At 43.1% G+C, this 144,179-nt stretch overlaps 1 protein-coding gene and 1 long non-coding RNA gene across 2 annotated transcripts; both read right to left on the bottom strand.

Moving 5' to 3' along the window:
• Positions 1–10,359: 10,359 nt before the first annotated feature.
• LOC117355143 lies at positions 10,360–20,442 on the bottom strand. Its single transcript, XR_004538304.1, has 3 exons — positions 20,312–20,442; positions 11,613–11,766; positions 10,360–10,486 (listed from the first exon to the last, which is right to left on the bottom strand). It is a non-coding gene; the product is annotated as an uncharacterized LOC117355143 (long non-coding RNA).
• Positions 20,443–45,548: 25,106 nt separating this feature from the next.
• NCF4 (neutrophil cytosolic factor 4) lies at positions 45,549–107,382 on the bottom strand. Its single transcript, XM_033933723.1, has 10 exons — positions 107,135–107,382; positions 95,140–95,224; positions 90,234–90,387; positions 90,052–90,122; positions 81,875–82,002; positions 80,086–80,134; positions 77,280–77,378; positions 52,188–52,318; positions 51,843–51,908; positions 45,549–46,227 (listed from the first exon to the last, which is right to left on the bottom strand). The coding sequence occupies exons 1-10, from the start codon at positions 107,164–107,166 to the stop codon at positions 46,023–46,025; spliced, it is 1,020 nt and encodes a 339-aa protein (XP_033789614.1). The 5' UTR covers positions 107,167–107,382; the 3' UTR covers positions 45,549–46,022.
• Positions 107,383–144,179: the final 36,797 nt, after the last annotated feature.

The following is a 144,179-nucleotide window of genomic DNA, read 5'->3' as shown; positions in this document are numbered from 1 at the left end:
AGTGAACCCCCGCTCAATCTATTTAATTATCCCTCTCTAAAATCATGTCAATGTAAGAAGTTTTTTGACAGAATCTTAACATTCCAGGCAGCTAAACGAAATATATGGCTTGGAAAATCTATACTCGAGGCTATCTCTTATGTTGACTTCAGAAAATCATTGAAGACTCGTCTGTTTGACAAGTTTTAAATCTTAAATCATGTCACTGTCTTAACATTTATGAATTCCTACAGCTATCCATATTCTTAATTATGCCACTGTTTTAACTTTATTAGATTCTAACTGATCTATTTTATTGACTTTATTGTATTTCAGACTGATTGTTTTATTGTGTATCTTAAAACATTGACTGTATGCATTTTTTTGTTGTGAACCGCTTCGAACTTCTGGTATAGCGGTATATGAAATAAATTATTATTATTATTATTATTTTTATAAACTAGACATGACAAGTACCAGGTCTAAATATGGACATCCATCTTTTTAACCTTGAACATTCTTTCTCATTTTGTGATGGTACACCCATATTTTGGGCCTTCCTAGTCCCACCCAAAGCATGCCCAAATCATGTCCCCTTTCCTTAGGGATGTACTGCAGTGTTAGATGTCCATATCCTGTCTTTGTAAAATTGGGATTTGGATATCCATGCAATGTAAACATCTAAATACAGTGGAACCTTGGTTTACGAGCATAATTAGTTCCAGAAGCATGCTTGTAAATCAAGTTACTCGTATATCAAAGCGAGTTTCCACATAGGAATGAATGGAAACTCGCTTTGATTCGTTCCACCAAACACCCCCCCCCACACTCGAGGCTACCGGCACTGCTCCATCACCCCCTCCCCCCCCCGCTCTAACCGGCATCGCCCCCCCCCCCGAGAGAACGAGAGCCAGAAGGCCTTGAGCAGGCGCAGATGCTCAAGGCCCGGCCCAGGCAAGAGGAGGGAGCTTGCTTTCACTCTCACAACCAGCAGAAGGGGTAAGAAGCGTGTTTGAGAGGAAGGGCGGGCGGATGCCGCTTTCAGCATGGGGGTGCGATGCGGTTATCGCTGGGGGGGCGTTCACAGGGGGGGGTTTGCGATGCCGGTTCTGGGGGTGCGATGTCGGTTAGAGCGGGGGGGGGGGAGGTGCTCATATATCGGAACATGCTCAGTTTGCGAGGCAAAAGTTTGCTGAGTGTTTTGCTCGTCTTGCAAAACACTCGCAAACCGAGGTTCCACTGTACCAGTTTTCAGCCATCCAAAACAAGAAAGAGCATCTAATCATGTATGGATAGATATAGCTGATTTGCTGAGTGTTTGCCATGTTGGATGTGTGTTATAAATTGTATAGATAACAAAGAGTTGATAACACCTGTCAATGGCATCTAAGGAAAGGGTAGGACTGAATACTATTCAGCCATGGATATTGCATAGATTATCTTCAATATGAAGAAAACAGAACTGATGTCGCTGAGCAGATTTACAAGCCTTGAATATCCCCAGTACTTGAACATTGGTGATTAGGATATTCCGTTTGCATTAGAGCTAAGAAACCGAAGTATCATCCTGGACTCTGGGTTACCACTGAATGCACAGATTAAGATAGTGTTAAAGAAAAGTTGTTTTAAGTCACAAATAATGCATAGCGTGAAGCCTTTTTACATATGACACAGATCAGATTTTTCATTCTGAAGATTTCATTTTAGATTGGTAGCAGGGGCACTTGTGATTTTGTTTTCTGGATCAGTGCAATGGTATATATTTGTGGGTACTAGATTGTATGTCGAGGGCTCTTGGTCTAAAACACTGCTATGTAAGGATTACATCAGGTGTGAGACATTAGGAGCATATTATAATTTTGTATTCATTGCACTGGCTACCAGTAGTTTGGTATGTGCTAAATAATGAGACTCCAACCTACATTACATCTGTTTTGAGGACTTATCATCAGCCTAGAGCACTTCAATTCAAAGATCAATGTTTATTAGATGTTCCATCTGTTCGATTTGTTTGACTAGAAGAGATCCTTGAGTGTATGTTTTCTGTGGCTAGACTGCTAATGTGGAATGCATTACCAGTAGAATTTCATCTTATAAGTAATACTGTCACTCTTTGGAAGATAATGAAGGCATATTTGTTTGAGCAAGCTTTTCAATAAGTTATAATGGATCTTGTGTCTACACATTACTTATAGTATGACAGCAGAGCATTGTACATATTTGCTAAAGTAGGTGTTATCATTTTCTACCATTGTCATCTCTATGCGCCGATGAGCAATATTTAAAAATAGTATAATAACCAGTGTTTGATGACAATATAAAGAGGAGTTTTGTTAGTTGTTTTAAGATCTCTTTATTGATTATAAATGTATGTTGTAACCTACACCGATCTTCAAAAAAGGTTCAAGGGGAGACTTGGGAAACTATAGACCGGTGAGTCTGACCTCGGTACTGGGAAAGATGGTAGAGATGCTGATAAAGAACCGCATCATTGATCACCTTGACGGACACGGGCTGATGAGGACCAGCCAGCACAGTTTCAGCAAAAGCAGATCTTCTTTGACAAACTTGCTGCACTTCTTTGAGTAAACAGGCAAATAGACAAGGGCGACCTGGTCGACATTGTATATCTGGACTTTTAGAAGGCGTTCGACAAGATTCCGCATGAACGACTACTTCGGAAAATTGCGAGCCGTGGATTAAAAACTGGCTGGAGCATAGGAAACAGAGAGTGGGGGTAAATGGACAATACTCGGACTGGAAGAGCGTCACAAGTGGGGTACCGCAGGGCTCGGTGCTTGGACCCGTGCTCTTCAACATCTTTATAAACGATCTGGACATAGGTACAATGAACGAGATGATTAAATTTGTGGATGATACAAAGTTATTCAGAGTAGTGAAGACGCAGGGGGATTTTGAAGATCTGCAACGTGACATAATCAGGCTCGAGAAATGGGCATCGACATGGCAGATGAGGTTCAATGTGGATAAGTGTAAAGTGATGCATGTCGGTAACAAAAATCTCCTGCTTGAATACAGGATGTCCGGGGTGGTACTTGGAGAGACCTCCCAGGAAAGGGACTTGGGAGTTCTGATCGACAAGTCGATGAAGCCGTCTAAGCAATTTGCAACGACGGCGAAAAGGGCGAACAGAATGCTAGGAATGATAAAGCAGGGGATCATGAACAGATCGGAGAAGGTTATCATGCCGCTGTAATGGGCCATGGTGTACCCTTACCTGGAGTACTGCGTATTAGAGAATGACACGGTGGCGGTTACCCTCGGCTAGCCGCGTTTAGCCACGGGTAACCTGCCGGAATGGGGAATGAAAAATAACAGTCGCTGCGGGGACGGGGACAAGGCCATTCACCGCCCATGGAGCGGTGAATGGTCTTGTCTCCGCAGTGAGGCATTTAGGATTGCGCGGTCCCCGCAGCCACCGCCCGCCCGTAACATTTAGCCAGCTCCCTCCCTCTAGCTCACCTTAAATTCTGAGTTTGCAGGCTTCCATTTTCCTGAGCCGCACACGTTCAAAAAGCTGTGCACGCGCGGCTGTGCGAGTCCATTAAGCTTCTCCTCTGACGCAACCGGAAACAGGAAGTTGCAGGAGAGGAGAAGCTTGATGGACTCGCGCAGCCGCGCGTGCGCATCTTTTTAAACGCGTGCGGCTTGGGGAAAAAGGAAGCCGGCAAACTCAGAATATAAGGTGAGGTGGAGGGAGGGAGCTGGCTAAATGCTGCGATCGGGTAGGTGGGGGCTGCTAGACCGTGAGATCGCGTTTGTTCCCGGCTCATATTAGGAAGGAGGGAGTGAAAGGAAAAAAAATTCTGGGCCAAGGGGATGAAGAGAGAAAAAAAGAAACCCACAGCAGGAAAGAAAGGGGAAGACAGGCAGGTGAGCCAGATGCTGGAAGCAAGGGGGGGGGAGAAAGAGGGAAAGAAGCTAGATGGGGTTGAAAAGAAGAGACACGCTGGTATGGAAGAGGAAGATAGGGGAAATCTGGACAGAGGAAGGTAACAGAAAGAGGGGAAATTATGTGCATGGGGCATAGGGACAGAGACATAAAGGGGACATGCCATGGGGATGGTATATGGACACAGGGGGGGGGGGCAATGGCAGATACATAGGGGAGATATTAGAAATGGGGAAAATAGGAACACAGAAGCGAGATAGTTTGTGGGAATGGGACCGGGACAGAGATCGCAGGCTCCAGTGGCTTGCACAAATTACATTGTAACGTGCCATGAAAATAAGAGGGAGGAAGGTAGATAGATAGGCCACGCGAGAGGAGCTGAAGGGTGGTAGAAAGGAACAGATGGTGAATGAGGGAGGGAAGGGTGGTGGTGGAAAGGAATAGGACAGACATTGAAGGAGGGTGGAGAGGAACAGACCCTGAAGGGAAATGTGGAAGATAGAATGGGAAGAAGACAGATTCCAGACTATGGGGGAGCGGAGGGAAGAAGATGGGTGCTAGACCAATTGGGAGGGGGGGGGGTTGAAGGGAGAGGCGCAGTAACAGCAAATGGAAGACGCAGAGAGACGACACACAGTGGATGGAAGGAATTGAATGAGAAGATGTGGAAAGCAGAAACCAGACAACAAAGATAGAAAAAAAATTATATTTATTTATTTATTTTTTGCTTTAGGATAAAGTAGTATATTAGTTATGTTGATAAAAATTTATAAACAAAGCCCTGCCAGCTGAACATCTCTTTCTCTAGTTCAGCAGCAGGAACTTTGATTTATAAGAAAGGAATAAGCTAAATATTACAGTACTAAGGCTTATATGGATGCTGCGGGGACGGTGACGGGGCGGTGAATGGGATGGCAGTGGCAGTGACAGGGATGGCGGTGACGGAGACGGGGCGGTGAAGGGAATGGCGGTGACGGAGCGGTGTAGAGGATGGTGTGCCGGGGACGGGGCGGTGACGGGGACAGATTTTTTCCCCGTGTCATTCTCTACTGCGTACAGCATCTTTCGCCGTACATGAAGAAAGACATAGTCCTACTCGAGAGGTTCCAGAAAAGAGTGACTAAGATGGTTAAGGGGTTGGAGGAGCTGCCGTACAGCGAAAGATTTGAGAAACTGGGCCTCTTCTACTTTGAACAGAGGAGATTGAGAGGGGACATGATTGAAACGTTCAAGGTACTGAAGGGGATAGACTTAGTAGATAAGGACAGGTTGTTCACCCTCTCCAAGGTAGGGAGAACGAGAGGGCACTCTCTAAAATTGAAAGGGGATATATTCCGTACAAATGTAAGGAAGTTCTTCTTCACCCAAAGAGTGGTAGAAAACTGGAACGCTCTTCCGGAATCTGTCATAGGGGAAAACACCCTCCAGGGATTCAAGACAAAGTTAGATAAGTTCCTGCTGAACAAGAACGTGCTCAAGTAGGGCTGATCTCATTTAGGGCGTTGGTCTTTCACCGGAAGGCCGCCGCGTGAGTGGACTGCTGGGCATAATGGACCACTGGTCTGACTCAGCAGTGGCAATTCTTATGTTCTTAGATTTTTAGATAACAGGAGAATCAAATTTTATAAATAAGTAAACAATGAATCAAAGATCGCTTTTTGTGATCTTCTCAACACTGTTTGTTACAACCTCATTCACTGAAATTGGCTATACTAACCTCTGCTAGGAATAGTTGTGTTGGACCATCTTTATGATACTGCCATAGGGGACAATTCCAGTCCTGATGTTGCATACTAAGAGCCTATTCTAAATTGCTTCTGAGTACCCAAGAAGGGCTGTGGTTCACTGGTTAATTTGCTGCCCTTGCACCCAGAGGTTGTGAGATCAAATCCCAGTGCAGCTTCTTTTGACCTTGGGCAAGTCACTTAATCTTCCAGTACCTACCACTTTTAATGCCAGCTTTGAAATGCCACAGTAACAAAAAGGGTGGTATACATGTCCACATTCCCTTACAGAATTCTGGAGTAGTCTAATGGATAAAGCAGTAGGCACAGGACCTATGGAAACCAGTATTCAAATCCCACTGCTACACCTTATGACCATAGACAAATCATGTAATTTTCTGCCTCAGGTATAAACTTATTTGTGAGCTGACAATGAAATAATAACTATTCATGAATGTAACTTGCCTTGAACTATTACTAATAAGGTGTGAGCTATATCCAAATTCCTTGCAACAGCTACTGATGTTGCTCTTACAGCCAGTGACCCAAAAAGACAGTGGCAGTAAGATTGAGAGATGATAGTGAATGAGATGACCTAGGGCTGAGTAGTATGGCTGAGAGCCATCCTTGTGCTGATGAATTTCTATGGGGAGAGTCTGTGTTAATTACTTATGGAGGTAAAGGGGTGCCTTCCCCAGTGGTACCTATGGATATCCCACTTTAAAATCCAGTCCTCGTTGTCCTAAAGGGGTGCTGTTGCTTTATCGGACGTCTCCATGGCTTTTTAAATCTAATGATGCAGATTGCCCTCACAGTAATAACGGCATTGTGCACTGATGTGATAAATATACCATGGAATTCTTTGCCATCTCATGTACTTTGAAAAATTATTTCCACAGAATAACTTTTATAGCCTGCCAATATTATTCCGCTCTCGTATATTTACCTCTTTGTCCAAAGGAGACTCTGGGTTTCCTCATGAGACTATTTGACTTTTAGCTGATATGTGCTCAATTTGCTCTGTGGAATCTAGTTTTATGCACTCATTTCCTGCACAGTGAAAATGGAATACAAAATTCACAATATGCTCTTTCTGTTAGTGAAACAAATAGAAGATGTGCTGACATAGTTAGAGCAGGCTATCAGCTTCTGAAAGGACACAATCTAAGCTTTCTATTTCATTTTCCCTGTGCAGAAAAGCAATTTTTGCAGTTAAACTGAACTGTGATGGAGGTTACAGAGCAGCCTTCCAAAACTCTTCACGCCTATATACACAGTAAATGACAACAGCTATGGACGGTTTTTATATTCTGCTGTCCGAAAATATACAGTTCAGACTGAGTTAAAGTGGGTGTTTGTTTCACATATCTAAACATACTTTAAGGAAAGAACAATTAAGGAAATATTAAGAAAGTAATTGGGCATAAGGAATCAAAAATATAGATTGCGTAAGTCATATCCTGTTTCATAGCAAACTGTTTCCAAAAATTGCCTTGATAAGACCATAATATTTATTTAATTTGTTTTCTATCCCATTCTCCCCAAAGAACTCAGAACTGGTTACAGGTTGATATAGATAATAAATAGAACCCATCTATATCCAATCACAGCAACAGAAAAATAAATTAAGGCAGATAAAGACCATATGACCTATCTAGTCTGCCTATCCATGACATTTACTATACCTTTCTCTCCTTTACAGATCCAATGTACTTGTCTCAAGATTTCTTTAATTCAGATACAGTTTTCCTCTCCACCACCTCCACCAGGAGGTCATTCCATGCATTCACCACCCTTTTATGAAAAATTATTTCCTGAGATTACTTCTGAGTCTATCTCCTTTCATCTTCATCCTATGCCCTTTCATTCCAGAGCATCCTTTCATAAGAACATAAGAACTGCCATCTCCGGATCAGACCTTAGGTCCATTGAGTCCGTGATCTGCTCATGCGGAGGCCCAGCCAGGTGTAACCTGGCGAAACCTTAGTCACCCGTATCCTTCTATGCTCCTTGTTCTTTCTGGCCAAATGCATTACCTTGCATTTTTCCACATTAAACTTCATCTGCCATTTCTCTGCCCATCTCTCTAACTGGCTCAAATCTCTCTGGAGTTCTTCGCTGTCCTTTTGTGATATGATTGCCCGACATAACTTCGTGTCATCTGCAAACTTGATGATTTCATTGGACGTTTCTTCTTCTAGGTCATTGATGAAAATATTAAATAAGATGGGCCCAAGAACCGAGCCCTGGGGCACACCGCTAGTCACTTTCTCCCAGTCTGAGAACTTCCCATTTATTCCCACCCTCTGCATTCTGTTTTCCAGCCATTTGGCTATCCACCTTAGTATGTCTCCCTTTATTCCGTGGCTTTGTAATTTCCTGAGAAGTCTTTCGTGTGGAACTGTCGAACGCTTTCTGGAAGTCCAAGTATATTATGTCCACCGGTTCTCTGCTATCGATTTGTTTGTTCACTGTCTCAAAGAATTGAAGTAAATTTGTCAAGCATGACTTCCCTTTCCTGAAGCCATGTTGACTGGCTCTCATCAGGTCATGAGTATCCAAGTGCCGGACTATCCTATCTTTAATCAGTGCTTCAACCATCTTTCCAGGGACAGATGTAAGACTCACCAGTCTATAGTTGCCCGGTTCTCCTCTTGATCCTTTTTTGAAAATTGGGGTGACGTTCACTATTTTCCAGTCGTCCGGTATCTGTCCAGTTCTAATTGACAGATTAGCAAGGTTTTGCAGTAGTTCTCCGATTTCTACCTTTAGTTCCTTTAATACTCTCGGGTGAATTCCATCCGGTCCAGGGGATTTGTCACTTTTAAGTTTGTCAATCTGGTAGTATATCTGATCTAAATCCACTTCTACTGTTGTGAGGCTATTCTCTATTTCTCCCTTGAACACTTTCACTGTTTCAGGTATTGATGTAATGTCCTCCTTTGTAAAGACTGACGCAAAGAAGGAGTTTAGTCTGTCTGCAATTTGTTTGTCTTCTTTGATGTACCTTTTCTTCCTTGGTCGTCTAGCGCAGTGGTTCCCAACCCTGTCCTGGAGGAACACCAGGCCAATTGGGTTTTCAGGCTAGCCCTAATGAATATGCATGAAGCAAATTTGCATGTCTATCACTTCCATCATATGCAAATCTCTCTCATGCATATTCATTAGGGCTAGCCTGAAAACCCGATTGGCCTGGTGTTCCTCCAGGACAGGGTTGGGAATCACTGGTCTAGCGGACCCACTGCCTTTTGCAGGTTTTTTCCCTTTTACGTCTCTAAAAAAGGGCTTGAAGTTTTTGGCCTCTTGCGCTATTTTCTCCTCAAAGACCTTTTTAGCATCCCTCACCGCCTTGTGACATTTCTTCTGATCGTCTTTGTGGCTATTCCAAGCTTCGGCTGTTCTTTCGCATTTCCATTTTTTAAAGTTCTTTTTTTCTCTCACGGCATCCTTCACCTCTTTAGTAAGCCATGCTGGTTCTCCTTTGCTTTTATTTTTCCGTCCTTTGGATATCTGTGGAATGTAGAGATTTTGTGCTTCCGTGATGGTGTTTTTCAATTGAAGGAGACTCGCCTCATGCACATTTATGCATACGTATTTAAACATTTCTACCTTATCTCCCCTTTTCTGCCTTTCCTCCAAAATATACATATTGAAATATTTAAATATGTTCTCATTTGCTTTACGGCAAAGACCTCCAACCATTTTAGTAGCCTTCCTCTGGACTGACTTCTGGATGAAGAACTGAGCTATAGATTTTGTGCAAAGTGAATCTGAAACAAAGATCTAAGCATGAAATATAGAGCTGCTAAAAGAACCTGCATAAATACTCAAAGGATCACATTAGGGTAAGGTTATAAGAAGATTTCAGTGTATCAGAATAGCTCTTGGAACAGAAGAGAGATCATAAGAAGAAAAAAACATATTTAATCAAAATGCTCCCAGGAATATTGCCCGACACAGCTGCATTTCACCTACAAGGATGTATTGGGGACATACAATCAGCTGATGTTAAAAACAGCTTCTACCAACGCTGAAGAACTAGTCCTGGGTTGTTACAAACCTTGATCAAGCCATTCCTCCAATGTCAGTAGCTGTATAAAGGGGATACTATACATATTTGGGAGAAGGTTTTATGGTTTGAGGAAACCACAGTAGATCCTTTTGGTCCTAAAGCTAACCAATAGGTGTGGTCTAAAATAAATATTGAATATCACCCTGCTAATACCATCTCTATCATAAAGCATGGTGATGGCAGCAACATTATGTTGTGGGAATGTTTTGCAGTAAAAAGAACAAGGAGGATTGTAAAGACTGAGGGAAAGATGAATGTTACAAAGCACAATTGCCTTAAACCTGGGAGTGAGGAGAAGATTCAACCCATTCAGCAGCACAAAACAAAAACAACAACGGAGTAGGAAGAAAGTTCATGTCCTCGAGTGGTCCATAACAGGTGAGACTCAAATCCAACAGAAAATTTGTGGCAAAAGTTGAAGCCTCTAATCCAAAGATGATTTCCAATCACCCTGAAAGATCATTAGAGATTCTGCCACACAGAAATGGCAAACACTGCACCAACTCACTATGCAAAATTGGTAGTCTAATGGTTAGTGCCATGGCCTGAGAATGAGGGAACCCGATTCAGTTCCCTCTGTAGCTCTTTGTGATTCTGGGCAAGTGGCTTAACTCAAGATGTTGTTTACTTGAACCACATAAAATATTTGTACCTACCGTTTGTTAAAATCCCTGTAATTGGCCCAGTGAAATAAATTCATCTTCAAGAACTTTTGGGCTGCCAGGCTCTCTTCATATGTGCAAGCCACATAAGTATTATAGTCATTGTGACATTGCAAACTTTCCAAAAGTGGAGTGCCTGAAATAAGATAAACATCACAAAATTCCCATGAGAACATTACAGGAGTAAGGAATGAGGGCTCTAAAGGATATCACAAGAGAGTGAATTTACTTATTTGTTCATGTTCAACAAAATATGTTGCAGGTTAGGACTAAGCTTGGATTGGGCAAGAGACAGAAAAGAGAAGACACAAAGACAAGAAAGAAAATTAGAAAGAAAATAAAGGGGCCTATGTCCTAACCCACAAAAATGCACATGGGCAATGTTTCCTCTAAGCTTTGTGGGAGTCCTGCCAGTGGGAGTGTCTTCAATCATTAGGGACAGGCAGGTCTTCTGGAGGCCTAAAGAACTTGCCTGTCCCTTACTAATGAAACAGCACCCCTACTGGCAGGAATTTAGGTGGAGGACTCCCACACAGCTTAGAGCAGGGGTGTCAAAGTCCCTCCTCGAGGGCCGCAATCCAGTCAGGTTTTTAGAATTTCCCCAATGAATATGCATGAGATCTATTAGCATACAATGAAAGCAGGGCATGCAAATAGATCTCATGCATATTCATTGGGGAAATCCTGAAAACTTGACTGGATTGTGGCCCTCGAGGAGGGACTTTGACACCTGTGGCTTAAAGGGAACATTGCATGTGGGTTAGTACCAATTTCTGCAAAACATAGCTATAAGATGCTGGGCTCATTTACATCCTTATTTATACTTTGTATACAAAACTGTTTTTTTAATCCTCTCTGAAGGCTCTCTGTCATGAATTAGAGGTCTCCAGGTAACCAAGTGGTCCGATTGGCATTCACTCTTCCCCTGCCTCAAAACAGGGATAAAATATATAAGTGCAAAGTAACTTTAAAAAGTCCACTTCACACACACACATACACACACAAAAAACCATAAAAGCTATATAACATTGTTGAGTATTTGCAGCATTTTTGTGCAATTTTTTGACTAAATTGTACCTTTTGATTTGATTTACCGCTTTTAACAATTAGTATTAAATTGGTTTACATATAGTTTAAATATGACTTTGCAAAGTTGCTATGCATTTTACGACATAGCACCAAAAGAGAGAACACAGAGAAAGAGAAGATAAAAGAACAAACAAGAAGGACTATAAAAAAGTGAAAATATACTGTAAACCTACCTTGAATATCTCCAGGAGTGAAAGCAAGCCACATAACCAAGACCAATGGTATTATTTGTCTGCATAATGTTCTCTTGGTCAAGTTTATCTTCATGCCAAAATTAATTATGTTCACACATTGAAGACTTTTTTTGCCAGAATAATATCTTCTTTTCTGGGGGTAGATAGTGGAAAGAGAAATCATAGAGGAGAATCTGGAATATAAAATAACTAAGTGAAGTTAAGGTAGACCATTTCTAAAAGGATATCTTGATGTTTGCCTGCTTTCCAATCCCAAGGCTCAGGTTTATTCAGTCAGACATCTGAGGATAATTTTTTTTACTCCCTAGATGTTCTGGCTGATGTAAATGCATTGTAATTTAAGAGGTTAATGACAATTTACCAGATTAGAGTATGTGATATTTCTAGAAGGGGCCGCTGAAAAGTTCTCAGCCCAACCAAGAAGAGAATGATATGGAGCCCTGAAACTTACAAGTTATTCCACACTTTTCTTGACATGAATGATGTGAAATGAAAAGTATGGGCTGAGAACTTTTCAGTGGTCCTTCGTAATTGCTAGAGGAAACGCACACGAATAAGCTAGCAAATAGGTATGTACATTCATGTTTGGTGTTTTTGGGGTTTCTTTTCCTTGCATGAATGATAGCACTGGTCTCAAACTCAAACCCTTTGCAGGGCCACATTTTGGATTTGTAGGTACTTGGAGGGCCTCAAAAAAATAATTAATGTCTTATTAAAGAAATGACAATTTTGCATGAAGTAAAACTCTTTATAATATATAAATCTTTCTTTTGGCTAAGTTTTAATAATAATATTGTAATGTATAACTAAAGAGACATATGATCAAGAAACTGTTTTATTTTACTTTTGTGATTATGATAAACATACTGAGGGCCTCACAATAGTACCTGGTGGGCAGCATGTGGCCCCCCCCGGCTGCGAGTTTGAGACCACTGATTTATAACAACAGCAACATAGAATTTTTTTTGTTCGACTGTCAATTTTAGTCTGTAAGATGTGTCACAATGGAATAAAAGTTGAGAAACACTCCCTTGTAATCTTCCTGCCAAAGTTAATTTTAGTGGAGGAGTGGCCTAACAGTTAGGTCAGCAACCTGCAAACCAAGGGAACTGAGGTTTAATTCCCACTGCAGCTCCTTGTGACTATGGGCAAATTACTTTAACCCTTCATTGCCCCAGGCAAATAAGTACCAGCATATAATATGTAAAACACTTTGATTGTAATAGCAGAGAGAAAGCATATCAAAACCTTTCCCTTTCATGCTGTTTTTCCCAGTAACATACCTGGGTATGTGACACCTGGGGCCGATCATTTTTTACTCAACCCCCCCTCCCCCCACAACCAATATAAAAAAATATATTTTTAGCAATTTTAGTTTTATATCCTGTCCTCCCCAGAGAACTCAGAACGGATTACAGTTTAACATTCACAGTGTTACAATATAACATTATATAGGGCTCCAACCTCTCCAACCCCATGCTGGTGCTGTGGTGTAAACAAAATAAACAAAAAAGACTTCCTCTCTCTATTAGGTCCTAGCTCACACTTCTTGTCTAACACCAGCTCTGGCAGGATACATATTTCAAATCTGACATATTGTAATCACAAAATAGAAAATAAAATTATTTTTTCTACCTTTTATTGTCTGGTCACTTTATTATTCAAACCATGTTGGTCCCAGACTTTGGTTTCGGTTTCTCTTCTTTAGCTTGCTCGCCAGGGTCTCCTGACCATTTGACGTTTTCTTCTTTCTCCGTGCTCACGATCTATCTTCCATCTATGTACCTTCCCTTCCATTGCCATATCCAACATTTCTGTTTCTTTCTCACTGTCTACTATCTCTCTCTGTCTCTCTATTCCTGCCTTGTGCCCTGGGTCAAACCTCTCTATTCACCTCCATGCAGCATCTCTCCCTTCGTCCCCTCCATTATCATGTGCAACATTTCTCTCTCTCTCCCCATGGACCATCTCTCTCTCCCCATGGACCTCCACCCTATGTCCACCATTTCTCCTCCATGCATGTCTCCCTCCTCTCCACCATATGCAGGATTTCTCCCTCTCATCACTTTCTATCTTTTTGTTGCATTTCCCTGACTCTTCTCCAGCCCATGTCCAGCAATTCTTCCTCTCTCCCCCCCATGTGCAGCAGCTTTCCATCCATCACTCCCTCCCTCCCATCCCACTGTGCAGCACCTCTGGACCTGACTGACACCATCAACCTTGAGATTTGACATTTCTTCAAGCCTCCAACGGCAGTTAGAAGCAGTGCCAAATGGGTTGTTTGTGACCTGCTCCCTAGGGCTTCTCTCTACCGCATCATCAGTGACCTGGCAGAGGGAAGGCCCTGGCAGCTAGGCCATAAGAAGCCTGTTCAGAGTTCTGCCTCCAAGGGCCAGCCATTGTCACCGCTGCTGCTGCTTTAGAAGGCAGGCCCGGAGGTATGTGAGTTCTCTCTGTCAGCAGCCTTAACTCACTGCTGGGCCAGTATCGGGCCTTCCTCTCTGCCAGTCCCACCTACTTCCTGCTTCTGTGAAGGCAGGACTCGACAAAGAGGAAAGTCCGACACCGGCAGAGCAGCGAAGTTCCTGAACCATGACGCCGACCCTGGAAGCACCCTTTCATGGTCTGCACCTGGGGTGGACTGCCGCTCCCCCAGCCCCCTTGGTATACCACTGATTTTGCCCCTTTCCTGGTGCCTTGGGGTTTCCATGTCAATGTGGTGCTACTTCCCCTGTCATATACTATGGGGTTTTCATGTCACTGATTTCACAAGTTACAAGTCTTTTGAAATGTGTTTGGTGTTTCTTTTGTGACAAACCTGTACAGCAGCACAAATGTATATTTTGACTACATTCCAATCTTCCTTTCAAAGAAGGGACCATGCCCATTCTTATGAGTTTTCTGACAGAGATGGCCAGATTCCACAAAGGATGCCTATGTTAGGCGTTGCTAGCCACCCTAATTGTGACTGCCTAACGATACCTAAATGTGGGATCCACATGCAAGTTTTTTTAAAAATTGGCTTAATCGGCATGGTCATTGACCACATCGGTTTTCAGTCAATCAAAAAAAATTAATTACCAATTAGGAGTTTAGCACCGAACTCTTAGAACACCTAGCGATGCCTACCAGAAATGTAGACATGGGGCAGAGAATAGGTGTGGTTGACAGGCATTGCTAGGCATTCAAGTTAGGTGCCAGTAAATTAGGCACAGTAAAATCTGGCTTAATATACAGGCACCTACCGTTAAAATGCCTAGAAACGCCTAAGCAGGCCTAGGTGCCACTAGGTGGGATTCTATAAGTAGTGCCTAGTATTTGACTCCAACCCTGATCAAATCTTCTTTTTGTTTCTTTGCCCTAAGCAAAGAAGATGTGGGGTCTCTCTGCTGCCACTGGAGTTACTTTACCCTCCATACCCTCCCCCAGTCTCAGTAGGTTCTCCAGACCTACCTTAACTCCATGATGGTCCAGTAGGGGTGGTCCAGTGGAGGCAGGATATTGCTGGCACCCACATAATCCCCGACTCCTGCCCCGAGCCACCCCTTATACCGCCCCTGACTTGCCCACATTTTCTATCCAGTCTAGTTCTGCTGAATATTGGAAGTTAGGTGGCCCAAGGCAATTTGCTTTGCTTAAATTGCTTTGAATTTAAGGAGGATGGTGTCAACAGAACATCAAATCATCAGCTAGATGACTGCTCAATCAGATTTCGAAAAACTATGGACCTGACTTCTGGTGTTTGTGTGCTAGAGAAAGAAGAGAGGGAGTTTTAAATGAGGTGGAAAGTTGGGAAATTTTCAGTTGTCATTGGTTCACATAATGTTAAATACTAGCTCTAGATTTTTCTGGTGTAGTACATCTGTGAGATAGTTTCTGTGTAACTCGACTTTTTGTAAATAAATAAGCTTTATTACGTGCATGGATTTATGCTTTTGGTTTTCCAGTTTATAAAAAACATCTCCATCTATGCAGCAGACAAAAATGGAGCCCATGAACCTAACTGTTGACACCTTTTGGATCATTCAATGAAACTGCTCAAATGTAGCACAGTGGCAGGGTAAATTGCAGCAGACTGGTAAAAAGGCTTACACATTGCCATGAAAACTTTCAGTTTCCAGCCAGAGCTCTTGTCAAACCGTAAATACAAATGAGAAGAATGCAACAAGGCCCCAACAATGTAAGATCACCTCCTTTTTATCAAATCACTCTATGATCTTTATACTCTAAATTATAGTTAGTAAAATTCATTTTAAACTAGGGTTGCACATTGATTAATCTCAATTAATTGCAATTAAAAATTTTAGTCGCATAAAGTGTCCACCCTCCCTCACATTTCCTTCTATACTCATACAATGGCAAATGTAGACTGCGGAAGTAAATTCTCAGAACCAACATGTTTTAATTACTAAAATGAAAATAAATCATTTTTCTTACCTTTGTTGCTTGGTGTATCACCAATTAGTTGTGTACATACATAGTATGTTTAATTGTACAAATTGTTTTATTTTATCTCCCAATTTTAAATTGTCATACTGTCACAGTCCGTACCCCTGGATAGCGCAGCAGGCCCTGTGACTAATGAATACTGAGCTGGCCTGGTCCCCAATGACTTAGGGAACCCTTCAGGTTTAAAGTCTGTTGTCTGTTGCCTGCAATAGGGCTGCAGGAAAGTATTCCCTTTCCTTCTGAGAGAATAAGGACTCAGACAACAAAGCAGGTTTCTAGCTTTTATTCTGGCCAAAGCCAGTTATTATTATTATTATAATAGTTACTAGTGTTTAAGCCCGTTAGATTAACGGGTGCTAGAATATATGTGCAGACTTAGGCTTTTCTTTTCTTTCTTTCTTTCTTTTTTTTTTTCTTTCTCTCCCCCCTGTCCAGCGGCACCCCTTCCCTGCTCCGCCTCTCCAGCAGTAGCCCTTCTCCCTTGCTTTTACCTCTCCCCCTGTCCAGTAGTACCCTTTCTCTGCTCCCCCTGTCCAGCAGTAGCCCTTCTCCCTTGCTTTTACCTCCCCCCCCTGTCCAGTAGTACCCTTTCCCTACTCCCCCTGTCCAGCAGTGGCCCTTCTCCCTTGCTTTTACCTCCCCCCTGTCCAGTAGTACCCTTTCCCTGCTCCCCCTGTCCAGCAGTAGCCCTTCTCCCTTGCTTTTACCTAACCATATTCAAGATCCCATTTCCCCTTTACCTTATCTATTTCTGTCTGGCGCTGTTGGGATTTGGGCTCCGGGGGAGCTGGCTTCTGCATCGTTTGCTGACGCACTCTGGCGTGGGGTCTCTGTTGGGCCGCGGGGAGCTGGTTTGGCCACACTGCATCTGTGGAGTTCATTGTCCGGGCCGCGGGAGGAGTAGGTTGTGTGTGGGAGCCGACAGGATAGCACCGTGGCTCCCTTCGTCCCTTGCTGCCCTGCCCCCCCTTCCCTTCCCATGGTCCCGTTGACACATTTTTGAGTTTGAGGGTGCCGGGTGTCTTCTCTCATGATCGCGCCTGTGTCGGAAGCCTTCTCCGACGCAGGAGCGGCTCGTGGAAGGAGTCGTCGTGGCGTGTTCTTTTAAAATAAACTCCGGACTGCGCGAGGTGGAGAGCAGGCAGGCCACTGGCACAGGTAGGTGCGCATGCGCACTCCTACCTGCAAGAGACCTACAGCTCACGGAAAACCAGCGCACGCAGGTGGGAGTGCGCATGCGCGGCTAGAGCTTTATTATATTAGATTATTATTATTATTAGATTGTGGTTAAAACTCACCACTATCTTGCACTGCAAAAAATACTTCAAAATAATTTCCAGAAAAAAAACAAGAAGCACAAAAGAACAATAGCCAATAAACACAGGCTCTCTCAGACTGCTGATCCAAGATGGCGTTTGTCTGAGCTCGACGAGAGGACGCCTGGGAATTCATCAATAATTTACCTTTCTTTTTTTCTTATTGAAGAATAACTTTTCCTGGCCATGCTGAAGAGAAGAGGCAGGAGCGCGACTGGTGCCTCGCGGCACTCCGGGCCGGCTGCATTCGGCAATATTGATGAATTCCTGCGGTGTATGCAGGACATCACAGCGGCGTCGGTAGATTCCCCGCAGGAGGCGTGGCAACGAGGTGAGGTGCAGGCGGTCTTCTTGGGGCTTGAAACAACACTTAGTCCCGACGCTACAGCAACGCCCCAACAACCTTACACCACTAGCTCTCCGCGGGAGGGGGTGTTGCCGGGAGACGGAGGACACTCTACACCAGAGGCCAGAGTAATCGATCCGGAGAGCAGTAGTTCAGGCTCCCATTTCGTTCAAGAGAGCCTGAACTTGGGAAATGAGGACTTAACAACAACTGGAGCAAGATCATCCCAGACGATACAGAGGCAGGAAGAATTAGCAGCTGGTGAGCAGTTTGAATTAACTTTACAACCTTTCTTGCCACAAAAACCCCAAGTCACACTAGAATCCCTTTGGGACTTTATATCTAATTTGGGGAAAACCTTTAATTCTCAGTTCCAACAAATAGAAGGGAAGATTAAAAATCATGATAGTGAAATTGGGAACTTGAAAAAAGAATTAGAGGTCTCAAAATCTTTAACAAATAATTTACAAGAAGATATGGGACTATCAAAGAAACCCATTTCGATTATCGGCGCTTGGACGACCTGTCAATTTGATCGTCCAAGTGCTGATTTAGGCAGGTTTTTAGACATATTTCCATTTTGATTATGTACCTCATAATGTACAGTATGATGTCCACATTCTTGTGCACTCCATTTTACTCAATTGTACCTTCTTTTTAATAACCATCATCTCTCTTCATCTTTATCTCATCCTTTGTGCACCACTGCAAACTACTGTGCATGTTCATTCTTCCTCCAACCATCTGGGTGTGTGCTTTGTTCTCAAACATTCCAATACTTTGGAGGAAAGGCAGGAGAGGGGAGTTATGATAGAGATGTTTAAATACCTACATGGCGTAAATGCACATGAGGCGAGTCTCTTTCATTTGAAAGGAAGCTCTGGAATGAGAGGGCATAGGATGAAGTTAAGAGGTGATAAGCTCAGGAGTAATCTAAGGAAATACTTTTTTTACAGAAAGGGTGGTAGATGCGTGGAATAGTCTCCCAGTGGAGACAAAGACTGTTTCTGAATTCAAGAAAAAGTGGGACAGGCACATAGGCTCTCATAGGGAGAGGAGGAGATCATGGATGCCGCAGATGGGCAGACTGGGTGGGCCATTTGGCCTTTATCTGCCATTACTGTTCTTTTCGAAAATTAGACAAGTCCTCTCTGTCTGACAAATTTACTACTTAACTTAGGAGTTTTTAAGATTGTAACTAATTGATTGTATTTCACTGACTGGCCACTTCCTCTTAGGTATACCGCCTAGAACTTCCGGTAATGCGGTATAAAAGAATAAAGTTATTATTATTATTAGCATGTTTTTATTCTTTATGAAAAAAGGCACGCCAATATAAAGATGGTACCTAATTTCCAGACAATTGGGAAATAGTCACTGCTACCAGTGTCACTCTTGTCATTGCTAAATTCACTAATAAAAATAATCTGGGTGATATTCTGACCTCGGTGATCAGCATTTTTTTTTTTTTAAACGCTGACCACTGCAGGCACTTTACTACTGAATATTCAGCACTGGGCGGGCCATCCCTGGAGCCCAACACTGAATATTCAGGGATTGGGTGGTAGCCAGCATTTATCCAGGTACCTTTCTGCTGTTCTTGAGTAGTTCCTTAGTTAGCAGACTGAAAATCACTACCTGAGTCATGCCAGGCTCGGCCCTGACTGTTCCCAGAGGATTCTGGGAACCAGATGACACCAAGGTGGCTTGAGCAGATATTCAGCAGCATTGGCCGGTTGTGCAGCTGAATATTTGAGCGGGGCTTGATCACTGTGAGTCTCCCCTACTTGTTTAACTCGCATTAAGGGCTCCTTTTAACAAAGCCGCGCTAGCGGTTTAATGCGCGTATTAGCACGCGCTAAACCGCCAGCCGCGCTAGCTGCTACCGCCTTCACTCGAGAAGGTGGTAGTTTTTCAGACAGCGCATGATGAAAAGTCATGCGCGTTAAACCCGCTAACGCGGCTTAGTAAAAGGAGCCCTAAATGTCAACCTCAGTGAAACGGAAAAACATTTTTTCAGTCCCTGCCCCTCTAATTTTGGAACTCGCTCCCTTTACATCTCAGAGCTGAAAAAAAATTTGCAGAAATTCAAAAGCAATCTCAAATGCTTTCTCTTTAAAGACTCCTATAACTGAAAAAAAATATTTTACATAAGTAGACACTTCCACTCCATTTAACGTTCCTCTCTCTCCTATTGTATTTTCCTTTTATGTATTCTTTATAAGAAATTGTAGCTCTTCCTTTTTTTTCCAATGTTTTCCGGTTATAAGATGTATACTTAATTGCTGTATGTCTAATAATTTAAACTGTTTGTTTCCCAGGTATTTAAAATTATTATGTACAACGCTTTGTACCATTGGATAAGCGTTTAATCAAAAATTTAAATAAACTATGAAACTATGACAAACATGGGACCTTATTAAAAAATGAACTAAATAAAGCCTATAGACTCTATAATCTAAGTAAGCCTGTCCTTTAGAGAAAGCTAGCAGAGTAGCATACAGTTCATTACTCGAATCCTGACATTCAGCATTCACTCTTTAAACATTTTCCTTTAGGTTACTTACTTTGGCCGGTACTGTTGGTTACCTTAACAGACAGATGGTAGAAGCAATCTTAGGACTTGACCCCTTTTTCACAGAAAGCCCATATCTGCACAAATCCGGCAATTGTATCATACGATGTGCATTCTCTTCTCGCCTGCTGAAATCACAGTCCATTCACTACAAAACAATGTGACCGGAAAGGAAGGAACTGCCTTTGAGCCAAAATGTTGGTTTTGATTGTTTAATAAACTTTTTTCTTCTTTCTGCTAAGTAGCTGACACTTGAATCTGTAACGTCTTTGTACTGAGCTGGGTTCTGCTTTCAATCGTGAGATCATAGCTGGTTTGATCTCTTAGCTTCCTATTTCTCAGAGGCTGGATGAGGCAGTCACTTCTTGTATTTAGGTTTCCTGGTCTGGTAATTGCTGTTGAAACTTCTTCATATTGATGTTTTTGTAGTTAGTATACAACTGGCAGAGTAATTTCCTGCCAAGGGTGGCAAATTCAGTCCTCACAGCTATCCATGCCTGGTGGCAAGTCTGTTTTCAAAATACAGTGGTACCTCGGTTTACGAGTGCACCGGTTTGCGAGTGTTTTGCAAGACGAGCAAAACATTCGCAAAATCAGCGCCTCGGAGAGAACGTGAACTCGCAGGCCTTGAGCATGCGCGGATGCTCAAGGCCCAGCAAGAAGAGGAGGCCGATCTTCGGGCACCGGCACCAATGCACAGGACATGCTGGTGCCGGTGCCCAGGCCCAGATGACAGTAAGAAGCGGCAGGGGGGGGGTCCCCAATTGCGGCAGGGGGGTGCCGAATTGCGGGGGGGAGAGGGTGCCGGATTGCAGGGGGGCCTTCGGGGGGAGCAATGCCAGTTCTCGGGGGGGGGGGATAGAGCCGCGCCGCTGGCCTCGGAGGGTGGGAACATATCAAAGCAAGTTTCCATTATTTCCTATGGGGAAACTTGCTTTGATAAACGAGCATTTTGGATTATGAGCATGCTCCTGGAACGGATTATGCTCGTAATCCAAGGTACCACTGTATTCATAATAAATATCCATTAGTCACATTTATATAGAGTAGTTCTAATCAGTCTTAATTTGTTATAGTTATAGGTTTACACTCTTTGTATTTTACCCCACCCAAATCACAAATAATATTCGACCTTTTTTAATTTTTAACATTGTAAACTGCTCAGATACTTGTGATGGTCCATATATCAAGCCATGAATAAACTTGAAACTTGAATAGGGAAGTTGCCCACTTATCATGCCCATTTGCTTATTGCAAAGTGTGTAATTTTATTTGTGGGTGTGTATGTGTTTTCTTGCAGTCAGAAATCAATTTCAAGTATAGTCTACAAAACAGAAATTCAATTTCTTGTTTTATTATTGTTTCTCTCAGGAGGTTGACACACATTTTCCATCTAGAAGACTAACCACAGAAACCTGACAGCATTGAAGAATTAAAAAAAAAACAGTCTGAGCTTTTCTAATATTTTGCTTACGTGTGTCTGGGAGGAAAGAAATCCAGTCTATCTTTTTGAACAGAATGTAAAACTTCATTCAGTCAGGTGATATATTCTCTAAATGTAATGCAATTTTTTACCTGTACGATCTTGTGCATAAATCTTGTCTCTGAAAGCCTCATGCCTAAAGCATTTGATTTATCTAATACAGCAGAGGATCTAAAACTTCATAATAATTTCATGTGACATATTCCCAAATAAATTTAATCCTCTCTTTAAGGTGGAAATTCTGTAACATTTACATTGGTCCATTATATGACAATTCCACCTATTGACAAATGGATCATAACCTACCAGGTATCACCAGCAAATACCATACACAGAGCAAAGGAAAAGAGAGAACTTTTCATATCAAAATAATAATTCCTCATTACTTTGAAGGGAGGGGATTAGAATATTCATTCTCTGCCCACCTTTTTTTCCGTTTTCATTTTCTTTCATCTGACCAGTGAGTTTCCCTGGTGAGTTGCCTTGCGCCTGTATAGGTATGAGCGATGCACAAATAGAAAATTAGATTAGAAAAGATTTCACGTAATGTTATACCAGTATGATGTGAATTTGAAAAAATCGATGAAATGTGTTCTTTTGACAGCATTGTTGAGAGCATTTCCATTATAAGAATATAGAGTTATTTATAATGATTTTTGAAGCTGACCTATCACTAGAGGTTGAGGATATCCCTGGAGACATATATATATATATATATATATATATATATATACACATCCACATTACAGGGATGCCTACTACTTTAAAGAACTCGGGAGGGGTCTGATTCAGTTCCGGTGGGTGGAGCCAGTTGGTTCCCCTTAGGGAAATGGTGGCTGTGGCTAAGAAGAATTTTGTTTTCTTGGTATTCAGTTTTAATTTGAAGTGGGTCATCCAATTTTCTATTGTAGACAGGATGGTGTCTATTCTGTGTATTTCGGTGGGCATCAGGCATGTGGCAGGGGAGACAACTGTAATCTGTAATGTCGTCAGTGTAGCTGTAATGGGAGATATTAAGACTACTGAGTTGTTCTCCTAGGGCAGGGGTAGACATTTCCGGTCCTCGAGAGCCGGAGCCAGGTCAGGTTTTCAGGATCTCCACCATGAATATGTATGAGATGGATTTGCATGCACTGCCTCCTTGAGATGCAAATCTATCTCATGCATATTTATTGCGGATATCCTGAAAGCCTGACCTGGCTCTGGCTCTCCAGGACTGGAATTGCCTACCCCTGTCCTAGGGAAGCAAGATAGACATTAAAGAGCAAGGGTGACAGTGGGGTACCTTGTGGGACGCCACCGTTGCTGGCCCATGGTGTAGATAGTGTATCTTCAATCTTGACTTGGTAGCTGCAAGATTTCAGAAAGCCCTTGAACAAGTTTAGTACATTTCTTGATAGTCTGTAAGCAGCTAGGCAGGATAGCAGCAGGTCATGATCCACAAGGTCAAAAGTGCTGCTGAGGTCCAGTTGGAAGACAAGCGTGTTTAGACCCTTGCTTAGTAGATCATATAGATCAGTGATGTGATGCAATTACCGTCTCATTATTGAATGACTATCTGAAACCTGATTGGGAGTCATAGAATAGTTGAAAGTGTTCCATGTGATTCATCAATTGAATTTGTACTACTTCCTCCATCAATTTTATGAAAAGTGGGATTAGTGCGATGGGTCTGTACTTGTGAGGCTGAGAAGTGGCACTTTTTTTTGTCTTTTATGATGGATCTGATATTGATGTGTCCTCTTTTAGCTGGAAATTTTCTTTTGTTTAATAATGTGTCTGTTAGCCAGAAGTAGAGATCTGCCAGGAATTTATTTGAACACAACACACACTCCAAAAACTACTGCCACAACCTAAACTAGATACAACAATAAGGCAGAAATAGTCAAAAAGGTTCACAAAGGGGGCGCTCAGAATCAAAACTGTGCACACCACGCAAACCGTGTGAAAACTAACGAGATAATCTCAAATTTTAAGGGTGCTCTCAGTGTGAACAAGCAGCAACGGGAGACAAGCTCCGACACTTCGTAACTCAGGTAGAGGTAATATACCCCCACCCACACACCATCACTGAGCACCCAGGGTGTGCAATAAATCAAGGTGAAAACATTCACAAATCAAAAATGAGTGAATCAACTAAAGTGAGTAACAGGTGAGACCTGAGCGACCCCTAAATGAACCCTACCAGCCAAAACCCCAGCAAAAAATCAAAAATCAGAAAAACGATAACTTAACTGAAGAATGAAGAATGAAGACGAAACTCATCTCTGAAGCACAAAATTAAAGCGCGTCCGGATAACCTGTTATCCGGACGCGCTTTAATTTTGTGCTTCAGAGATGAGTTTCGTCTTCATTCTTCAGAAAGGTGAGTAGGTTGGTGACATTTTTTAAATTCTAGGTCGAGGTTTAAGTCCCCTAGTAGTAAGCAATTAGGAGAGGTAAGGGAGTTTTTGAACAAAAAGCTGTGGAAAATGTCCTTTATGTTGGTCCAGTTTTTGGGCGTCACATAGAAGAGCATACAAGTGAGAGGGTTTTTTAGTCTAGGAATGGACAGCTGACATGCTAGAATTTCAATGTCACAAATGCAGCTGCTGACTGGGAAACTCATAATGAGTAAGTTATGTTTGGTGTCCAGGGAGATTCAAGCTATAGCTATAGGGTACTAAAAGAACTAAGAAATGAGATAGCGGGAATACTCCAACGAGTTTGCAACCTATCCTTGAAAACTGGAGAGATCCCGGAGGACTGGAAGATAGCAAATGTTACACCTATCTTTAAAAAGGGGTCAAGAGGAGACCCGGGAAACTATAGGCCGGTAAGTTTGACATCGGTTCCGGGCAAGATGGTAGAAGCACTGATAAAGGACAGCATCTGTGAGCACATCAAAAAAAATGGGCTGATGAAAGCGAGCCAACATGGCTTCTGCAAGGGAAGATCGTGCCAAACAAACTTACTGCACTTCTTTGAGGGGGTAAACAGTCAGTTGGACAAAGGGGAACCCGTAGACATCATTTACCTCGACTTCAAAAAGGCCTTTGACAAGGTACCCCATGAGCGGCTACTTAGGAAGCTGTGGAACCACGGGGTGGAAGGGGACGTGCACAGATGGGTCAAACACTGGTTGGCAGGCAGAAGGCAGAGGGTTGGAGTGAAGGGTCACTACTCGGGCTGGAGGAAGGTCACGAGCGGAGTTCCGCAGGGGTCTGTACTCGGACCGCTGCTGTTCAATGTATTCATTAATGACCTGGAAACAGGGACGAAGTGTGAAGTTATCAAATTTGCGGATGACACTAAACTCTGTAGAAGGGTTAGAAATGCGGAAGAGTGTGAGGACCTACAAAGGGACCTAAACAAACTGGAGGAGTGGGCGAATAAATGGCAGATGGACTTCAATGTAGGGAAATGCAAGGTCATGCATATAGGGAGAAAGAACCCGATGTTCAGCTACCAAATGGGGGGAATAGTATTAGAGGGAAGTAACCTTGAAAGAGATTTGGGTGTACTGGTGGACACAACAATGAAGTCAACAGCACAATGCGCAGCAGCCACGAAGAAGGCAAACAGAATGTTGGGTATTATTAAGAAGGGTATTACGACCAGAACGAGAGAAGTCATCCTGCCGTTGTATCGGGCAATGGTGCGCCCGCACCTGGAATACTGTGTTCAGTATTGGTCACCGTACCTTAAGAAGGATATGGCAATACTTGAGAGGGTCCAGAGGAGAGCGACATGAATGATTAAGGGCATGGAAAACCTTTCATACACTGAAAGATTGGAGAGACTGTGGCTCTTCTCCCTGGAAAAGCGGAGACTCAGAGGAGACATGATAGAGACCTACAAGATCATGAAGGGCATAGAGAGAGTAGAGAGGGACAGATTTTTCAAACTTTCAAAACATAAAAGAACAAGAGGACATTCGGAAAAGTTGGAAGGAGACAGATTCAAAACGAATGCTAGGAAGTTTTTCTTTACCCAGCGTGTGGTGGACACCTGGAATGCACTTCCAGAGGACGTAATAGGACAGAGTACGGTACTGGAGTTCAAGAAAGGATTGGACAATTTCCTGCTGGAAAAAGGGATAGAGGGGTATAGATAGAGGGCTAATGCACAGGTCCTGGACCTGTTGGGCCGCCGCGTGAGCGGACTGCTGGGCACGATGGACCTGGGGTCTGATCCAGTGGAGGCATTGCTTATGTTCTTATGTAAGTGAAAATGAGTACACTTAGGGCTCCTTTTAAAAGGTGCGTTAGAGTCTTAATGCGCGGAGTAGCGCACGCTAAATTGCAATGTGTGCTAGCCACTACCGCCTCCTTCTAAGCAGGTGGTAATTTTTCAGCTAGCGTGCAGTATAGCATGCACTGATCCGGTGCGTGCGCTAAAAACGCTGGTGCACCTTTGTAAAAGGAGCCCTTAGCTATTTAAGGAGAGCTGCAATGTTTGCTTCTCCAGGTTCCTGATGCTGAACAGAGAAGCAGAACTGGACCCACACTTTCAAAGGTAGGAAATTAAGATCTAGAATATACTGGAGTTCATTTATTAAGCTATGATGGCTCACAGTACTTCACATGGATGATGGGAAATGTAGAGGGGAGGCTCTGGAAGCCAGGTCTCAAATATCTAGCAAGATCCCAAGTAGTAAAACAGATATGCCACTTATGCTAAGAATAAGCAGTGGATTTCCCCTTTCATTTTCCTTCTGGAGCAACCCAGGAACTAGAGATTGTTCTCTGTGCTTGGAATTTATGACTGTATATATATATATATATATTTAAATACAGTGCTCCCCCACAAATTCACATTATTTTCCAACTGCGAATGACCTGGCAGGAGAGGGCAGCCGGAGCGTCAGCGAGTGAAGGAAATCACTCGCGGTCTGCTCCGACCGCTTCTTCCTGTACTAAAGTCGGGCCTTTGGCACGCAGCTCCTGATTGGTGAGGCCCGACTTTAGTACAGGAAGAGGCAGTCGGAGCAGACCGTGAGTGATTTTTTTCACTCGCCGGCGCTCCGGCTGCCCTCTCCTGTCTTCCCTGCTAAAAACCGTATTGGCAGTTTTTCAACATTTGCGGGGGTTCCTGGAATGGAACCCCTCATGAATATGGGGGGAATACTGTACAAGGATTAATGAGACTACTACTTATCATTTCTATAGCACTACTAGACATATTCAGCACTGTACATCAAAACATAGAAGAGACAGTCCCTGTTCATAAGAGTTTACAATCAAGGTCGACAAACTGGACAAGAAGGTGCATCTGTACACAGTGCTCAAAAAGAGAAGTTCATAGGTTATTATTGAGATGTCTTAGGGAAATTCACTGCTTATTCATAGGATAAGCAGCATAAAATATGTTTTACTACTTGGGATCTAGCTAGGTACTTGGAAACAAGATACTAGACCTTCAATCCGTCCCAATGTGGCAACTCTTATGTTCTTATGGATTCCATGTGTGTACTTTTTGTTCCTTATCTTGAAACATTACGAGAATGACAAGCTATCAAGTAAATAAATAACACAAACTGAAATGAAATGACATTTGCACCTCTGTCTGCGAGTTTTATTTGCAGGTTAAATGCCTTTTTATAGTTACTCAAACCAACAAATATCTTTTTGTTGATGGTTTTTCTAAGACTGAAATCTGAGCAAATTGAGGACAAACTGGTGTGATGAAGCCAGTATAAGCTTATGTGTTCCTGAGGTCAGAAAAAAACTGCTGTAGATTTTGGAAAGCATTAGTCTTCAAAGTTAGGACGGATCCTAATATGAATTGTTAATCACTGTAGGAAATTGTTTAATATTTTAAAATGGATTTTTATTCCTTGAGGATATGAATCTGAGACCCTGAAATAGCCTATTAATCTCTGTGATTAGGAAAATGTCTAAGACCGGGAGACAAATTAATTCTGAAGGTTATCAGAAGATCTGCCTGAAAAATGTCTTGACACTTTTGAGCTTAGAAACTGTAAACATTCATAAACATAAAATATCAAAGAAAGATATGAAAACTAACATATACCAGTGAAAGGTTCCATCAACTTTGATGGGAGAAACCCCCATATTTCAGCAAGCAGTCATTTCCCCAGGCTTGCCCAACCCCCTGGAAATCCTCTCATCTCAGCTGAAGAAATACATTCCACAACAGATCGTGGTGCAAATGCTTTTGTATATGCATACATACTTTTCACCCACACAGAGACTAGATCACTTTTATGTGTGCTCCCCTTATTAATTGAGGTGCTAGACCCTTCTTGGATGATGGAAAGAGGGATATTTTATTAGAGCTGGGGGGGGCCGAGCAAGCTAAAATCACTACTACTGCTACTACTATTTAACACTTCTATACCACTGAAGGGATACACAGTGCTGTACATTTTAACATTAAATAGAAAGTCCCTGTTCGGAAGAGTTTATAATCTAACTTAACAGACAGACATGACATAGAGGGTTGGGGATGCAGAACCCAAGGTGAGAAGAGTTAGGAGTTAAAAGCAGTCTCAAAGAGGTGGGCTTTTATCTTGGACTTGAACACTGCCAGAGACAGAGCCTGCAGTAGGGATTCAGGCAGTTTATTCCAGGCATACGGCACAGCAAGACAGAAAGGATGGAGCCTGGAGTTGGCAGATGAAGGGAAGAGCACAGATAGGAGGGCCTTACCCACTGAGCAGAGCTCGTGGTGGTGGTGGGGACATAGGGGGAGAGAAGTGAAGAGAGATAATGAGGGGTAGCTGAGTGAATGCATTTGTAGGTCAGTACAAGGAGTTTAAATTGTATTCAGAAACAGATGGGAAGCCAATGAGGTGACTTTAGGAGAGGGGTAGCATGAGTATAGTGGCTCTCGTGGTATATGAGTTGTATAGTCGAATTCTGGACAGATTGGAGGGGAGAAAGATAGCAGGAAAGAAGACAGGAGAGTTGCAGTAATCTAAGCATGAAGTAATGAGGGTGTGGATAAGGGTTTTGGTAGTGTGCTCGGAAAGGTCAGATTGTGGTAAAATTATAGAGAAAGAAATGGCAAGTTTTAGCGATATGTTGTATCTGGGTGGAGAAGGAGAGAGAGGAGTCAAAGATGACCATGAGATTGCAAGCAGACAAGACAGGGAGGTTGAAAATGTTATCTACAGAGACAGAGAATAATAATAATTTAATAATAATAATTTTATTCTTATATACCGCCAAAGCCATAGAAGTTTGAGGCGGTTTACTGCAAGAAGCGCTGGACAATCAGCGAAGAGGTTACAATCAAAGTCAGCAATACAATCTTACATAATGAAAGAATATGAGAGCTATATAGTTCTTAGGGTTACTGGTTGAATAGGCAGAGCTGAGTTGATTCTTAGTTTACAAATCAATTGAACAAATTCATTTTTACCAGTTTTCTAAAATTGGAGTAGGATGATGAGAGCGTGAAGACGTTACTAAGCCAATCCTTTTTAAAGCTAATACTCATCATGCTGATACTGCGTATTCCCACTAATTGTATTCTGTATTCACTGAACGCTCAGTGAATTCCTCACCATCTGTATCCTGAAATTCGCTGGCTATCCAGCTCCCTTCACTGTAACATGTTAATACTATATTGTAACATATTAATATTATAATTCTTTTTTTAAAAAATTATTTATTTATTACTTTTAAAATTTTTTCCAAGAAACCTCTTGTACAGAATATTGTAAATAAGAAAAATAACATATTTTAAACAAAACTGAATCTCAATTAGGCAATAACATTCTTAATCAAGAATTCCAGTGAGTGCTAATGAAATTAAGTCATATTATTAGCGGGGCGCTAGCGAGCCAACTGAGGAATGGCAGCATAACTCTGGAGCTCCGGCTGCATTTCTACCAAATCGATATAATCGTCCTCTTTAACTTCATTTCTCAAGAGAAAAATAGCACTGCTACGCTCCTTAAAGATATGGCAACCCCTAAAGTCGGCAAAAGACACAAGCCTGACCCACCTTCCCCTAAAAAACCATCGGATGAATCTAAACTGGAGGATAGCCCACAGAACATCATGGCTGAACTCAAGGCACTCAGATCCATGCTTGCTGATGTGGGGATCGATGTCACAGAAATAAAATCGGAACTAGCAGACATGAGGGAAGATGTCACACAATTCCAGCAGCGATTACAAGCTGTTGAAGACAAGCAATCTGCACAACAGACGACCATAAAAGATCTGCAGCTTCAAGTCAAAAAAATCCCCATTTTAGAAAGGGAGCTGGAGGAGGCGAACCTGCGCTCCCGTCGCAATAACTTAAGAATTTTGGGCATTCCGGAAGGTACTGAATCTACTGATATGATTAAATATTTAGAAACTTTCATACCTAAAATTTTAGATTACCGGTTTGACAAGCCCTTAGAGATTGACAGGGCTCACAGGGTCCCTTCACATATGTTGACCAATGCCCGGTATCCCAGACCGGTTGTACTTCGCTTGCTTCGTTTCAGCCAAATTCCGGAAATAATGTCCAGAGCAAAAGCGAAGTCACCATTAAAATTGGATGGATATAATATATTATTTGTTCCAGACTTGAGCAAAAAAACGGCCCAGCTGAGGAAACAGATGTTGGCTTATAGACCTAAGCTGAAAGAACTTAATGCTAAATATGGAATGATGTATCCTGCTCGAATGAGGGTAACTCTTAATAATGCTACTAAAGATTTCACAGATCCTGCGGCACTGGCTGAGTATATAGAAGAATTGAGCCCATCTAACATCGATGAAGTGTGACTGGTGACAACAGCTACACATGTTATTTCACATTTCTGACCTACTTTTTGTCTGGTGGATACTACGGTTCACTGTAGTGCCCTCCTGTTCTCAACTCAACTCAGCCTGGGTGACTTTTGCCTAATTTGTTATATATTCTCAATGTTTTCAACGGTTTGACATTCCTGTTTCGTTTGAGATTACTCTATACGCTGGGATACTACTATGTTTATTTACAATTGCTGGCATTACCTGCGCATGGATTCAATATGGCGCTTTGTCATCTTCCTCGCTTCCTACACGAGGCAAGTGGCGCGAAATTTTCGCGCCGCATGATCCTGATGTGCTTTATGGCGAACATTATTTTACGACCATAATTTCCGGCCATTACGACCCATGGCTTCCCGCACTTCGCATGGATGAGTTTCTTTTGCTAATTTTTATTTTTATTGCTACGAACTTGGACTCTTATAAGTACTGCAATTTCTCTAGCCTTAGACTCTATTCTTTTATTTTATAGTGCCTGCTATTTAAGTTGGTGCGCGCTCACAGTGTGTGGCTTCTCTACAATTCTATAGCTTGTCTTTCTAAATATCATGGTGTCTGTATTCCCGTTGCTTTCTCTTTGTCGTTGTTTTGTACGTACTCATCTTTCCCATTTACTTGTTAGAGAGACTGATTATCCAACGCTCACCTCTCACTAATGGTCAATCCCTGAAATCAATTCCTTTGTTTTTATAGTATTTGTTCGTATCTTTCTTCCACATGTAACGGTCCCTTGCTTCTGCATGTTATGGTTGTCTGCTTGCCCTCTAATATTGTCATATCTGTTTTACCATACCTGTACTTTTGTAGATTTATTATATTGTTTCTTATAGTCTTTCTCTCATTATCTCATGTCATTTTGTAGTTGTCCTATCTGATATATCACTTTATTTTAAATAGATGTATTGTGGGTTTGTTTTATAGATCATATCTCACTGTGTCCTTACATCTGGAGGAATGTATTGAGTTTATGCTATCTACTATGGACACCACCACTACATTTTCTGTTGTTCTGGTATACTGTTTGCCTTGTCACTTCACTAATATATATAAGCATATCCTACGTTGTATGTTCTCATACTGGTTGGCTGTCATAAGTTTATGCTGTTCCGGCTGAGAACATTCAATATTTTCCCTGCTGTTCTGGCTTATTGTTTTATATGATTTCGTCTAGCTTCCTTTCTTATACTGCTCTCTATAAGTCTTACTTTACCTCTGCAATCTGATGTTACAAGTTATTTATTTTTAAATCTGGATGGCTGTACTAAGTTTATGTTATCTAGGTATGTCTCATTAATCTATCTCCTGTTTATACATATTACGATTCCCCTTTCATCCTAACACCTTATCACATTCTATGGTTTTATATGATATCATGCAAAAATGGATGGGACGATGTCATAAATTTATTCTTCCCATTCATTACACATCACATTGCAGGTATTATATTTCCTTATTGACTAGTGCTGAATGCTTATCAATTTTCACTTGTAGTTCCTTTCTAAGAGAACTGCTAGTATTTAGACTGCTGTTTTAAGTTTATGCTGTCTATATGGGAATTAGCACTACACCTCATGTTGGTATGTCTTAATGTTCTGTCTTAATGTTCTGTATTACTATATGTCACAGGTACTGGTTTATTTATTACTTGGTTAATTGGAACAAGAGGATATCTTTAGTTTATTCTTCCTGTTCCATGTCTCTTCACTACACAGCAGTATTCCTTTCATCCCGGTTCCTTTTAACCACATTACACTGACATATCTAACGTCATGTTAAAATTGATTGGGCAGATGTCATTGGTTTATTCTTCCCATTCATCACATATCACACTACAGCTACCCTATTCTCTTAACGACTGATATGGATGTACTTGTTGTCACATGTAGATTCTTTTTTTCTTTTTTTTTTTTCATGTTGAATTGATATCACTTAGACAGCTGTCTTAAGTTTATGCTGTCTAATATGGAGTTCATTATTACGCCTCCTGTTGTTGTGATCTATTGTCTTTGTCTCTTCTGTACACTTTTTTGTTGCTTGTATTGGTTTAATTAATATCTTAGTACCCTGGAATAAGTTGATGTCTTTAGTTTATTCTTCTTATTCCATGTCCCCTCACTTAACAGCAGGTTTTCCAATTTCTCATTTTCTGGATATACTTATTTATTGTCTCACTATTATAACTTCTGGTGGTTTCTATGTCTAATGTCGCTCGCTATTATTAATATTTATAACCATGCTCTCTATTACTGTGGTTCATGGTGCTCTTTATCTGAATAGCTGTCTCCCTTATTAGCTGGTGTGTCTATCTTAGATAGCTGGATATCTTAGTTTGTATTACCTGGATGAGTTTTTCAAATAATATTTTAATTGCCGTGTCTTATTGTTTTTCTGTGACTCTTCACTGCTTATTGGTAATTTCTACTGCTACCATGCAAGAGGACGTCATTATTTCCTTTTTCCCAACCTATCCATAGCGTACCACAATTGTTCATGATACATGTTTGTAGTTGTTTCTTGTACATTTTCATTACTGATGTACTGTCACTATACAGTTAGCCTGATTAAGATTATACTGGGTCAATTGAGTTCTCTCACTACATCACATATAATGTTATGTTCATATCTCCACTGCGTACCACTTAAATTCTTCTACCAGCACCCATATTGATATTTCTGCTATTATATGGATGGTGCTATTCTAATCTTACAAATATAATGGAGGATATTGGGTAGGGTACCCATTTTCCATTATATACTCTATCCACATATGTCACCTATTCACATGCTCTGGTCTTCTCTTAGACCTTGTATAATGAATTCCTATGTATCTTAACCATCTCCTTTGTGTTAAGTCTACTTAGAACCATTGGGTTTAGAGATGTTATTTTATCTCTCCTTACTTATATTGGACGATTGTGTTTCTCACACTACTGAGGCAGCCGAGCGGTAGTTGTGCTGCTCCTTAATTGCTCGTTTCCCATAGAGATTCCTACCATATCTCTGATGCTTGTTTCAGCAGATGAGTTGTGGTATGGTGGTACAGACGTGGTTTCTTTTTTCTTGTATTTGTCATTTCTACAACAGGTTGATGAACGGGATCGCAGGGGCCATAGCAATAACATACAATTCATTTCTCTTTCAATAACATGTCCTTGAAATTACTATCTTTAAATGTGAAAGGATTCAATAATCCAATTAAGAGGAAAAAGGTCCTTACATATGTCTCACGAAAATCGCCCGACATACTTCTCTTTCAGGAAACGCATCTGACTGCAAATGAAAGCTTAAAATTAAGAACTACCTGGGCTAGTGATGTCTATTATTCACCTGCTCTTAATAAAAAAAAATGGCACTGCAATTCTAGTAAGAAATACCTCTGGGTTGCAAGTTATCGCTCATAAAAATGATACTGAGGGCAGATGGAACATGGTGTCAATCCAATTGACGAGTAATGTGGTTACTATTTTTAACATATATGCTCCCAATGTTGATGACCCCCTTTTTTTGACAGACTTACCTCCACTGCACTTGCTGAGAGTTCTCATGCATATATCATAGCAGGAGATTTCAATCTAGTATTGGAACCCTCACTTGATAGGAAATCTACGGTGCCATATCGGATCCCTAGGTCGTGGTATAGTTTGCATAATATGATTTCCAAGTTGGATTTACAAGATACTTGGAGACTGTTACATAGCTTGGATTCTCAATTTTCCTTCTACTCACCACCTCACAATTCATATTCCCGTTTAGATTATTTTCTCTTAAGTAAAAGGTTATCACATCATATAATTTCTGCATTGATTAACGAGATTTCGATTTCGGATCATGCGGCTATAGAACTTCACTTAGAACAGCTCCTGTTCAGTCAAACTATGCATTCCTGGAGATTTAATAATACTTTATTAGATGACCCCCAGTTCATCATTACTATTGGTGCTGCTCTGAAAGAATATTTCGTACTCAATTCCCCTGATCATACTAATGTGGTGACGTTATGGGATGCTTGTAAGGCTTATATAAGAGGTCATATAATTGCATACCAGGCCAAGAAAAATAAACTGAACAAACAAATTCTTACAGAACTTGAACACAACATTAAAATGTCAGAGATATCACTATCAACAGAATCCTGAGAATATGCAAATTTTAACTGAGCTAAGGGAATATAGATTAAAATATAATCTGCTACTGAGTACCCAAGCAGGAAATACATTATTCATGCAATCCGCAACATATCATAGCTCTAACAACAGGAGCGGTCATCTTCTAGCTCAATACTTAAAAATACGTGAGGAAAAATCACATATTTATGCTATCCTAGATGAGGACGGGAATAAAATTACTGACCCAATGGACATTATTCAGAGCTTCAAATCATTCTATGATTCTTTATATACTACTGAATTAACACATCAAAATCCTACAAAATTCCTAAACCCCCTGACTCAAAGACCTCAATTGACCGAAGAAGACAATATTTCCATTGTCCACTATGGCTAAGAAAAAATCCCCAGGCCCTGACGGCTATACAGTCGAGTTTTATACTACTTTTCAAGATATTTTGGCACCTCATCTTTTGCAGCTATTTACTTACTATAATCTTACTGCTGATGTCAGAGGGACGTTTACGGAAGCGTCCATAATTGTTCTCCCTAAGTCAAGCAAAGATCAAATGAAAATTCAAAACTATAGACCCCTATCACTTATTAATGTTGACGCAAAAATTTATGCAAAAATTTTAGCAAATAGAATTCAAAAAGTACTTCACCGATTAATTGGAGAGGAACAAAATGGCTTTATGTTAGGCAGGCTTGCAAGTGATAACACTATAATGTTCACATCTATTATTCAGATAGCTCAAAATTCGACACACCCATATCTCGCCTTGGCTCTGGATGCAGAAAAGGCGTTCGATAGAGTTGAATGGCAATTTCTGTTCCAGGCTATGATGTGGTTCGGATTCACAGAAAGGTTTATTTCCATGGTCCGAATACTGTATATTAAACCCTCCACCTCTATTAAAATAAACGGTATTACTTCCACAATTTTCCACCCCACTAGGGGAACGCGTCAAGGGTGCCCTCTATCTCCGTTATTATTCAATCTGGCATTAGAACCCCTACTTCTTTACATCAGACAATCACCTGACATAGCTGGTGTTAAATGCGGCCCCACAGAAGTGAAATTATCTGTTTACGCAGATGACGTATTGATTTATACAGATCCTATCTCATTACCTCACTTGCTGAATTTGATTAATTCGTACTCTCACTACTCGGGTTACAAACTCAATACATCCAAGACGGAATTAATGCCCCTGAATAAATATATCCTACAGAATTCTCTCAGGGAACATAATTTTCAGTGGTCCAGCGGAAGCTGAAATATCTAGGAGTGCACTTCGGGTCCACGATAGAGGAAACAAAAAATTTGCAGTGGAGGATATACTTCAAACGATTTCTACTCTTACTGCTCGATGAAGTCCCTTAAACCTAACTTGGTGGGGTAGAATGGAGTCCATCAAAATGGTGTTAGCGCCCAAGATACTATACCCACTTAGTATGTTGCCCGTTCTATTGCCTCAATCATTCTATAAAAGGGTAGACCAACTCCTTACCAAATTTCTTTGGCATAATAAAGTACCTAGAATTGCGTTGAATAGATTGAAACTACCACGTAAGGATGGAGGTACTAATTTCCCGCACTTTTTAGGCTATCATTATGCTTTCTTACTTAGACAATGTTCTCGGTGGCTACTACATGATGCTACTGATATCTCGACTAACACATGGATTGCATTGGATGCAAACCGTTATAGTTGGACCTCTTTAAATTTCATATCTTCGGCTGGATTTCTCCATCACCAGGATTATATTTTAGAGGCTTCAGTAATAGCAGTTCAGGATATTGATAAACTTCTACCACATAAATGGACCAAATCCTTAAATATTCCAATTTGGAATAACCCCACTGTAAAGATCCAACATAATACTGTGAACTGGGTGAAATGGAAATCACTGGGTATTTGGAAATTAGGACACCTGTACGATGGCAGTAATTGGATACCATATGACATTCTCTGCTCTCGCTACCGTTTACCACCTTCGGCCTTCTTTCAATGGTTGCAACTCAAACATGCATTTCATGACATTATACATAATGCACTAGATGGATGGGAAGAACCTGATCTTTTAAAGTTTTGTAAAATATTCGCCTTTAAGAAAAAAGAAGCCTCGAATTGGTACAAACTAATTCAATCCTTCAAGGAGTTGCCCCTACACTCCACACAAAATAAATGGCAGATAGATCTTCAGCTTTCTCTTACGGAAGAGGATTGGAATCACATGTGGTCTATAATATATAAAATTACTAGCTCGGCAGCGTTATATCAGACCTTTTTCTTCTTAATCTATCGTGCTTATTGGACACCTCATAAATTGTCTAAAATACAGAAGGATGGGTCAGGAGACATATGCTGGTCTTGTAAACTGTCTACAGGCTCATTGAAACATATGATATATGATTGCCTTTTACTACAGCCTTACTGGTACAAGGTTTGGACCTAAATTTGCTCCATACTGGACATTAAAGAACAGCTGTCATACCCGTTTTTATTTATCAGTTTAACTGCTTCACATTTGTCATTTTCTCATGATAAGGTACCATTAATACAATTTCTGTTACTGGTTGCAATTCGGATTATATTGGCTAACTGGAAAGATTTTACCAATATCTCTCATAACGAATGGTGGAATACAGTCTGCCTATTCGCTAAATATGAAAGGGTAGCAGCTGAACGTCGTGGCTTCTTGTCCAGATTTGAAACTATGTGGGCGCCTCTAATTACACTCCTGAAACTTTCCTAATCTGACATGTTTTGCTGTGGTCCCCTGCGATCCTGTTCTATGCGACTTTGATCACATATTGTTGTCCCTTATTTGCTATTTTGCTCCTAATGTATCATTGCCTATAGTATGTTCAACCTGTTAAGTGTACTCAATATGATGCTGTATTTTCTAGTATCCGTTATACCACGTCTGACCAGAACCACCTCTTTTTTTTTTTCTTTTCCCTGTTCTAGTTTTTGTAGGATGTTCCTACTGTTTTGTTCTATTTGAGACAGTGTCTGACGTATTGTATCATTATGTACTCAATGACTAGTTTTGTGGTCATTCCTGTCCAATTGCTGTATTTGTTAAAAAGCCAATAAAGATGATTGAACAAAAAAAAAAAAAAAAAGTCATATTATTAGCAAGAAAAGCAAAACATCTGACTGCAGTAGAGGAGTCTACCTAATTACTTTACTATTGATGTTATTTCGTTTACCCCTTCCAGGCGGTTTGTAGAGAGGAACCCTGTTAGTTGAGAAGGGTCAAAGAATACATATGTATTGGATCTATATTTAACAATACATTTACAGGGATATAAAAAAGACCTCCCATCATTGTTACCCCTGGTTTAAGGAGCAGGAATTGTCGTCTACGTTTTTGGGTGTCCTTAGTCACGTCCGGGAAGATCTGTATCTTTAGTCCCAAAAATTCTTTATGTCTATTTTTAAAGAGCATTTTTAATAACCAATCTCTATCTGGCAATAAAGCCACTGTTAGCATTAATGTAGCAGGTTTTACTATATCTTTCAATGATGTTTCCAGGATTGCAGCAGCGTTCATTTGTAGATCATGTTTTGGGAAAGGAAAATCTTCTTGTTCTTTCGCTGGTAAATAGAATACTTGTACAAAAGGAGGGAGCATTTCTTCTGAAATATTCAAATTTTCCATAAGATATTTTTTCAACATTTCTTTTGCGGAAATCATTGGAATTTTTGGAAAATTTAATAATCTGAGATTACTAGAGCGGGAATTATTTTCCAAATTTTCAATTTTTTTTCTCAAATTAGTATTATCCCTAATAAGGGTAGTCTGTAATTGCTTCACTCCTAACAAATCTTTTTCAATATTTTCCACCTTATTATTTATTATAACAGTCTCTTGTTTAAAGCTTTTCAGTTCTTCTTTTTGTTCTAATACTGTTTTTTCCAATTCCTTTATCTGTAGGAACAATGACTGCCCAAACTAACGACTAAGTCCCATAAGGAATCCAGGGTAACATTGGTGGGTTTTGCAAAGGAAAAAGTACCTGCATGTATTGGGTGGATTGTCTCACCCTCCAGATTCCTCTCTGCTTCACCTTGACTTTCCAACTGCTCCATAGCTGTTCCTGCCACAGGCTCGATGGATTCTATAGCCTGGCTCAACGAAGCCTCCTAGGAGAACAAGTCTGCCTCCTTGGCTAGACTGTCCTCTCTAGGTGAGCTGGCTCCCTGCAGCTGTGGAGGCGGGGTCCTTGCGTCGGGGCTCAGAGTCGCGTCTAGCCCAGGGAGGTTCGTAATGGCTTCACTCACTGCCGGGAACTCCAGCGGGCGATTCCCCAGCGTTACCGTCTCTTGCTGCAGGCGCCTCAGTATTCCATCTATTTTAAACAGAGGAGAGGTTTCCGGGCGCCGTGAGGCTTCACCAGCGCTCTTGCCTCTCCTCTTCGGCATTCGGATGATGTAAGTAAAACTTTGAGGAGAATTACTGAAAGCGTCTCCCCGCAGTCAGATCATCGCGGCCATCTTGGATCGGATATTATAATTCTTACTATTCTGTACTCTATAATCACTGACTGCTCGGTGACATCTTCCCTATTTGTACGTTGTAATTCGCTGATTGTACAGCTCTCTTCACTGTGAGCCGCCTAGAAGTTGCAAGATTATGGCGGTTTAGAAAAACTAAAGTTATTATTATTATTTGCCTGCCTGGAAGGCAAGAGTTCTGTTCAAGAATCTTTTGTAGTGGCAGGCTTTTATTGTCGGGTAGGTGAACAGATGTATTCTTCATGTGGGCCTAAGATAACTTGCCAGGTTGAAGTAGGAAACCAGGTAAGAGGGGGCCAGACCAAATATTGATTTATAACACAGACAGGAGAACTTAAACAGGATTTGCGCCTCTAGGGGCAGCCAATGGAGTTTTTGATAGTAGGGGCTTATATGCTCCCATTTCTTCAGCCTAAAGATCAGTCGGACTGCCGAATTTTGAATGATTCTGAGTCTTAGGATGGTTTTTTTGAAGGAACCCAAGTAAATAATGTTGCAATAATCGAGCAAGCTCAGGATGGAAGATTGAACCAGTAAGCGGAAGGATGGTGCATCAAAGTATTTTCTGATAGTTCTGAGTTTCCATAGAACCGAAAAGCATTTTTTAACTAATAAATCTATGTGAGCATTTAGATCAGGGGTAGGGAACTCCCATCCTCGAGAGTCATATTCCAGTCGGGTTTTCAGGATGTCCCCAATGAATATGCATTGAAAGCAGTGCATGCAAATAGATCTCATGCATATTCATTGGGGAAAACCTGATTGGAATATGGCTCTCGAGGACCGGAGTTCCCTATCCCTGATTTAGAGTGAGGTGGCGGTCTAGGGTGACTCCCAGGATTTTAATGGAGTGATCAACAGGGAAGTCCTATGGGGGAAGCAGACACGTTGGATTTAGGCGGGAACATGAGCAGCTTTGTTTTAGCCATATTTAGTTTTAGATGGTGGTGAGATATCCAGGCAGCAATGTTGGGTAGACAGGCTGAGACTCGGGTCTTGGTTGCATCAAACTGTCCACTCTACTTACACAATAATGTAGATAGACCACACCAGATGTTGAACTCCAAACTTGAACTTTACTCTTCAGTTGAAGAAAGATGCGGTTCAATAGAAAACCAGTTCCAATTTATTTACACAGGATATCCTTCACTTTTCTCCTCTCCTCCAAAAATACACAGGGTATGCTGATGGTAAAAAGTATATTTCTTGATTAGCAGTTTATATCAGATGTCAATGCGGTTCATACAGATTGTACTCCTTAAAACCTAATGCCTTTGCTTTAATAGCCTGGTACCAGTATCCTTCTTCTTTGTGCCCAGTTCTTATAAGTTCTTCCCCTCTGCCAGAGATGTAGATTCCCATAAGAGTCTAATATGGGCTACCTGTTTAGTAGTGCTGAACAACCTGAGGCTCCCCTTAACTCCTTCCAATGAGACTCCATGGAGTGAGTAGGGTCTCCACATCTTCTCACTAAAGCAACCCAGCATCATATTTCGGACTGAGACTTGCCCCAGCCTCTAATTCCATGCCCCTGTAGCAAGTACTGTACCTATAATGTCTAACCTGGGTGATATAGACAGGCTGAATCTGTAACTCTCTCAGTTGTTAGCTCTAGGCACAGGCAATGAAGGGGCTCTTTCTTAGGAAGTAGGAGGTGATAGTTGATAGAGGGAAGAAAGAAAATGGCAGAGATGTTGGACCCAGGGGAGAAAGGCAGGCCTGGGGAGGGGAAGATGCTGAATGGATGATAAGTATGTCAAAGACAGGTGTATTAAGGGAATGAAACAGGTCAGAAGAGAGGAGAAATGACATATGGACAGCAACCACTGGAAAGGGAATTAACAGAAAATACAGGAAAACAGAAGAGACAAAATGGGAACATGATGGAAAAATAAAATGGCCAGACAACAAAGGTAGAATAAAATGTGTTATTTTAAGAACATAAGAACAGCTGCTGCTGGGTCAGATTAGTGGTCCATCGCGCCCAACAGTCCGCTCATGCGGCGTCCCCCAGGTCAAAGACCAGTGCCCTAATCGAGACCAGCCCTACCTGCGTTCATTCTGGTTCAGCAGGAACTTGTCCAACCTTGTCTTGAATCCCTAGAGGGTGATTTCCCTTATAACAGACTCCGGAAGAACATTCCAGTTCTCTACTACTCTCTGGGTGAAGAAGAACTTCCTTACGAAATCTATCCCTTTAACTTTAGAAAGTGCCCTCTCATTCTCTCTACATTGAAGAGGGTGAACAACTTGTCTTTATCTACTAAGTCTTTTCCCTTCATTATCTTGAATGTTTTGATCATGTCCCCTCTCAGTCTCCTCTTTTCAAGGGAGAAGAGGCCCAGATTCTCTAATCTCTCACTGTACGGCAACTTCTCCAACCCCTTAACCATTTTAGTCGCTCTTCTCTGGTCCCTTTTGAGTAGTAACTGGAATATATTAGCTTTGGAATATGTACACAGATTTTTGTATTATGTTCAATGGCTTACGAGACAGGGGGTAGGAGGGAGGGTTGCCCAGAACCTAAAGTGGGTGGGCACTAAATCTTTTTCCCACCTTCCCAACTCAAATGCAAAATATAAATACCTAAGCTGGTGGGGATTCCAAAGCCCTGCCAGCTGAAGATCTCTTCCTGAAGTCTGGTGGCCAGGACTCTCCAAACTCTTTAGCTGGTGGCATCTCAGAGACATTGGCGCTAGCTACAGAGCTTGAAAAGCTCTGGCTGACAGACCGGAGGATGTGATCTTCAACTGGAAGGGCATAGGGATTCCCACCAGCCACAGCAAAGGAGATGGATAATTTTGGGGGGACCTTGGCCTAGGACCCTTGTATGTTCATTACTAAAACAAGCGCATAGCTGTTTTTATTTTGCTAGTGCTGTATACTTGCTGAGTTTAATTTCTTGGGGTTCCCTGTTCAATTTATATTTGTGATCCCTTGTTCTGTGTGTTGTATAGGTTTGTCTGTGTTTTATATGTGAGGAAGCCATGTAAAGTTGTTTTATGTGTGGGGAGATGGGGGAGGGGAAAGGAGGAGAGGGGATCAGGGGTCCCTTCCATAATTTCTGCCCTGGGTCCCATAGGCCTGGATTCTCTATAGGGTGCCGATATCAGTGGCCGCCAATTGCATGTCAATCATGTGATGGTGCCCTGTAGAGAATCACGCCTCTGCAAAAGATGGATGCCGGAAATGTAGGCCAGAGTTTTATGGCCTACATTTCCACAGCCTACATTTGCTAGGAATCATATCTACGTAGGCATTTTAGGCTGCCTAATGCCACTTCCGGCATTATGCAGCCTAAAGCACCTACGTAGGTATTATTCTGACAAGTGGAAGGGCATAATCAAAAGAAACGTCTGTCCATTTTGGGCCATTAGACACTAGTCCCCCAATGTCGGCAGTGTCTTGTCCATTCTCAAAAATTACATCGAAAATATTTTTTTTTCAAGAATCGTCTAACTATACGTCCAGCCGTTTGATCGCCCAGACCGCTAAGTCATCTATCTTTATACCCCATTCTCATCCAAAAATTTGTCCAAGTCAAAAACGCCTAGAAAAAGACCTTTTGGACATGGGAGGGGCCGGCAAAGTGATGCACTGGACACCCAGACATGGCAACACAGTAGTGGGGCACCTTACAGAGCACTGCTGCAAACTTCAACAAAAGAGTGCCACATAAACATCTCACCACAACTCCCTTATGTCATGGTGAGCCCCCCAAATCACCCCCAAAACCTACTAGACCCACCTGTCTTCTACCCCAATAGCACTTATGGCTGCAGGTGCCAATTATATGGCAGTACAGTAGGGTTTGGGGGGGGTGCACATGCTTCACCATGAATGCAGGGGTTAGAGTGGCTTATGGACCTGGCCCTCCTCTCTATGGTTCGGAGAGGGTGGTGGATGCCTAGAATGCGCTCCCGAGAGAGGTGGTGGAGAGTAAAACTGTGACTGAGTTCAAAGAAGCGTGGGATGAACACAAAGGGTCTAGAATCAGAAAATAAGATTAAATATTGAACTAAGGCCAGTACTGGGCAGACTTGCACGGTTTGTGTCTGTATATGGCCGTTTGGTGGAGGATGGGCTGGGGAGGGCTTCAATGGCTGGGAGGGTGTAGATGGGCTGGAGTAAGTCTTAACAGAGATTTCGGCAGTTGGAACCCAAGCACAGTACAGGGTAAAGCTTTGGATTCTTGCCCAGAAATAGCTAAGAAGAAAAAAATTTAAAAATTTAAATTGAATCAGGTTGGGCAGACTGGATGGACCATTCGGGTCTTTATCTGCCGTCATCTACTATGTTACTATGTATTAGCCCTCCCCCCAGGCTATTTCAGCTACCTGTGTGCAGCTCCACTAGGCTTTCCTATACCAGGTGCTGATGTTCTGGAGGCAGGTATGTAAAGTTTTTATTCCGATTTTTATGGCGGTGAGGGGGTGGGGTCATTGATCACTGGGGGAATGTGTGGGGGTCTGTACTCTGTCTATACAGTGGTTATCTGGTCACTTTGGGTACCTTCTGGGCACTTAGACCTGGTTTTCATTCACCTAAGTTGCTACATTTAAGTTCTGTCTAGGCAGCCTCGTTAAACTTTCAGTTATACTTGCAGTATGAATAAGTCTAAGTCGGCCCATGTCCTGCCCAAATCCCACCCTCACCACTCCTCCTATAATGCCTCTTTTAACTCTGGGCGTACAACAGCACTGAAGAGGCCTAAGTCATTTTTAAAAACGTCTAAAACCCGATTCGATTATCGGCACTTGGACGACTTGCTTTACTGATCGTTCAAATGCTGATTTAGGCCGGTTTTTATATGTATTTCCGTTTCGATTATGAGCACCATATTATTTAGGTGCCACTAGGCACTTGAACGGTGCATTTTTTTGCCGTTTTAAACAGCATTTGTTAATTAATGTAGGCGCCATTTCTAGAATTTCCCCCATAACGTCTAAAACTGGCCCTGTTCTGCCCCATCCCCTTTAAGCTGGCTCCCTCCTGTACATTTCTGTTTTAAACCTCTTTATACTTTCTTTGTAGGCTTGTTTGTGGTGCCACTTTTTGAACATGTAATAAAACAGAACAAAAAAAGTTATACCTTTTTAATTGGACTAGCTTAATGCATTTTTTTGATCAGCTTTCAAAGCCAACACCTTCTTCAGATCAGAACTTCTCTTCCAGCACCACATAGCTCACATTTGAGTTTGAACTGTATGGAGCGCTGTCTTGTGAGAACAAAATGTGATTTTGGGCAGCACATAGCTCAAATTCACCAACAGCTGGGTGGTACAGATATGAGTATTAACTGAAGAACTGTTAATGGAGGTATGCTGGCAGTGTCTGAGGAAAAAAGGTGGTGAGAGAGTGTATAGTGAGGATAGAGTCAGGAAGCCACAATTAAGGGTGATGGTGGGGTCTTACAAAAAAGAACACTGCTCTTTCACACTGGATACATTGCTGCAATGTCCACTGGTACTTTTTACACATTGACTTTCCATCAGTTTTGAAGCTTGTGTGCTTTCATTTTGAAAATTACTTATGGATAAAGTACCCAGAGCCACTTTTGCTGACTGTTTATGCAGGTGCTTTTTTTCCCCCCAACACAGGTGGTTTTCAAAACAGATTACTGTACATGAATTGTACCAATCCCCATCTTAACCCCACCTCCTGGAAAACAAAAAGATAACATGGAATGCCTGTGCTGAATGCAGGTGAAAGTTTCCACATGCATATAGAACAGCCTGTAGTTCTAAAATGTTGCTGTGAAGCTTGCATTTGGTTGATGACCTCTGACCCAGAGTGTGGGAGTGTAGAAGGAAAGTTCCATATAATGGACGGGAAGTTTTAAAATAACCTTTTACTCATCGAAATAGCTACTTAAAACAGGCAAATGGCTTTTGAAAATTCCTATCCCCATCACCCAAAAAGGTGATATACAGTAGATAGATGTTTTTTTGAACATTATAGTCAACAAGGAAAAGGAATCCAACAGGTCTGCAGTGAAAATCGAACAACAAGAAACAAAAACGGAACTGCAGAACAGATGTACTTGATGCAGGCACTTTATTCAGTCAGTAAGATGTTGCGTGATAATAATTGTAGTCCACCTTTGCTTCAGAAAAACAGGAACCCAAAATGGTCCATGTTTTGATTAAAACATCTTCCTCAGGGGTCCCAAGTTTCCTCTTTGTAAAAAACAAAGTGGAACGCAACAAAAATACAGAAGAATCTGGTGCCTGTTTTGAAATGTCTTGTCTGATGAGAAATGTCTGTAGCAAAGGTGGATTACAATTATTATCACGCAACATCTGACTGAATAAAGTGCCTGCAACAAGTACATCTGTTCTGCAGTTTTGCTTTTGTTTCTTTTTGAACATGAAACATAGAATAATCAGTACAGAAACAGAGCAAATTATGTATCAAGAGATTGGTTTGTAGCTTAATTTTTTCACCAATAAACTAAAACATATTTTATTAAAGTATTTAATATATTTTTCAAAAGCTGTGGCAGAAGACTGTTGCAATAAAAATTTCTTCACAAAAATTTTATCTTTTTGTTTTTTCTTGCCACATTGTCAATTATTCCCTTTTCCTTTCTTCTATCCATTTCTCTCTACCTTCTCTTTTCTTCACTTCTGTTTCTGTTCATTTATATGCTTTTTCTTTTTTCATCTTCCCTTGCCATGTCATATATTTCCTTTCATTGCTCCATCTCTCTTCCCTTAAAAGCTGCTATTAAATATTTTTGTCTCTCCTCATTCCCTGTCTTTGTTCTCCATTACTATGCCATCCCAGAAACTTTCTTTCTCCTGTGTTTTCTTCTCCTTTTCTAGGAACTGGTATTGTATACTTCAAGGTCCTCAGGGCAGGTGATATGAAGCTGCCAGGGGAAAAAGTTTTTCTTTATACGAAATTTGTCTTTGTATTTGCTCTGTAACAACATAAGGTCCACATCTTCATCATCAAGTAGACGGATCATATCTCCCTCAATATCACAGTAATTAAGAATTATATCTTCCTCTTGAAATTCCTTCCTGTGGGGGAGGAGGGAAAGAAAAAGGAACACAAATGTTTCTTAATGTTGTAAATGTCAAATGCTGCCTAGAAAACAAAGTTGGTTACTTGTAACAGAATTTCCTCATCGACAGCAGGATAAAGCAAACACACCTCAAGTGATGCTATACCGTAGCCTGGAATGAATCATTTCTGGGCATGCGTTTGGTTTTCTGGGCTGGTAATACAGAAGTGGTAGATGAAATTTAATGTGGACAAATGCAAAGAGATACATATTGGGAAGAATAACCCAGATCACAGTTACCGGATGCTAAGGTCCACGTGGAGGTTAGCGCCCAAGAAAAGGATCTGGGTGTCATTATAGATAATACAATGTAACCTTCCGCCCAATCTGCAACAGTGGCCAAAAAAGCAAAAAGATGCTAGGAATTATTTAAAAAAGGGATGGTTAACAAGAATAAGAATGTTATAATGCCTCTGTATTGCTCCATGGTGCAACCTCCCCTGAAGTTTTGCGTTCAGTTCTGGTCTTCTTATCTCAAGAAAGATGTAGCAGCACTAGTAAAGGTTCAAAGAGTAACCAAGATGATAAAGGGGATGGAACTCCTCTCGTATGAGGAAAGACTAAAAATGTTAGGGCTCTTTAGCTTGGAAAAGAGATGCTGAAGGGAGATATGATTGAAGTCTACAAAATCCTGAGTAGAGTATAACAGGTACAAGTTGATCAATTTTTCACTCCGTCAAAAATTACAAAGACTAGGGGATATTCGATGAAGTTACAGCAAAATATTTTAAAACCAATAGGAGGAAATATTTTTTCACTCAGAGAATAGTTAAACTCTGGAATATATTGCCAGAGGTTGAGGTAAGAGCAGATAGCGTAGGTGGTTTTAAGAAGGGTTTGGACAATTTCCTGGAGGAAAAGTCCATAGTCTGTTATTGAGAAAGACATGAGGAAACCACTGCTTGCCCTAGATCGGTATCATGGAAAGTTGCTACTCCTTGGTTTTTGGCTAGGTACTAGTATCCTGGATTGGCCACCATGAGAACGGGCTACAGGGCTTGATGGACTTTTGGTCTGACCCAATAAGGCTATTCTTATGTTCTTATGAATTACCTCAGTCCATAGTATTTTGTTTTCGTTTTGAGGAGGATATGGTGGGCAGGATAGTGGATCTACATTATCCTGCTGTCAACAGAGAATCCCCGTTACAAGTAGTGGCAGCCAAGAAAATTCAGTCACACTTTTAGCAACTGCCCAGCTAAAGGATGCTTGTTTCTTGAATAAGTTAATAAAGTAACCAAAGGTGTGAACATCTTGAGTGATAGGAGAGCTGATGCTCTTGATAATAAGTTCTGAAGGACAGCCTATTGAAAGATGCCAGAAGAAGTGTAAAGTCAAAAATATTTGATAAAGTTAAGGATGGAGACTATGTGGAGGCTCTGCAGATATCCATTAGGGGAAATGATTATATATTGGTGATGGGTGTGGCCTTGGCTTTTAGTTAATGTATCCCAACCCAGTCAGAGGGAGTGGGGCAAGTTTGTTTGAATGCTGTCCAACTGAACACAATGCACTTGGAAACTTTGATACCTAGGCTCAAGGGTTGAAAGGAGGTGAAATGTCGTGAGGAGTTTTGGTGGTTCTTAGTCTTATGTAAGTAGTATAGCAGAGCTCTCTTGCAGTTCAGGTATGGAATGATGCCTATCCTGGACAGGAATGAGATTTGGGGAAAAAGGCAGGACAATGATCAGGTTGATGAGGAAGTAGGGATGAAATTCAATTAAAGTCAATTCAATTTGTTACCTTTGCTTAATCTTCTGTAAACCGCATAGAACTTCACGGTATTGCGGTATATAAGCTGTTATTATTATTATATACATGGAACCATCCTTTTGGAGTGAAACCTCACATAGAGTGGTTCATGAACCAGTACTTGTACTTCCCTGATCCTCTTTCATAAGTAATGTTAATCAGGAAAAAGATTTTCCATATAAGAAATTTAGAAATACTCCAATCATTGGTTTAAAGGGGAACAACATGAATTGCATGAGGATTATTTTTAGGTTCTTGGCAGCAGAAGTAAAATGCAGAAGTAACTCCTTTGTTGGAAACCAGACATATGCCCAGAAAAGACTCATGGAGTGTTCGGGGCTAGCATAGAACAATTTCATCTAGGCACCAGAGGTGTAGTTGTCACTGAAGAAAATCCATTCTTCTACAGCCAGCCTAAAGATTAGATGTGAATACAACAGATCCCCCAATCTTTGCCCTCCTAAATAAATCATCCTTTCTCTATATATTTCCAACTGGATGAATAGTTTAATAGTTAGAGCAACAAGCTGAGAACCAGATAAGCTAGGGTTCAAATCCTGCTTCTCCTACTGACACGGGTAGATTTTCTGTAGGGAACTCACAATTAGGCACCAGGATAGTATACACTAAGGGCTCCTTTTACAAAGGTGCGCTAGCATTTTTAGCGCACGCACCGGATTAGCGCACACTATAGCTCACGCTAGCCAAAAAACTACCACCTGCTCAAGAGGAGAAAGTAGCGGCTAGCACGCGCAGCATTTTAGCGCGCGCTATTCTATGCGATAAGTCCCTAACGCACCTTCATAACAGGAGCCTTAAGTAGCTATTCTTAACAAAAAAATATGTGCGTACTTTCCATTATAGAAGAGTAACTAAGTCTGCATTTGCATGTGCCCATTTAGCCCCCACCACCACATATGCCAGCTCAAAAACTGGTATAAATGTGGACACTTAAATGTGCCAAATAAGTAAACGCAGGTATTTTGTAACCTATGCACACATATTCTGGCCATACCCCTCACTTCCCACATCAATGCCGCACTTGAAGATGTGTACCCCTGAATTTACATGCCCAGGTTATAGAACTAAGGGCACTTGCACATGCAACTGCAAACTGATGTCAATTAGTGCCAATTAACTCTAATTATAGGCAATAATTGGCTATTAAGTCTAATTAAAAGCCAGTTAATATTAAATTATGTGCACAACTGACCTTATTCTATAACAGCATACGCAAATCGGCGCGCTAAGCATCAGATTAAGTGTATATTTTTATAGAATCTGGGCGTCTGTGACTTCAGGTGCAACTTATATTGTAAGTCCACTTAGAAAGAGAAATAACTGTTACATCATTTTGTAACTTGCCTTGAACTCAGATTTGGACAAGTGAATAAATCCAAATCCAGTACATAACAGGCTTCACAGTTATAGGGTAAACACATATGAAATCTTGAAACCCAATTTTGAGTCATCATTTAGTCTGTGTGGGCTATATTCCATATACGGCGCCTCAGAAAATGGCACCGACTAGAATGGTGCTTAGCATGATTCTATAAAAGTACACGCACCTTATAGAATCATGCTACATGCAAGTGTGTGTCATAACGTTTAGGTGCACCCATTTATGCCAAGGAAAACCAGGCATAAATAACTAAGTTGTGCACAGACCGGGCCTATTCTATGTCAACGCATGTAACTTTTAGGAATGCCCCGCAAACCGCCCATGCTTCTCCCCTGGCCATGGAACTAACATGCAGTACTTTATAGAATGCATCAACCAAGTTTTGCGTGTAACTTTTAATTAGAGCTGATTAGCATCAATTATTGGTCTTTTTAAATTATGCACACAAATCAGCTGTGTGCACTGATTTGCGCATACAACTTAAGGTGCCATATACAAAATCTGGGTGTGTATATGTAGCTTCATTAAGCTTAACTTCTCTCCTTTCCTTCTTCCTCTGCCATTTGCTCCATTTTTCAACCACATTCTTTCTAGCACTCTCTGTCTCTCCACTCAGGTTTAAATCCCGCCTTCACTATTCAAGGTATAACCCAGTGGTCTCAAACTCACAGCCCATGGGCCGCATGCTTCCCCCCCATGTACTATTTTGCTGCCCGCGGTCTGGCTGGCTCCCTTGCTGAAGTCATTCTTCAGTTCAAAGCCACTGTAGCAGCGGCAGCGTCTCCTCGTACGATCAACACCTGTGTTGGAAGCCTCTCTGCTCCCTTGCCAAAGTCATTTTTCAGTTCAAAGCTGCCGTGGCTCCTCACGCAATCCACGAATGTGTCAGCTTCAAAAGCAGGCACGGATCATGCGAGCAGATACCGCTGCCTGCGGCTTAAACTGAAAAATGACTTTGGCAAGAGAGCTGGCCAGAAACAAGGAAGAGAAATGCTGCTGCTGCTGCACAGGGAAGTGGAGGAGGGGAGAACAGGGAAATGCTGCTGCAAAGGGAAGGGGGGAGGGCAATGCTGCTGCTGCACAGGGAAGGGGGATGGGAAGGGGGAAGAGAAATGCTGCTGCTGCACCCATTTTGGGAGCGAGAGGAAAGGAGGGAGAAGGAAGACAAGGGAGAGGAGAGCAACAAGAGATGCCAAGTCCATGGGAGGTAGGGAAAGGAAAGAAGATACCAGACCATGAAGGGGGGAGGGAGAGATGCCAGGGCATGGGGGGAGGAAAGGAGACAGATGTTAGACCAGGGAAAAAGGAAGGAAGGAGGGAGGGAGAGAAAGGAAGGAGAGAGATGCCAGAACATGGAAATAGAGAGGAAAGGAGAGAGAGATAGGAAGGGAAGGTAGAACATGGAAAAGTAGATTTTGAGAAGAAAGCAGAAAAATGGAAAAATTGAATGTTAAGTTAATGCCAAAGATGGATGCAAAGCAGAAAGTGAAGATGGAGAGAAAAACAGTCAATGGACAAGAACGCCCTGGAAACATAGTTAAAAGCACAGAAAAATTAAGTCATCAAACAAAGGTAGGGGATTTTATTTTCAATTAGCTGATCACCCAGCATTGCCCGGATATCCCAATCCGTGATATCCCAATTCTGGATATTCCAATCTCAGCAGCAAGAATGGCCCTCTCTATGTCTCAGCCCGAAAACTATAGATTAGACATTTATCTTTTATATCCTGTAGTCGGGCCTCACGCTGTTGTACTATCTCTGAAGCTCTAGATGTAGCAGTTCTCTTTTTCATATCCTGTAGTAAGGTCTTATGATGCTGGACTGTCTCTGAAACTCTAGATGTAGCTTTGAAAATTTGGCCAATTACATTTTGTTTCCTTGGAGGCATTGTTATAGCAATGACAGCACAGCACAGTGTGATATCATTCCCCAAGCTTCACACAATTGGTCAAAGCAATATCTGTTGTTGTTTTTTTATGATTCTTTACATGTCACCCCTTTCCCACCCCCATAGTGTTTGTACCCAGATATTAATTGATATGTTTACCAAGTTTGGTTGAAATTTGTCCATGCGTTTCAGAGTTATGCTGGAACATACATACATACATCTGATTTTATATATATAGATATTGTGATTGAAATGTGTCAGTTTTGAGAAAGGAAAGATGTTAAACTTTAACTGTGAGGGCTGCAGAAAAAATAGGGTACTTGGCGGGCCGCAGAAAAAATAGTTAATGTATTATTAAAGAAATGACAATTTTGAATGAGGTAAAACTCTTTATAGTTTATAAATCTTTCCTTTAACAATTAAAGGAAAGATTTATAAATATCTCTGAATCCAGGGCACAGTGGGTGGGAAAGAGAAATAGCACTCTTGGGATTTCTGACATTATGCAAGGTCAGTATTCCAGTACCTCATCAGTTCCAGTAACTCATTGAATGATGGCTTGCAGTTGACATCTTCTTCTATGGAGATGTCCCTGAAGTAGGAACAGAAGTCAATTCATGTTAAGTTAGCACAGTTTTAATTTAAGAAGTTTCTCTTCAAATTCCTACCCTTTTCTTTCCCTACAAATAAGCAGTGACAATAATCTTCAACAGCTGAAGATTTCTTGGAATAGTACCATCAAAGACAAAGCTTACATGAAATCTGAGAACACAGTTCTTAGAAACCTTGTTATGCAGATTCTTGGAGATCTATCTTTTGTGCTTATTACTGATATCACAAACAATGTAAAGTTTTGGATTAATTGTATTACCTCATCTCAGAGACATCAGCACCATGGTAGTAGCTACGTAGCCAGCTGACTGGAGCTTCTTCTGGAGGTAAATCTTTAATTATCTTAACAAAGGAATCTGGGAAGATTCCAGTGACATCATTGAGAGTGCCCTAGAAATAATCACATGATAAAGCAAAATAAATACAAATCAAAAATAGAGAGGTTCTTTGAGTGCACTTTCTTTGCTTATGCACACTATTTGTAAAAAGGGTGCTCACTTAATGAGATTGCTCCCCAAATGAAAATGAAGACTAATAAAACCAAACACAATGCTTCAAATGAAATGAAAAAAAAAAGAGCAGGGTATAGATTTCTCTTGTTTCTACAAATACTCAGAGACATCTATGGGATGCTTTAATCAGTGGATAGCGAAGGTAGGAGGCGCCCAGGGTGGGGGTGCCCCCCCTGTGCCCTCCTCTCTGCCTCTCCACTCCTTCTGTGCCAATCACCTCCATGCATTCTGTACCAACCCCCCACCCCCCCAGGACCCCCATGCCACACTCAGGCCCTCCCTTCACACCCCCATACCTCTTTAACCTTCACCAGCATGAGCAGCTTCTCCAGCCTGCTGCTCAGGCTGGCATTAGCTTTCCCTCTGATGTCACCTCCTGGCCCCATGACCCAGAAGAAAGGGTTACCAGACATCTGGATTTCACCGGACATGTCCTCCTTTTGAGGACATGTCCAGGGGTCCGGACAGATTTTCAAAACCTGGCATTTAGTCCAGGTTTTGAAAAGCTTGGAACAAATCACCGTCTGGCAGGAGGGCAGGTAGCTGGGGGTGGGGCTAGGGTGGAACTTGGCGGGCCTGGGGGCGGGTCTAGGAGCAGTGGCGTACCAAGGGGGGGGCGTGGGGGGCGGTCCGCCCCGGGTGCCAAGCCCTGAGGGGGTGCTCCAGGTCCGGTCCGGTTCCCCCCCCTGCGCCGGGTGTCGCGTCTGGAAACAGCCTGCAGCAAGATCGCGATGCCAGCGATCTTTGCCTGCTTCGGTTGTTTCCTCCGCCACGGTCTCGCCCCTTCTCTGACATCAGAGGAGGGGCGGGACCGCGGCGGAGGAAACAGCCGAAGCAAGCAAAGATCGCTGGCATCGCGCGATCTTGCTGCAGGCTGTTTCCCCAGGGAAATGAAGCGGGGAGGCCGGGGGAATAAGCAGTGCTTCGTGGTGGTGGTGGGGCTGAGCGGTCCTTCGAGATAGTGGGGGGGGGCAGCAGGCCTTCAGAGTAGGGCGGGCAGTCAGACCTTGTGGAGGGGGGGGAGACAGGCCTTCAGGGGGACAGGCCTTCATGGAGAACAGGCAGGCAAGCCTTCAAAGGGGGGACAAGCCTTCTGGGGGGGACAGGCCTTCAAGGGGGACAGGCAGGCCTTCGGGGGGTGACAGGCCATCAGGGGGGGTGACAGGCCATCGGGGGGGGTGCAGGCCTTAGGGGGGGGACAGGCCTTCTAGGGAGGGCACAGGCCTTCAAGGGGGGGACAGGCAGGCAGGCCTTCAAGGGGGGGACAGGCCTTCGGGGGAGGTGCAGGCCTTCAGGGGGGGTGCAGGCCTTCAAGGGGGGGCAGGCCTTCGAGGGGGGTGTAGGCCTTCTGGGGGGGTGCAGGCCTTCAAGGGGGGGATAGGCCTTCAGAGGGGGACAGGCCTTCAAGGGAGGGGGACAGGCCTGCGAGGGGGTGTAGGCCTTCGGGGGGATGCAGGCCTTTGGGGGGTGCAGGCCTTTGGGGGGGATGCAGGCCTTCAGGAGGGCTGCAGGCCTTCAAGGGGGGGCAGGCCTTCAAGGGAAGTAGGCAGGCCTTCAAGAGGGGGACAGGCCTTCAGGGGTGGGATGCAGACCTTTAAGGGGGGGACAGGCCTTCAGGGGAAGGGGCCCTGGTGTAGAAGTACACGGAGGGAAGGGGGAAGGGTTCAAAGAGACGTGCATATGCTGGACTTTGGGTGAGAAGAAATAATGGGTCTGAAAATAGAGGAGAGAGAGATGATGGACATGGGTTTTAGGGAGGGAAGGAACAGAAAGGGAGAGAAGTTGGACACAAGGGATGGTGTGAAGGGGGGGATAGAGATAATGATTAGGAGGGTAGTTGGGAAAAGAAAGGGAGAGATGGTGGACCCTGGGGTGGTGGGGATGGAGGGAGAGCTGCTGGATGAAAGGGTAGTTAAGAAAAGGTGGATCTGTGGAGGGAGACAAAAAAAGGAAAGATTCCAGATATCCGGGGGAGGGAAAGGAAATGGAAGGGGAGGACAGAGATGGCAGATGGATGGTTAGCATCGAGAAAGAAGAAAGAAGGAGACCCTGGCAAGCAAGTTATCAGAAGACAACCAGAGCCTTGGACCAACAAGATTTGAAAAATAACCAGACAACAAAAAGGTAGAAAAACTAATTTTATTTTCTGTTTTATGATTACAATATGTCAGATTTGAAATGTGTATCCTGCCAGAGCTGGTGTTAGACCGCAAACGTGAGCTAGGATTTAACACATAGAGGAAAAGTCCTTTTTGTTTCTTTATTTTATTTACACCACAGCGCCAGTGTGGTTAGTAGAAGCCAAAGGGGGGTGAAAAAGCTATAAAATAAACCCACCAGGATGTTTGGAAAAAAAAAAACACCCAATTCGGCAGGAAAATCGAATCGATAAACCAATTCAATAGGCTGAATCGAATCTAAATTTTTTTCCTGAATCTGGCAGCACTAGTTTGCGCTACTGTCTTAGACTTTAGGACCTGGGATTGGGGAGAGATGGCATCCTCAGTACTTTATAATGCAAGTGAAATGAGGATTTGGTCAGATTTTTGAAGGGTCTGCACTCTGCAGAAGAAAAATATTGTATAGGCCGGGGACATGAGACAGCAGGAAATGGGAACTTTTCTTCCTTCTATTTTTGTGAATGGAAAGGCTGAGGATGTCAGAGAGTTCAGTTAAAATATGTGCTTTATAAGAAAATATAATAATGTGTTTTATAAAGTTTATAGCATTGCTGGCCTACCCGGTGAGGTGTTCCTAGTGGTGGTGGCGGCAGCGTGTCAATGGGTTGAGAGGAAGAGGTGATCTGGGAAATTCTGCTGAGCAAACTCCAGGCCCATTTCCACCCCCCAGTTAGTCCACTCCACTCAACTGGTTCACACACTGAGTGGGTATTTGGGTGTTGTTCCTGGGTAGTTGTTTTGGGATCTCTTCCAGTGGTTTGTCAGTATCTCCTTCTGGTCCAAGGAAGGAAACTTTGTTAACCTTAGCACTGACCTACAGAATATGTTTGTAACAGCGCTGCTTGTGTGGCATTAGTCTATGTAGTGAGCGAAAGAAAAAACCAGACCTTTGCACATTTTTGCACTATATGGTGGGTGTATGAGGAGATTCACATTTCCTGCACAGCTAAGTCCGTGTGAAGTTACCTTGTGCTGTATTTGACATCTAGCAAAGTCTCTGTTTGGAAGGAAAGATCTCAGCTTAAAAATGAAGTGGCCAGAAGTTATGGTAAAAGCAGATAGCGTAGCTGGTTTTAAGAAAGGTTTGGACAAATTCCTGGAGGAAAAGTCCATAGTCTGTTATTAAGACATGGGGGAAATATCTGCTTGCCCTGGATTGGTAGCATGGAATGTTGCTACTCTTTGGGTTTTGACCGGGTACTAGTGACCTGGATTGGCTTCCATGAGAATGGGTTACTGGGCATGATGGACCATTGGTCTGACCCAGTTAGGCTATTCTTATGTTATGTTCTCATCTGTAGGAGCCTTTGTTTTCACTTCTTATTTTAATGTATTTTTTTTCTGAGAACTTATCAGTGTTTTTTATAAAGGGAACAAAAATGGAAGAGAATTAATGTGTGTGGAATGGGGGGGGGGGGGTAACTAATTTTTTCAGCTAAATAATTCAATCCACTTCAACCAGACATAGGAGAACTCACGCACCATTCACACACCCTCCAACCAAAAACGTCAAAAGAAAAAAACAGTTCAACAACCTCCTAGCCATTCGATCTGCAACATTCAACCCCCAACTCTACAACCTATTGACCTCGACCACAAACTACAAAACCTTCAAAAAAGAAATAAAAACCCTTCTATTCAAAAAACACATAAAACCGAACTAACACAATCAGAACTGTCCCAAGCATCACCTGCAACTACTCCATATGTACTTCTGATGTCATGACAATTCAGACATAATTTATGTTATGTTATGGTATGTTTGGAAAAATGGTTACATATATGAGGTTCAATAAAATAAAATTTTCACTGCCTGTTTCTATTATGACCATTTATTCAGTTTCATGGTTATTACAAAAAATATTTTTTTACATGGGGGGGATCAAAAAATTATGGGCCCTGGGTGCCACATACCCTAGGTACGCCACTGTCTAGGAGTCTGGATTTTCCAGGAATTTCAGAAGGGGGAGAGCCTGGTGCGAGCAGGAGGCTAGAATAGTTGCTCTCCCTGGTGAAGATTTTAAAGAGGTTTGGGGGTGGGGAATGGAGGGTGTGAAGGTGGCATGGGGGGGGGGGCGGAGAGGTGCCTGAACTCCCACCAAGACTGGTGCCTGAGGTGGCCCTAATTATGCCACTTGTTTTAATTAGCTTTACTGAGTTTTGGTAGAAAACTAGTGGAGGGGGTTTCCTGAGATAGTCTCTTTTTTCCTGAGGTTTCTACAGCATTAAAGTATACTGTAGAATCATCCATTTTTCATCTGTGTTTGTGATCCCTTCAAATGACTGTCACCAGTGATATTTAAATGATTTAACCAACTGGAAATGGCCACTGACTATTAAATTGCTTGTTCACAGCCATCCGGACATTTTCAGTGGCACTTAACCAGTTATCTCTGCTGAAAATAACCAGTTAGCGCCAAATTCAAAAGTGGCTCCAAATTCAATAGTGGGCGTTTCAGGGCAGAGTGGGGTTAAACCCTCATCACATAACTGCTTAAATTGGGCTGCATAAATAGCAGTCCTATCTTTAAGCAGTTTGTCTTATGTGGTTAGGGACTGAGGCCCCGATGTTCTAAACTTACCATATCTTTAATGATTGATGCTAAATCAGTTCTAACTGGTTTAGTATCAAAGTATTTCAGTTTCCAATGCACATAATGGCTCTGTGTGATCTTTACTGTGATTTGTAGTATCCTCATACGCTGTCTTAAAGGCCCATCTCATGTGTGTGTCTTAAAGGCGTGTCTCATTCATGTGTCTTAAACACTACCGATTGCATGAGAGGTGGAAGTTAAAAAAAAAAAATATGGGGAGCAGCATATACCGCATGGTCTGCAGAAGCAATGTAGAAAAAAGCATTTTAATTTACATAGTTTGCTGGTAGGTCTTTGATCCACCCCTCTGATGAGAGATTCTGGCGGGTCCTCTTAAAGATTTGTTCAATAAATCTTTAGAGACGGGAGTGGTTCCGCGAGACTGGAGAAGAGCGGATGTAGTCCCTCTTCACAAAAGTGGTTGCAGAGATGAAGCGAGAAACTACAGGCCAGTATGCCTCACTTCAGTTATTAGAAAAATAATGGAAAGGTTGTTGAAGGAAAGGATAGTGAAATTCTTAGAATCTAATGGATTACAAGATGGGTTTACTAAAGATAAATCGTGCCAAACGAATCTGATTGAATTCCTTGGGTGACCAGAGAATTAGATCAAGGATGTGCGCTAGATGTAATTTACTTAGATTTCAACAAACTCTTTGACATGGTTCCTCATAGGAGGCTCATAAACAAACTCCATGGGCTGAAGTTAGGGCCCAAAGTGGTGAACTGGATTAGAAGCTGGTTGATGGACAGATACCAGAGTGTGGTGGTTAATGGAATTCATTCAGAGGAGAGAAGGTGAGTAGTGGAGTGCCTCAGGGATCGGTGCTGGGACTGATTCTGTTCAATATGTTTGTGAGAAACATTGCTGAAGGATTAGAAGGTAAGGTTAGCCTTTTTGCGGATGATACCAAGATTTGTAACCCCGGAGGGAGTGGAAAACATGAAAAAGGATCTGCAAAAGTTAGAAGAATGGTCTAATGTCTGGCAACTAAAATTCAGTGCGAAGAAGTACAGAGTGATACATTTTTTTTTTTGGGGGGGGGTAGAAATATGAGCTGGGAGGTGCTGGGAGGTGATAGGCTGATAAGCACTGACAGAGAGAGGGACCTTGGAGTGATTGTGTCTGAGGATCTAAAGGCATCTAAACAGTGTGATAAGTCAGTGGCTGTAGCCAGAAGGATGCTAGGCAGTATAGAAACAGGAATAACCAGCAGAAGAAGGAAGGTGTTGATGCCCCTATATAGGTCATTGGTAAGGCTTGGTAAAGGATATAAAAAGACTTGAAGCGGTCCAGACGAAGGTGACAAAATTGGTAACGGGTTTGAACCAAAAGAAGTATGAGAAGAGATTGGAAGACCTAAATATGTATACTCTGGAGGAGAGGGGAGATATGATACAGACGTTTAAATACTTGAAAGGTAATAATATAGAACCAAATCTATTCCAGAGAAGAGAAAATAGTAAAACTAGAGGGCATAATTTGAGGTTGAAGAGGAAGACTCAGGCACAATGTTAGGAAATTTTTTTCCAGAGAGGGTGGTAGATGCCTGGAATGCCATCCCAAGGGAAGTGGTGGAGAGGAAAATGGTGATAGAATTCAAAAAAGCATGGGATAAACATAGAGGATCTCTAATTAGAAAATGAAGGATATAAATTAAAGAACTAAGGCCAGTACTAGGCAGACTTGCATGGTCTGTGTCCCATATGTGCTGATTTGCTGTAGGATTGGCTGGGGAGGGCATCAATGGGAACTCCACGATCTTGGAACATAAGGATGTTACTGGCTAGACTTTATGATAGATATCCTGCAAATAGGATGGTTGGATAGGCAGGGGTGAGCTTAGACAGCAACTTCAGCATTTGGATCCTAAGACAATACTAAGTGGACTTTACAATCTGACCCTGAAATATCAAAGAAGAGACAAGTTAATTTAATCAAGTATTTGTAATGGGTATAACTAATGAGCGGACTGGAAAGACCATTCAGATCTTTATCTGCCGTCATTTACTATGTTATATTACTAGAAGGATGACAAAAATGATAAAAGGGATGGAATGACTTCCCTATGAGGAAAAGCTAAAGGCGCTAGGGATCTTCAGCCTGGAGAGATAAGATATACATCTATAAAATACTGAGTGGGGTGGAAAGGGTAGATATGAATTACTTATTTACTCTTTCCAAAAATACTACAGTGTTTCCCTGAAAATAAGACCTACCCCGAAAATAAGCCCTAGTCATAGGCAGCTGCGCTTCCCCCTGCCATGCAGCTGAATCCCCACTGATCCTCCATCCTTCCCTCCCAACCGATCCCCACCGACCATGACCATAAATAAACTGGATATTCAATTCCGGTCACTGGAAATGGCCAGGCATTGAATATCTGGGTTCAGCCCCAATCGCAGGAGTTAGCCTAGCTAACTCCTGTGGTCTGAATATCAGCCCCAATGTGCATTATTTATTTATTTCAAAAATTTATATTCTGCTCTATCATACACTTCTGGGCAGAGTACAATTTCACAAGCACAATTAAAGCATATACTCAAAATAACTTAAAACAGATAAAACAATACAACATAAAATTAACATAATAAAATAACATATAACAAAATTATAATCAAACCCAAACAGAGAAACATGATGGCAGATAAAGGCCAAATGGCCCAACCAGTCTGCCCTTCCGCAGTAACCACTATATCTTCCCCTTTCTAAGAGTTCCCACATGCCTATACCACAGTTTCTTCAATTCAGACACAGTCTTTGTCTTCACCACCTCTTCCGGGAGACTGTTCCACGCACCTACCAACCTTTCTGTAACAAAGTATTTCCTTAGATTACTCCTGAACCTATCACCTCTTAACTTCATCCTATGCCCTCTCATTCGAGAGCTTCCTTTCAAATGAATCGACTTATGCACATTTATGTATTTAAACATTTTAATCATATCTCCCCTCGTCCACCTTTCCTCTAAAGTATACACATTGAGATTTTTAAGTCTGTCCCCCATATGCCTTATGACGAAGACCACACACCATTTTTAGGAGCCTTCCTATGGACCGACTCCATCCTTTTTATATGTTTTTGAAAGTGAATTCTACAGAATTGCAGACATTATTCTAGATGAGGTCTCACCAGAGTCTTATACAGGGGCATCAATACCTCCTTTTTTCTACTGGCCATACCTCTCCCTATGCCACCTAGCATTCTTGTAGCTTTCACTGTCACTTCTTGAACCTGTTTGGTTACCTTAAGAGCATCACATACAATCACACCCAAGTCCTACTCTTCTGTCTTGCACATAAGTTCTTTATCCCTTAAACTGTACAGTTCCCTCGGATTTTTGCAGCCCAAATGCATGACCTTGCATTTCTTAGCATTAAATTTAAGCTGCCAAATTTCAGACCATTCTTCAAGCTTCGCTAGGTCTTTCTTCATGTTATTCACACTATTCACACATCACCATTCACACATCTATTGCAGATTTTGGTATCATCCGCAAAGAGGCAAATCTAACCCAATAGCTCTTCAGCAATATCGCTTATAAAAATATTAAAAAGAACAGGCCCAAAAACCAAACTTTGAGACACACCACTGGTAACACCCCTTTCCTCAGAGTGATCTCCATTGACCACTACTCTCTGTTGCCTTCCACTCAACCAGTTCCTGACCCAGCCTATCACTTTGGGGCCCATCCCAACGCCTGTATGGAACTCTGAAAGGCTTTGCTAAAATCTAAATACACCACATCTATTGCACTCCCTCTATCCAATTCTCTGGTCACCCATAGAAATTGATTAGATTTGTCTGGCAAGACCTGCCTCTAGTGAATCCATGTTGCCTCCAGTCCTATAATCCACCAGATTCCAGAAACTTTTCTGTTCCAGAAACTACCTTTCTCTGTTTTAAAAGCATTTCCATTAATTTCCTTACCACAGAAAACAGACTTACCCTTCCTGTAATTCCCTACTTCTTCCTTACTTCCACTTTTGTGGAGAGGGACCACATCCAACCTTCTCCAGTCCTCCAGTACCACTCCCAATTCTGGAGAAGCATTGAAAAGGACAGTCAGCGGAGCTACAAGAACTTCCCTAAGTTCATTCAGCACCCTTGGATGTACACCATCTGGTTCCATTGCTTTACTTATCTTTAATTTAGCTAGCTCCTCACAAACACAACCCTCTGAAAATCGATCAGGGTCTACCACTCCTCCATCCTTATTTGTGTTTGTCTCTAGGTCCCGTTCCTAGCACTTCAGCCATGAACACAGAACAGAAATATTTGTTAAGCAATTCAGCCTTTTCTTTATCAGCTTCTACATAGGTTGTGGTAAAAGTGGATAGTGTAGCTGGTTTTAAGAAAGATTTGGATAATTTCCTGGAGGAAAAGTCCATAGTCTGTTATTGAGAAAGACATGGGGGAAGCCACTGCTTGCCCAGGATCGGTAGCATGGAATATTGCTACTCCATGGGTTTTGGCCAGGTACTAGGGACCTGGATTGGCCACCGTGAGAACGGGCTACTGGACTTAATGGACCATTGGTCTGACCCAATAAGGCTATTCTTATGTTCTTATGTAGATATTTCTCCTCTTCACCACTGAGTCTCACAATGCTGCTTTTGCATTTCTTCCTATCACTGATATTGGATTTGCATTTCTTCCTATCACTGGATTATTATAATGCATTGTTCAAAGGAATTATTTTATAAGAAATCTGCCGCCTGCAGATTGTTCAAAACGCCTCAATTAAACTTATAAGGAATGCTAAAAAATTTGATCATGTGACTCCCTTACTTAAGGAAGCGCATTGGCTTCTGGTTGCTCACCATATAACTTACAAACTATGTCTACTGACTTTCAAATCCCTTCTTTATAAAGCACCTGCTTTTATTTATAGATTATTGATTCCCCACTCTTCCCTTAGATCTCTTAGATCCACTGATTAGCATCTCCTGACTGTTCCCTCCCTAAAAACTATTAATACACGGCGACAAACTATTTTTTCTGTTACTGCCCCCCAAATATAGAATCTACTCCCAATTCACTTGCGAGAACTGAATTTGAATAGCAATCTAAAATGATTTCTTTTTAAAGATGCATTTGACAACTAATAAAACTACATTTGGCTCACCATCCAGACATTAGGTTTATATCAGGTGCTTTGATTGAGCCCTGGTTTCTAAATTCTGTGATGCTTATTGCTCTTCCCTTCCCTAACGTTTTTTTTCCCCCTTATATGTCTTCTTTACTATTTTTAAATTGTATTTCTGCACCTTCCCTTCCTTTTGTATCAATTAATTTTGTCTTGTCAGTCATATTTATATAATTTGTTTCCCTTTAATTATTGTAACCCAATATTTTAATTTTTTGTACATCGCTTAGAAGTCGATATCAGCAATTAATCAAATACATGATAAACTTGAAACTTGATATATCTAAGGAGGAGAGTGTGGCGCAGTTGTTAGAGCACAATGAGTGGTTCACTTAGGTTAGAAACCATGGACCCGACATGGTCCATGCTTCAAAAAACACTCCTTCCTCAGGGATCTTGTATTACTCATGAGAAATGTACCAAATGTGAGTTTCACATGGAGACGGATTCACAATTGGACATTTTTGACGTTCTTTTAGCCTGATTTTCTTCATAAAGTTGCATCCCATTTGGTTCATTCCTCTTGAGAATAAGGAAGGAGTGTTTTTTGAAACATGTCCATGTCTAGTCCATGGGTTTCTAACCTAAGTGAACCATTTTTTGGGGCTACCATGGTTTATTGACCTCAATAAAGTCTTAGCATCTTAAACATCACTTCTGCAGGTTCTTTTGGTTTTTTGCTCTTTGATAGTCACTGCAGACCCGTTGGATTTCTCTTTGTTTTGAAGTGATTAGAGCTATAGCCTCATCAATCTGAGGTTGTGGGTTCAAACCCCGTGCTGCTCCTTGAGACCCTGGGCAAGTCACTTAATCCTCCACTTCCCCAGGTACATTAGATAGATTGTGAGCCCACCGGGACAGATAAAGAAAATTCTTGAAGTACCTGTATGCAAACTGCTTTGAATGTTGTTTTAAAACTACAAAAAGCTGATATACAAGTCCGCCCTAAAAAATATCTTATCTCCCTGTTTTACCATTTAAGCTATTTTTTCTTCCATTTGCATCTTTGCTTTCCTGACAACTTGATCAGCCTCTCTTAATTTTTCCAGATATTTTTGCCTTCTTCTTTTTGTCTTCTTCTTTCTGCGATTATTGTAGCTTATGAAAAATAACCTCTTATTCCTTACCTTCTCAGCTACTACTTTTGAGAACCAAAGTGGCCTTCTTTTCCTCTTACTTTCACTTACTTGCCTCACAAAAGCTCTGTCGCCCTTACAATAATTCCTTTCAGTTTTTGCTCACTGCATTTTTACTCCTACCAGACATTCCCATCCAGATAACAATTCCTTGATGTAATCCCCCATCCGAAGAAAGTTTTTTTAAAGTCTAGAACCTTTACTTTTGAATGAGCTCTCTCTGTACCCATCTTAATATTAAACCGTATCATGAAGTGATCACTGGTTGCCAGATGATCACCCACTGTAATATCAGGAACACTTTCCACGTTTATAAGCACTAAGTCCAGTATGACTCCATCTCTCATGGTTTCTATTACCAACTGCTAGAACAGTGTTCTCCTTGTAGAGAATTCAGGATCTCCCTACTTCTAGAAGACCCCGCAATAGGGATATCTCAATCAACATCCAGCATGTTAAAATCACCTATTAGTAAAACTTTCCATTTTTTAGATATATTCTGAATGTCTACTATTACATTTCTTCTTCCATCTGTGATGTAAATATATTTACTATTTCCTCTTTCCAAATTGATCCACTGTGCCTCATCCTTGCCCTGCAGATCTGGCAATTGTGTGGCTTTACTATGATCTTTAACATATAACGCTACCCCCCCCCCTCCTCTTTTTCTTCCTACCCTGTCTTTCCAGAACAAATTATAGCCCAGTATAACTATATCCCAGTCATGGGTCTCTGTGAACCATGTATCCAACTCATCTTCTTCTAGATCCAGAATATTGTTTCCCATACTTTGAGCATTAGTATGTACTGCTTTCCAGACATTGCCCCCTTTTCCCATCGGTATAGAGGTATTCAGTGATTTACTTACCCATCGCTTCTAGTTTAAAGCTCTCTTCAGTAGATTAGCCAGCCTGCTGCCGAAGACACTTCTTCCCTTCTTTGAAAGATGCATGTCATCCCTGCTCAGCAGCCCTTGGAAAATCATCCCATGGTCCAGGAAGCCAAAACGCTCTCGACAACACCATCCATGTAGCCACGCATTCATCGCCAATAACTTATGAGCAATTGAAATACAGCCATATTCTTTTAACCTGCCAATAACTCTGCCAGAAAAGTCTGAGTCATGACTAGTCCATCATGTAATCATATATCACTTTTAAAAGCCTCTCAAAACAATACACGTACAGTTTTTAATGCTGCTTTAAACACCTTTCAATCTCTAATGGAATGTATCTCCTCTTAGACGGACATCAATCCCTATCCACCCACATATCCCAAGTAGTCTCTACCTCCTTCTACTACCCCCAACTAAGAAGGATCAAACCCTACATCTCCACACCTGACTTAGCCCAACTCCTCTATGCATATGTCCTCTCCAGAATGGATCACTGCAACTCCCTATTTAATGGAATATCCAAAAAAGATCTCAAGCGCCTCCAAAGGGTCCAAAATGCAGCTATCTGCCTCCTAAACAGCCTCAACTACCATGATCCCATCTCCCCAGCACTCCGCGCTATGCATTCAAAGCCCTGGCAATAGCACATAAAATAATTTATACCACCAACCCCTCCTTCATAAAATCCAAGCTACCCATCTACATCCTCACCCGCACCCTCCGCTCAGAAACAGAGATACGCCTATGCATTCCCCCCGGAAGGTCCCTCTTCTCAGAAACCGCCCGCAAACGCTCCTATAGCCACTTCATTCCCCAACTCTGGAACCAACTCCCCCCTCAAATCAGACTACAGAACTCACTAAAGACATTCCGGAAAATGGTAAAGACCCTCCTCTTCAACTTCTAATCTGCCTAAATTTCTGTATAGTCCACTCTCAGCCTATACTCAAATAACTTGCATTTAAACTAAACTACTTATATTTAAACTACTGTTCTTAATTTGCTGTATACTCCCTATATTTAAACTGCTGCACAGTCTCGTATGTCCAAGTATTTAAATCTACTGTATAATCTTGTATGTCCAATTACACTCCATTGTGAATGTTTACTTGTAAACCGTTCTGAGCTACTGGGAGGACGGGATAAAAATCTAAATAAATAAATAAATAGAAGAAGGTTTGACAACTGTATTCTCTTAGCATAGAAAATAGCATTCTTATGTTCTTCAAGATATATGAAATGAAAAGAAGGAACATCAAGTAAATTAGATCTTGCCAAACATAATTATTGTATTGGTTCATGAAGATGCAAACTAGAGACAACTACAGATAATATTCTACCAATCAATGTCTTGAAAACCATAACAAGTAACTTGTAATGAATATAATATTCTACAGGAAGCCAATGAAGAGCAATCAGTAATGAACTTATTTGATTATATATTGATGCATAATATATTACAGTATATGTGCTATTGCATTTTGTGCAGATTGAAGAGACCTTAAACTTTTACTTGGGATTCCTATAAGGAGAGAATTATAGTACTTGAAATGTGAAACAATTGTACTTTGAAAAACAGGTTGAAAATTTTCTGGGGTTAAAATTTTTTTCAGCTGCCTTATAATCATAAGTTAAAATGTTTTTTCATAGTCATGGAATAAATAGGTGTCAGGTCAAAAGCGCGCCGGGACAAAGGCGGGCTCAGACAACTGAGCACAACGTGGAGCCACGCGCCGAAGAAAATGACTGTTTTAAAGGGCTCTGACGAGGGGTGTGGGGGTGGAACCCCCCCACTTTACTTTATACAGATCGCGCCGCGTTGTGGGAGCATTGTGGGGGGTTTGGGTAAAAAACAGGGAAACAGTGAAGTTTCCAGTATAATGAGGGTGGTTACAACCCCCCAAACCCCCCACAATGCCGCCGCGATCTGTATTAAGTAAAGTGGGGAGGTTCCCCAACAAAATCCCCCATCGGAGCCCCTAAAACACTCTTTTTCTTCGACGCGCACTTCCGTCTTGCGCTCAGTTGTCGGCGCACACTTTTGTCTTCGGCGGTTTTGTCTATGAACCAATAAATATGTTCCTTCATAGAAAGAAATGGGTCAAGATTGACTCCCATAAGATCAAGGTTAAAACCTCATTAGACTGGGAATAAAGTTGATCAACTTAAAAAATATACTGAATATCATCAGCCTAAATTCTGTAATCAACTCCCAGGGTCCCAAGTAATGAACACAATGGTTAAAAACAAACATTAAAAAAACATGGCAGATAATGCTTACCCTTGTGGGACACCTGACCAGATTTCATATTCATAAACCGTGAGCAATCCCTTCCATTGATAACAGAAAATTGTCTCATCACAAGACTCAAACCACTTGAGTACAGTACTACTTATGCCTATAGCTTTCAAATATTACAAAAGAATATCATGATTGACAGTATCAAATGCAGCAGAAACATAGGCATCAGAACAGCGGAGCCAAGGGGGTCATGGCCACCCCCTCCCCAATTGGCAAAGAATGGGGCCAAAAGGAATCAAGAAGAACCCGCGTAGGCCTCTTCCTCCTCCTTCATTCCTTTCAATCACTCTTCCTGCACAAAGCTGCAGGCAGCAGTTCCTACATGCCTTCCCTATGATGTCAGAGGAATAAGGCTTCCGGGTCAGCCATGGGAAGCATGTAGGAACTGCTGACCCTGGCTTTGTGAAGAAGTGCAGCTAGAAAGAAGGAGGAAGAGACCTACATGGACGTCTAATAGCTGGCTGGTACACACTGTGGCAGGGACGCTTGGGCTAGGCTGGTGTGACCTACCCAGGGCCCCATGCCACAAGGAATAGAGTTTGTTTGTGACCGGATCCTGCCAGTGGCTCCCAAGCCCACTGGTGTACTACCGCTAAGCTTTTCACTTCGTGCTAAAAGGAACCAAACCACACTGAGTTCCAAAAGCAAAGCCAATTTTCCTTTAATTGGAAATAATAATTCAATTCACAGTCATGTCAGATGGCATAATCGAGCAAATATAACAAAACAGTTGGAGTGCCTCTGGGCTAAGCAAAGTTCATAAACAGGACCCGGTAATTTAAGCTTTGGCACTTCTTATAAACTGAATCAAATTAGAACAGAAAAAAAACCTTCAAGTTCAAAAATCAGGGTTTTTCCCTGGAGCAGTGCTGAGATAGCAGCCCCACCCTAGTCCAGCTGACAAGGCTGTTCCCCAGCAAGAAACGTTATGTTGAACAAAGAAACTTTTCCTCCACTTCGGGAGGTTTCATGACTACAGTCCTTTATGAACAGTCCAGCGAGCTAAGCAACATTGGTGTAAACAGTTCTCATTCCAAAACAACAAAACATCAAAAGTAAAAGGCTATTCCTTTCCCTGGAGCCCTCGCCAGAGTAGAGAGTTGCGCGGGGACAGAAATCCCACCCGTCCCCACCAAAATCACACCCGTCCCTGCGAGGAATCCCCTCCGTCCCCACCCGTCCCTATAAACTTCAGAAATAGTTATTTCATTTAATTATGCTACTGAATTAAAGGCTCTGGTAGAAACCCGTTTACAAATAAGCAAAGAGACTTTATTAATTGGGAAATATTAATTGGGAAGAATATATACTTTGTAAACAGGTTTCTACCAGAGCCTCTAATGTAAATATAAAATATAAATACTCAGCTGATGAGAACCTCCAAGCTGTCAGCTGAGGACTTCCTTTGCAGTTGGCCGGGGGTCCCTTTTGCCAAGCTTGGCAGGCAGCAGTAGCGTCCCTGAGTCACAGATGCTGGCACCTCAGTGGCTCATGGATGATGCCAGCGACTGCTGTGCTTGGTGGAGGGGAGTTCTGGCCGTATCTAGAGGAGGTCCTCTGCTGGCGGTGCTTGGGGATCCCCACCAGTCACAGCAAGGGTCAGCAAGTACTTCAACACTGTAGAAATAAAACCAGAAATGCATTTCCTTTCTTTTGAACACAATACAAAGACATTTGCTATATACATTTCCCAAAGCTAACATATTTTAGTCAATAAATTCCAATTTTTACCTTTGTTGCCTGGAGACTTATTTTTCCATAAAATTGGTCCCAGTTTCTTTTTTCCACTTTCCCATCTTCTGTAAATTCTTCTGTTGCTATCCATTGGTTCCTCCTACCGTGGTCCAGCATTTATCCCTTTCTCATCTTTCGTGCCTGCCCACTAGTCCCATGCCCAACATTTCTCCTTCTATCACCCCTCTCCAGCACCATGCCACATCTCTCCCTCTATTCCCTTCACCACTATGCCCAACATTCCTCCCTCTTGCATCCATTTCAATCTGTCCCACTGTTCCCTTTCCACCACAATATTTGTCCCTCTCATCTGTACCTCCCTCCCTCTGACCAAATTTTTTTCTTTCTTCCATTCCTGTGTACACAACCATCTCTTTTCCTCCCTTCCTCTCTCCCAAGTTCATGCCTTCTGTGTCCAAAAACGCATTCCCTCCCCCACCTCAGCATCTCTTTCCCTCCCTTCCTCTCTCCCAAGTCCATGCCTTCTATGTCCAAAAACGCATTCCCTCCCCCACCTCAACATCTCTTTCCCTCCCATCTTCCATCCTCTTTCCCAAGTTTATGCCTTGTGCCAAAAATGCACTCCCTCCCCCCTTTTGTGTTCTGCCTCCCAGCCCTCATCTGCAAGCAAAATGGAGCTCGAACCGCGAGGCTCATCTGCTTTTCCCTACCTGCCCTGCCGCAGCACACAGTCGACCGGAAGTCTTCCCGATGTCAGCGCTGACTTCGGAGGGAGGGAGGGGAAACTTAAAGTCACCATCCCTCTCTAACCCCGGTTCCTCCCTGCTCTTTCCTATTGGCATAGGAAGCAAACTAGAGGCTCTTGGGATGTATAGTTTTCTGTTTCTGGTTTAAACCTAGGTTCTGTGGAAGGAATAGGGACTTGCCAGGTGCTTGGCATAGGCTTTCTATCATCCTGTCTGGGCTCCCTGCCACAACACCTGTAAAAGGGCACATTGGGACACAGAAGGAAGGAAGGAGGGAGGGGCATGAACTAGAGAGTTGCACGGGGACAGAAATAAAACCCATCCCCAGTAGAATCAAATCCGTCCACACCCGTCCCCACAAGTAATTGAATCTGTCCCCGCCCATCCTATAAACTTCAGAAGTAGTTATTTCATTTAATTATGCTACTGAATTAATGGATCTAGTACAGACCCATTTACAAATAAGCAAAAGACACTATTAATTTGGGAAATATTAAAAGGGAAGAATACATACTTTGTAAATGGGTCTTTGCCAGATCCTTTAATGTAAATATAAAATATAAATACTCAGCTGATGAGGACCCACAAGCTATGTCAGCTGAAGACTTCCTCTGCAGGTAGCCGAGAGTCCGTTTTGCCAAGCTTGGCATGCAGCAGTAGAGTCCCTGAGTCACAGATGCTGGTACCTCACTGGCTCAAGGATGCTGAGAGCCCTTTGTGGTATTCCCAGGGCTCCCCATTGTCTCAAATTTTATTTAACATCTACATGAGTACTTTGAAATACTATGGCTTGAATTATTCAGGAAACTCTATTAACGTACGCTGATGACATCTTCATATTACTTGAGGTTGACCCAGATCTTGTTAACCTAATACCTAATATTATCCATTGCATTGCTAAGCTTCGATCCTGGGCGATGATGGTCCAGATGAAATTGAATGCTGCTAAGACCAAACTTTTATGGATCGGTCCAAAGTTAGATTCTCTTCTCTCAGCTGTGACCTTAGATCAGTGGTCTCAAACTCAAACTCTTTGCAGGGCCACATTTTGGATTTGTAGGTACTTGGAGGGCCTCAGAAAAAAAAATAGTTAATGTCTTATTAAAGAAATGACAATTTTGCATGAGGTAAAACTCTTTATTGTTTATAAATCTTTTCTTTGGCTAAGTCTTAATAATAGCATTAAGAGACATAATAAGAGACATATGATCAAGAAACTGTTTTATTTTACTTTTGTGATTATGATAAACATACCGAGGGCCTCAAAATAGTACCTGGCGGACCACAGGTGGCGCCCGGGTCACGAGTTTGAGACACTGTCTTAGATTCAGGAGAATCTCTGAAAATTGAGTTTTCCTTGCTAATATTGAGTATTGTTATTGATTATATCTCTTACATTTAAGGATCAGCTACATTTTCTTGTTAAAAGGTGTTTATTTAGCCTCCGTATCCTGAAAAGAGTGAGAGCGCTCTTTCATCAGCAACACTTCTCTTTATTGGTTCAGTCAATTATCTTGTCAAGGTTGGATTATTGCAACTCAATGTACCAGGGTATCTCAAAGGTCAGTCTGCAGAGACTTCAATTGATACAGAGCACTGCTGCCAAGCTCATTTTTGGTAAGAGTAAATTTAAATTTGATCATGTAACCCCATTGCTCAAGGAATTACATTGGCTTCCAGTGTATCTCAGAGTTCAATTTAAGTGCGTTTGTATTGCATTTAAAATTCTCTTAGAAGTCTAGGTCCCTTTGTTATATTTCGGAAATCTCTGAAAACTTTCTTGTTTACTAAAAACTTTGGAAACCAAGCCATTCTAGATTACATTCTTCTTCTGTATTTATGTACTATACTTACATTATTGTAAACCGAGTCGAGCACCTTTTGGTTGAAGACCTGGTCTATAAAATTAAGTTTTAGTTTAGTTTATTAGGATATAAACTTGTATTGATAAATCTTGCACTGTAACCATGGCAAATTTAACCTGTAAACTGTGTATTATGTATATTGGCATTAGACTCCTAGTATGTGTCAAATTAGTATTATAATTTTTAGATTAATGTGAGCTAGCACAAGTTGGTCCAGTAAATAAGATTTGATCTACTGGGCTCCTTTGGGACTGTACTTTAGAAAATTTGACAGTTAAATTTAAATATGCAAATGCTTCATGCAGCTGCTCACACTTTTGGTGATTTTAATTTACATGTTGAAGCTGTGTGATTTTTATTCAGCCTTTTTGATTTAATGGTTTTATTCAATTGGTTGACTCTGCTATATATCAGACTTTATGCAATTTATGTAGCCCAGCTTAAACACAGTGAAGCTGCCTTAGAACCCTTAGAGAACCTTTGTGCTCATGTGTCTGGCAGGCTTCCCTTGATTAGTACACAAGGTCTGCATGGCTTTGAATCTGTGTCTCATTAGCTTCCCTCACAGCCATGGGATACATATGTCCTCATTAATCTCATGTTAGATGCTTGTGCTCAGCCACTGGTGCTTGGCTCGACCATATGCTTTCTGCATCAATCCCTTAATCTGATATACACATCTCCCTTTGTATTCGCAGGGTTTAGAGGCATAGCTCCCTTGCGAATAGTAAAAATTCATAAATATCTTTAGGGTTCCACCCTAACTCCTTCCTGGCTCCTGGACCCCTCCACAGCTTACCTTTAACGCCCTGGTGGTCTAGCAGTGAAGCAGGGCAGAAGCAATCTTCCTACGCTCCTGCCCTGTGCAGATCTGCTATCAAAAATAGCTGCCTCAAGTTCCCGCAGCAGTCTTGCGAGACCGCGGAAACTCACAAAACCAACCTGTCTTATTAAAACAGCAGCAACATTCAGGACTCAAATAGCAATAATTGTATCTAGAAATGGCAGAACACTAAAATACCAATATAGTGTGGATTAGAAAAAGAGAACATGTCAGACTGCTACTGATCCCTGCAGAGAAACTAAACCTCATCTCTATCAAACCTGCAGAATAAAAACAGGCCCTCAAATACAGAATAAGTGACCACGGTTTAAAAATAAGAACCCTGAGAAGTCAAATTCCATATCCAGACCAACAATGGAGAAAAAGTAGCACAATTTCTTCCATACTGTGTGCTATTATACTGTGTTAAATATAAAGTTATCAGGCTGACACATTTTACTAATTGGTTCGGTCCCACTCTCTCCTTTCCACTTCTCTTGTGTGTTGTCTTCATCTAAATTCTGGTGCAATGTGTCTAGGAGTCCTGACTATAGGTAATATCCCAAAAAATTGTGAGTTGTGTTGCAGAAGAATGAAACTTACATTCTTCAACTCTGCCTCATTCTGCACTCTTTCCTTCTGAAAGTGAGTTGACAAGGTGTTGTTCTGATCTACTCTGATCCTTTTTCTTATTTTGTTTTTTTAAAAATCTGAATCCAGAGGTTTTACGGTGCTCAAGAGGTTCCCTGAGGCCCTGGGACAGCTTTGCCTGGGAGAAGATGCAGACTCTGGGAAAGAAGCCTGCAGGTAGCAGGAAAACACGCGGGGTACCTGTTTGGCCAGCCTGCATAGGACTTGAGAAGCTTGGGGTCTATTACCCTGGAAGCTAGTTCACAACCTGATTTATCAGGAGCTTGAACACAGGATGTCTGGTCAGGCTTTAGTGGGTGCTGGCTGCATGTTCCCTCCCCCCTTGTCACATGGATCCCTGGGGGTTGAGGTCTCAGTCTGACTTTGGTCTGACTGGCAGCCTGAAGATCGCAGCATGCGGACTTGATTTGACTGACCAAGGCGATGTGTTCTCCAGATTCCAGCTTTTCTGTGACAAGGGGAGTGTGTGGTGCAGTGGTTAAAGCTTCAGCTTCAGTAGCCTGGGGTTGTGGGTTCAAACCCACATTGCTCATTATGACCCCGGGCAAGTAACTTAGGGCTCCTTTAATGCGCGGAATAGCGCGCGCTAAAATGCCACGGCGCTAGCCGCTACTGCCTCCTCTTGAGCAGGTGGTAGTTTTTCAGCTAGTGCACGAGATGCGTTTGCTAAAACTGCTAGTGCACCTTCGTAAAAGGAGTCCTTAATCCCATTGCCCCAGGTACATTAGATATATTATGAGCCTGCTGGGACAGACAGGGAAAATGCTTGAGTACCTGAAAAAATTCATATAAACCATTTCTGAGCTCCCTTGGGAGAATAGTATCGAAAATTGAATAAATAAACAAAGCAGGCTAGCACCAGCACAGTCAGATTGTGAGTAAGTCTATTGCAGCCTATGGGAAAATCAGGGGGGAGGGTTTGAAATTGCATGTTTGAAGTACTTCTGGGGCTGGATATACAGTCTCTCACCTCCAAAAATCCCCTTTCCAGAATCTTTTGACCCGTAGTTTGGTTTTCCCAGCCCGTTTTTGGCACAACCATGCTGCCATGCGGGAATCTTGGATTTCTCCAAACAAACCTCCTATGGGAACCACTATTTATACTTATCTCATTTCAATATTTCTACTACCAATAGTGCCACTTTCATTCAAAATACAATTTTCTTATATTAAATATTCAATTCATGACCAAATAACTACTTTGCCAATATAAATAAATAATCATAAAGTGCTCAGTGCTACCACCAGGTCATTGCTAATGCAGTACAGACCACGACAGTTTTGGAACCATCATTGCACTTTATTGTTCCTTGCCTTCCATAAAGTATAGTGTGCAATGGCTTGAATGTTACTCAAAAACACTGCTGATATTCCAATTACCTATATAGTTGTTTTAAAATGCTATCAAAAACATGTTTAGGACTGTACTTATCTTGTTATTCTTGTTGCCCTCCTGTCCAACGTTTAACTATCATGTGTCATAAACCGCACTGAATTAATCCACATAAAGTGCTTGTGTGATAAAGTGCTGTCCAGTGTCACTTTAAAATAACATAGTCATGCTTGCAATCAAGTCTAATATTTCACTGCCCTCTGACCCAAGCTGGGTTTCATGTTCGTCTTCAGGGAGAACAATGCCTAGGAGAAATTATCGTTTGGCTGAAACCTTCTCGGGAACTCCAATTCTCAGCGTGTTAGCAAGCCTCTATCTGCCTCAAAACCCTTTGATTTTGTTCAAAATCACTTTGGTTTGACCCCTCAGTCTGTGATACCCCTAGATCATACCAGATTTGCTAGGAAGTTCTTCTTTATCCAACGTGTGGTGGACACCTGGAATGCGCTTCCAGAGAGCGTAATAGGGCAGAGTATGGTACTGGTGTTCAAGAAAGGACTGGACAATTTCCTGCTGGAAAAGGGGATAGAGGGGTATACCGTATTTTCACGCAAATAACGCGCACCCGTATAAAACGCGCACATGGGTATAGCGCGCAGAAATCACGATGATATGTACAAAAACTTTGGTATACCGCGCTCACGGGTATACCGCGCATGCTGCCCGACGCTCCTTTCGCCCGCCCTGACTTTCCGACTCTCCGTTCACCCCCCCTGACTTCCGTGCACTGTCCCCCCTTGAAGGTCTGTCCCCATCCTGAAAGCCTGATGCCCCCCCCCCGACGTCCGATACATCCCTCCCCCCGAAGGACCGCCGACTCCCCAACAATATCGGGCCAGGAGGGAGCCCAAATCCTCCTGGCCACGGCGACCCCCTAACCCCACCCCGCACTACATTACGGGCAGGAGGGATCCCAGGCCCTCCTGCCCTCGACGCAAACCCCCCTCCCCCCAACGACCGCCCCCCCCAAGAACCTCCGACCGCTCCCCCAGCCGACCCGCGACCCCCCTGGCGACCCCCATGACCCCCCACCCCCCTTCCCCGTACCTTTGGTAGTTGGGCCAGAAGGGAGCCCAAACCCTCCTGGCCACGGCGACCCCCTAACCCCACCCCGCACTACATTACGGGCAGGAGGGATCCCAGGCCCTCCTGCCCTCGACGCAAACCCCCCTCCCCCCCAACGACCGCCCCCCCCAAGAACCTCCGACCGCTCCCCCAGCCGACCCGCGACCCCCCTGGCGACCCCCACGACCCCCCCACCCCCCTTCCCCGTACCTTTGGTAGTTGGCCGGACAGACGGGAGCCAAACCCGCCTGTCCGGCAGGCAGCCAACGAAGGAATGAGGCCGGATTGGCCCATCCATCCTAAAGCTCCGCCTACTGGTGGGGCCTAAGGCGCGTGGGCCAATCAGAATAGGCCCTGGAGCCTTAGGTCCCACCTGGGGGCGCGGCCTGAGGCACATGGTCGGGTTGGGCCCATGTGCCTCAGGCCGCGCCCCCAGGTGGGACCTAAGGCTCCAGGGCCTATTCTGATTGGCCCACGCGCCTTAGGCCCCACCAGTAGGCGGAGCTTTAGGATGGATGGGCCAATCCGGCCTCATTCCTTCGTTGGCTGCCTGCCGGACAGGCGGGTTTGGCTCCCGTCTGTCCGGCCAACTACCAAAGGTACGGGGAAGGGGGGTGGGGGGGTCGTGGGGGTCGCCAGGGGGATCGCGGGTCGGCTGGGGGGCGGTCGGAGGTTCTTGGGGGGGGCGGTCGTTGGGGGGGAGGGGGGTTTGCGTCGAGGGCAGGAGGGCCTGGGATCCCTCCTGCCCGTAATGTAGTGCGGGGTGGGGTTAGGGGGTCGCCGTGGCCAGGAGGGTTTGGGCTCCCTTCTGGCCCGATATTGTCGGGAAGTCGGCGGTCCTTCGGGGTGGGGGTGCGAGTGGTCCTGCCAGGGGGGGGGATGTATCGGACGTCGGGGAGTCGGCCGGGCAAGAGGGCTTGGGCTCCCTCTTGCTCCGATCGTGGATGCGGGTGCGGGTGGGAGCGCGTGCGAGCGGTCGTTCGGGGTGGGGGTGCGAGTGGTCCTGCCGGGGGGGGGATGTATCGGACGTCGGGGAGTCGGCCGGGCAAGAGGGCTTGGGCTCCCTCTTGCTCCGATCGTGGATGCGGGTGCGGGTGGGAGCGCGTGCGAGCGGTCGTTCGGGGTGGGGGTGCGAGCGGTCCTGCTGGGGGGGGTGAATCGGGCGGGGTGGGAACTATGTTTTAAAACTTTTGTATACCGCGCTCACGCATATAACGCGCGAGGGGTATGCGCGGTAGGTAAAAACGCGTATAACGCGCGCGTTATATGCGTGAAAATACGGTAGATAGAAGATTACTGCACAGGTCCTGGACCTGTTGGGCCGCCGAGTGAGCGGACTGCTGGGCACAATGGACCTCAGGCCTGACCCTGCGGAGGCATTTCTTATGTTCTTATGACCCCTTTTTCCCTAACTCTTTGGTCTATTCCACTCTCTCTATTCTTCCTTTCTTCTTATAATTTGAGCCTCTTCGTCCCCTCTGCCTCCTTCTATAGCATCAGCCATTCCAGCTCTTCTATCGAGTGAGGCTACCCCAGTCACAAACACCCACCCCTTTTAGCAGCAGACAAAAGAAGATTATGCTTAATTGCATATCATAATGTGCTGCTGAAGGGCCAATATCACAGGATAAATTGTGAAGTCATGTGAATCATCACAAGGCTGGCTCTAGAGCCCCAGGGAATAATACACATTTATGTGTGTGTCCTGAAGTTGGCTGTAGTGGAAAGAACTAGAACCTTGTTAACAAAAACCAGAATGCCTGATTGCCCTATTTCACACTGAGGTGGACCACCAGATTTTGGGGAGGCTCAGCCTTGCCAAGTGTCTTTTTTATACATAGGCTTCCCAGATTTTACGGCAATAAAATCTGGATTCCTAGACCTGCCCCCAGGCCCACCAAGTTCTACCTATCCCCGCCCTGTAACACCCTAATCCCGCCCCCAGTCCTGGCCTAGCCCCACCTCCCGCTGCCTGCTCTTGTCGGGCAAGGAGGAAATCCGCGAATGCGTGGATTTTCTCCCTGCCCGACATGATTTGAAGAGGCTTTTCAAAACCCGGACAAAGTGCTGGGTTTTGAAAAGCCATCCGGACCCCTGGACATGTTCTCAAAAGGAGGACATGTCCAGGGAAATCCGGACATCTGTTAACCCTAGGTGTGCCGATAAAGTTACTTTAGTGTTCTATAGTGGAACCAATGTGCCTTGGCTTTGTTATAGAAGAGGCTCCCAATGTGGGTTTTGTGGCGTTGAAATGGAGATACCCAGTTCAAGAATTAGCCTCTGCAGGGGTCAGTAATGTTTAGGCCTAGGGGACCTCTGAGAATTTACAGTATGTGAGTCTCACCTCTAACCAGTTCTTATTGATTCTGCTCAGCAGGTAGATGAGACTTCCTTTGCTAAATTTCAGTTCTAGTGTGCTGTTGCCTGTGAAGTCAAAGAGTGCCTGAAAAACAAACAAATAGCCATTAGCAACGAGCAGCATTATAAAATGAATATTTATACTACTTCCTCTGTTATGCAATCGTAAGTCATTTTTGTCTGTGGAACAGAATAGCAACCATGTGTAATAAAGTCCCAGCGTCTGAAAATTAGCATGTTAATAAATACATTTATATAAGCTATTGCAAAACAAATCATTTTCCATTATTGCAACAACCATAATGTGCAATAATTATATCATAATAAAAATAATTAGATGATGTCCTAAGGCACTGATTATGCAAATTGTATTTCTTATTTGTAGATGACAGCCTAGGTTTATTTAGCATCCAGAATACAGTAATGAAACTGAATTTTACAGTTTAACACTTCAAGAAGTCATAGTCGGTGGCTTGCAGGCAGTATATAAGAAATATTTAGAAATAAATACAGTACAGTACAAATTTGCCCCTTCTTTCACAAATCCACACTAGCGGCTGCCACATGGCAAAAGCCCTAAAGCCTTTTAAATCCCTATGGGCTTCGGGGCAGTTACCATAGCAACCATAGGGGGTTGATTATCTGATCTTCACTAATCGACCACCCAGGATATCCAACAGACCCTCCCCCTAGTGATGTTATCACATCGCCGTTAGGAAACGTGTGACTTCTCTTCTTGTTTCGACATGTACATGTTTCGTCCAAAATGGCCTGCTTCAGGAGTCTTATCCACAAGTGCAAGGACTTCCAAGTCTCTGATATTGTGTTGAATCCTCTGAGCAAAATACCGCAGAAGCCAAAAGATTTCCTTGGCGTTCAAAGCCTTTTGAAACATTGTGTTCATCCTAATTTTACCTAAATAGAAGATCTAGTGCAGGGGCTGGGCAATTCCGGTCCTTGAGGGCTGGAATTCAGTCGGGTTTTCAGGATTTCCCCAATGACTATGCATGAGATTTATTTGCAAGCACTACTTTCAATGCATAGTCATTGGGGAAATCCTGAAAACCCAACTGGATTCCGGCCCTCAAGGACTGGAGTTGCCCACGTCTGATCTAGTGCCTTATACATTTTGGGGCTCATAATCGAAAGAGAAAAACGTCCAAAAACTGGCCTAAGTCGGCAGTCGGACGTTCATAAATCAAAAACGTCCAAGTGCCGATAATAAAGCCGGGTTTTGGACGTATTTAAAAACGACCTAGGCCTTCATAGTGCCGCTGAACGACCAAAGCTAAACGGGACATTTCAGGAGGAGTGTCGAGGGCGGGAGTTGGGCAGAAGGTGGGCCGGCTTAGACTTAATCGTACAGCATGTATAACCAAAAGTTATACAGCCCAGGATTGACGGACCTTGGACATTGTGACTTAGACCATGTAAAACATGGTCTAAGTCACAAAAACCCACCTAAAGTCACCAGATAAGCACTGCAAACACATAAAACAGACTCCCACACACTACCCCAGTGATCACCGACCGCCCCCCACCCCCATAAAAATATTAATCACACCTTTAAAATTCAGCCTCCAGATCATCATCACCTGGCAGCCTGGCATAGGAAAGCCTAGTCATCCAGCACAGAGGCGGCTTAAGTCATCATGGGGGTGGGTAGGGACTAATGCAGAGGAGGACCCATTTCCATAAGCCCCTGTAATCACTGCATTGATAATGAAACTTGTGCACTCCCCTATAAACTCACAAAACCCTTTTATACTGGCATATAAGTGGCTCTTGCAGCCATAAGGGCTATTGGGATGGTAGATAAGTTGGTCTAGGGGATTCTGGAGGTGGTTTGGGGGGCTCACTATGACGTATAAGGGAGCTGTAGTGAGAAGACATGGCACCCTTTTTGTGAGTTCACAGCAGTGCCCTGTAAGGTACCCCACTATTTGGGTGCCATGTCTGGGCGCTCAGTCCATCACCTTGTAGACCCCTCCCACGTCCAATAGGGCTTGTTCTAGGTGTTTTTGACTTGGACGAAAAGTTGGACGGAAATGTGGTATAAAGATGGACGATTTAGTGACTTGGACGATCAGATCTGCAGGACATATAATTAGACGATTTTCGAAAGAAAAAAAATTTTGGATGTATTTTTCGAAAATGTGTCCTAGGCTGTTTTTTTACTTTGGATGACTTGCGACTTAGACGAAAACGGACTTAGACGTCCCTTTAGATTATGCCCCTCCATGTATACTTTTCTTTTTGTCATAAGGCATTAGGCAAGGGGATTTAGGTGAAGAGGTAAGTTTTGATTGCTTTTCTAAAGTTTAGGATCCCTTCAAGGGATCTGATTTGTGGGGGTCAATTGGCCTTAAGTACATATAATAGTCCTTAAGTAGTGTTAATTAGAGCTAATTAGCACTAATTTGTTGTTATGCGTGTAATTGTACTTAGGTGCTCTTCTATAAACAGAGCCAAAATGTTGTGGAGGGCCATGGTCATTAGGCTGTCTAAGTCTAACTATGGATATTTTCTAGCTAGGTATAATATTTCTTGTATAATATTATGTAAACTGTTCAGATGTTATGTCGTAGGTGGTATATCAAAAGCAAAGTCACCATGATGCTTTCAGAAACTGTAGAGAATCAGGTTCTCTGTTACAAAATAAAAATACCAGACTCTAAAAACACAGACAACCGATAACTTTCCTTCAAAAGCAGTTATCCATGTGGAATAGAGAGGATGCAAGGACTTGGCGTCAATCAGATAAAAGTCAGTGTGGCAGAGAATATATTGACCTCTGCCCGTGGTCTGTCATAGTCAGGAACTTGTGGAGATGTATTCTTGCTGCAAGAGAAGACAAACAGTTGTTTAACTTGTACCTTTTAAGGGGGTTAATTGTATAACAAGAAGCTTACATAAGAAGTCCAGAAAAGTGTCTATTTTAAAGCCTGTTTTGTAATGGCAGCCTATTTGCCTATAGTATTTTTTTGTTGTTGTTTTTTTAAAAAAATGTTTATTAATTTTTGAAATCCAATAAATAGTGCAACAGGTTAACAAGCAAATAATATAATAGACAGCAGTGGCGTACCAAGGGGGGGGGGGGGCGGGGGGTGGTCCGCCCCGGGTGCAAGCCCTGAGGGGGTGCTCCCGGTCCAGTCCCCCCCGACGTCTGGGTCTCCCGTCTAGCATCTGGATTCCCCCCTCCCCGGCCTCCCCGCACCATTTACCTAGAGAAGCAGCCTGCAGCAAGATCGCGATGCCAGCGATCTTTGCACTGCTTCGGCATTGTTTCCTCCGCCGCGGTCCCGCCCCTCCTCTGATGTCAGGCTTTCAAGGGGGTGACAGGCCTTCAAGGGGGACAGGCAGGCAGGCCTTCAAGGGGGTGACAGGCCTTCAAGGGGGGGACAGGTCTTCGGGGGGATGCAGGCCTTCAAGGGGGGAACAGGCCTTCAAGGGGGACAGGCAGGCAGGCCTTCAAGGAAGGGACAGGCCTTCAAGGGGGACAGGCAGGCAGGAGCTTCAAGGGGGACAGTCAGGCAGGCCTTCAAGGGGGGGACAGGCCTTCAAGGGGGACAGTCAGGCAGGCCTTCAAAGGGAGGACAGGCGTTCGGGGGGGGGGGAACAGGCCTTCGGTGGGGTGCGGGCCTTCAAGGGGGGGGACAGGCCTTCAGGATTGGGATGCAGACCTTTAAGGGGGGGACAGGCCTTCAGGGGAGGGAGGCCCTGGTGTAGAAGTACACCGAGGGAATGGGGGGGTATTTCACCCTTGATTCCATGGCTCGCAATTTTTTGAAGTAGTCATTCATGTGGAACCTTGTCGAACGCCTTCTGAAAATCCAGATATACAATGTCGACGGGTCACCCTTGTCTATCTGCCTGTTTACTCCTTCGAAGAAGTACAGCAAGTTCGTCAAGCAAGATCTTCCTTTGCTGAAGTCATGCTGGCTGATCCTCATCAGATCTTTCTCCTTTTACCATCTTGGAGATCCTAATGTTCTTTTGGAAAGCACAGACTTGGTATTCCCTTACCTGTTCATCCCACAACTTCCCCCACCCCTGTAAATAAAACAAAACTCCAGCCCATGAAACATCCCCCTTTGAGTCAGAAGAAGGTATGTCATCTTCCTTGCAGCTCCAGCCAAGAATTTCTGCTGTTACTGATGTTTGGGGTAACAGTTCATTACCCTCCTCATGTTATCCACACCCTCCAGGGTGTCTGCCCTAGTACAGAGTTTGGTATCATCCACAAAAAGACAAACTTTACCAGACCGTCTTTCTGCAATATCACTCACAAAGGTGTGTAAAAAGAAGCCCCCTATTTCCTTTAAGAATGGTACTCTATGCATGATTTGTATACAGAAATTTATGTAACAATAACACAATTAAGAGAGGAAACAGGCATCCATAGTATTAAGAAATGCAGTGGCAGCCCAGATACAAAATTACAGTGGTAATAAATCCTTAGTTGATGGACAAATACATATTAAGAATTCATGACTTATGACATCCTTGAATTAAACCCCATCACTGAAACCAGCCCGACAAATCTGTGCTAATAAAAGACCACAAAAGGGAAAAACTTACACTTTACGAGTGGGAGGACGCAGCCGACGCAATGCCTGTGGGACCATATCTGTGTCAGCAACTGTCTGGTAGAAGAATATTCGAACATCTTCATCTAGCAGCACCCATACAGGCAGGCACAACAGTTTCTATAGACAGAAAAGAAGATCTTATAGATAAGACCAGAAAGGCTTTACTGAGGTTAAGGGTCAGATTCTATAAAGGGCACATAGTGGCACCTATATTCTAGGCACTGCTCGGCGTGGTTGTCAATCAACCACTAGGCACCGTTTATAGAATTCCACTTAGCAGTACCTAGGAGTGCTTAGATGTCGCTAGGCATTCTGGAGGTAGGTGTCAATATATTAGGCTGGATTTTATCGGGCCTAATTTATCGGCACCTAACTTGCTTCCTAGCAATACCTAAGTCAACCACACCTATTCTCCGCCCCTAACCAAGCCTATATTTCAGGTATGCATCGCTAGGTATCAGAAAGTGCTTCCACTAAGGCGTCACTAAGCATCACATGGAATTCTGTGCCTAATTTTTAATTTTTTTTAAATTAATTATTCAATTAACTTCAATGGCATGGTCAATTACCACATCATGTAAGCTAATTGATTTAATTCCACTAATGAACTATCCCTTAATGAACCCAAATATAATAGGACGGCAGACTAGAATGACTTAATAAGAGGACATTGCCATAAAGCATGAGATAGTGTATTAAGAGCTTTATCACATTTAATACAATTAGGAGAACTTGCTAAACCCACATGAAAAGCTTGTACTTGTGAGAAATATGCCCTATGTAACATTATATAGGTGCATTCCCTCCAAACATAGCCCGTAATAATTTTAGGTAACCGAAGAATAGCTTGACCAAAATCAGGAAGCGATATTTGGATCACTAACTCATCACTCCAATTTTGTAAAATCCTATCATATGTTCGATTTGGAATTACACTCCACCACCACTTATGCAACAAAGATACAGAAACTGGAACATTCTTACATTGATTGAAAAAATTGAGAAGCCTTTCACAAACTCTATAAGAAAGGCCTGATCTTATTTGATTAACATAATGTTCCAATTGCATATATCCATATAACGACCCAGGTCCACTTCCTACAGTTAAGGAAAGGTCTGGAAATCTCCTCATCTTCCCTGTCTCGTCCAAAACCTTTGCAATATAACGAACACCCTTACTTACCCAACATCGGAAAATCCCATAATTCATTCCCGGTGTAAAATCTCCATTTCCTTGAATAGGTAAAAAATCAGTTACACTGGGATGATACGCCCATAATTTCAACAATCTACCCTAAACTTACCTCAAAGGAATCAAAATATAATTACACCTCAGATGATCTGGTAATCTTGACCTAGGCACTTGAATTAAATACAATAAATGAAAGGGATGAAAAAATGCCTTGTCATAAGATAAAGGAGTAAAAAAATCATCCTCAAGAACCCAGTCCCTTATATGTCTTAACAAACAAGCCCAACTATAGATACGAAGATCAGGAAGTCCTAGTCCACCCCTCATCCCCGATCCCTATAATATATCAAAAGATAATTTTGGTTTTTTACCCGCCCAACAAAATTTTGTAAGAATTGTTCATAACTTACGCTAATCTCCATTATTTAATTCCAAAGGAAGCATCTGAAAAATACTGTATTTTTCGCTCGTTTATCCCTCCAAAAAAGTGGGCGGAAATAAGGGTGCGTCTTATGAAGCGAATATACAAAACAAAAACCCCCGGCAGTACCTTTAAATGTTGGAGGTCGGTGGACGGCTGTCTGCTGCTTGTCGGGGCCCGCGGCACACAAGCGCGCTAATACCTGAGCCCAGACACTTTCCTAATTGGGCCGGTCGTTGGTGCTTCGCAGGGCTGCTGCCTGCTGATTACTGGCACATCGGGGCCAGCAACGCACAAGTGCACTGCTATGTGGGCTGGCGCCACTTCTGAATGGCTGACCTAGGGACCTGGGATTGAATTTAACGGTGCTGGGGGGATATGTCTAATGTCTCAAACCCCAGCTTTCATTTTCAGAGTGTTAATTCCATATATAACTACAAGAACACTGAGATCTCAGGATCAACATCTATTGGCTATTCCCTCATTGAAAGTTATTAACACTAGACGGCTTACTATTTTTTCAGTGACTGCCCCACAATCTTGGAATAATCTCCCTCTCTATATTAGAGAAGAAAAGAACTTAACTAAATTCAAGACTAAGCTTTAAAGTTTTCTTTTCAATGACGTTTTTAGTTAATAAATGACTTTACATTCCTTCTTAACCTTATATCTTCTTATTTGTACTTTACTCCCTTCCTTTTGTTGTAATCCTGAAATATAGAATTTGATACAGAATGTAACCCTTTAAATATATATTTCCTAGTGTTTCATGATTGTAAGTTTTTGTAATTATGTAATATTATTTGTCTATGTAATAATTATCCCAAGTTTTTATTTATTCATTTATGTTTGTACATCGCCTAGAATGTAGAATAGGCGATTAATCAAATTGCATAATAAACTTGATATGTAAAAATGATGATTGATTGGGGAGGTGCTGGGTTGGAATTTAAAGGTCCTGGGGGCTGGGATTGAATTTAAATGTGAATGTGCTGGGGGTATGTAAAAATGATGATTGATTAGGGGGCTGGGTCGGAATTTAAAGGTGCTGGGAGGCTGGGATTGAATTTAAATGTGTTGGGGGTATATAAAACTGATGATTGATTGGGGGGCTGGGACAGAATTTAAAGGTGTCATTTATATATTAGTATACAATTTGGTTCAGAATGGGATTTTTTCTTGTTTTCTTTCTCTAAATCTGGGGTACGTCTTATGGTGAGGTGCGTCTTATGACACAAAAAATACGGTATATAGCCATTTGGGAAAAAGAATCCTTTTAAATAAAGCTGCCCTACCCACAAAAATAAAGGCAAATTCTGCCATTTTTGTAATTTTTGTTTTGAGAGATTGAGCAAAACAGGGATATTAGCTTTATATAACATTCTACGATCCACCGGTAAATAAATATCGAGATATTTAAATTGACTCTCTGGCCATTGTAATGGAAAACCTGGACCCCACTGTCTACACAGGGTTTCATTCGTAACTATAGCCTCGGATTTATCCATATTTAATTTAAATCCAGAAAAATCTCCAAATTCTATGAAACTTTCTAATAAGGTTTGCAACGATAATCGGGATTTATTTGTTAATTGAACTAGAATATCGTACACAAATGCAGCTATTTTAAAGGTAGAAGCCCCAATAGTTACCCTCATAATGTCATTATTAGAAAGAATTTCTCGAATTAACGGATCCAAAGTTAAAATAAACATTAGTGGAGATAAAGGACACCCCTGTCGTGTTCCCTGACCCACAGAAAAAAAATTCCAAAAGACTTCCATTTACATATACCCTAGCCTGTGCATCCGAATATAAAGCTCTAATAGCTTCTTGAAAAAAACCCGTAATACCATATTTAATCAGCACAGCAAAAAGAAATTCTCATCTGACCCTATCAAAAGCTTTTTCAGCATCAAAACTAATCAGTAATGAAGGAGTATTCTTAAAACGAACCCATTCCAAAGAAGACAAAATTGATCTAATATTCTTAACAGCTGTTTGTCCCTTTACAAACCCTACCTGAGGTTCAGCAATTGAATCTGGCAATAATTTTGCCAATCTATTATCCAAGATCTTAGCCAACAATTTTGCCTCATAGCAAAAAAGAGAAATCGGTCTATAACAGGCGGCGGTAGAGCAAATATAGGCACTGTTTCTAGAATTTCTCCCTGAGTGCACATTAGTTGTTAGTGTTGCTTTGGAAAAGGAGCCCTAAATTTTAAAACTGATAATTTAATCTAACTTGTTTATAAGTTATGCTTACAGATTTAGGCCTGGCAGCCATTTGCTAGGCATTTTATGAGCCCAGTGTTGAAATAAGAGCTTTCCCTGCTTTAAATCTGCCTCTATTGCCACTTAGGGGTCCTTTTATCAAGCTGCGGTAGGGGGTTAACACGCATAACACTGCACGTTAAACCGCCTGCTGCCCTAGCCGCTAATGCCTGCATTGAGCAGGTGTTATTTTTTTTAGCCGGCCGCAGGAGTTAGTGCGTGATGAAATGTCCGACGCGCTAACCCCCGCTAGCGCAGCTTGATAAAAGGACCCCTTAGTTTTTAAGCCTTTAAAGTTAGGAGTTCGGTGAAATTTTGAATATATATTTAGGCCCTAGGGCCCCAATTCTATAAAAGGCGCCTAAAACATAGGTGTCAAGGAATGCAGCGCTTAGTGCATGTCAGTCTTAAGTATCATTTGTAGAATCATGCCTAGTAAAATCTAAAGTGAACTTAGGCGCCGATAGGGGTCCTAACCTTAGTCGCACAATATTTATGCCAGGGTAGGGTTACCATATGGCTCCATAAAAAGGAGGCTGGATCGACTATTGTAACTTGACTGTTGTAAGGCCCTCTATCTCGGTATTACAAAAAACTGTCTTTCTAGATTACAATTGATCCAGAACACTGCTGCCAGATTGATTTTCAGGAAATATAAGTTTGATCATGTAACACCATTACTTTATAACCTGCATTGGCTTTCTGTGTATTTTAGAGTCCAGTTTAAATGTGCCTGTGTCATTTTCAAAATTCTCTTTGGAATTTTTTCCCTGTTAGTCCCTCTATCTTGGAATCTTTATAGATTCTCTTTTGCAAGGGGCGAACAACAATTTAAGCTAACTTGTCCATCTAGTAAAGGTATCAAAAGAATCAAAGCTTTTGGTCAATCCCTGTCCTTCAAGTTCACCCAACTTTGGATTGATCTTCCACTTTCTCTGCGATGTTTTAGTTCTCTTTCACCCTTTCGCAAGTCTTTGAAAACCATTCTGTTTACCAAACACTTTAGTAATTAATTTCTCTTCCATTCTTGCTATGTTGTTACTTGCTTAATTTAGTCACCGTTTTATATTTTTATTATCTTATCTAACTATTGTAAACCGAGTCGAGCTTTCTCAGATTGAGGACTCGGTATACAAAACTAAGCATTAGATTAGATTAGGTTTTACTTCCAGTGCTTTCAATGAAAGTAAAACCCAGATGTCTCTATCTGTCCTCCTTTTGCAAGAGCCATATGGTAACCGTATGCCAGGGTTTGCTTGATCTAAATACCAGTGCCAAAGTGTAAAACAGGTGCCTACTTGCCAAACACACACACGATCCACCCTCAACCGTGCCTACTATCCTGTAGGTGCCTTGGACTAGGTGCCTGCTTGTTATTGGTGCCACTAAAGCTTTTTAAATAATTAACATTCCCCCCCACCCCCCACCCCTTTTACAAAAGCGTGGCGAGGTTTTTAGAACCGGCGGGCACGCTAAATGTTCTGCGCTGCTCCAATGCTCATAGGAACTCTATGACCATCAGAGCAGAGCATTTAGCATGCCGGCTGGTGCTAAAAATCTCTTCTGTTCTTTTGTAAAAAGGGGGGAGGGGGTAAGTTAGGTGCGTAGACTGGCTAAGTGTGTCAATCTAGGTGCCTAATTTTAGGCATCTTTTATAGAATCTGGGCCTAGGGTTACGCAAGTAGAACATTTTCATATTTTTTTTCTTTTTTTTTTTTCATTCTGAAACAAATGTCCTTATGCATCCCTTTGTTTCTTCCCCCCCCCACTCCACTTTCCTGTCAAAAAATTGTAGTTCTCCCCCCTTTCCTCTCCTTCAACTCCTGAATCATCTTCTCCTTATTCTACATTGTTTACCCTCCCTTCTCCAACACCGTTCTAGGATTTAAGGGTAAGTTAGATGTACACCTCCTTATGAGAAGTTTAGAGTGATATGGGCACTAAAACTATGCCAGGGTACACCTGGCGGGGCCTCCGCGTGTGCGGATCGCCGAACTTCATGGACCTAGGGTCTGTCCCAGAGATGGCACTTCTTATGTTCTTATGTTCTAATGTAATTTTCTACTTGCTCTATTTTACTTTGTGCTATTATATTATAAACCGCCTTGATGGCTTCAATTGGTGGTAAATCAAAATGTTAATAAACTTGGAATTTTTCACAAAGCATGTGCACTATGGCCCAAATTCTATAAACAGCACCTACCAGTAGGCGCCTAGACCAATGTAAGCGCCTAACTTAATTTTTAAATTGATTTAATTGGCACTGTTAATTGACCAACCCTATTAAAAAACGATTAAAAGACGGATTTAAGAAAACAATTTTTGTGTAGGCGTCTACCCTGAGGTACGCACCCAAAAAGTTACGGTTGCCAGATTTTTTTCTTTGAAAAAAGAGGATGCCTGTTCTGCCCAAGTCCCGCTCTGTTCCGCCTCTGGCTCCACCCCATTCCTCCCCCAGCCCCGCCCTCCCATGAACCTCCCCAAGCTCAAAGGCCACATTTGGAAGCCTTTGCCCAAGCATGGACATTGACGCAATGACATCACAGGCATGCGCGCGGGCACATAATGTCATCACGTTGACAGCCGCTCAAGCACAAAGGCTTCCAGACACAGCCTCCGAGCTCAGGATTTCCAAAACCCAGACTAACTTCTGAATTTTGGAAATCCCTATGGGTGCCCGGACAATCCTCTAAAAAGAGAACATGTTCAGGTGTTCTCGGATATATGGTAACTCTACAAAAAGTAGGTGTGGTTATGGGCAGAGTTTGGACATGAATTGCCTTAGGTGCCAGTAAATTAGGCCAAAAAAATCTTGGGCTAATATACTGAACACCAGAAATCCCAAATTTACAGAAGAAGGCCTTAGTAAAAACACATTACCCGAAAACAGCATGGGTTTAAAGCTGGGAACAGATACCGTTGATGAAACTCATTTTATTTATGTATTTAATTAGTTAGTTAGTTTTATATCCCATCTTCCCAGAAAGCTCAGAATGAGTTACGTTAATATACATAAACATACTGAAGGAGATACAGTTACGAGGGGCATTCAATAATTTATCTACCTCAGTAGGAAAGAAATGTTTTCACAACAATTTTATTTTATTTTTCAATATCCACAGTCAGCGTCCCGCAGTCTGAATATTGGCCCCACTGTGCCTAACTTTTAGAAACACCCATGACCCCTCCCATGGCCACACCCCTTTCAAATTGCATGCTAGAAAACTTAGAGGGTGGATGTTTTAGAATAGTGACTATGGCAGATGCATGTGTAAATCCAAATTGTTGCCAATTTAGTCTATGCCTTGTTAACTAATCAATTTGTACATGCATCTTCCATTAAGATAGACAAGGGGGAAGCCACTGCTTGCCCAGGGATCGGTAGCATGGAATGTTGCTACGATTTGTGTTTCTGCCAGATACTTGTAACCTGTATTAGCCACTGTTGGAAACAGCATACTGGACTAGTTGGACCATTGGTCTGACCCAGAATGGCTATTCTTATGTTCTTATCTGCCTATATGGAATCCAGTGGTTACTGTCCAGTTTTTAGTAAGAGTGCACCTTATCTGCACATAGTGGAAGGAATTCAATTAACCATCCAGAGACTTAGGTGCCGAAACTTAGGTGTATCATTTAAAAAGGTTGGCAGCGGGTCTTTCTTAACGGGATCGCTCCTTGAAAAAGCATTCCAGCGAAACGTGGATTCATGTCGGAGCCCAGTTTCAGCTTTTCTAAGTGAAAGAAAAGTTATAATTTTGATACTATTTAAAAATAAATTTTAAAATTAAATATATATATAAATTATAAAAATGTAAGGCTTGAGGATGGTGGAGGAAAACCGACGAGGAGGAACTAGATCGAAATATTATGTTCAGGTGTAGCCGCTGAGGTTATTACTCCATTATCATTATATATTATATAAAATATATAATATATATATATATAAAATATATATAATATTTATATAAATATATATAATATATATATAAAATATATATAATATATATATTATATATATATAAAATATAATATATATATTATATTGTGCTTAAATTAAGCACAATGAATGCAAGTTGGAATCAATAATATTTTTGTAGAACCTATAGAAGAGTATTTAGAGATAATTGATACCATTGAAGAGGATAAAAATTGTTTTTTTGCCTTTGATACATATTTAAGACCTATAATCAAACCATATAATGTGAAACAATAATAATTTATGACATAATACAGACCAGCAGGACTGCAACTTGTCAAAGAAACTAAAAATCCATACCTTCATGTAGGCATTAAGGAGGGGAATCCGATTTTCTGCAATCTCCTGCTTATTACCTACATAAATCTTCCCTGGAAAGCACATAAGAAAATAAGTCATTCATGTGGAACCTGTGGTCCAAAATAATGGCAAAATCAACAGGAATACTAGCTGTAATGCTTAGAATCAGGGAAGGAACTCACCTGGGAGCACAGGTAGAAGGCAAATGAATGGATTGTTCTTACTCTCTGGTCCATACCTCTCCTCCAGTTTGGCATTGAGAGAATAGAACTGACTATATCGTCGGTAAATCAGATATTTTCCACCACCTTTTGTCTTCACTTCGATCACAAACATCTAAAAAGAGGACGGTATTTCAGATCCAACTTGGACATAAAAATTATTGAATGGATGTTGTTTTGATTAGATTATAAGCTCTATCGAGAAGGGATTGTCTCTTACATGTTTAATGTACAGTGCTGCATATATCTGGCAGCACTATAGAAATGATAATACTCTTTTTAGTGCCTCAAATGTTTCTGGGTATATTTGACCTGCTGATTCCAAAAATGGCACCAGTTGTCTCCAATGAGCTCTAGTTTTTCAGATACAGAACATGTACCATATACCGCTATTCATTCTGCTCGCCCCTTAAAAAATCAGGATATTTTAATGTAGAGTTACCAGACGTCCAAATTTCTCCAGACATGTCCTTTTCAGACATGTCCGGGGGTCCAGATGGCTTTTCAAAACCCGATACTTTGTCCGGGTTTTGAAAAGAAATTGCATCGGAGGGGGGCATCCATGCATGCATGGATGCCTTTCTGCCTGATGAGCAGGCAGCAGGAGGGCGGGCTGGGGGTGGGGCTGGGGGCGGAGCTGGGCATAACAGGGTGGGATAGGTGGAACTGGGTGGGCCTGGGGGCGGGTCTAGGAGTCCATACTTTACTGATGTAAAATCTGGTAACCCTAACTACATGTTTAAGCTTTTAGTAGCTTTATCTATATGACTTCAGCAGGTCTACCACTTTATGCATCAGCTCCAGAGCCTTGAATGCCACACTTCTCTAATGCATAGCAGGTGAATACTGATCTTTGAAATGAGATGCAACTGTGTGTTAACTGCTAAAGTAGCAGATAATGAAGCACAGTTAACATCACCTTATTTATGTACATATGCATTTATTTATACAAGTTTGTATATACTATCTACTTGCTAATGAGGAGGATGAGTATAGGAGAGTTTTGAAGTACAAAGCACATCAGAAAACAAAAAAAAGCACTAAGGGCCATCCAGATTCAGGAATAGACACGAAGTTTATTTGGGATCAAAATTTCCGGATCTGGATAGTCTTTAGTGCTTTTCTACATACTAATGAACACAATCCAATTGGCTCACAAATGAAATTACCCATTCCCTCTCTCTTTAATAAAACCTTTAACATTTCCTGGTGATAAATGATTTCCCTATTTCTTGGCCTACCAACTCTTTATTACTCTTAAAGAAACCAATATATTTTTTTTTCTAAGAAGAAAAGTGCCCAGAACTCATACAAAACCAGCTTTAGGGGACAGGGTCACAATCAATGGTGCTGTTCCTATGGTAGCCACACCCCACAGCAGCCGTACCCTTCTCACTAGCCATGTAACATATGAAAAAAAAAGGCACTAAAATATTACACCAGCCTCCAGAATACCAACACATCTCTTATTAGGAGCATACAAGAAACATGAGTTTCTACACAGAAATTATGTATCAGCAGAATACTTCATCTCGGTCACATACTGTCAATGCAGAACGTGGATATTACATGGCCTTAAAGCACCACTATCACATGAAGTGCCTCTTGCTGCTATGATTTGGTAAGGAGCACAACTGGGACTGAATTAATACTATTAAAAGTAAATCTACATGATGGATTTGGGTCATTTAGGGACAGGCTGAGTTAGCTCTGGTTTTATTCTCCTTGTACACAAAAGGAGTAAAACTGTTCAGGTTACCCCTGATGACCTGGAGCTGTCTGGTAGCCTATAAGCTTTTCAGATTCAAACTCTAGGAGCAGCTATGGCTGAAAGCAAGCAAAATGTTAAGGGTTGTAGGGTTGCCTAGTCTATACACAATTGGTGAAACCTGCCAGCATATATTTGTAAACTATGGAGCAGAAACTGGTAAGTACCACCATAAAAAAAATCCATATATCATCTTAAGGAAGTGTAGTAATGTATGCATGAAACTAATATGAATCAGAATAGCTGTACCAGGATGGTAGCTGCCTTTCAACTTGAGGATCACACGTTCAAGAGAGGCTTAGTAATGAGTGGGGAGAAAAGCTAGATGAGAATTAATACACCTAACCCAGTATATCCACTATTCCAACATTATGTGTAATATCAAGTCTTTATTGTTTTAGAAAAAGACCTGTAGTGGTCAGGCAGGCACTGGGTGCCACTGATGAGAATACTCTAGACCTCCATCGAGCACATCACAAGATTTATAACGATGGGACTTTCAGTAAGCCCCTTGGCTAGCCTGCAGATTGATTTATGGAGCATAGAGTAGTAGCATACCAAGGGTGGGGTTGTGTCAGTAAGGGGTGGCACACTAAACTCAGGGCCACGTCTGGAGGGTGCGGACATTGACGCAATGATGTCACTTGCATGTGTAATGTCATGCAGGGGACCTCCAGATGGGGCCCTGAGCTTGCTATAACAATGCCAGTGGAGGGAGTGCGAGAGGACAGGCACCGATGAGGAGAGGTGCCGGCTGACTGCCTACAGTACGTGCCTCTCACCGCTGGTGCCCCTCCTCCTCACCAGCATCTTGTGGCACACCCAGAATCTCACCATGGCACACAGTTTGCGATACACTGATCTAGCAGTTGCAGGACCACAGTCTCCATGCATGCAGCTATCGGCTCCATCAGTCCCCTTTCCCCTTTGCTGTCAACTCACTGTTCCAAGGAAGGAAACTGACAAGAACTGACAGTTCGCACATGGAGTACGGTAGCAAGTGCTTCCTGTGGCAACTAAGTTAGAGATGTCACTGGCGTAGGGCACTAATTCCTAAGCCAGATATATAGTGAGATCTTCATGAATAACTCTATATGTCATGTACAATATCTTGAATTGTGATTGGGTTTGTTTAGGTAGCCAGAGGGAGAGTCAGTGGGGTATTTCTGCTACACAGGGGAATGGATGGGAGGGGAGGAAAGCTGTTGCTCAGGAGGATGGGAGGGGAGGAAAGATGCTGCACATGGGGGGACAGAGGAGAGAGGAAGAATTGAGGTAGAGGAGAGGAAGAGAGAGAAGAGGGAGAAAGGGGTGAGAGGGAGAAATCCTGCATATGATGGAGGGGAGGGAAACATGCATGGATAAGAGAGAAGGAGAAATGTTGGACATAGGATGGAGGGCAGGGAGACATGGTGCATGGGGAGAGAGAAAGAAATGTTGCACATGATAATGGAGGGGAGGAAGGGAAAGATGCTGCATGGAGGGGAATAGAGAGGTTTTACCCATGGCACAAGGAAGGGAGAAAGAGAGAGAGAGAGATAGTAGACGGTGGCCCCCCCAAAAAAATGCTGATATGGCAGTAGTAGAAAAAATAATTTTATTTTCTATTTTGGGATTACAATGTGTCAGATTTGAAATGTGTATCCTGCCAGAGCTGGTGTTAGCAAGCGTAAGCTAGGACCTAACAGAGAGAGGAAAAGCCTTTTTTGTTTATTTTGTTTATACTATAGTGCTGATGTGGGGTTGGAGAGGGAAAAGTGGGTGGAAAGGCTACAAAATAAACTTGCCAGGGGAAGGGGTAAAATGCGGATCTCACGGACCTGACGGACCTCGTGGATCTAAACCCGTATGGCCTTAAAAATCTGAGGTCCGTGTCGGTCCGTGTCCATGGCGCTTGTAGTTTCTGTCGCTGACAGACCTTGATGAGATTTTAGCACTGATGGATCCGTTTCAGCATAGGGAGGGAAAAGTGTTAGGATCCGTCAGCGCTAAAATTTCTTCGAGGTCTGTCAGAGCCAGAGACTAGTGCTGGAGCGGCAGAGCAGAAGCCAAGAGAGCGGGGACATAGGTTTTGGACGTGCGTTATGGAAAAGAAGTCTCCAAACTCCAGCACTAGTCTCTGGCTCTAACAGACCTCAAAGAGATTTTAGCGCTGACGGATCCTAACACTTTTCCCTCCCTATGCTGAGACGGATCCGTCAGCGCTAAAATCTCATCAGGTCTGTCAGCGACAGAAACTACAAGCGCCACAGACACGGACCGACACAGACCTCAGATTTTTAAGGCCGTACGGGTTTAGATCTGCGAGATCCGTCAGGTCTGTGAGGACCGTGTTTTACCCCTTCCCACTTGCCAGGATGTCTGAAAATAAATAAAACACTTGATTAGGCAGAAAAAGTGAATTAAATCAAATCAAAAAATCGATTCAATATGCCGAATTGAATAAAAACAAATGCTCCCGGAATCAGGCAGCACTAGTGCACAGTATACCCACCTTCAAACAATATACATTACATTACATTAGTGATTTCTATTCTGCCATTACCTTGCGGTTCAAGACCGATTACAAAAGCGGATTTCTGGACATATCCAGAGGTGTTACAGAATAGAGCGGGTTGCTTCAGAGGATTGAAATGTTTCATTCGGTGTTAGTTAGTCTTCATCGATTTCTTGAATAGCAAGGTTTTTATTTCTTTTCTGAAAGTTTTGTAGTATGGGGTCTACAAAACTTTCAGAAAAGAAATAAAAACCTTGCTATTCATGTACCATTGCCTTTAGGTGTCATTTTATAGAATAGCATGGAACCAAAATATTGGCATTTATGAAAGTATATGCCAGCATTCTGGTTATTTATATGCATTCATGACACCGAGATATAGATGCAGCATTATAGAATTACCTTCTCTGTGCCTAGGACAAATGATCTGCACTGAATAAGGCCCATAGTACTCATGGATCTTTAAGCTAACTACCTAGGCACTTTAAAAATGATTCCCCATAATGGTAAGCCTCTGCCTGAAGGTAGTCAGAATGCACCAGATGATAATTCTTCACTGACATGTCACAGAAATCCAAAATTAAAATAGAATAGATTCTTACGTAATAGCTGGAGAATCCTTTCTTTTCTAGAATGTCTGCAATATTGGCTGAAATTGGCACATCATCGGGCAGCTGTTCAAAATCACTGAAACAAAGACAGATAATGATGTCATAAAGAGCCACGTTATCCCAATTAGTGAAAGGGGCTTGGAGGCTGTTCGGTGTTGTTAGGTGAGCTCTTCAAACCTGACCATGTCTCCCCACTCCTGTCCAATCTTCACTGGCTCCCAGTGATTTCCAGAATCCATTTCAAATGCTCCTGCCTGGCTTTTAAGATCATTCACGGCATCCTTCCTCTCCTAATCCCACTATCCTTTAATTCCTCGAGTCCTGACTCCACCAGACCCGCCCAAAGATATAAACTATCCTTCCCCTCTTTACACGGTATTCTCTATGCAGGTAAACTGGGAAAATCTCTTCTCTTCAAAATCACAGGTCTCTGGAACGACCTTACTTTCCCGTTGCGGAACCTGGGCTCTCTCCAACTATTCTGCAAGCAACTGAAAACTTGGCTCTTCCCTAACATGTAATTCTATTTGCCCCCTTACTCTTCCATTCTATATATAAGCTCATAGAAACATAGAAACATAGAAATAGACGGCAGATAAGGGCCCATGGCTCATCTAGTCTGCCCACCTTAATGTCCCTCCCCTACCTTTGCCCTGTGAATAGATCCCATGTGCCGATCCCATTTGGCCTTATGTAAGGCCTTATGTAAGCTCATGTAAACCTTTTCCTTTCTCTTCTTATATTTTAAGTTCTTGTAAACTGTGCCGAGCTCCACTTCCGTGGAGAGGATGCGGTATATAAACTTAAAGTTTAGTTTAGTTCACTGCCTTTCATCAGTCCTCTTTCATTTATATTTGTTTCCCTTGTGTTGTTGCAGTCTTTTGGGATTTCATACCGCATTAATGCAGGAAATATTTGATGGTATATCTGTTTGGATGATGAGGAACAGATTGTCAACGGATGTTTCAAAGACAGACTTATTGGTCACACGTCCTCTGACATGCCCTCAGATATTCTACTTCCTGGTTCTCTAGTTAAGATGTCCTATCTTGGAATATTACTGGAATCCCAATCAGTGGCTTAACGAGGGTGAGAGGCGCCTGGGGTGGTGGCACCCCTCCCCCGCCCTCTTCTCTGCCTCCCTCTCCTTCCCTGCTCCACCCTGCTGCGTACCCTTCCCTATCCCGTACCACTTTTAACTTCCACGGCATGAGCAGCCTCACCAACTTGCTGCTTGCATCATTGTTTTCTCTCTATCAGATATCACTTCCTAGGTACAGGACCCGGAAATGATATCAGAGGGAGAGCCAACGCTGGCATGAGCAGCAGGTTGGAGTTGCTGCTCTCACTGGGAAAGAGATAGAGGTACCAGGGGAGGGGTGGGAGGGGGGGCCATGAAGGTACGCAAATGGCGGGAGGAGTGTGAAGGAGCAGGGGGTGGAATGGAGGAGGAGGGCCAGTACCTTCATTAAGACGGTGTCCAGGGTGGACTGCCCCCCCCCCTACTATGCCACTGATCCCGATTATCTTTTAGGATGCAACTAAAATTGGTGATGTCCATTGTCCATCACATACCCAGCCCCTGGAAAGGTGTGTAAAAATGACAACTGAGGCTGCTGGTCATGTGTACAATCAAGAGGGTACATTATGGGGGTCCTTTTACTAAGGCGCACTAGTTGTTTTAGCGCACGCTAAACGCTAAAGCATTCATAGACTTTGATGGACACATTAGCGTTTAGCGCACGCCTTAGTAAAAGGACCCCTATATTAGGAGTCAGATGGTCAATAAGGAGCTCATCAGCCGAAACAGAAGCAAACAAGATATGGCCTCTTTGCTGGATTTTGTTAAATAACAATAAATAAGAAAAATCAGTTTATAAACCGCAAGGCCGAAAAGTTCTATGCGGTTTACAATAGTTAAAAAAAAAACTCAATAAAAGAAGTTGAATAGAACGAAAAAAGTTAAAAGCCAATTAGAGACACTAAAATGACCAAAATAGTGCATAACAATATTTTTAAGAATTAGCTGCCTAAATACTTTGTAATAATAATAAATTAACTGCAAAAATGATATGGCCTCCTTTTACGAAACTGCAATAGCAGTTTCTAGCACGGGGAGCCGCGCTGAATGGCCCTCGCTGCTCCCAACGTTCACTGAGTTGCTAAGAGCATTGGGAGCAGTGCGGCTCTCCATGCTAGAAACTGTTATTGCAGTTTCGTAAAAAAGTGGGATAGTTCAGACAATTTGTATGTTCGTATAAATATTATTTAATTTCTATTTGATGTAGGTAAGACTTGGCTTTAAGCAGTTTCTGAAGATAGTTTAGATTCAGCATGTAACATTGCATAATTTAATCACTGGTGGTTTATAAAATTTGGAAAAATTAAAATCTACCCCTAAAATCGACATGCCCTAATACCGGATTCCCAATTGTCTTTGAGGATGCAACTACAAATGGTAATCAGAAATTCCTATTTTGAGTTATGGTTATTGAGCAAGTTGCAACCACTGTTGCCAATGTTCAACTTTGGGGTGGTTTTACAATCACTGGTGTTAAGTGGGATTGATTTACTACAACTTTGTTTATTTGGGCTTGCTAGCATTTTGCATTCAGTCTTAGCAAGTGGTCAACATCTTGCAATATGACTTTTATCAGGGGTTTCTGAATTTGAACATATAACACTTCATCTCATTAATTTGTGCTTGGCTGCCTGTAGCATTTCACATTAAATTCAAATTGCTCTTACTGGTTCACTTAGGACTGCATCATAAGTTCTCTTCTTACCTGCACAGCATTTTACAATTTTACATTCCCACAAGGACTCTGTTTTCTGTGAATGCATGTGGGCTCACTGTGCATAAATTGCAGCAGTTGCGTGTGAATGTGGTAAAATCAGTTAGCTTAACGGGGTTTAAAAAAACACTTGGATAATTTCCTAAAAGAGATGTCTATAGGCCATTATTGAGATAGCTTGGGGAAATCCACTGCTTATTCCTAGGATAAGCAGCATAAGATCAGTTTTACTAGTTGGGATTTTTCTAGGTACTTGAGACCTTAGTTGGCCACTATTGGGAACAGGATACTGGTCTTGATGGACCTTCAGTCTGTCCCAGTATGGCAATTCTTATGTTCTTATGAGCAAACAAGGAAAAGTACCTTTTTTGTAGCTGGCTTTTGTGATAGCGCAAGTTGCCTTTGACAAATAAGCAGCAATGAGACACAGTCCCTCTGGTATTCAGACCATGGGAGATTGCCAGCAATCTCCTGCTATCTGCAGCGATATCGGAAATTCAATGTCAGTGCTGTATCCGGCCACCAGCATTGAATTTCTGGTCTAGTTTTGGTCCAGCTGACTAGGCCAATATCTAGCGGCTAGCCAGCTAAGTTTCAATGGCCAAAGACAGACAACCCTTTTAGGTAGCTCTGTCTGCCTGGCAAACGTTGCAGATGAGCCGCTGAACATTGGCGGTGACTGGCTATGTCATGCAACATAGCCAGCCATCGACCCATCCACTAAGCTGGATATTAAGCGTGAGATAGCCGCCTATCTCCTGCTGAATATCATGGGATAGCCAGTTATGTGCTATTTAGCTGGCTGGGAGCCATTCCTAACTGTTTATATAGGGCTGAATATTGACTTCAGTCTATTTTATAAAATTATTGAGGCATCTGTTTTGGTTAGCATATTCATCATCTTAAGACTATTAATGGACTAAAATGTTTCTTTTGTTCTGATGACTGGATGACGGATGACCGCAAAGACGTGCAGAGGGTCGAGTCGGTCCAAAGAATGGCCACCAGAATGGTCTCAGGGCTTAAAGGTCTCCCGTACGAAGCAAGACTAGACAAATTGCAGCTCTACACTCTAGAGGAGCGCAGGGAGAGGGGAGACATGATTGAGACGTTTAAATACGTCACCGGACGTATAGAAGTGGAAGATAACATCTTCCTTCTTAGAGGCCCCTCAACCACAAGAGGGCACCCGCTCAAACTCAGGGGCGGAAAATTTCACGGCGACACCAGGAAGTATTTCTTCACGGAGCGAGTAATTGATCGGTGGAACGGGCTTTCAGTGCAGGTGATCGAGGCCAGCAGTGTGCCAGATTTTAAGAATAAATGGGACGCCCATGTGGGATCCCTAAGAGGGTCAGGGCAAAACACTAGCTAATCTTAAGGGGAGGGTCTATAGTGGGCAGACTTGATGGGCCTTGGCCCTTTTCTGCCGTCATCTTTCTATGTTTCTATGTTTCTATGGATTGCTGTACTATGCTCATCATGCTATATTTTGCTGTACTATAAGCGCCATGCTATGTCTGTTTTACCATCTCTATCAGACAATGTTTGCCATGCCATCTTATACCATACTACGTCTGAGAGTGTGGCACAGGGATTAGAGATACAGCCTCAGCACTCTGAGGATGAGGATTCAAACTTGCACTGCTCCTTGTGACCCTGGACATGTCACTTGGTCCCCCATTGCCCCAGGTATTTTAGAAAGATTGTGAGTCCACCGGGACAGACAGGGGAAAATGCTTGAATAAAGCTATGCAAACCATTCTGACCTCCGCTGGGAGAATGGTATAGACAATTGAGTAAATAAATAAATAAATTTGTGTTATCTGTCAGTATTATAATTATGATTTTGTAATCTGCCTTGGTAATAAACCATAACCATAAATCATAATTATGTCATTTATATATACTGTATTTTTCATTCTATAAGACACACTTTGTTCCCCCAAAAAAGTGGGTGGAAATAAGGGTGCGTCTTATGGAGCAAATGTAACCTTCCCCCCCCACCTTCCCCCCCTGGTACCTTCCAAACTGTATGGAGAGTCTACTGATGTTTTTGGGGCGTGCATACAGTAGCAGCATGCTGGCCTTCCTCGTGGGCCAAGGGTAACAGTGAGACCGCAGCTTGAGTTGCTGTGTCAGTCTGCGTGCGCTCTGGCTGGGGAAAGCGCTCAGTTGGTGGTGCCAGTCAGTCGTGGCTAGTACTGCGCGCTGAGCGGGTCGGGCTGTGAAGTACCTGCGGGGAGCGAGCGAGGGGAGGGGCAGCCCAACTCGGAGAATCTGCCACCGAGAAGGGCTGCTGTGAGGAGCTCAGGGCCAGGAAGAAGGTCTGCCTGAATAGGAGACTCTGCTGCCAAGAAGGGCTGCTGCGAGGAGCTCAGTGCAGGGAAGAAGCAGTGCGCTGTCACTGCCACTCACACAGCTGGACGATTCCTGGCCCAACATGCCGCTGTTCTAGCACGACCCAGAGAATGAATAGAGTGGATGGAACTCAAGCTTCTTCCTGAACCCAGTGCAGACAGGTGTCGACTAAGGGCACTATGGTTTCCAGGATGATCTCCTGTGTTTGGTGTAAGTATATACAGTAGCAACACAAGGGTATCCATTGTTCTCTGACCATATTTTCAGCTCTTTTACCTTCCTTTTTAGAGTTCTGAGGTGGATCTCACTTAGGTGAGCACGTCTAGGACTTTGCTGAGTTTTACTTCTGCGTTGGAGATTTTTTTAAAATTATTTATTTATGCAATTTTAAATAAACATACAACATAAAAATGCATTAAGAAATAGAAAGCATATTGCTAATTACAAAACAAACCACTAAATATTATTTCCCATTGAAATTCAAAAAGCAAATATATTCATAGCAACTTTCTCTATAAGTCCTCAATTAAAGCTGGGGAGAGGATAAGGAAAAAGAGGCACATCTCAGAAAAAGAAAATAACTTAATTAAATCAATAATATCAACAATGACAATGTCTTGCCAGTTAAACTACTACAATCTTCCACTTACTAATAATTATTATAATAATTATACTCTTTCCCCCTGACCCGATACCTGTACCTGTTTTTACGCTTATTCTCAAGAAAAGCCTCCAATTGTTTGGGATCAAAGAAAAGATATCTATTTGACTCATATAATATTAAACATTTACAAGGAAAACGCAAAAAGAAATGAGCACCCAGGGCTATCACCTGAGATCGTAGAGCCAAAAATTGCTTCCTTTTCTCCTGAGTGTCTATACAGACATCAGGGAAAACCCAAATTTTTCCTCCCAAAAACAATTTATCAGAGTTACGAAAAAACATTCTCATCACCCAGTCCTTGTCAGATTCAAAAACAAATGTAACTAGGAGTGTTGCTCTTATACACTCTTCTTCCAAAGATGTTTCTAATAGTTGTGTTACATTTAAACTGTCCATCGATAGTTCTCCTTGGGAAGAAGATTGTTGTTTCTTCCCCGGCATAGAATAGACTCGAGAAAATGGAGGCACAGTTTCCTTTGGAACCCCCAGAACTTCCATCAGATATTTCTTAAGCAGTTCAATGGGGGCTACAGTCCTGGATTGAGGAAAATTGATAAAACGCAGATTCAACCTACGGGTATAATTCTCCATTTTCTCCATTTTATTCCTCAGTCCAGTCATACCTTGTCCATAAATCAAGGTATTAGATTTTATATCCTTAAAACTTTGTTGAACTTCCTCTACTTTTTTCTCAAGCTCAAAATTCTTTGCCTCCTGGATGACAATACGTGTTTTACAGTCTTGTAAGAAATTGTCCACCAAAGCCTTATTTCCAATGAAAATCTTCTCTAAGCGAGCTACAGCGTCCCAGATAGAGTCTAAAGTAACATGGGGAGGTTTAACCAGAGGTGTAATTTGCTGCTCACCAATATCCTGCCGCTGACCAAGTTTCTCAGACCAAGAACTCTCTCCGTGCCTCTCCTCTGCACCTCCTACGGCACCTTCAGTAACCAGGTGGAGCTCAGAACTCGCTCCCATATTGTCTCCCAGCAAACTGGTTTCTCCTCTCATGCTCCAGATACGACCCTCCTCCGTTGAGAGATCCGCAGCGCCAATCATAGTCTTTGTGTTCAACGCTTGTTCCGGCAGCGTCACCATGCCTGGGTCAGAGGGTGGAAGTCGCTCCTCCGGGCTCAGTGTAACATTGAGCTCAGGTAAGGCCGCCCCTTCGCCAGCACTCGCTGTTCGGACTACGAATCTCTCCATGGTGGAAAGGGGAAGAGGAGAGGACTCGGAAGGGTAAGTCCTTACTTTCCCCTTTCTCTTACCCATGTTAGTGTAATTCAAAACGCTTAAACAGCAGAAGTAAAATAAACTCCAACAGTAGCCTTCCTCAGCATGGTTACCGGCGAGACGCCATCTTAACTCCTCCCCAGAGATTTTTAAATGAGCCTTTTGCAGCCTACTACTAGACCACTAGAGGGGGGGGACAGGGTACAGGGCAGGGTAAGGGGCTGGGTACCTTGCAGAGCCTGGCAAGGAATGAGGGGGGCTGGGTGTACAGCCTGGTATATATTAGTACACAATTTGTTTCAGAATATTTTTTTTTCTCTTCTAAATCTAGGGTGCGTCTTATGGTCAGGTGCATCTTATGGAGCATAAAATACGGTATACAAACATACAGTATGTGCATTGATAGACAGATATAGATTATGTGCATTGATAGACAGATATAGATTATATAGGAAAGTATAGATATAGGGACTGAAGTACTAGTAAAAAATTTTTTTAAAAAAACAACCCACAGGAGTCACAAAATATAGTTCAAAATATGATTCTTTTCCTGGCTTTTTTGCTTTTAATATACCTAAAAAAGTTTTCACTACAGATTTTTGCTTCCAGCACAATCTTCTTTGCAAGGTCTTTCTATGCCTTCTTTATCAGTGCCTTGCATTGGATTTGTCATTCCTTGTGCTGTTTCTTATTATTGTCAATCAGATCCTTCTTCCACTTTGGAGAAGAAGGGGACACAGAGGGATAATGCTAGTAAAGAGGGAAGATAGGACCATAAAGAGGCAATGCTTGAAAAGGGGAGAGATGCAAGCACTGGCAAAATATGCTAAAAAAGGAGGGGGATGAGGACATTGGGGGGTGACAATGCTATTGAACATATACACAGTTTCAGAATACAGTGGCACCTTGGTTTGTGAGCATAATTTGTTCCAGAAGCATGCTCGCAATCCAAAGTGCTCTTATATCAAAGCAACTTTCCTCATAGGCCATAATGGCAACTCGGATGATTCGTTCCACTACTGAATATTGGTAGGTTCATCTCTCCAAGCCGACCCGAGATGACACCCAAGCTGACTCCAGAGCCAACCTTACAACTGACCCAACCCCCGACTCTGAGAAACAGCTTTGTTGCTCACTTGAGGCCACCGGCACTGCTTCCTCCCTTCGCAATCGCCTCCTCCCCCCCACTGACCGGCCCTGTCCTTACCCGTGCGCGCTGGTGTTGAAAGTGCCTGCCACCGGTTCTCTGTTGGGCCTTGAGCATCTGGAAGAGACGGACCCGATGATATCAGCAGTCCGTGTCTCCTAGTGCCTGCAAAGTTCTGGCACCAGTTCCAGCAGAAAACACATAATATCAAGGAATTAGCCCACTGTAGGGAACTCCAGGGCTCAAAACAGGTCTCCTCTCGCTAACCCATGAGTAAGTAGTGCTCCCAAAGTGCCGCAGCTGCAGCGTTCTTTTAAATTGGAAGAGACGGACCCAGGCTCATCTTCAAGCTGAAGAAAAAAAAACAATCCAATTTCTTCCTACCTCAAACAGCTACATTGGCTAACCATTAATACTAGAATAAACTTTAAGATATCATGTATATTCTTATGCATCCTTCATGGAAACTCCACAATGCAACTAATAGACTTATTCAATCCTTCATGGCCCACCTTGAACAGAAATCTTAGTAAACTTCAGTTGAACTGTCCCTCAACAAAAGGCCTCAAACACAAAAGTACCTACAACACCATATTCACATATATTGGTGCAAAAATTTGGAACAACCTCCCTACAATCATCAGATCTGAATTGGACTATCTCACATTCTGAAAGAAACTGAAGCCTTATCTCTTCAACACCATCCTCACCCAAGAAAACTGACCAGTGTGCCCACAAATCACCCTATAACCTCTGCTGAACCATAGTTCAACCACCTGACGATGGACTATAACAGATAATCTCTATATCTCATTTTTTTTTAGCATTTTTGGATAGTACCCAACCATATCTCTTTTAAAATTGAACTGTAAGGAAATCTCTACTTCTTAGCTCTTCTCTGTTGTATTATACACCTCCCCCCTCAAAACTGTATTATAATGTACCATTAAGAACATCCTGTACTATACTAAATTGTATCCATTTAAATCGCATTGTAAGTTGCCTTGAACCTATTTAGGCATAGTATGACTCAGAAATCTCAGATTAGATTAGATATAGCGGAATCAGAAAAAGTAGAGAACAGAGGTGAAAATTATAAAAGGAATGGGTTGACTTCCCTATGAAGAAAGGCTAAAGTGGCCAGAGCTCTTCAGCTTGGCGAAGAGACAGCTCAGGGATGATATGACAGACTATGTGTCAAGTTAGGATAAAAACTTGTAACCCCCAAAAAACAAACCCTTGTACTGTAACTATGGCAAATTGTAACCTGTTAACTGTATATTATGTATGTTAACCTGTAACCCATTCTGAGCTCTTTGGGAAAGACGGGATAGAAAATTAAATAAATAAATAAAAATACTGAGTGGAGCGGTAAGGGTAGATGTGAATCGTTTGTTTACTCTTTCCAAAAATATTAGGAATCCTGGAATTCATTGCCAGAAAATGTGGTGAAATCAGTTAGCTTAGCAGGGTTTAAAAAAAGGTATGGCTTGGGGAAATCCACTGCTTATTCCTCGGATAAACAGCATCAAATCTGTTTCACTACTTGGGATCTAGCTAAGTACTGTACTAGGGCCCAGGGTTGGCCACTGTTGGAAATAGGATACTGGGCTTGATGGACTTTGTTCTGTCCCAGTAAGGCTATTCTTATGTTCTTATGTACCCAAATAGTACATCTCCTCTCTGACTATCTGAATTCTTGAATAAAAAACCAAAATCTAGTCTTAGAAACATTTGGAGCATTGAGATAAAGCAGTATATTTCTGTGTCTCGATGGCCACGAATTTGGACTTGGAGGATGAGATGTACAGCGTCAGCATCTATGAGACAGACATGGTTTTTCTTGTTACATAGATCTTTTTGGACCCTGATTAGGTTACAAAAGTTGGACAGTTCTAAATCTAATAGATGCTGGCACTGTCATCTAGACATTGGGTTACTGGATCATCTGTTGTTCTATTGTCCTTTGATACTCAACTTTTGAAAGTCAATATGGGGAAAGAATAATAACATACTGGAATCATCAATTCCATTGACATATGAGGTAGTCATATGTGGAACATTATTACATATTAAGCCCCCCATGGACCGTTATAAATGCTGACTTTTCCTAATTATGACTGGAATAGCTATGCAGATGGTAACTTGTAACTGGAAAAATTATGATTGCCTCAATTTTCCTTTCTGGTGGCCGAATCTATGCTCTAGCTATAGGTACGAAAAAATGAATGCTGACATTTTGGGGCATAGTAATTTATTTAAACTGGTTTGGGGCCCGTTCACATCTTTTATTACTTCACTATAGTTGTCCTTTGTTTATAATTTAATTTTTGTTTATTTTCATACACATCCAGGGAAGGGGGGGGAGCCTATTTCTATTTTTATCCTAATTTTAGCCCTTTGAGTATATACATCCAGGGTGGGTGGGAAGAGGGTGGGATGACATTGCTATTATATAGGGAAAGGATATTGAAAGAATTTATGGGCTCCTTTTACTAAGCTGCGATAGCGTTTTTAGCGCATGCAGGATTTTAGCACGCGCTAAACCCACGCTACGCAGCTAGAACTAATGCCCGCTCAATGCTGGCGTTAAGGTCTAGCGTGCGTGGCAATTCGGCGCACGCTAAGCACGCGCTAAAACCGCTATCACAGCTTAGTAAAAGGAGCCCTATGTTTTTGTGTTTTTATTGATTAGTCATTGGGTGGATGGAGGAAAAAAAATGGTTGTTCATGTATATTTGTACGATGAATGTGCTTTTATTGACTTATTATATGGATACATATTTGTGTTTTGCACTTTTGATGTTTGGAAAATCAATAAAAAATTTAAAAGAAACAAACAAACGTCTCCTCTCCTGATCTTCTCAAACTATGTCCCCACATTTACAGTATCACCACCCAATTCTATAAAGTCCTTTGCGCGCATGGGCAAACCTTTATGGAATTTCCCTCTCCATCCCTAGTGTCATGATAAGATTGTGGAGCTGGTAAATTATTTAATCACATTTTTCAGTGCATAGAGTAGAAAAGTAAACAAGAGGGCGAGGGAGGAGAGAGAGAGAGAATCATATTTAATAAAAATAGAAGTACGTGATTTCTGAGCTTATTGCACCAGTCTGGAAATTTTGTGTGAAATCATTTTTCACTGTTAAAACTATAACCAAAATGCATTTTGGATGGAGAAAAGCATGGTTGGGAAATCACCTCCTCTTAGCACAGAGGCGCTGCAGGCTCTGCCCCTAAACCACGACAGTTATTTTAAGTTCATCTTTGTGCTGAAACTACTATACATTACCAATTTGAAAATTGATTGATACTGTACATGAATAGGAAGCGGAGAGCTGATTGGGAAGATATTGCTGAGGCCTTCCTAAAAGCTGTTAATAAAGCCCAAAAAATAAATAGATACATTTATTACAAAAACAATGACATGAGAAATATGTGCAGCACTGGAGTCTAGGCCGAAAAAGGAGAGCCAGGGATAAGACCAACAAAGGACCAAATATGAAAAGAATGAAAAATGAAATGTATAAATCTGTATCTATCTATCTATAAAAAAAAGATAGAGAAATGAATTTGTGAAGTCTTTTTAAAGATCTATCATTCCTCGTAATTGATCTTTCAAATGCTTGATATGTATCACTCAGGCCTAAATTGTCTTCAGAAGCAGAAAGAATTTAACAGCTGTTTACACATTGCCCACAGCAGGACTACTTAGCCCAAAAGCCTGCAGGCTATAACACTTTGTTTTCAGCTTTTAAGAATGCATGCAGGTTGGAAACTCACCTCCCATCTCGCAGTTGGCGAGACAAGGACATCTTCTGCTGCCTCAGGTATTAATATATGACCACCAGAATAAAAATATTAGAAGCTGCCTCAGCTCTGGGTCGTATTAGAGGAAGGAGTAGTGTAGGTCACACAGAGCAAATCTCCGTAATGCATTAGATGTTAGTCTTTGACCCCAGGAAAACCCAGGGAGAGAGAGAGAGAATAAAGAGAAGGCGTTCTTCCCCAATCACAAATGATATCGAAACTTTGCCTCAGAAGTGGAAGTCACAACTGAAAGCCAAGCGTCTGTAAAAAAAAGAGAACAAGGAAGGGAGGGGGAGGAAGAAAGGAAGGAAGGGGAGAGAGTGGGGAAACAGTTCGGACGAGAAGGGGTGTTTGCTTGTGTGGTAACAGGGTCCCCTGTGTACAGTGCAAAAGACCGCATGCCCTCCCATTCTCTAACCTATTCTGACAGGCAGACAGCTAGGCTAGATGCATAGACAGCACATGATCTGTGGGGCTCTCGGAGACAGCATAAAATTGTTCAGAAATGTAACGGATTGGATTCTCTACTTATTTAGCTCATTAAGATCTTCTTATTGTAAAGTCTATGGATTTTTGGGCATTCTAGGATTATAAACATTGTGATCCACTTCCTTATAGCGCCTCCTCCCACTTGGGCTACTGCAAACTACTTCTCAAGGGTCTGTCACTGACTGATCTCATGCGACATCACATGCCCATCTCTTCAAATTTCAGCAGCAGAACATTTCTGTTTATCATGCAAATTTCTCTTTTTAGAGTACTACACTGCATTCCGGTCTGCTTATGCATAAAATTCAAGATTCACCTAGCTGCCTACAAGTGTATTCGCTCCTCTCTTTATTACCCTTATACACCTTTTCTCAAACATCATTCTCTCCAGCAAGCTGTTCCTATGTATGCCTTTCTCCCCCTAGGCACAGAACTTTCCATCTTGCTGTACTAAATGCCTAGGATTGCTTCCCTGAAAACATTTCCCAAGCTCCTTCCCTGACCAGATTCAAATCCAGCCTGAAAATTCATTTCTTCAAGACTGTTTTTACCATTTAAACTTTACATTTTTCTGCTTTTACAAAAGATTTTGGCAGTCAGGACTCAGGACCCTAACCAGGGGTAGGCAATTCCGGTCCTCTAGAGCCGAAGCCAGGTCAGGTTTTCAGGATATCCAGTGGCGTACCTAGGGTATGTGGCACCCGGGGCCCATAATTTTTTGACACCCCCCCATGTAAAAAAATATTTTTTGTAATAACCATGAAACTGAATAAATGGTTATAATAGAAACAGGCAGTGAAAATTTTCTTTTATTGAACCTCATATATGTAACCATTATTCCAAACATGCCATAACATAAATTATGTCTGAATTGTCATGACATCAGAAGTACATATGGAGTAGTTGCAGGTGATGCTTGGGACAGTTCTGATTGTGTTAGTTCGGTTTTATGTGTTTTTTGAATAGAAGGATTTTTATTTCTTTTTTGAAGGTTTTGTAGTTTGTGGTCGAGGTCAATAGGTTGTAGAGTTGGGGGTCGAGCGTTGCAGCTCGAATGGCTAGGAGGTTGTCGAACTGTATTTTTCTTTTGACGTTTTTGGTTGGAGGGTGTGTGAATGGTGCGTGAGTTCTCCTATGTCTGGTTGAGGTGGAATGAATTATTTAGCTGAAGAAATTAGTTAAACCCCCCCCCCCATTCCACGCACATTAATTCTCTTCCATTTTTGTTCCCATTATAAAAAACACTGATAAGTTCTCAGAAAAAAAAATACATTAAAATAAGAAGTGAAAACAAAGGCCCCTACAGATGAGAACATAACATAAGAATAGCCTAACTGGGTCAGACCAATGGTCCATCATGCCCAGTAGCCCATTCTCATGGTAGCTAATCCAGGTCACTAGTACCTGATCAAAACCCAAAGAGGAGCAACATTCCATGCTACCGATCCAGGGCAAGCAGAAACTTCCCCCATGTCTTAATAACAGACTATGGCCTTTTCCTCCAGGAATTTGTCCAAACCTTTCTTAAAACCAGCAATGCTATCTGCTTTTACCATAACTTCTGGCCACTTAAGCTGAGATCTTCCTTTCCAAACAGAGACTTTGCTAGATGTCAAATACAGCACAAGGTAACTTCACACGGACTTAGCTGTGCAGGAAATGTGAATCTCCTCATACACCCATCATATAGTGCAAAAATGTGCAAAGGTCTGGTTTTTTCTTTCGATCACTACATAGACTAATGCCACACAAGCAGCGCTGTTACAAACATATTCTGTAGGTCAGTCCTAAGGTTAACAAAGTTTCCTTCCTTGGACCAGAAGGAGATACTGACAAACTACTGGAAGAGATCCCAAAACAACTACCCAGGAACAACACCCAAAGACCCACTCAGTGTGTGAACTAGTTGAGTGGAGTGGACTAACTGGGGGGTGGAAATGGGCCCGGAGTTTGCTCAGCAGAATTTCCCAAATCACCTCTTCCTCTCAACACATTGACACGCTGCCGCCACCACCACTAGGAACACCTCACCGGGTAGGCCAGCAATGCTATAAACTTTATAAAACACATTATTATATTTTCTTATAAAGTACATATTTTAACTGAACTCTCTGACATCCTCAGCCTTGCCATTCACAAAAATAGAAGGAAGAAAAGATCCCATTTCCTGCTGTCTCATGTCCCCGGCCTATACAATATTTTTCTTCTGCAGAGTGCAGACCCTTCAAAAATCTGACCAAATCCTCATTTCACTTGCATTATAAAGTACTGAGGATGCCATCTCTCCCCAATCCTAGGCCCTAAAGTCTAAGACAGTAGCGCAAACTAGTGCTGCCAGATTCAGGGAAAAATATTTCGATTGGATTCAGCCTATTGAATTGGTTTATCGATTCGATTTTCCTGCCCAATTGGGTGTTTTTTTCAAACATCCTGGTGGGTTTATTTTATAGCTTTTTCACCCCCCTTTGGCTTCTCCTAACCACACTGGCGCTGTGGTGTAAATAAAATAAAGAAACAAAAGGACTTTTCCTCTCTGTTAAATCCCAGCTCACGTTTGTGGTCTAACACCAGCTCTGGCAGGATACACATTTCAAATCTGACATATTGTAATCACAAAACAGAAAATAAAATTAGTTTTTCTACCTTTTTGTTGTCTGGTTATTTTTCAAATCTTGTTGGTCCAAGGCTCTGGTTGTCTTCTGATAACTTGCTTGCCAGGGTCTCCTTCTTTCTTCTTTCTCTGTGCTAACCATCCATCTGCCATCTCTGTCCTCCCCTTCCGTTTCCCTTCCCTCCCCCGAATGTCTGGCATCTTTCCTTTTTTTGTCTCCCTCCACAGATCCACCTTTTCTTAACTACCCTTTCATCCAGCAGCTCTCCCTCCATCCCCACCACCCCAGGGTCCACCATCTCTCCCTTTCTTTTCCCAACTACCCTCCTAACCAGTATCTCTATCCCTCCCCTCCACACCATCCCTTGTGTCCAACTTCTCTCCCTTTCTGTTCCTTCCCTCCCTAAAACCCATGTCCATCATCTCTCTCTCTCTCTCCTCTATTTTCAGACCCATTATTTCTTCCCACCCAAAGTCCGGCATATGCACGTCTCTTTGAACCCTACCCCCTTCCCTCCGTGTACTTCTACACCAGGGCCCCCCCTCCCCTGAAGGCCTGTCCCCCCCCCTGAAGGCCTGTCCCCCCCCTTGAAGGCCTGCGCCCCCCCGAAGGCCTGCACCCCCCCGAAGGCCTGTCTCCCCCCTTGAAGGCCTGCCTGCCTGCTCCCCTTGAAGGCCTGCCCCTCCTGAAGGCCTGTCCCCCCCCCCTTGAAGGCCTGCACCCCCCTGAAGGCCTGCACCCTCCCGAAGGCCTGCACCCCCCCGAAGGCCTGTCCCCCCCTTGAAGGCTTGCCCCCCTGAAGGCCTGTCCCCCCCCTTGAAGGCCTGCACCCCCACCCCCGACTGCCTGTCACCCCCCCCCCCGAAGGCCTGCATGTCCCCCTTGAAGGCCTGTTCCCCCCTGAAGGCCTGCACCCCCCCGAAGCCTGCACCCCCCCGAAGGCCTGTCCCCCCTTGAAGGCCTACCCCCCTTGAAGGCCTGTCCCCCCCCTTGAAGGCCTGCCTGTCCCCCGAAGGCCTGTCCCCCCCCTTGAAGGCCTGCCTGCCTGTTCCCCTTGAAGGCCTGCCCCACTGAAGGCCTGCCCCCCCCCTAAGGCCTGCACCCCCCCCCCCGATGGCCTGTCACCCCCCCCCGAAGACCTGCCTGTCCCCCCCCCGAAGGCCTGCACCCCCCCGAAGGCCTGTCCTCCCCTTGAAGGCCTGCCTGCCTGTCCCCCCTTGAAGGCCTGTGCCCTCCCTGGAAGTCCTGTCCCCCCCCTAAGGCCTGAACACCCCCCCGATGACCTGTCACCCCCCCCCGAAGGCCTGCCTGTCCCCCTTGAAGGCCTGTCCCCCCCTGAAGGCCTGCACCCCCCCCGAAGGCCTGTGCCCCCCTTGAAGGCCTGTGCCCTCCCTGGAAGGCCTGTACCCCCCCTAAGGCCTGCACCCCCCCCCCGCCGGCCTGTCACCCCCCCCCCCCCGAAGGCCTGCCTGTCCCCCTTGAAGGCTTGTCTCCCCCCCAAAGGCCTGTCCCCCCCTTGAAGGCCTGCCTGCCTGCCCCCCTTTGAAGGCGTGTGCCCTCCCTGGAAGGCCTGTCCCCCCCCCTAAGGCCTGCACCCCCCCCCCCGAAGGCCTGCCTGTCCCCCTGAAGGCCTGTCTCCCCCCCCTCCACAAGGTCTGCCTGCCCATCCCACCCTGAAGGCCTGCTGCCCGCCCCCCCCTACCTCGAAGGACTGCTCGGCCCCACCACCACCACGAAGCACTGCTTATTCCCCCTGCCTCCCCTGACGTCAGAGGAGGGGCGGGACCGTGGCGGAGGAAACAGCCGAAGCAGGCAATGATCGCTGGCATCGCGATCTTGCTACAGGCTGTTTCCAGACGCGACACCCGGCGCAGGGGGTGGAGAACCGGACCGGACCAGGAGCACCCCCTCAGGGCTTGGCACCCGGGGCGGATCACCCCCCACGCCCCCCCCTTGGTACGCCACTGAGGATATCCACAATAAATATGCATGAGATAGATTTACATCTCAAGAAGGCAATGCATGCAAATCCATCCCATACATATTCATTGTGGATATCCTGAAAACCTGACCTGGCTCCGGCTCTCGAGGACTGGAATTGCCTACCCCTGCCCTAAACTAAAGCATACATGTTTCATCCAGGGATCTCAAAGTCCCTCCTTGAGGGCCGCAATCCAGTCAGGTTTTCAGGATTTCCCCAATGAATATGCATTGAAAGCAGTGCATGCACATAGATCTCATGCATATTCATTGGGGAAATCCTGAAAACCCGATTGGATTGCGGCCCTCAAGGAGGGACTTTGAGACCCCTGTTTCAACCTGTTCACACTATACTGGAGCTGATATGTTTTTCTTATTTACATTAATGAAATAGGCTGATCCCTAACCATGTAAATAATTCAAGTTTTCCAAGTTTCCAAGTTATATTAAAAATTTGATAAAACACTTATAAAATATATCTAAGCCAGGGGTGTCGAAGTCGGTCCTCGAGGGCTGCAATCCAGTCGGGTTTTCAAGATTTCCCCAATGAATATGCATGAGATCTATGTGCATGCACTGCTTTCAATGCATATTCATTGGGGAAATTCTGAAAACCCGACTGGATTGCGGCCCTCGAGGACCGACTTCGACACCTGTGATCTAAGCAGTTTATTTTAAAAGTTAAGGTAAAGACATAGAGACAGAACTAACTCCCTCGTTTACCAAACTGCGATAGCAGTTTCTAGCGCGGGGAGCCGCAATGAATGGTCCATGCTGCTCTTGACACTCTTAGAAACTCAATGAGCGTCAGAAGCAGCGCCGGCCATTCAGGGCGGCTCCCCTATGTGACAGGGACACCACACTGCGCTCCATGATATTGAAATGCAGGAAGCAGATCAAGATCTGAAGCCTTATAGTCCTATACCTGTGTCAATTCCCAAAGCTAGACCAGTGCAGTCTAGAATGAAACAAACTTGGGCTGCACCTTTTTCCCATTCTGCCTCTTTAAGAAGAGACAGAGAACTGCCTTGGCTTCAAGCCAGGAAACCTCAGGTGTGCCCACCTAAGCAAATCAGGGGGGTGTGGCATGAAACATCTGGGCCCTTATCAGCAGAGGAGTCCAGGAGGAGGAGACCTGGGAGCTGATGGACACTGGTAACAGGTGTGATGGAGATGTTCCTGCTGGGGAGTTGCCTATGCTGGAAGCAAGCCTGATGGCCTGGGAAAAGGCTCTTGTAACACAGCTATTACCATGGACTGCAGCACAGCTTGTAAAGCAGGTCAGAATTTTAAAGCTAAAATGGGGAAAGTTTGCTGACTGTGTTTATTATTTTCTGTGCTAAAACCCGAGCCCTTGGCACATGAGTGTTGCTGTTTGAAACTTGCTCAGCTGAACTGTGTGTAAAGCACAGCCAGAAGCTTCATGCGTTTGGGGACATTATGAGAAGCTTGGGGGTTTTTTTTGATGTTTTTTTTTTCTCTTTCTCTTATGTTTGACTGTGTTTAAGAGAGAGAAGTATTAAGAAGGCTATTTTGCCCATTTTACTTGGCCTGAGGAAGAACAGGGAAGTGGCTGTAGTGTGCAACATACATCCTGCATAATTATTGGGCGGGGGGTAGGCGGGCTTTTTGAAAGAATTGGGATTCAGCCTACCCAGTCCAGGTAAGTGGTATTCAGGCCCGATGCTACTTGGAATAGCAAGGGCCTAGCATTATGGGTTAAAGCCAGCATTACAGTTTGATTTTCTTTTCTTTGCTGGGAAGAACAGGAAAAGGATTTTTGCCTTTTGAAGTTTTATTTTTTGTGTGTGCCACAGACACGGGGGCGGGGAGAGGCTGAGAAGCCAAAGCTCTCCTGCTCCCAGGAAGAAAAGGACTATTTTGGATTCATTGGCTCTACATTATTGTTTTTGAATGAACTGCAATGTTCTTTTGAGAGTTTTGTTTTGAGCTCTGCTTTTACTACTCTCGTGGAGGGGAAATTAAAGTTGCACACCAAACTACTGGGTCGGACAGGGCTCTAGTCGGCTCAGGGAGAGTTAGCCAGGTGTCCCTGTCACACCGTGCTAGAAACTGCTATCGCAGTTTCGTAAAAGGAGGCCTAAGACACAAACTCACTTACTAGACATAAGGGAAGGAGGGTGGAACTACAATTGTAATAGGAAAGTAATACAATAAAGGTAAAAATGTTAAGGAGGGTTGAGTGACAGCCTCATAAAGGTTAGTTCGTAGCTATAATAAAGCTAATTTATAGCTGTGATTGCATCTAAGATGTATTCCTGAATTTAACTCTGAAAAGTGTCATTAAAAAGGAAACTTTAAGGGTGCTTTTGAATTTATCTAGTTGTACTTATTCTCTTTTCAACTTGTTCCCGCTAAGCTGCGCTGGGGTGCGCTGGCGCACAAAATATTACCTCGCAGCGCACAAGTTTCTCGTCACAGCGCACACAGTGTAGAGCACAGTTCTTCAACCGCCGGTCCGCAAACAAAATCTTGCCGGTCCGCGAAGGATTCGGTCCCCGCCGCAACGAAAAGCCGGCGTCAGCTGACTTGCAACTTCCTGTTGCAGTCGCTGTGCCGGGACTCCTGCCTTCGCCGGGACTCCTGCCTTCCACCGCGTTTGCCTCCTGCCTTGTCTCCGCACCTCCAGACCAGCAGCGGCAGCTGTGTATGCTTTTAACTTCGGCACAGAGCTGCCCCTAATCAATAGTTTAGCGCGGTTTCATAAGGCAGCCTCGGGGCCTTTGCTAGGCCGGCCCACATCGCATCATCGAAGCGGGCCGGCTATCAAAGGCCCCGAGGCTGCCTCATGAAACCGCGCTAAACTATTGATTAGGGGCAGCTCTGTGCCGAAGTTAAAAGCATACAGAGCTGCCGCTGCTGGTCTGAACTCTTGGGCCGCTGAAGGAGGGCAAAAAGCAGCTGTCCTGGAGGTTTCCCTTCCTCTCGCCTTTACAGGTTCCTTTTTTCCACCTTTTTTTTTTTCCTTCAAACGGCAACGGGCCCCAGCATCGACATCAATCAAGTAAGTTCCACTGTCAATCAAGCGGTTCTGCTCGGCCAAAGCTTCCCCTGTGACATGAGCCACCCTCAGGGGAAAGAAAGTGACCCACAAAGGTGAGGGGAAGGGGGGCAGATGATGGAAGTTGGGGGGGGGGGAGAGAGAGAGAGAGAGAGAGAGAAGGGGCAGATGAGGGAATGGGGGAGATGAGAGAGAGAGAGAAGGGGACAGATGATGGAAGGGAGAAGAAGGGAGAGAGAGCAGAAGGCAGATGGATGTCAGTTGAGAAGGGAGAGCAGATGCTGAATGGAAGTGGGGAAAGAACACATACTGGATGGAAGGAGGAGATAAATAAAGGGGGAAGAAAATAGTAAGATAATGGAGGGGTGAGGGAAAGGGGTGACAAGCTGTGTGTAGACACAGTGAAAAGAGGGAAACGGGACTAAATAGTAAGAAAGAATTTAATTTAGATGGAGGCAGAAAATAGAGAAGGAAGACCAGAGAAGAAAAGGGAAGAGAGAGCAGAGAATGATCAGATCTGAGTGGAGGAAATGAGAAGAGAGATATGCTAAAAACCACAGGGGGGAGGGAAGGATAGAGATGCCAGACCATGAGGGGAACAGAAGGAAGATGATGGATGCTAGACCAAATTGGGGGGTGGGGGGGGGGGCAGGAGGAGAGATGGCAGGGAAAGACAGACAGTGAATGGAAGGGGCAGATGCTGGACTGAAGAGACAGAGAAGGTTATCATGCTGCTGTACCGGGCCATGGTACGCCCTCACCTGGAGTACTGCGTCCAGCACTGGTACTTTAAGAAGGACACGGTACTACTCGAAAGGATCCAGAGAAGAGCAACTAAAATGGTTAAGGGGCTGGAGGAGTTGCCGTACAGCGAAAGATTAGAGAAACTGGGCCTCTTCTCCCTTGAGCAGAGGAGATTGAGAGGGGACATGATAGAAACATTCAAGGTACTGAAGGGAATAGACTTAGTAGCTAAGGCAGGGAGAACGAGAGGGCACTCTCTAAAGTTGAAAGGGGATAGATTCCATACAAACGTAAGGAAGTTCTGTGGTAGAAAGCAACATATTTATTTGGCTCATAACTTGCTGGCGCCCGATATTTTTAGCTCACAGTGAAAAAAGTTTGCTCACAACACCCGCCCGCTTACAGGGAACACTGGTGATTCCTTGTCAGCTCTTCTAGTATTGATAATTTTTAAAGAAGGAATAGACAGGGAAATTTATCTGTGGTTCTTACTGTTCTTGAAGGGGCATAAGGTATCAGTAGCCTGTCAAGCACTCTTTTATTTACAGTCCAACTTTTCAACTGAAGATCCTCAATTTAACTCCACATATCACTACATACATTAAATTTCAGTCACAGCCTTTGCTGTCCTAACTCAGATCTGATTACCGGTAGTTGCGTTTCCTCTGTCTTGTCAGTATTCAATAGATTGTAATCTCCAAGTAGCTGAGCCAGTCCATTGTATCTCTGCACAACACTGGACACATCTGATATGTGATCTGACAAGCACATCACCCTAAGTGCTGGGGAGATATGATTGAAGTCTTCAAAATCCTGAATGGAGTAGAAATGAATCAATTTTTCACTCCGTCATAAATTACAAAGACTAGGGGACATTCGATGAAGTTACAGCAGGGGTGTAACTTTCCCCAATGAAATGTGCTAATTATAATTTAGTCTGTGTTAGGATGTGGGTGAACTCGCATCTTATCATAGGTGTTCTCCATGCACTTGTTTTATAATAACAAAGACCTTAATTAAGTTACTTCTTGTGATTAGCTCTCTTCCAGGGAGTGAAGGAACAGGACTTTTATCCAGACCTGGTTTTCATATCACATAAAGGAAACCTTTGCCAACATAAGTTACAGTTTCTCCAGTGGCTGACGAACTCTTGTTCCGATACCAAAAGAATTCTTATCTTCAGTGCTGAGTAGAAGACGTCTTCCCTTTCACCGGATATTGTGCCAAGGCCTAATTGGATGGTGAGAATACGGAATTCTATTATCTTATCAGCTGGGGTTAGATAAATGAATCCTATTGTGAAGTGAAGCTACTCTTGGTGATAATCTGTAATAGTTGCTGCTAATCAGGAATTATTTAGAGCACAGGTGTCAAAGTCGGTCCTCGAGGGCCGGAATCCAGTCGGGTTTTCAGGATTTCCCCAATGAATATGCATGAGATCTATGTGCATGCACTGCTTTCAATGCATATTCATTGGGGAAATCCTGAAAACCCGACTGGATTCCGGCCCTCGAGGAGGGACTTTGACACCCCTGATTTAGAGTGTAAGAATTAGTTTACTTATTTATCTAGCAAATGTGTTAGTGTGTTGTAGTAATTATGTACTGAGTTTCATATATGTAATCGGATATTTTGTGAACAATAATTAGTTATTGCTGCTGGCTTATGAAGTATATTTTTCTATTTTCATAATAAAAGTATTTCTCATTAGCCTGGGTCTGGTGCTGTGTAAGTAGGCAGAGATAGCTGAACCTGGATGAGATATTATGGTCTTCCCTAGAATACTAACAGGCACGTATTTGTTTATGTAACTGATTAGTGGACCATAAATCTTTCTACATACCCTGATTGCAGTTACCATGGATGCCCTTAGTACCTTCTATAAAGGGGGCACTAGGTGGACCAGTGGTGTAACCAGACCCAGTATTTTGAATGGGCCCACAGTTAACTTGGATGGTCTCTTCCTCCCCATCCCCAACTGTTAGAATTTTTTTTTTTTTTTTAAATACAGGTCTTTTTTTATACCCATTAAACATTTCTCCCCTCTCTCTGCTGCTTCTAGGCATTTGCCCTCCTATCTCTCAACCCTATCCCTTGCATGCATCCCAGTGCCTGCATCAATTTATTTATGCTGCCAGCCCTGGATCTCAATGCTTCCTTCAGCCGCATCCCACCCTCTCTGGTGTTCCTTCTTATTTCCTGACTGGCAGAAGGAAGCTTTGGAGCCAGCATAAATGAATCGCTGCAGGCACCAGGACATGTGTAAGGGGAAGGGATGGGGTTGATAAGAGAGCAGAGGTTGAGATGGTGTGAAGGGGAGAGGGCACTGTAGTACCACAGTTGGGTGGGCCTGAGCCCACCCAGTATCACCTTTAGCTATGCCACAAGTGGATACAAACTAACTACAAAATTATTGGTTAAACTAAACTAAACCTTAGGTTTGTATACCGCACCATCTCCACAAGCGCAGAGCTCGGCACGGTTTACAGAGGTTGAGAGGAAAGGAACTACAAAGATGGATATAGGAGAGGGACTGAGAAGATAGAGAGGGACAGGGTACTAGAGAACGGGGGGTGATTAGATTTTTGAAAAGAGCCAAGTTTTCAGGTGTTTACGGAAGGATTGGAAGGAGCTAGCATTTCTGAGCGGGGATGAGAGGTTGTTCCAGAGTTCTGTGGTTCTAAAGGGGAGGGATGTTCCAAGTTTTCCTGCGCGAGATATACCTTTTGTAGATGGAAAAGATAGTTTCAGTTTTTGGGAGGATCTAGAGGAGAGTGGGTTAGAGGAATTCCAAAGGAGTGGGATAACGGGGGGAAGGATGCCATGTAGAATCTTGAAGGCTAAGCAGGCATATTTATAGAGGACTCTGGAGTATACTGGGAGCCAGTGAAGCTTGGAGAGGAGTGGGGAGACATGATCAAACTTGCCTTTTGCGAAAATAAGCTTGGCCGCGGTGTTCTGAATTAGCTGAAGTCTGTGGAGGTTTTTCTTAGTTAGGCTATATAGATGGAGTTGCAGTAGTCCAGTCTAGAGAGGATGGTGGATTGAACGAGGATGGCAAAATGAGAATGATGAAAGCAGGATCTTACTTTCCTCAACATATGGAGGCTAAAGAAGCATTTTTTTACCAGGGAGTTGAGGTGATCATTGAAGGAGAGAGAGGAGTCTAAGATGATGCCTAGGACTTTGCTTGAAAACTCAAGCTGGAGAGTGGGGCCGGAAGGTAGTGGGATGGAGGTGGGTAAATGATCTGAAATAGGGCCAAGCCAAAGTAGTTTTGTTTTGGACTCATTTAGTTTCATTTGTACAGATTGGGCCCAGGATTGAAGGTTCGTAATACATGAGGATATGTTTTCAGTGAGGTTCGAGAGGTTCGAGTCGGTCTCGAGGAGGATGAGGATGTCGTCAGCGTAAGAGTAGAGAGTTTCTAGGGGGGATAGATGAAGGAGTTTCAGAGAGGACATGTAGATGTTGAAAAGGATAGGGGAGAGGGGTGAGCCTTGCGGGACTCCACATTTCGGCTTCCAGGGGGGGGATGAGGTACCGTTTGTGTTAACGGTGTAGGAGCGGAAGCGTAGGAATTTCGAGAACCAATCTAGGACAGTGGAGCTTATGCCTATTTCGGAAAGTTGGAAGATTAGGATGTCGTGGTGAACGACATCGAAGGCTGCAGAGAGGTCGAATTGAAGAAGAACAGCAGATTTGTTGCGAGAATGGAGTTGTTGCACCTTAGAGATTAGTAAGGCCAAGAGGGATTCGGTGCTGAAGTTGGGTCTGAAGCCGAATTGGTGGGGTAGGAGGATAGAGAATCTTTCTAGGTAGGAAGAGAGTTGGGTGGATATGATGGATTCTAATAGCTTGGTTAGGAGAGGGATATTTGCTATAGGACGGTAATTTGATGGAATGGAGGGATCAAGGTCGGCCTTTTTCAGTAGAGGGGACAATGAATTGTGTCCCATGTCGGGGGAGAAAAGGCCCGATGTTAGGGCAGAGTTAATAAGTTCGGTGAGGGAAGCGATGGCCTGTGTAGGGATATTCTTGAATAAGTAGGAGGGGAAAGGGTCCAAAGTGCACTTACAAGTTTTTAGTTTGAGGCAGAGTTTGGAGACTTGCGGTTCGGAGACAAGCTCGAAGGCAGTCCAGGATCTGTCGGCAGGAATGGGGGTGGATACAAGTAAGGTAGGGTTGAGATCAATAGAGGTCAAGGAATTATAGGAGACTGTGGGAGGGAAGGAGCTTCTTAGGGTGGTAACCTTTTCATTAAAGAAATTTGCAAGGGCATCGGCTGATAGAGACGGTGGGAGCAAAGATGGGTCATTTTTTTGTAGTTAGTGAGCGCCAGATGTTGAACAGCGCACTGGTCTGGTTGTTGGATCTAGAAATCTTGTCTCCGAAGAAGTTTTTCCTGGCTTTTTTTAATGTTGAATTGTAAAATTTAATATTAGCTCTCCAGGTCTGTCTATCAGAGGGGGATTTAGATTTTTTCCATTTGCGCTCCAGAGCGTGACATTTCTGTTTCAATTCTCTGTGAAGAGATAGGTACCAGGGGGCCTTTCGGGGGTAGGAGAAGGTTTTGGTGGTTAATGGAGCAAGGGAGTGGTAGGTGGACTCGGAGAGGGCGGTCCAGTTGTGCCAGTGTGATTCGGGGTCTGTAGGTCTAGGGTTTGAAGAGAGTTTGTTGAGGAATTTGGACCAGAATAGATTGCTCGAGGTTTTTTTGTGGAAGGTTATGGAATGAGAAGAGTGGGGTGGGGAGTGAAGATGTGACATGAAGATGGGGAGGCAGGTAATCCCTAAGAAGTGGTCAGACCAAGGGACTTGTTCCCAGCGAGTGTCGTCGGTTGAGGTTTTGAAAGCGGTAAGATCCAATGAAAGTGGTAAAGTCTAGAGTATGCCCTTTTTCGTGGGTTGGGGATGGGGTGGGTGAGGGAAAGCCTAGAGAGGTAAGGAAGTTGTTGAATTCGGACGTTTCATTGTTATTGGTGTCGTCGAGGTGGAGATTGATATCACCAACGATTAGAAGTCTTTGGAATTTAAGGAAGGCATTTGTTATAGTCTCATAGACGAGATTGGAAGATTTGGTCCAAGGGATGGGTGGTCGGTATAATAACAGGATGCCCAATGGGTGGGCGCGGAGTTCGTCATTAACTGAGGCAAGCAGATATTCTAGGGAGGCATGGGTGCCCGTCTCAAGGAGCTGGACGTCGAAGAAAGATTTGGAGAGGAGTGCCAGACCACCTCCTTTTCGATTGGGTCTGGGGGAGAAGAGGCCTTGGTAACCATGGGGGAGGAGTTCGTTTTGTGTGAATAGATCGTCTTTGGCGATCCATGATTCTGTGATGCACAGGAAACTAGGGTTGAGCTCATCTAGAAGGTCTTTCAGGATTTGGGTCTTATTGCACGCGGATCTGGCATTGCAGTAAAGTGTCGGGACTGGGGTGAGAGAGTCCGGGACAGTGTTGGGAAGATTGGCAGGGGGTAGGGGCTTTAGAGAATCTTGGTTGACTTTTCGGGGGTTTTTCTTGGGAGGGGAGTTTCTGGTGCGTATCAGTGTGGGGATTCTGAGTCCGGGGCAGATAGTATTGGTGTTAGCGGGGTCGAGTAGGTTGGGGGAGGGAGGTTTCAGACAGAGGGAAGGATAGAGAGGTGAGCAGAGTAGGAGGAGAATGATCCAGAAGGATGGGTTCATGGTGGGGTGGTTGGTGTGAGAGAGTCTGCAGCAAGGGGGAATAGAGTTGGTTGCGGAAGGAGCAGGGGAAATTTAAGTCGAGCTGGCTAAGAGCAGGGGCAAGTAGGGGGGAGAGCCTTATTTTATTTTTTTTTAGAACTAAGGGGGGCTATATCAGTGAGGACAATTGGCGGCTAAGCGCTTTCCATGTGGTGCCTAGAGCGGAGAGACTTGGGTCAATAAATGGGTAACGAGGGAGAATTGCACAGTTAAGGATGTATGTAGCACAGGATGTGCTAGGGGAAATGGGGCAACCGAAAAAGTGAGAGACTGGTAAGAAACCTTTGGCTGAGGATACAGTTTGGTGCTGAACTAGGCAAAAACAGAGAAAAGTGTAGCATCTAAACAGGAGCAAAGACAATTGTAAAATATGGTACAGAAAAGAATAGTAAAATATGGGCTGAAGTAGAGCTGGCTCGCAGAGTCAGCAGGGCAGGGCAAATCCTCACTGAAACCATCGGCGCAATGTGCAACAGCCTCAAAGAAAGCAAACAGAATGCTGGGCATCATCAAAAAGGGTATTACAACCAGGACGAAGGAAGTCATCATGCCGCTGTATCGCGCAATGGTGCGCACGCACCTGGAGTACTGTGTTCAATACTGGTCGCCGTACCTCAAGAAGGACATGGCGATACTCGAGGGATTGCAGAGGAGGGCGACTAAACTGATAAAAGGTATGGAAAATTTTTCATAGGCTGACAGGTTAAAAATGCTGGGGCTGTTCTCCCTGGAGAAGAGGAGACTTAGAGGGGACATGATAGAAACCTTCAAAATCCTTAAGGGCATAGAGAAAGTGAATAAGGACAGATTCTTCAAACCGTGGGGAGCCACAAGCACTAGGGGTCACTCGGAGAAATTGAAAGGGGACAGGTTTAGAACAAATGCTAGGAAGTTCTTTTTTACCCAGAGGGTGGTGGACACATGGAACGCGCTTCCGGAGAATGTGATAGGCCAGAACTCTGTACAGGGGTTCAAGGAGGGTTTGGATAGGTTCCTGGAGGATAAGGGGATAGAGGGGTATAGATATAACTTGAGTTAGGTTATAGAAGTAGGCTAAGAGGATAGAGGGGTACAGATATAACTTGAGGTAGTTTATAGAAGTAGGCAGAAACCACTTCACAGGTCACAGACCTGATGGGCCGCCGCGGGAGCGGACCGCTGGGCGAGATGGACCTCGGTCTGACCCAGTGGAGGCAACTTCTTATGTTCTTATGTTCTCCTGCTCGAGTGGCGTCGGGTGGAGGAAGGGGAACACGATGGAGGAAGCTTCCTCCTTCCTCTGCCTTGGAGGCGCTGGAGCGGAAAGAAAAAGCTTTCGGCGGCCCACAGTGGGCTGAAGAGAGGCCGGGTCATGCTGGCCTTGTGCAGCCCTCGGATGGGCTGAAGTAGAGCTGGCTCGCAAAGTCAGCAGGGAAGGCAAATCCTCCTGCTCGAATGGCGTCGGGTGGAGGAAGGGGGAACACGATGGAGGAAGCTTCCTCCTTCCTCTGCCTTGGAGGCGCTGGAGCGGAAAGAAAAAGCTTTCGGCGGCCCGCAGTGGGCTGAAGAGAGGCCGGGTCACGCTGGCCTTGTGCAGCCCTCGGATGGGCTGAAGTAGAGCTGGCTCGCAAAGTCAGCAGGGCAGGGCAAATCCTCCTGCTCGAATGGCGTCGGGTGGAGGAAGGAGGAACACGATGGAGGAAGCTTCCTCCTTCCTTCTTCCTTGGAGGCGCTGGAGCGGAAAGAAAAAGCTTTCGGCGGCCCGCAGTGGGCTGAAGAGAGGCCGGGTCACGCTGGCCTTGTGCAGCCCTCGGATGGGCTGAAGTAGAGCTGGCTCGCAAAGTCAGCAGGGCAGGGCAAATCCTCCTGCTCGAATGGCGTCGGGTGGAGGAAGGAGGAACACGATGGAGGAAGCTTCCTCCTTCCTCTGGTTCGTGTGCTGTAGTTGCTGCATGCTAACTACAATATACCCTTCATACTCATTCTCTCCCCATGCCCTACCTAGTTATGGCCCCAACAAAAAATGCCGTTAGCATGTGTAAAAATAACACAAAAGCCACATTTGTGCAGTAATGAATGCTCGCCAATTCATGTGTTGCGTGCCTAAGGCACTTCAGTAAAAGGGCTCCTTAGTGACTAAGGCCTAGATTCACTTATCTCCTTTGCGTGCCCAATCTGTGGCCGATCCGTGCAGGCCCAACCAATCCACAAAACAAAAAAATTCAAATGAGGGCGATTGGAGGAACGACCCCCTCCGACCGCATGGATCGCAACTTTTTTAAAACTTTTACTAGCCCAGCAAGCCTGTGGTTTTAACCCACTTTAAACCTGTGGCTTAAAACCATGGGCTCGCAGTGTGGGAAAGGGCAGGAGAGATTCAGGACAGGCAGGAGATCAGTGCAGAGAGCAGATTGGGGCAGAAGACAGGGCAGTCGGAAAGGACCTCAGCGACTGGTCCTCAGCAGTCACTTATTTTGGATTGGCTAACCCAGTCGGTGTTGCTTTTTTATTTTTGTGAATCGCTTCCTGTCTGCATTTGAATACCGTTCCCCCTCATTTGCATGCGCGGATCGGAGGATGATCAGGACACAGGTTAGTGAATTGGGTTGGAGGGACATTGGGTCGAAAAGGACTTGCAAACCGATCGGTACACTATCAGTTTGCTTAGTGAATCTAGCCCTAAAAGAGCACTAACTTATGCTCTGACGCTGACACCATCTTTAAATGGGAAACTTTGCATTCAAGACAAAAGCAGCAATGTACACTGACTTGTAACTTGACTTGTGCTACCTTCAATAGTCACTAGATGGCAGCAATCATAATTACATTTTGTTCAGTTCTTAACATCTCCCTGTGTTTGATTCCTTCCATCCATTCTGTGCCTTTCACTGTTTGCTTATCCCTTCTTTTCTATTTGTGTGTGTGTTTATTTGTTTTGTCCTATAATTTGTTGTCTAATTTGTATTTTCTTTTCTCTTCCGCCCTTTTTCTTTCTCACTGCACCCTCCCAATCAGCTATTGTCCACCAGTTCTTTGGATTCCAGTAGAATATCTGACATCAGGTCTGCAACTCTGTCTTTCACACTCCCCATCTCTCTATTGCCCAGTCTAGAATATAGCCTTTGAACACCTGTTCTCTGGATTTCTCAGCACATTTGTCAGCAATCCTGTAATTTGGAGCATGTGTGAATAAGGGAACCCTCCCTGTCAATACCACAGCGCCTAGAAGTGCTGAAGATGGAAATTTAATCTCTGCTGAAGAAATCTTATCTTGCATAATTAAAAAGAGCAAGCTACTGGTCACTCGCTCTAGATTTTCAAAGAGGGTCAACAAGATGATGCAGACCCATTACTGGTGATCTCTAAACTGAGCCTGAAAGTTATTTGACCTCACAAACTATGCTGGCTGTCCTTAGATGAACCATGTCTCTATAGATTGAGGGAGAGAAAAAACAAACCTAACCTTTCTGTAGTCTAAGAAACTAGACACTTGCAATGCTGCAAAAGTCAATTTATGAAATAATTTACATGGATTAATTTTTATTATAAGTGTGAATTGGGGCCCTAGTGTCCCTGGGTTCAAAAGGGTTAATTTGTGAGCCAGAGGAATTAGAAAAATAGAGAAAATTAGCCTTTAGTCTAAAGCAGTGGTTCTCAACCAGTGTGTCAGGACACACTGGTGTTTCCCTCAAAAATGAGAAAATGTGTCCCCAAAAATTTGGTGTAGACAGCAAGCCTGTGTTTCCTTTACAAACCTCACTACCTGCAAACTGGGAAGACCAGCAATCTTGAGTCAGGTTCTTGAAATCCCTGTAACTGGTCCCTATTTCTGCTTCCTAATACTCCTAATAATAACTGTCAAACATGTTGATGGTTTGCTGTTTGCTATATCATTTCTGAGGAGCATATTTGCAGGTTTGCACTTGGAGTATTGTGTTCAGTTTTGGAGACCGTATCTGGCGAAGGATGTAAGAAGACTTGAAGCGGTCCAGAGGATGGCGCCTAAAATGATAGGAGGCTTGCGCCAGAAGACGTATGAGAAGAGACTGGAAGCCCTGAATATGTATACCCTAGAGCAGTGGTCTCAAACTCAAACCTTTTGCAGGGCCACATTTTGGATCTGTAGGTACTTGGAGGCCCTCAGAAAAAATAGTTAATGTCTTATTAAAGAAATGAGAATTTTGCATGAGGTAAAAACTCTTTATAATTTATAAATCTTTCCTTTTGGCTAAGTCTTAATAATAATATTGTAATTTATAGCTAAAGAGACATATGATGAAGAAACTGTTTTATTTTACTTTTGTGATTATGATAAACATACTGAGGACCTCAAAATAGTACCTGGCGGGCCGCATGTGGTCCCGGGCCGCGAGTTTGAGACCACTGCCCTAGAGGAAAGGAGAGACGGGGGAGACATGATTCAGACGTTCAAATACTTGAAGGGTATTAACGTAGAACATAATCTTTTCCAGAGAAAGGAAAATGGTATTATTAAATATATTTATTGATTTTCAAATCATATAATCAAGAATAAACTTGTACAGAAAGCAAAATTAGTAATTCTACATAAAGCAAGAAATATTCCAATAACATTAAGATCATTTATAACTAAAATGCTCAAGTCCTCAAATTTTGGATCCAAGATTTCTTAGTGAAAACAAAAAAGAATTGAACAGAATGTACACTCTTCCATTTAAAGTTAGCTAGAAGGCTGATTACTGGGATTAACCAATCTTAGGGCTTATGATTTTTCTGCCTCCAATCGGGAGAGCGCTAAGAAAGAACGGAAAATGGTAAAACTAGGGGACATAATTTGAGGTTGAGGGGTGGTAGATTCAAAGGCAATGTTAGGAAATTCTACTTTATGGAGAGGGTGGTGGATGCCTGGAATGCGCTCTCGAGAGAGTTGGTGGAGAGTAAAACTGACCGAGTTCAAAGAAGCATGGGATGATCAGAGGATATAGAATCAGAAAATAATATTAAAAATTGAACTAAGGCCAGTACTGTGCAGACTTGCACGGTCTGTGTCTGTATATGGCCATTTGGTGGAGGATTGGCTGGGAGGGTGTAGACGGGCTGGAGTAGGTTTAACGGAGTTTTCGGCAGAAGGAACCCAAGCACAGTACCGGGTAAAGCTTTGGAGAGTTTTATACCAGTATTTACTGTAAACACCCAGATAGGAACAATCTCCTACAATACGATAGTTTTCATCCAAAACATTTAAGGAATAATATCCCGGTAGGTCAGTTTTTACGCCTCCGCAGATTGTGTACTACCGCAGAAGAGTATGTCAGCAAAGCCAATGATATGAAACATAGGTTTCTAGAGAAACGATATCCCTCATCTGTTATCCAGAAAGCATTTAAAAGAGCATTATATGCCAATCGATCGTTACTATTGCATTCCAATTCAAAGCAAGATGAATCTGCCTTAGTGTGTGTTCTTCCATCCTCCACCCTTGCTTTTCAAATTAAACACATCATTAAACAACATTGGGACATTATGCAATATCATCCAGAATCCAAAATTTCCCAAGATTTGCGTTTTCTAAAAACCAGAATTTGAAACAAAGGTTGGTGCATTCCCAATTTTTGACAAGTCATCCATTATCCAATATAGGCGTACATAACCCTTGTGGACATTGCAAAATGTGTCAACACAGTGTAACCTTAAGACAGATGCATCTCAATGACACAAAAATAGGAAGACCCGTCGGGCAACAGATTGCAACTCTCAACAAGTGGTTTATCTTATACAATGACCGTGTGGTCTGTTATATGTGGGGTGCACGACCAGAATTGGGGAGCACTTAAGTCGCATTCGTTCCAGTGTGCAAGAAGTCCCCCTAGTTGCACACTGGATAAACCAGCAATACGATCCTGCAGATTTAAGGTATTCAGTTGTGAACATTGTTACCAACACGAGTGGAGGGATGTAGCACACACATTGTGGGAAAAAGAGCAGAAATGGATTTACTCTTTAAACTCACTCCATCCGAATGGACTTAATAATGAGTGAGTGGGTAGCTTTCCTGTAATGAGTTCAAGCTTTACAAGTCTGACAACTGTGTTGTCAGTGCAGTTGACAGTTAACTTTATTGTATCTTCTTGTGCAAGTACATTTTTCTGTATGTGATGTTAGTACGTAAAGCACGCAGTGTACCACCCCTTTCCTTTAAAAGAAGGATCGGATGTCAGCATTCTCATCGGTTGAAATAATCTTGTACACGCTACAAAAGTACGTAAAGAGCTATGCATTTTTCAATCTGATGTTTTTTTGCCAATGACATATTTTATGTATCGCTGTGTAGCGGGCATGAATGTGTGTCCATACAGCAGATGCTGTCTTTGAACATATTTTTTGCGTTGCAGACACAACCATATTATCATGGAGATAAATTAAACCGGAGATTAGTTAAACCTTCCATACCCATTGAGACTTTTGTTCGGGTCTCCTGAAGTAGATTCCGAAACGGGGCTACGTTGGGACCCCCAGAGCATTTAAAGATAAGTGGATTTTTTTCTACAACTGGTGATATCTCTGTCTGTATGCAAATCAATATAAATTATCATAAGGAAATATAAATTACTACACAGAAAAGAAAAATCTAAGAAGAAAACTTTAAACACATATATTGTCTCAGAGTGATCTAACATTTAGAAGTTCGCAATTACTGGACAGTAAATCCATTTAGGGAGTAAAGGTTGCCCATCTCTCTCGGAGTTTCATATCTCTGAGTGGACCAAAATACCTTGTTGATCACTCACTGAGGGCATTTAAGTCATTGAGTTGAGTTCTAAGATTCCATATATATATTTTTCTGATTTCCAGTATTGAACCTTAGTTCCCTGCTTTTTTTGAAGGAAACTACATCCATCTTTGGTATCAACTTTCTTTAATTTTTCTGCTTTCTTCTCAAAATCTGCTGTTCCATGTCTTCCTTCCCATCTTTCTTCACCCCTATTCCCATCTATCCATAAGACACATTTCTTCTATTTCTCTTCCCTGCCATACCCATTGCTGTGACCATCTCCTCCCTCTTCCCCTTCCCCCCGTCCCTGTGACCATCTCTTCCCTCTTTCATGGTCTGACATCTCTACCTCCTATGGTCGGGCACCTCTCTCCAATGGTAAAGAATCTCTCTCTTCTTCCATCCTTCTTTCCATGGTCTAACATCTCTCACCTTCTCTTCCCTCCTTCCTGTCCCTGTCTGGTATCTCTCTCCCCCTCCTTCCCATCCCTGTCTGGCATCTCTCTCTCCTTCCCCTTCCAGTGGTCTGACAACTCTCTCTCCTTCCATCACCCTTCTCCATAATCTGACATCTCTCCCTTTTTTGAGTCAGCACTTCTCCTTCCCCTCCTTCCCTCCTCTCCACCACTATCATGTCTAACAATTCTCCCTTTCCCCATGTATGCCATCTTTCTTTCCCTCCACTCCATGCACCTATGTCCAACAATTCTCATTTTCTCTTCCCTCCTCCACTGGCAGCATCTCTTTCCCTCCCTTCTAATCCCCCAGTCTGTGCAGCATCTGTCCTTCCCAGCCCCCTTCCAGCCTGTGCAGCATCTGTCCTCCCTGTCTTCCCAGCCCCCTACCCCCAGTCCTTGGTGTGTAGTGTATATACTTCACCACACCTCCTCCACGGTTACTGTTATTTTAAATCTTCAGGCAGCCACAGCATCAATGAGGTTGGCCTTCTGCTGTCAGCCTTCCTTGGAACCCTTCATTCAGCAGCAGACCGCCTAGGCGGAAACAGAAAGTTGCTGTTGAATGAAGACTTATTGGGCAGGCCGATGGCAGAAGGCTGATCTCATTGACGCTGAGGCTGTCCAAAGATTTAAAATAACAGCAACCGGGGGAGGAGGTGTGGGAGAGTTGGGAGGTGAAGAGAGATGTTATGCGGCAGGGTCCCACTGGGGGAGAGGAGAGAGGAAAGAATAACTTGCTACATGCCAAAAATTTAAAATTAGGAGGTAGGTAGGGGAGCAGAGCCACCGCCAATTTCTGGGGAGGCCACGGCCCCTCTCCTGTTCCAATGCCTATGCCCAGAGCTATATGTTGAGAGGTAGCCAGCTGCTTAGAGAAGTTTTCTGCCAGCTCCTGCCAAACTATTAACCAGAGAGAGACAGGCTGTTTCTCCGTACTCTAAACTGCTCCCTTCCCCTTCTCACGCCAACTGCTTTCTGTCTTCTCTCTAAGCAGTTCTCAGGTTGAAAAACCTCTGAATCTTTCAAAAGAGCCAATAGTAACTCTCTGCTCTTGGCAGTGGGAGGAGTCCACACAGTGTGCATGATAGCCTCCTCATTGTCATGACAGAGGCAAAGCAGCTCCCTTCACCTTGAAACCTCTAAAGATTCAGTGAACAGAGGAATCCCTCCTCCTCCTCCTCCTCACACTCTCCCTCTGTCACAATTGGACAGGCCTGCACCTGTAAGGCAAGTGTAATAAGCACAATTTCTACCTAATACAGCAGAGTTGTCCTGACTAGCCCAATGAGCATATTTATTCAGATATTCAACCCATATTTATTCAGATCTGTCAACCCATCAGCAATGCCAGTATTTGCAGAAATTTGTATAGACTGATTAGTAGGTGTACACAATTCATCAAACAAGTTTTTTATGACAAGTTTATTACATTACATTATATTAGGGATTTCTATTCCACCTATATCGTGCAGTTCAAGGCGGATTACAAAAGAGCTAACTGGACATTTCCAGTGAAGTTACAACAGTTTTGGGTTTGTTTGGGTTTTTTTTGGTTACAAGGGAGGAGAGGTACCTGGATTAATTCCGGAAGAACTTGCAAATTGGATATTAAATTGACTGTACGTTACTGTGTGATATAACAAATAGATTACAGTTAGAATACAAATAAGATTACGTTACATTTCAGGGATCTGAATACTTTATGGGTCTTGTCTGACCTGCCTACCACTACAGTATCATCAGCATGCTGACCATACGAGTCATCTTAAACAGGTATACTTTCACTATCAGATGTACTTTATTTTCCTCAGTTATACCAATTAAAGGTATGGGAGTATTAATGTCTGCTAATATTCCCTTATAAGAACTGTTATCAACTGTGGAACTTCTAAGCTCAGGTAGAGCTTCAGATTCACTGGCTGTTTCAGATAAATTTGGCTTTGGTTCTAGCCTATGTATAGGAGGTACATGAGGTGGGTCATGTGTATGTTTTGTGAGAAAGGGGTCACTAAGATCCTCTGCACTTCTAGCATTTCTTTCAGTTACTGTCTTAATTAGTGGCCCAATTGTAAAGTATCTAACAATCGGATCTAGCCTTGTGATTCTGGTGGGTCAATACAGTATTCCATTTGAAATGTGGAATCCTTAGATTCTGGAAATTCTGCAGAGTGGTCTGAGTTGCAGCTTTCATGTTCATTCTGTGAGCAAGATTGATGATGTCTTGACTTTTTTTGGTTTGTATTTTGCTATTGGCCTAGATGTAGAATTTTCAATATGTGACAATTGGACTGATTGACCTATGGGGAGTAGGTGAGTTCTGTGTAGAGCTTTCTCAGAACATTTTCAACTTTCAAGTGTCAGCTTGTACACTGGCAGGTCTGGTAACTGAGTCACTACCACATAGGGCTCTTTGCACCAGCGATTTGATAGCTTGTGCTTGCCTGGGATGCCTAGGGCCCTGATCAGTACTCTGTCCCCAGCTTGCAGCTCTTGACTCGGGCATCATAGAGTTCATTGGCTGTATTTTGCTTGTCAGCTGTCTCCTGAGCTGTTTGATATGCAGCAGCATTGAGTATTTGACATGGTTTCCTGAAGAGTGTCCATCTGGTGTGACTCCAAAACACAAATTACTATATCAAGAAATGGAGGAACTGGAGTATAAACACCACTATAAATCACACAAAAACCTCCAATTAAATATGAGCTGGGTGCTCTATCAATTATTTCCCTTACCCTCAATATCGGTGAATCATTTAGATTAACTTCTTTAAAAAGGGGAAAAATACCTCAGATGCCATGGGGCATACTTCTTGCGCCGGAACTAAGAAAGAACTAAACGTTTTCATCGGCTCTCCCCCCATGCTTCTATCATTGGCTAAAAAAACCCTTTGGCACACATTTCAAGGTTCAAATGCACTGATATATATTTTTATAGCAATATCTCAGCAAAATTAGGTATCTATGATGAAATGAAAAGCAGGTATAGCTTATCTTGAAGGTGTGATGCTCCACTGAGTGCTGCTGGTTACTCTGTGTCTCTGTATCTGCTCACATTTCTGTCCTTGTATACACTAAACATAAAGCAGGACTCACTCCCTGCCGTGTTCTGCCGACGGCCAACGTTTCATGATTGAGTAAATTGTTTCATCATTTCAATCGTTTGTGGCCACTTTAGAGCCCTGATGAAATGATTTACTCAATCATGAAATGTTGGCCATCGTCGGCAGAATACAGCAGGGATTGAGTCCCGCTTTAAGTTTAGTCTGTACAAAGACGTGAGCGGATACAGAGACACAGAGTAACCAGCAGTACTCAGTGGAGCATCACACCTTCAAGATAAGCTATGCCTGCTTTTCATTTCATCATAGATACCTAATTTTGCTGAGATATTTCTATAAAAATATATCAGTGCATTTGAATCTTGAAATGTGTGCTATTCAAAGGGGTTGGCTTTTTTTTAGCCAATGATAGAAGCAAGGGGGAAAGCCAATGAAAACGCTTACCTCTCTCTCGTAGCTCGGGTGCAAAAGTATGCCCTGTGGCTTCTGAGGCATTTTTCCCCTTTTAAAAGAAGTTCATCTAAATGATTCACGGATATTGAGGGTAAGTGACTCCAAAGCATACATCCACAGGTAGTCTAGCGTCTCAGCCATACATAAGATAATAAAGGGAATACCCCATGGCATCATTTTTTGTGCAGTTGTAAGCAAGTACCAATTACATGTTGACGCCACTGTTTCTGCTTTGGGTCTAAAGTACCCAATATGTTTAACAAAGTTCTATTGAATCTTTCTGATTGTAGATATTCCTGTGGGTAGGACAGTATGTTATGTGACTTTTTGATGCCACAAATTGTGCACATTTCTCTAATTAACCGGCTTTCAAAATCCCTGCCTTGGTCAGAGTAGATTCTGTTGGGAAATCTGTAGTGTACAAAATATTTCTCCTATAACACTCTTGCAACTGTCTGCTCGTTAATTCTTAGTAAAATGATCTGTGACCACCAAAATTTTACCGATGTTTCGGCTGTCATTTTCTAGACACATAAAATCGATGCACACTAGGTCTAGTGGTCTATTGCTGGCAATGTGCATTAGAGGTGCAGCTTGAGTAGGCAATGTCTTTCTCATAATACTGTATACTTCCCGCATGCCTTAACGTACTGTTTGACGCCAGCAGACAAGCTGGGCCAGAAGAACTTGGCCTTGATCAGCTCAGTAGTGTAACCTACACTAGTATGGACTGTCATCATGTAAACATCTTAATTCAGAACCAATTTCTGTGGCAGCACTGTGTTTTGGGGAAGCCAGTAGTATCTTGTGTGATTCGATATAACAAATCATCTGACGTAACCAGATGGTCTCATTCACGAAATAGAAGAGGTACTTCTGGGTGATTTGGCATAGACTCATTAGGTTTGTGGTACTTCTTTGCATTCTACATTGGCTATAAAGTTGGATCATTTCTCTGGGCCTTCTGCAAGTCAGATTTACTTAAGAAGTAAACCATCTTCACAGGCTGGTGACATTAGTATATGCCACAGGTCAGCGACTTCGAATCGCTGTTAGGCACCCTGTTGAAGTATTATGAGCACATTCAAATTCATAAACGCAATTTAAAATGTTAATTATATAGCACTTTCAAGTTTTGCTGATTTAAGAGTTTGTGACGGGAATAGGGTTTCTTTTGTCTATATTGAGTATTTTCCCGACACCCAAGCAATTTGGGCCTAAATCCCCTGTGATTTTGAACAGGTAGGATGATGGCAGGCACTACCACTGAAGTAACTGCTTTGCCCTTACTTGTAGGCTGGCACAAGGCTCTGACCCCATCTTCTGGTACTTGCACTCATGGGCCAGAAGAATTAATGCTGTGTTCTCCTTGATAGTGCATCAGTATTTTCTTTTCCTGGGCAGTATTTCAAACTGAAATCATATGTAGCTAGTGCAGCAAGCCACCTGTGACTAGTAGCATTGAGCTTGGCCATAGTCAGCACATACTGTATGTAAGTTGTGATGTGCAACTTATGTCTGCTAGAGATGTTCCCAAACTAGTGCACAGACTGGATCAAGAGAGGCAATAGACAGCACAGTTTATACCTAAGGTGACCATATGTCCCTGGCCCAGAACGTCCTCTCCGACGTCTGAATTAACATCGGAAAGAAGACTGTGTCGGCGAGCAGCAGCAGGGAGGTAGATAGCAGCGGACCGGGGGAAAGGAAGGAGGGAGGCTTTTTTTTTTGCACAGCAGGGAGGGAAGGAGGTAGGCAGACACAAGAAGGCTGGCTTTGGCCAGGGAGACAGGCTGGCATGCTGGCTTCGGGGGTGGGGGTGGGACAAAGTCTGGGAGACAGTGAGAGGGACATGGGAAGGAGGCACTGGGGGCACTAAGGACATGGGAAGGAGGCACCGGGGGCACTAAGGACATAGGAAGGAAGGAGGGAGGGAATAGAAAGGAACAATTGTTGGGCCTGAGTGCAGAAAATAAAATGAAAGAAAAGATACACAGTCAGAAGGAAACGCAACCAGAGACTCATGAAATCATCAGACAGCAAAGGTAAGAAAAATGATTTTATTTTCAATTTAGTGATCAAAATGTGTCATTTTTGAGAATTTATATCTGCTATTTTGCACTATATTTGTCTTTCTATAGTTACTGAGGTGGCATTGCATATTTTAAAGTCATCTGCCTTGACATCTTTGAAACCCCCCAAATATAAATGATTAACATTTTCTCTGCATATAGTGAGCTTTGTAGTTTTTAAAAATTTTATGACTACCATTATGAATTAATAAGATATGTGTACATGAAAAATGAATGGAAGAAATTGGGGGCGGGACTGACAATTAATAGATGTTCCCTTTTGATGAAAAAAATAAATGGTCACATTATTTATACCTCATGCAGATAGGTTTGAGGATATTCCTCTAAAGGGAGTTTGTGGTGAGCAGCCTGCACTCCTAGCACACGTCACTGTAGCTATTCCCTGCCATTACAGAGGCATTTAGAGCACCTACAACACATGAAGGTTTGGGGCATGGCTGTGCCTTTTTACACAGGAAGGCAGAGCAGCTGAAGGAGAGGAATGCCAGACAGCTCTGAAGCAGTTTGCAAAGATCGCTAGCACCATGTTCTTCTCTACAGGCTGCTCCTATAAGGTAAATGGTGCGGGGGGGGGGGGGGAAGCTGGACACCAGCACTTCCCGACTGACCCTCCCTCCCTCACCCTCTAAAGCAAGTTGGCAGCGGCCGGTCAGCAAGAGCAGCAGGGGGGAGGGTCAGCCAAATCAGGAAGCAGATTTTATTTTATTTATTATTTATTATTTTTTGTTTTTTTTAATCGATTCGAATTGTGAATCTACTGATTAGCCCATGGAGGGGAAAAGAAGCCAGGACTGAGATAAGCTCACCCCCTTCTGGGAAAGGAGTGAGACCAGTAAAGCTTAAGTGCTGGAAAATGAAGTTGTACAGGAAAGTGCAAGTACTAACAATCCTGAAAGACTGTTTAAAGGGGTTGGTTGTTTGATTTTTTTTGTTGTTGTTTTTTTTGAGGGGGGGGGTTCTGTTCTGTGCTTGCTGAGGCACTCGTATGTGGTAGAGCATTCTAACACTGTTTGAAAGTTTTGCTTGGCTGTTTCTTGTTGCACAAACTGCTTTTGTTGTAACCAAGCTGAACAGTTTGATTTTTGTTTCTGATGAATAAACTTTTTGAAGTCTCTGATTGTGCAGTGTTATCTCTCTGGTCTCCCAAAAATCCCTGTGTGGCTCACACTGGCCCACAGGAGCTAAATTCCTGTCATAGGTAGCTCAGAGCCCATCACTCTGAAGGTGCCTATGACAAAGTGGATTGTCAGTGCATACTGTGAATTTAGCAACATATAAAAAGTCATAGAATGTGTCTACTACAGCTCACTTCATTTCAATGCCAGGCATTTCAGCTGGTGAGGTGGATACTTTTCAGGTTCAGATAATTTTTCAGCTGGGAAAAGCAATAGGCCTCATACTCCTGATACAATACTGCACTTAACCCTTCTTGGCTAACATCTGTATACATAACACAATACTGGTTTCCCTTCCACTTTCATGGAAACTAGTGGAATCCTTTTGGCATAGTAAAAGCAGAATCTCAGGTGGAAACTGTTTTTGGTATTGGAGCTATTTGCAGGTCCCCAGGTGCTCCTTCACTGGGTTAATCTGGGGGTTCCTTACAACTTGGTGGACTTGGTCCTATGTGCAGCTCTATTTTACCCTATGTGGCTTGTGGTTCTGTGTCCAAGACTTTGAGTCTCGCAAAGTTTGTCGTGGGATCTTGCGGCAGTCATTTTTTCACTACGGAGACTGCCGGGCAGGAGTGTAAAGGGAACGCTCCTGCCCCACCTCACCGTTGGACCAGGAAGGGAGGGAAAAGGGGGGGAGGTGATAGTTACACAAAGTCACCAGGAGGGAGGGATTGATGGCAGCTCCGGCTCCCTATACCACTGGACCTCTGGCTCCCTATACCACTGGACCTCTGGCTCCCTATACCACAGGGCAGTATTGGAGGCCCGCAGTGGGTGTGGGATAGTATTAGCTCAAATATAAACCAAAGACCCCTATTTTTGGGCCATTCTTTGACCCAAATTTCTCAGTTTATATTCGACTATATGTGGTAACTTATCTTGGAACTGAAAGAGATCTCACATCCTCACCTTTCTCCTGCAGTAAAAGCAGCTTTATGTGGGTGGAAATCTTCTTCTGGTTTCAAAATTGATTGTGAACCAACACAGAGACTAGACTGAGTGAATTCTATGTTATTTCACTGCATACAGCAGTATCAGTCTGGTAACAGTCCAAAGATATTCAGCTGTAGAGATTTTTTGGTTTATTTGGTTTTTTTTTTCCTTTAGCTTAGTACATAGTCCAGTCCTTTTCTAACTGATAAATAATGCTTTTTCAGAGATGTGCTAACTGTTCAGGAAATCTTCTCTTTTGGCTTCAGCACTCAACTCCTTCTTCTCATTTTGTTTCGTTCCATATCCTTCACATGCTCCGGTGACCACCTGACCAATTGGGAATTATCCTGATCAGGGAAGTGACCCAAGGAGGGTGAATAGACTTCTTTATGTACCTTCTTCCAAGGTTAATACAGCGTGTCCAGCCAAGTTGATAAAGAAGCAGGACAGATGCCAATATCATGCTTATAACTTGCTTCTACATACTTTTGCAAGCTGAACTCGGTAACACAGCAAAATCCATAGTCTCTTTGTTTCAAAAGAGCTGATTCATCAAAGTTCCTTATGGCACAGCACAGATGGATTTAATAAAATGGTGTCAGACCTATCCAGGCCTTAAGCCTTTGAAAGGACAATGATGTAACACTCCTACAGTTCCCTCCACTTTGAAGGAGAAATAATTACAATGGAGTCTAGTTCGTCTTCAACCTAACAAAAGCACAAAGCAAAAGGTTAAACCAGGATATAGTTAGGCCTAAGACTTAAATACATTTTGCATAAAATCAAACTGTTATGAAAGATCAAGAAGGCATCGAGAACGGATGCCTGAATGAGCTGCGTTGGCTCACCTTGTCTAAATCAGCATCTGTGACGACTCTCCCTATGTTTTAATATGAGGAAGAGAAAGGGAGCCTTTCACCCTAACCCTCCGGCGACTGGAGCCTCTCAGTGGTTGATGCAGACGTCGATACAGAGTGCATTTGCCTGCTCGGGTGAAGAATCCCGTCCCACTTCGAGGAAGAGCCCGGATTTCTCGGGAAATCTCAGCGCAGGATTCAGCCGGGCGTCATTGAGCCCAGAGCAAAGGTCAATTCCTCCCCAACCCGGAAGTTAACTGATGCAGTGGGTAGAGGGAGTCCTGCCACCTAGAGAAGGAAGGTTGGATCCCACTGTGAGAGGGATGCTTGCACTGGACTCTTTGGAAGAAACAGCAGGTGAACAAAGTCAACAAACTCCCTGCATCACAGGAGAAGAGGTGAGGTGCTTCGGGAAGGAGAACTGTTATTTTTGGAGCGTTGAAAAAGCCTGAAAAGATCGATATGGAAGCACTCTGGCAGGCTATATCAGTCATGGACTACAACCTGAAATTAAGCCTTTCTACTTTGAAAGTGGACTATGGTATCTTTTCTATGGTTGAGCAACAGGGGGCAACATTAACTAATCTAAAGAAAAAATTGGAGAAGCAAGAAGAGGAGATAGGACAAATGAAGAGTGGAATTGGAAAGGGTTAAAGAGAGCTCCTATATTTCACGTATAATGGAGAATTTTGAGAACCAACTACAGAAAAATAATTTAAGAATTTTGAACTTTCCAAAATGGCCTATTATCTCACCAGTAGAGATGGCAAGAAAATTTACCTACAATTGTGAGACCTTATTACCTGAACATTAAACAGCTACAAAGGGGAGCCTACCCCTGTTGAAAAGCCACCAGATCAAAATGTGGTCATGGACTTGTCAACTTATCTAGAAAGTTCCCTTGAGGTTGTTACTGATAGAACCGCTTTGTTGCTTATATTAGCCTTGGAGAGTGACAGGGAATTTATTCTACATTTTGTATTTCCGTCATATTAATAAGTTTTTGGGCTCTAATGTGTAAATTTAGCCCCAAAAACCCAGAGACGTAGAAAAGAATTAATGGCTTTAAAACCAAGAGCTCTCGCTCTAGGGGCTACATTTCTTGTTAAATTTCCCACAAAATGCTATGGGGTTCATAATTAAAAAAAAAAAAAAAAAAGTCTTAAAAGTGTCCTAAATGGCTACTTGGACGATAAAAAGGCCTGATCATCCAAGTACCCATAACCAAAGCTGGTTTTTAGACATATCTAAAAACAACTTAGGCCTTTCCCCTGCCTCTAAACACACAGAGAGAAAAGAGTCGTGTTTAGAGGAGGGGAAAGGGCGGGCAGTGGGCGGGAGGTGGGCCGACCTACACCTAGGCGTACAACAGGTATAACCAAAACCGTAGGTAGGTTGCCTAGTCGGCACTTAGACCTTTTTGACTCAGACGAAGTCAAACCAGGTCTAAGTGCCGAAAAAGGGGCCACTGAGCTGATCGTGGCTGCTGCAATCAGCTCAGCGGCCCCAGCAACCTGCCTACCCCTCTACCGCAAGCATCGCGGCAGGAGAGATGCCTCATCTCCCCTACCGCGATGCCATCACTCCTCTACCCGAACTGCCATGACCCGCGGCAGGAGAGATGCCCTATTCTGATTGGTCCAGGTGCCTCAGGCCCCACCTGTGGGCGGAGTTTCTGCCACCTGGGCCAATCCAGCCCCATTCTGGACCTGGCTGGCCTGCCGGACGGGCGGGCTTGGCACCCATCCGTCTGGTCAACGTAAAAGGTACAGGGAAGGCGGGTGGGGGGGTCGGGGGGGTCGGCCATGGGGGGTCGCAGGTCAGCGGGGGGGGTGATCGGGGGTTCTGGGGGGGCAGTCGTTGGGGGGAGGGGGGTTGTGTCGAGGGCCTGGAATCCCTCCTGCCCACATTGTAGTGGGGGTAGGGGGTCGCCGGGGCCAGGAGGGCTTGGCCTCCCTCCTGGCCCATTGCTGTCAGAGGAGGAGTGGCCGGGGCCAGGAGGGCTTGGGCTCCCTCCTGGCCCATTGCTGTTGGAGGGGGGGTCGCTGGGGCCAGGAGAGCTTTGGCTCTCTCCTGGCCTGTTGCTGTCGGAGGGGGAGTCGCCAGGGCCAGGAGGCCTGCTCATACTCGGCGGGGGGAGGGCACGATCGCCGGGGCAAGAGGGCTTGGGCTCCGTCTTGCCCCGATGTTGTCGGGGTGGGGGGGGTTCACAGTTCAACATGGCAGTAGGGCTTGGGCACCCTCCTGCCTGGATCGTTATGGGGGGGGGGATTCTGTAACCGGTGTTGTTTTTGACAGACACAGGTTACAGAATCCAGCTTTTAGGCGAAGGACTGGCTCCTCCTCCCCCCCCCCCGGACTCTGTCTCCTCCAGGTCTTAAGTCCTTCGTCCGACCCTCCATTGGCCCTCTCCATCTTCAGTAGCTTCCGGTACTGGTCATTCTGCCGGTTGCCACCGTCCTAGCCAGTTCCTCCACTGGACACTCCTTATATCTTGGCCAATACTCCCAGTCTCTCAGGCTGATTACCTAGGAGTCTTTGAACAGCTCCCGATGCCATCACTGGTCTCTCCGACAGTCCTACCACCAATCAGTCACTTGACCCCCTCAACCTTGGACTCTGCCTGCTCTTCCAGCTTTCTCTTGTGGGGCCACCACTAATCCCTCACTCCCTGGCCTCTTGGGTTCCCACCATCTGGATCCTTCTTCACTGGTCCCACCGCCACTCTCTCTGGACTTCTTTTCTCTGCTGCACCAGTCCCCCTGTCGGGACTGGGCAGCATGGTCACTCTACTCCGCTGCACCAGGCACCCTGTGAGCTGGTCAGAAGTGGCTTTCAGGACTTACCGGGAGTTAAACCAGAGGCCTTCTGAGCTGAGCTGGAAGCCTTTCTTTTCAGCACCACAATCCTCTCAGGGTGAGTAGACATCTCCCAGCAATACTTGCAGCTTTTATGCAAATCGGCTCTCCTCTCAGATTCAATGAGCTCCACTGGTCAGGCTCTCTCCACTGGCAAGTGACAGATACTCCACCCTGTCACAAAGAGATAGTCCTGCTTTCTCATTTATTCTTATTCTTTTTATTTTAATCTTATTTTGAGATGAATTGTCATTTGGCAATCAAAATGACTTTCAGTAACACTGGGTCAGCTTTTTGTGCATTGTCCTGCTGTACCTGTGACTCTGAAAGTCAAAAGAGGAAAAAAGTTACTTGTATTTCTATTGAGCAGAAACTTGAAGCTTTAAAAAAGATTGGACAAGGGTGAGTCCATGCAAAAAAATTGTAACTGAACTTGGAGTGGAGAGAGTATTAGCATGTTTTACTACAATAAGGGCTTGGGCATTCAATGTGACTGGCTCTTCACTTTGGGACAGCCTTTCCTTGTCCTTTCATCTCAAGCGAAGTTTAAGACTAAAGACCTGAAGATTCTCCTTCTTTAGAAACATCTCTAGTTCTGGTCTCCCAAGCCCTGTTTTGCTGGCTATGACTGCTTCATTTTTTGGCCTCTTTGGGGGAGGGGTAATTGGGGATTCTCAGCATCCTTATATTTGCCTACTCTTGTGCCACCTTCCTTTCCTATCATTGTGTGAATTCCTATTCAGATTTTTTTCTTTCTCTTATTATTTCTAATATATATTGTAGACCACTTAGAAATGTTACTAATTGAGTGGTATTTCAAACACTAATTAAATTTGGTAATGAATTTGAGAAATGGTGCTCCGCTCAAGTTTCTAATTAAGGAATAACTACGAGGAAAACTGAGAAGAAATATGAATAGGTGAATTTTTTGTATTTTATTATTAATTCAATTTTCTATATTCTCTCAGGGGAGCTCAGAATGCTTTACATGAATTTATTCAGTTACTCAAGCATTTTTCCCTGTCTGTCCCAGCAGACTTGTAATCTATCTAATGTACCTGGGGCAATGGGGGGATTAATTGACTTGCCAAGGGTCACAAGGAGCTGTGTGAGTTTGAACTTACAACCTCAGGGTGCTGAGGCTGTAGCTTTTTATTTTTTTAAGTTCTATAATCTTTATTGAATTTTGAAACTTACATAAGTAACGAAAATACATTGGCCATCTGCCCAAAAGTGAACATAAAACAGAAATGTAAATCCAACGGCCATTAAAACAATAAAAAAGAGAATCAGTAACCATAAACCTAGGCAGAAGTGAATAAACCTAGGCAGAAGTGAATATTATAAAGCCACTATTCGGATTGGCAGAAGGTCACGAGCGGTGTTCCCCAGGGGTCGGTGCTCGGACCGCTGCTGTTCAATGTATTTATAAACGACCTAGAAGCGGGGACAAAGTGTGAAGTTATAAAATTTGCGGATGACACCAAACTCTGCAGCAGGGTTAAAACATGGAAGAATGTGAAGACCTACAAAGGAACCGAAACAAACTGGAAGAGTGGGTAAGTAAATGGCAAATGCGCTTTAATATAGAGAAATGAAAGGTCATGCATTTAGGAAAAAAAACCCGAAAGTTCAGCTACAAAATGGGGGGATCAGTGCTAGGGGAGAGTAACCTTGAAAAAAACTGGGGTGTGCTGGTAGATACTACAATGAAATCAATGGCACAATGTGCAGCAGCCTCAAAGAAAGCAAACAGAATGTTGGGTATTATTAAGAAGGGCATTACAACCAGGACGAAGGAAGTCATCATGCCGCTGTATCGTGCGATGGTATGCCCGCATCTGGAGTAATGTGTCAAATATTAGTCGCCGTACCTCAAGAAGGACATGGCAATTCTTGAAAGGGTCCAGAGAAGAGCGACGAAAATGATAAAAGGTATGGAAAACCTTTCATACGCAGACAGGTTGGGAAGGCTGGGGCTCTTCTCCCTTGAAAAGAGGAGACTCAGAGGAGACATGATAGAGACTTTCAAGATCATGAAAGGCATAGAGAAGGTAGAAAGGGACATATTCTTCAGACTATTGGGAACCACAAGCACAAGGGGGCACTCGGAGAAACTGAAAGGGGACAATTTTAGAACCAATGCTAGGAAGTTCTTTTTTACTCAGAGGGTAGTGGACACCTGGAATGCGCTTCCGGAGGTTGTGATAGGACAGAGTACACTACGGGGGTTCAAAGAAGGATTGGATAAATTCCTGAAGGATAGGGGGATTGAGGGATACAGATAGAGGTAGAGATAGGCATAGAAAGAGTATAGGTACAAAGATAAGAGGATTAAAGGGCTTAGAAAAGGATCACCTTACAGGTCATGGGCCTGATGGGTCACCGCAGGTGCGTACTGCTGGGCGCGATGGACCTCTGGTTTGCCCAGCGGAGTCAACTTCTTATGTTCTTATTTCTATGTAAACATTTACAATATCATAAGTCACATCTACAATGCATTTAGTGACATGAGCAATACCACATGTACGGTAAACTGTATGAAGTAGTTATGTACAGTTCAGTATGTTTGTTTGTTACAATCACTGAGATCCCCTTTCAGCTAAGAGGGAAATAATCTGGTAAGCAAAGAAACCCACATTTTCTCAAACCATTTGAGTGAGTTCCTCCTTTCAGCAGCTATTTGTTTAACGTGCATACAGGCAAACTGTGTTCCACCATTCATTATAAGTAATACAGGAGAAATCTTTCTAATTAGACAATACTATACGTATAGCTATTAACATTAATAATTGTACTAATTTTAACAATTCATTTGGTAAGAATAAATGAGGGTCTATTATGCTGATTATAAATAATTGATAGGAAAGTGGTACAGAGATATCAACAATAGACATTTGAACATGGACCATGAGACACCAGCGCACTCATAAAGCTGCAGTTGCCAATTAAGCTGCTAGCTTTCACTCAAGGTGTACAAAAATAGCAAAAATATGGAAAATGAATGCATAACACAAGTTTTACCAAAATATAATTATTTATTTATTGCTTTTATTTTTCCATCATGGAATTCGAAAGACATTAGCGGGAGGTCGTTATAGTTGCCAAACTGCTGGCCTTCTGATAACGAACTCAACTCGATACTTCAAAGCTCCCCATTATATACCTTTAGTCCAGGCTGACATCATTGGCCCGTGGGCCAATCCAAACTAACAGAGGTGGTGCAAAGAAAATTCCTTTACATGTTTAAAAGTTTCAGAATTCATATTTGTTTTGTTACATTCATTTCTGAATATACATTAATATTTTATTACATATCCAATATTCTTTTTGTCCTTCTTAAAAAATTATTTCAGACAGTTTGTCTATGTATCAAGCAAACTGCTGAAATGTTCTCAGCCCTATCCTGGAGGAGGGGTACTCTGGATGAAACACTGTGCAGTTCAGAAATCCTCAAAAGCGGAGTCGTTTTTAGCCTTTGATCCACGAGCCTTTGTATCAGGACCTTTAGGGACCCCTGAGGAAGGCAGTTTTGTCGAAACACGGATCATGTGGGATTCATAGTCCCCAATGATCTGGGTCCTAGGCATTTCTCATGTGGATTATTGGACTGTACTTTTTAATAAAGCATGCATCTTGAACATCATGTTCTCCACAGCATTTTTGTTTTGTATGTTATGGACTATACCATTTGCCATGACTCAGGAGGTACTGTATAATCATGTCAAAATCCTCATGCCAAGCTTTTAATGCAGAGGATGAGCAGTATGTACCAGTTAGATGCCTTTCTTGTTTATAAGCAAATTTATGACAAAAAGAAATCAGGC

The sequence above is a fragment of the Geotrypetes seraphini genome, chromosome 2 (assembly GCF_902459505.1).
Source record: "Geotrypetes seraphini chromosome 2, aGeoSer1.1, whole genome shotgun sequence".
Taxonomy (NCBI): Eukaryota; Metazoa; Chordata; class Amphibia; order Gymnophiona; family Dermophiidae; genus Geotrypetes; species Geotrypetes seraphini.
The sequence above is the reverse complement of the archived record's forward strand: the minus strand, read 5'-3'. Positions and strand labels throughout refer to the sequence as shown.

What these genes read in the sequence shown, in the direction of transcription:
- NCF4 (XM_033933723.1), bottom strand. Translation starts at nt 107,166, where the DNA reads ATGTCCTTGTCTCGCCAACTGCGAGATGGGAG. An exon ending in CCTTCTACCTGTGCTCCCAG is followed by an intron (nt 90,123 to 90,233) that starts GTGAGTTCCTTC and finishes TGTGCTTTCCAG; the next exon opens with GGAAGATTTATGTAGGTAAT. An exon ending in GCTGATGTCTCTGAGATGAG is followed by an intron (nt 51,909 to 52,187) that starts GTAATACAATTA and finishes TTCCTACTTCAG; the next exon opens with GGACATCTCCATAGAAGAAG.